The sequence below is a fragment of the Nerophis lumbriciformis genome, linkage group LG04 (assembly GCF_033978685.3).
Source record: "Nerophis lumbriciformis linkage group LG04, RoL_Nlum_v2.1, whole genome shotgun sequence".
Taxonomy (NCBI): Eukaryota; Metazoa; Chordata; class Actinopteri; order Syngnathiformes; family Syngnathidae; genus Nerophis; species Nerophis lumbriciformis.
In genome coordinates, this window is record NC_084551.2 from 30,730,154 (window position 1) to 30,874,332 (window position 144,179).

The 144,179-nt window shown below is 39.8% G+C and overlaps 5 protein-coding genes across 14 annotated transcripts in view; 1 reads left to right on the forward strand and 4 right to left on the reverse strand.

Annotated features, from left to right (window-relative positions):
• The window catches only part of ptprub (protein tyrosine phosphatase receptor type Ub), a 531,315-nt gene extending 525,477 nt beyond the window's left edge, over positions 1-5,838 (reverse strand). For 3 of the 5 annotated variants that reach the window (XM_061951982.1, XM_061951965.1, XM_061951958.1), the window contains exon 1: positions 5,500-5,838. In XM_061951982.1, coding sequence (XP_061807966.1) covers positions 5,500-5,569 — 70 coding nt within the window. In that variant the 5' untranslated portion in view covers positions 5,570-5,838. The remainder of the gene's footprint in view (positions 1-5,499) is intronic. The other 2 variants (XM_061951990.1, XM_061951973.1) reach the window with 1 other exon arrangement.
• Positions 5,839-31,214: 25,376 nt separating this feature from the next.
• On the reverse strand, positions 31,215-78,254 carry LOC133599191 (glucocorticoid modulatory element-binding protein 1-like). Of its 4 annotated transcripts, none has more exons than XM_061952029.1 (10): positions 78,060-78,254; positions 75,715-75,808; positions 75,113-75,171; positions 74,752-74,870; positions 74,541-74,644; positions 67,659-67,843; positions 58,713-58,838; positions 52,149-52,283; positions 50,893-51,006; positions 31,215-31,920 (listed from the first exon to the last, which is right to left on the reverse strand). In XM_061952029.1, the coding sequence occupies exons 1-10, from the start codon at positions 78,169-78,171 to the stop codon at positions 31,463-31,465; spliced, it is 1,506 nt and encodes a 501-aa protein (XP_061808013.1). In that variant the 5' UTR covers positions 78,172-78,254; the 3' UTR covers positions 31,215-31,462. The 4 variants fall into 4 exon arrangements, with proteins under 4 accessions (XP_061808013.1, XP_061808005.1, XP_061808021.1 ...); XM_061952021.1 differs by having other exon boundaries at positions 74,752-74,873; positions 78,060-78,252; XM_061952037.1 differs by having other exon boundaries at positions 74,752-74,873; positions 75,715-75,846; positions 78,060-78,244.
• A 505-nt stretch (positions 78,255-78,759) lies between these two features.
• LOC133599110 (discoidin, CUB and LCCL domain-containing protein 1) lies at positions 78,760-109,329 on the forward strand. Of its 2 annotated transcripts, none has more exons than XM_061951917.1 (15): positions 78,760-78,925; positions 82,629-82,850; positions 85,824-85,961; positions 87,416-87,467; positions 87,558-87,630; positions 90,700-90,833; positions 90,929-90,966; positions 91,114-91,308; positions 94,018-94,127; positions 94,212-94,383; positions 94,458-94,544; positions 94,886-94,979; positions 103,371-103,408; positions 103,489-103,596; positions 108,336-109,329. In XM_061951917.1, exons 1-15 carry the CDS (start codon positions 78,823-78,825, stop codon positions 108,692-108,694), a joined length of 1,923 nt encoding a protein of 640 aa, XP_061807901.1. In that variant the 5' UTR covers positions 78,760-78,822; the 3' UTR covers positions 108,695-109,329. The 2 variants fall into 2 exon arrangements, with proteins under 2 accessions (XP_061807901.1, XP_061807910.1); XM_061951926.1 differs by having other exon boundaries at positions 91,117-91,308; positions 108,336-109,327.
• A 43-nt stretch (positions 109,330-109,372) lies between these two features.
• On the reverse strand, positions 109,373-113,471 carry LOC133599125 (uncharacterized). Of its 2 annotated transcripts, none has more exons than XM_061951946.1 (3): positions 113,082-113,471; positions 112,852-113,011; positions 109,373-112,766 (listed from the first exon to the last, which is right to left on the reverse strand). In XM_061951946.1, the coding sequence occupies exons 1-3, from the start codon at positions 113,106-113,108 to the stop codon at positions 111,502-111,504; spliced, it is 1,452 nt and encodes a 483-aa protein (XP_061807930.1). In that variant the 5' UTR covers positions 113,109-113,471; the 3' UTR covers positions 109,373-111,501. The 2 variants fall into 2 exon arrangements, with proteins under 2 accessions (XP_061807930.1, XP_061807922.1); XM_061951938.1 differs by having other exon boundaries at positions 112,837-113,011.
• A 5,816-nt stretch (positions 113,472-119,287) lies between these two features.
• The window catches only part of LOC133599180 (uncharacterized), a 25,265-nt gene continuing 373 nt past the window's right edge, over positions 119,288-144,179 (reverse strand). The window contains exons 1-4 of the mRNA XM_061952009.1: positions 144,178-144,179; positions 143,621-144,098; positions 126,176-127,131; positions 119,288-120,543 (exon numbers count right to left, since the gene is read on the reverse strand). The exon at positions 144,178-144,179 is cut by the window's right edge and continues 373 nt beyond it. Of these exons, the coding sequence (XP_061807993.1) occupies positions 119,959-120,543; positions 126,176-127,131; positions 143,621-144,086 (2,007 nt within the window). The 5' untranslated portion in view covers positions 144,087-144,098; positions 144,178-144,179 and the 3' untranslated portion in view covers positions 119,288-119,958. The remainder of the gene's footprint in view (positions 120,544-126,175; positions 127,132-143,620; positions 144,099-144,177) is intronic.

A 144,179-nucleotide genomic window follows, 5' to 3' on the forward strand; every position in this document is an offset into this window, starting at 1 on the left:
TAAATTAAGCATGATGAGTTGAACATATGTCAGCATGTGGCCCCACTTTTAATTCTTTTTTTCAAACGCTTATTGCAAACGCTTACTTACAGTAAGTCATTAATTTGACTTTGTAAGTCATTATTTTGACTTAGTAAGCCATTATTTTGTAATTATTTTTTACTTAGTAATATTTACTAAGTCATAATAATGACGTTCTTAGTATCTCAGGTAACCAGGACTATTTTTTTTTTAATTTACGGAAAAAATATCGAGATCTATATGGTATATCGGCATTCAGCAAATGGAGCGGAAAACACAACCAAAAGTTGTAGGCTTCTTCACGCGACGAAGCCGGCCTACTTCACCGCAGTCTGTAGTCTATTGCCCCCCAGGCTGTGGTGGCAGTGACGAGGTGGAGACATGTTGGCGACAGGCCGAGTTACACCGATCCTTACACCCACCCACCCCCTTCCCCGGTCCCCTCCCCCTGGAGAGTCACCACCTTAACTAACACATTTTCTGGGGGAAACACTGCATTCAATATAGGGAGAAAAGACGAAGAGGATCCAGCAAACTGGACGCATTGGGTTGTATTGGACAGGTACCGTATTTTTCGGACTATAAGTCGCTCTGGAGTATACGTCGCACCGGCCGAAAATGCACAATAAAGAAGGAAAAAACATATATATGTCGCACTGGAGTATAAGTCGCATTTTTTTGGGAAATGTATTTGATAAAATCCAACATTTGAAAGGCAATTTAAAATAAGTAAAGAATAGTGAACAACAGGCTGAATAAGTGTACGCCATATGACGCACAAATAACCAACTGAGAACGTGCCTGGTATGTTAACGCAACACATCATGGCAAGAGTCATTCAAATAACTATAACATATAGAACATGCTATACGTTTACCAAACAATCTGTCACTCCCGATCGCTAAATCCCATGAAATCTTCCTCCTCCGGTATGCGCCGTTTCCTTTCTTTCTGCTGCTCGATCGCCGTTTTCTACTGCATATTTCACTACGTCCGGCTTGTAATCTGCAGTATGTAATTTCCTTTTCGGTGCCATTTTAGTTCAGCCCTTCTCAGTTTTTATAAGTTACCGCCAATGTTGAAATAATCCATTTTAATAGCTACGGATGTAGCAGCAGTTAGCATCCCATGACCCACAATGCACTTCTGCCATGACCCGCCCCCGCCGAATACTTATTGGTTGACGTGTGTGACGATTGCTGACGTGTGTGTGACGATTGCGGACATTTGCTTCGTCTCTTACGCGAATGAGATAAATAATATTATTTGATATTTTACGGAAATGTGTTAATAATTTCACACATAAGTCGCTCCGGAGTATATGTCGCACACTATGTCGCAAACTATGAAAAAAACTGTGATTTATAATCCGAAAAATACGGTAATTAGAAAAACACTTTACAGCATGCTGAGATAGGCCAATCCTATGCAGTCTGTCTGCCAAAATGATACGGTCGACTGTATCAAATGCTTTTGACAGGTCGATAAATAGAGCTGCACAATATTTTTTGCAATCTAATGCTTCAATAATGTAATTTACAATTTTGATAGCAGCAATTATGGTGCTATGTCTCTTTCTAAAACCTGATTGATGTTCAGAAAGCAGACCATTGGTGTCTAAAAATTATTTAAGTTAATCACTAAGAAACTTTTCAAAAACTTGGACGCATAACTTGGAAATGGGTCTATTGTTGATAACAGCAGTGGGATCTCTTCCTTTCAACAAAGGTAAAACATATGCAGATTTCCAAATGTTAGGAATCTCATTACTGGACAAAGAAAGATTAAAACTATGCATAAGAGGTTCTGCAATTTGTGCTAAGCTGGGACTAATTGGCAAATTTTTGTGTTATTTAGAGCAGCTTTTTTTATTAAGACTACATAATTGAAACTGCAGTTTTAACATGTGCATTCTAAAATAAAAAATACAAATCTTTCAGCTGTTCACCGCCACAGAGATCTCCCACACACCACCGCTCTCATGTGCTCTCTTTTTCAGCAGCCAAGCAGAAACTATGTGCCCACATTTAAAGTTTCCGGCACTCTTTGTGGTCTGTATTTTATTTATTCATATTAGTTACACTTAAACCATTAATCACAGCAACAGAATATAAATCAAAGTACTTTTTAAATCAATTAATGGTTGAAGCCCTATAGTCTAAATTGCTGAATTTTAACTTAAAATCTTCTGTGTAGATTTGATAAAGGGTGTAGGATGGCAACAGTTTGATCCTGGAACAAACTATTTTTCAGTTGCATTACTTATTACTTCCTATGGACAAAAGCCGCTTTAAAATTGGTTAAACATCAGAGGGTGATCTTCTCTCAATGGATTATGTTTGATGTTTGAATTTTAACTGTATTCTACATGAACTATGGAATGCGGGACTGGATAATTGCAAAAATGTATTGATACCAGTGGGTTCTTTGAGAGATGGTTAGTAAACATTTATTCTACTCCCAATTGACAGACAGATTGGGCTTCAAACTTTAAAAACACACAGGCCTTTCATGCTCATAACCTCTTTCGGTTTAAGTTTTTTTTATATATAGGTCTTCTTATCTACGTGACTAGAATCAGCCTAGTATAGCAGACAGACTTCACATTTCAAAGGCTGCTAATAATTTATCTTCCTCCAAACTGACAGGCGGGATCTAGCCTAGCAGAAGCAGGAGTTCTGGAAAATATGGATTTGATCGAGTGGAAAAAGGCAAACAATCCCCCACGGAGAGCCAAGGCTTAACTGTTTCTCAGCAGTCAAGGTGAAGGTGTGGTCTTCATGCAAAACAGCGTTAATCAAATGAGACACACAGTGAATTGAGGGAGTCAAGGCTGCGTTCACACTCCTTAATTTCTCCTCATGCCGGTTGGAGGAGAAAGGGAGAAGGCAAGATCGGAATCAGAGAGGCGGGGACTCGGCCATGTACAGGAGACCCCATGGATGCAGCTAATGGGCCGATGAAAGTACGTACAGACAACACAACAATGTCACCCGTAGATTTGGTTAAGTGCCAATGTTCCATCCTATATATAACATGAACTGCTGCAATTGTCCTCTGCCAAATTGTTTTGTCTGAAGGGTTAATATCAGTCATGTTAGGGGAAAAATGTATGCGTCCAATTCCTTGTTGTGGAGGATAGAAGTATGTTTGTGTGCAACAAAATAATCTACACAAACATACATACATTTTTCAATGCAGTTTGTTTTCATTTGGGTCACCAGTGAGCTAGAGCCTGTCCCAGCTGACTTTGGTAGGGAGGCGGGGGGCACCCTGTTTTGGTCACCTGTCAATCAAAGGGGACATATCCTTTCACAATTCGCACTCTCATCTTAATAATTCATTGGACTCTCAAAATTGTCCATAACCTGTATGTTTTGGAGATGCAAACTCCACACAGAGACACTCAGAGGGGGAGATTTGAACTCAAATCTTTAAGCTGTGTGACTTGATACACCAGTCTTATTTAACTCGTGGCCCGGGGATCAAATCCGGCCCGGTAATGACATTATTCTGGCCCCCCAAGTTCTGTTCAAAACTTGGGAGACAAACATATTTGCAGCAAAATCCTAAAAAAAAACTAGAGTGCTCCTATTGTATAGAGGAACTTGGACCACTGTAAACACATTGAAAAATCCTTGCATTTACATTTTAACCTTGCTGGCAAACATAGAAGACTGGGGTCCAAACTTGTGATAAGTCCTCATGTTCACTCCTTTTTGGCACCTACACATTGTTTTGTTATATCATTTATGTAACTAAGGTGTTGCTGTAGTGTGTTTACGTTGAATGCAGTCAGTAGTCATTTCATCTTCTTCTTCTTTAGTTATACTAGTGGTGTTCCTCAAGGTTCCATTTTAGGTCCTCTCTATGTCATCACTTTATGCTATTCTACTGGTGGCCTGCGAGTTCAGTTCAAAAAACTAGTGAGAGACTAGCATTTTTGCAGCAGATTCTTAAAAACACTAGAGTGCTGTCATTAGGGATGTGTACCGAATCCGGTACTTTTTTGGCACCGACCAAATCTTGTCGGTCCACCTGGGCACTGATATCCATAAAATCCAACCGTGCCATGTTACAGTACCTGGGTTGCGTGTGACGTCACGCCTGGTTGGAAAACTCAGCCAGCTCCTTTGCACTTTGGCTCTCTGTGATCACTCCAGCAGCACTGAGAGCCGACTCAGCCAAACTACATAGGTAATGTTGCAATTTTTAATGCCAACAAAGAAACTGACTAAAAAACCGCTCCAATATAAGTCGAGTAAAGCTACACTTTTTTTTTTGAGTGCTACCTTGCTGCTAATATAAATTGGCTTTGCTACAGACATGCTACTGATTAGCATTAGCAATTTTACATGGTAATTTCAACACCTCCAAATGTATTAATGAAAACTATAGATGCTCCTTACAAATTAAACAGCTGGTGCATAAAAAGTACAATACTGACTGTATTAACCAAAAGACTAGACCGCAAAAGACCGAACTGACTAGCCAACATACCATGAAGTATACACTACTGCCAATTAGCGTCCTGGAATTGCAACTTTAATTGAGACAAAGAAATGTTATAATAAAACAAGATATGGAAGGCAGTTATCTTAATCAGCTCATTTGTAAATGCTGCAATAAAAAAAAAATCAAAAAAAAATCATATTCATCAACACACACAAAAGTACCAAAAATTGGTACCGTTGAGTGAATTGTATTTTTACCCTATCGGTTCAAATGTGAACAGTATCCATCCCTAGTTATCACAGAGATGGTCTTTGACTAGTTTTTCATAGAGGGTTGCAGACTCTGTCAAAATAAACAGACCAAAAACAAATGTCTCCTATAGAGAACGCTGGTTCTTCGGAATAAACAAAACAAGACTAATAGTGAAGGGAGACATCCGGCACCCCGATCCTTAGCTTTCTGGAAAAGTGGCCCCCAAAACTATTTAGTTGAATATCCCTGCTATAGGCATGCACTTGAATGAAAGGGATCGATCTCTTTACCTGTGTTGATCAAATATGCTTTACCTTTTGAGAAAAATATTCTGGAAAAATGTTTTTTTAAATTACATACTGAAAAAAGGAAACATTTTTACCGTCTATACTCACAGGATATCAACATCAAAATTGCCAGATTTACAAGTTTTGTGTCATCATTGAGGAGCAAACACTTCCTATGCTAAGTGGTGATGCACAGCAGACTCGTGATGTGTTGCTTAGGGTCGTATGAAAAAATCCCCTTGTCTCCAATCCAGTTTAACTCCATGTAGTCTTAATCAAAAGTTAGTTTTCAGCAATATAAAGTTTTTTATATGTTCATGTTTAGTCTTAACGGTTCGCTGAGTCCCATCCTTTTGTAGCAGCAGCGTGCGTACAAAGTTACTGGCAGCAGAACTCCCTTCGCTTTTCCCCTCAAATGAGTTTTAACCACACGCACAAAGTTTAAAAACACATTTAGGAGAACGGAGCTTTAAATGTGTCCTACCTGTTGGCCCCTCGATGCCATCGGCGTAGATCTGGACGGTAAGAATCAACAAAAAAGCGCAGGTGTTCATCGTGGGGGGGAAAATATATCTGTTTTTAGTCCACTTTTAAATGCGTCAAAAAAAAGAGCATTTCATCCCCTTCATGAGATCCACGCGAGAGAGAAAAACTTTTGAGAGTCGAACTCGTCTAATTCCCCTCGGTTGACGGTCAGACATGCACGCAGTGTGAGAGAACACGCAGCGAGACGGCCCACAGCTACTTCAGCAAACTGACGTCAGGGTACAGTTGAGGGGAGAGATTTGCTTTTCTCCTCAAAAGCTGCTTTCCCTCCCAGCCTCTCAACGCGCCTCTTCTTCGCTGCACCCAGCGGTAGTTGAGTGTCATCAAGTGGCCAAGTCTGGTAATACAGGCATACTGCCTTAAGAGAGTCAACGTGAGACCCATTTCTTCACACATTTATGGCTCCTTCCACCTTAAATGCTCAATTTGCTTGTTATAACTCTCTAAATAACCTTACATTTCTTTCTTTTTTCCAACTCTAAATCTGATGATACACAAATAAAATCACTGAAAATGTGGATTACCCCATCTGATGCAACGTGGTTTAAGTTATACAAACATGGCTCATAATTAACAGGAGTGAGTTTTAGCATAAAATTAAAAAAATCTGTGAAATATAGCTACATTGTTTTTAATGCACCTGCGATGAGGTGGCGACTTGTCCAGGGTGTACCCCGCCTTCCGCCCGATTGTAGCTGAGATAGGCTCCAGCGCCCCCCGCGACCCCGAAGGGAATAAGCGGTAGAAAATGGATGGATGGATGTTTTTAATGCAAATTGAATGTTGACGCAGAGCACATTACAGTGATACAACAGCTGTTATTTGAAAAATAGTCTATTTAAAATATCAAATAAAGATAACAATATCAATCCAACTTTAAGTTAAAGTAAAAGTACCAATGATTGTCACACACACACTAGGTGTGGCGAAATTATTCTCTGCATTTGAAACATTCACTATTGATCACCCCCTGGGAGGTGAGAGGAGCAGTGGGCAGCAGCGGTGGCCGCGCCCCGGGAATCATTTTAGGTGATTTAACCCCCAATTCCAACCCTTGATGCTGAGTGCCAAGCAGGGAGGACAATCCATCCATCCATCTATTTTCTACCGGTTATTCCCTTCGGGGTCGCGGGGGGCGCTGGAGCCTATCTCAGCTACAATCGGGCGGAAGGCGGGGTACACCCTGGACAAGTCGCCACCTCATCGCAGGGCCAACACAGATAGACAGACAACATTCATACTCACATTCACACACTAGGGCCAATTTAGTGTTGCCAATCAACCTATCCCCAGGTGCATGTCTTTGGAGGTGGGAGGAAGCCGGAGTACCCGGAGGGAACCCACGCAGTCACGGGGAGAACATGCAAACTCTACACAGAAAGATCCCGAGGCCGGGATTGAACTCACGACTACTCAGGACCTTCGTATTGTGAGGCAGACTTACTAACCCCTCTGTCACCGTGCTGCCTTCCGTGAGAGCCATATAATATTTTTTTTAACACTGAATACAACTAAATGCGTGGATTTTTAAGTAAGACCAACATTTTTAGAGTATAATAAGTCTCTCATTCTTTATATTAACATTGTTATTCTGAAGCTAACCAATAATAAATAAAATACTTCTTACCATTAATGCGACTTCTTGAACAGGTGCGGTATGCCACGGATGGATAGATTAAAATGCTTGAGAATGTTTTATATTTTTGAACGCTATTTTTAACACTGTGATTACCAGCGGAATTATTCATTACTTATCGCGTTATGCAATGTCAGCTAAGATTTATCTGAGAGCCAGATGCAGTCATCAAAAGAGCCACATCTGGCTCTAGAGCCATAGGTTCCCTACCACTGCTCTAACCACTAGACATTTATATACACCTTTCATGCACACAAAGTGCTTTATACCAGTAAAAAACAAACAAAAAAAACACATGCTCACACACTCTATTGACAATTTTTTTTCAAACATGGCATGACATGGCACTGAGAATTGAGGAAGAACGCCACCTTTGAGGCGTCTACACTGGAGATTAACTAAAAATGTAAGTCCTCTAAAAATAAAATAAAACATATTTTAAACTCTTTGTAAAAAATATGAATAATACATTAATAAGTGAGTTAAACATAAAAAAGTGAGGAAAAAATAGTAGAAATAATAGGAATAAATGAAAAAGAAAATAAGAAAAAAAAATTTAGACCGGGCAGCATGGTGGAACAGGGGTTAGTGCATGTGCCTCATAATACGAAGGTCCTAAATTCAGTCCCGGGCTCGGGATCTTTCTGTGTGGAGTTTGCATGTTCACCCTGTGACTGCGTGGGTTCCCTCCGGGTACTGCGGCTTCCTCCCACCTCCAAAGACATACAAAGATTGGCCCTAGTGTGTGAATGTGAGTGTGAATGTTGTCTGTCTATCTGTGTTGAGGTGCCATGAGGTGGCGACTTGTCCAGGGTGTAACCCGCCTTTCACCCGAATGCAGCTCAGATAGGCTCCAGCACCCCTTGCCAACCCGAAAGGGACACGCGGTAGAAAACAGATGGATGGATGGATGGGGTTTTGGCATCAAATTAACAAATCTGTGAAATATAGCAGAGCACATTGCACAGTGGTTCAACATTTTTTATTTGAAAAATAGTCAAATAAAGTAATGTAATGTAAGTAGAGTAATATCATTTACTTTTTTGTTGTTGTTGTTTCTTTCTTTTTTGGGGGGGTGGGTGGTATGGATGGGATATAAACAAAAATATTTTGACATTTAGGGCAGACAATGATGTATGTGAATATGATGTAATGGATAGGAATGTCTGATGCTGGATGTCAATTAAAAAAAAAAGAAAAAAAAATAGTCAAATAAATATAAAATAAAGACAACTTTATTTATATACACTTTTCATGCACAGGTTGCAACACAAAGTGTAACAACAACAAAAAAAACTCATGCTCTCACTATCTGTTGACTATTAAAAAAAAACATGGCATGACATGGCACTGAGGATTGAGGAAGAACGCCACCTTTGAGGCATCCATACTGGAGAATAACTAAAAATGTAAGTCCTCAAAAAATAATATAAAACATATTTTAAACTATATGTAAAAAATAAGTACAAGTAAACTGTAAAAATCTGTGGCATCTGTGGTTGCCAGGACTTTACCGTAAAAAATACAGTCATGATGTATAGAATATCACAGTATGTTGATGTTGAATCCGTAAATTTTACAGCTGATAACCGCTTTTGCTTACAGTAAATGACTATGAAAAACACTTATATATTGTTAACCTGTTTACAAAAAAAATAGAGAATTTACGGTAAAATACTGGCAGTTGTGTTTGCCAGGAATTCACTGTAAAACAAATTAAGGCCAATTTGTTCCCAATCAACCTATCCCCAGGTGCATGTCTTTGGCGGTAGGAGGAAGGCAGAGGACCCGGAGAGAACCCACACAGTCACGGGGAGAAATTGTAAACTCCACACGCAAAGACCCCTATCCCGGGAATCAAACCCAGAATCTTCCCACTGTGAGGCACGAACACAAACAACAGCTCTACCTTGCTGTTCTGTTGCCAATACTACTGTAATATCTGCAAAGTGCCTGTGTTTCTGAGACATGTGAGCTGTACATGAGGATTTTAACCTGAAAGTATTTGTACAACCTTTTACTGGACAACTCACAATACAGCCTTCTGCAACATGTTCTTTCAAGTAAGCTATTAAAAATGCTACGTTTCTGTTTAAAAGCTGCTTACAATCAGTTTCAAGTAACACACTTAAACACCGCGTGGTTCATTTTGATGCAGTTTACAATGAAGCACTTTGACATAACCCCTCAATGACTGAAACAACTTGCCACACAAATACAACAAAACATGTTGTTAGCCAAAAGTTAACTACTAATGTTTGAACACAAACCCCTAAACAATTAAGGTATGCTGTAAATTTAAATGTACAATCTGCAAAATCGTTAATTTAGACTGTAGATTTTAGAGTATTTGCATGTTTGTGACACTACAGTATTTGCAAATGCATTGTACGATTTTTTTTTACATTTCCACTGTAAAGTCGTGTGTTTTCTACGTATTATAACCATATCGTAATGTAGGTAATCCACTGTTTGTTGTTTTGCAGGAATCCACGGCATTTACCACTGTGATAAAACATTTTTTATTTTACTGTGTTTTACTGTTGCTATTTAACAACTGCTTGCCGTAGTTTTAACAGTCGTTTTTTTACAGTGACAGTGATGGGTAAATGATGGGTTAGTGAGTGTATGGCACACTAGCTGTATTGACACTTACAACAAATAGCAACTTATTTGCCGTTATGAGATTAAATTACATCAGATTTAGGATTTTTTCCTTTTTCCGAGTTAAATTTTGATTGTTGATGGAGACATAAAATGTTGTTTTACAAGACACGCCAATTCGCTGACTTTATTCATTACAAGCTATCACTTTCTGATGATCACAATTTGGCGCTTCTCAGTCAAACAACAGCCGTTGTAGCAGTCACACATTTTTTCTTAAAGTGATACACACATTACGGCTTATAGGTACACCACAGGCGGTAGAAAATGGATGGTTGGATGGATGTTTCATTATGCATCGATGACCTGTCACTAAGTAACAGGATTGAATGAAAAGTCAGGGACATTCGTGAGTTCTAACTATATGTATGTTCTTTTAAGAAAAATAAAATAATTAAGATAAAGAGTAACACACACGTTTGTAAAATAAATAAATACATAGCATTCCTGAAGGATTTTGTCATGACTTGGTCCTTGGGTTTTGTTTTTCCGGGAGGCAACGGAAAGTTGGCTCGGGCGAGACGGGAATGTAAGTACATGATTGTTTATTACTATCAAAAAAGTACAAACGAAAAGCGCGTACAGTGGCGGAGAACAAACTATGAAACTAAAAGACTATAGCATTAATAAACAAAAACTTACTTGGCTTGGACTAAAGTAGCAGCATGAAAGATGGACATGAAAACAAGTGTCAGGAATGTGCAGAGCATAAATGTGGGATGTCGCCAGAAAGACAAACTGAAAACAATGAACTTAAATACTACAGACATGATTAGTGAAAACAGGTGCGTGACTCAAAACGTGAAACAGGTGCGTGACGTGACAGGTGAAAACTAATGGTTGCTATGGTGACAAAACAAACAAAAGTGCACAAAAAGTCCAAAAACAAAACCGAACATGACTAAAACAAAACAAGATCACACAGACATGACAGATTTACAGTAAAGTCTAATTTAAGGAAGCGGGGATAGGCAACACATGCTCTATTTCAGTTTTTCAAGGTGGTTTAAATTAATGTTTTAAATTGTATTTACAGTACCACATCAAATTATGATCTTAATTGGTTCTGTGACAGAGCTCTTAACTCAAAATACTTGTATCTGAAATCAACATCCTCCAACTAAATGAACTGAAATCAATTGAATTGGTGTAACATGCCTTTTAAAAATAAAAAAATAGATAAAGATAAGAAATATTGTGTCAGAAACTACTCAATAGAATGTTCTACTAACAATTACCATGTTAAGGTATGAGACTGAATTTATAAATAGTTATTAGCACCAGTCTCTGTTATGCTTAAGTCTAGTAATAGTACAAAATAATAATGGTGATAATACAAAATAAAAGCCTAAAATAAGTGTTATAATTAAGGCAACACATGAAGTAAGTGTCTATATTAGCCTACTATCAAAATGAGTATGAAATTGCAGGCTGACACACATCTTTGTTGACAGAAATGTTGACATTTTAATATTTATTCTACACATTTTTTACAACATTGGAAAACATTAGTAAAATGGAGGCTTCTCAGTGGGTGAGACAACTCCTGGTAATTATGGTCTTAGAATGGCCAAAGGAATAGATGCGTGTGTCTAAGTTAAAGAAAAAACAGTATGTCTTCTTCTAATGGATTTATTACAATCTTTGCAAGCTGGGTAACGTTTGCTGTGGTCTATAACAGCACACAAACAACAACTATCAGAGCTCTCCAACAAGTCAATACTATCAACCAAGCTCACTTTTGTGCATTCACGCACAGCATAACAATTTTGGTGAACACAATGAGACAAAGAAGGAGTGGCATAAAACACGTCTTTCTGTGGCAGCGTAGGAGAAAGTCATACATGTAAACAAACTACGGTGAGTTCATGGTCCGCTGAAATTAGTAGGACAAAACGGCGCTCGCCAAATGCTCTCATCAGTAAAGCATGTTTAACATAAACAGTGGGGTTTCTAACAAATAGGAAGGTTTGTGTCATGTTTGTCCTCCCACAGAAACCATATTGAAACAAAAAATATATTTTTCCAGAAAGCTAATCAATGAGCTTGTGGGCGGTTTGAGGGGACACACGTTTCAGCCTGAGCAGCCTTTTTTCACCTGGTGCTAGTGTTTGACTTGTCTCCATTGACTAGCATAACATTGTTTTTGAAAAAGTGCACGGGACAAAAACGGCTTTTTGAAAAAGTACAGGGGACATGTCCACCTCTGTACCCCATCTTCGCCCTCCCCCAAAACATACAAGCCAAATTTCAACCATGTCTGTGTGTGTGTTTTGAACTGAACCCAGGGGCCGATATGGTGTCATTCTTGGGCCGGTTTAGGCACCCGGTTCGCCACTTGAATAGCCCTGCTCTAAATTGTCCATAGGGATGAACTTAAGTGTGAGTGCTTGTTTGTCTATGTGATTGGCTAATGAGCAGTCCAGGGTGAACCTGAGATTGGCTGCAGTTTATCCATGACCAATTTGAGCTAAAGAAAATGGATGGACGGGATGCTTAAGTGAAGTTTTGTTGTGGATACAACAACTCTTGCTTTCTTTTATTTATTTATTTTTGTTATACAGCTAGACTTTAATGACTTACTTAAGTGACTTAATCTTGGTTTCCCAGCAGCTCCTGACAGCTGTTACCCCGCACCAGCAGCTCAGGTGCAGGATTAACAGTGACGACAATGGCTGCATGTTGAGAAAACAGTCATTAATCAAGACAGTTATTCATGCTCACACTGTGAACGGGCTATTTCCTGGATTCTGCAAGGCATTAGTTCTCAGAGACCAAATTAGATGGGTTATGCATGAGTAAAAGAAAGAAAATATGTATATGTCATACCAGCTGCTGTTTTACACATCACATTCGAGACATGCAATTTGCCCAAGACAGACGTGTCTTCACATTAACAGGTGGGAAGCATATTTCTCCATATATTACACAGTCTGTCATCAAGTGTGTGCCAGATTTGCATTTGATGATTTACTGTACACCTGGACATTCTAGGAATATGTGACAGAAATTACACTAATGAATAAAACTATGTTCGTTCGTGTGACACATTCACACACACTCTTAGACACCGTGATATTGTATTCACGCAGTGTCTTTCTCAAGGACACTTGGACATATCCCCTCTTCAAGCCAGGGGTCAAACATTCAACATTGTTGGAAGACTTGGCTGATGACTGTGACGTTAGTGTGTATATTTCAATATTTGCCAGGTTTGAGATGTCGCGTTTCTTAATGTGCTTGAGAGCGTTCAAGTTGCACACTTTTTTCTTACACAGACATGCTCTTACATTTGTTTTGAGCGTTAGCAGAGCGGCCATCCAGCATGCTCTAGCTCAGGGGTGTCAAACTCAAATACAGAGTGGGCCAAAATTTAAAACTGAACAAAGCCGCGGGCCAAGGTTGAAAAAATTAACCTTTTAATAGGTTGAATATTGAACAAGCAAGGCTTATATGACTTTATAGTGACATGCAAAATTGAGTTTCAAATAATAATAATAATAATTAAAAAATATCAATGGCATATCAAATACAATTTAAGTAAAAATTGAATGCCTCTTTTCTATTTGCAGCCTTCTGACGTAAATATCAACATTAACTTTTTCCACAGGCTAATAAATTTGAAAATAAAATAACAATGAATAAACCAACCATTCAGGACTTTAAACTGCTCAGTTTGCAACACACTGATCTAATCTGATGTGCCCAAGCCAATTACCTGCCATCTTTTCTTGGATGCTAGTTCATTAATGTCGGGGCTCAGGCTTGGAGCTGAGGCAACCTTCATTATCGAACGAAGGTGTTCATCAGTCATTATATCTCATCCACCCGGACCACAGTCTTGGGGACGTGCCTTAAAGGCACTGCCTTTAACATACTCTACGAGCTATCGTCACGTCCGCTTTTCATCCATTCTAACATCGTTCAGACCCAGTCACAAGATATGTGCGGCTTCTGTACGCACACACGAGTGAATGCAACGCATACTTCATCAACAGCGATACAGGTTACACTGAGGGTGCCAGTATAAAAAACTTTAACACTGTTAGAAATATACGCCACACTGTGAATCCACACCAAACAAGAATGACAAACACATTTCAGGAGAACATCCACACCGTAACACAGCATAAACACAACAGAACAAATACCCAGAATCCTTTGCAGCACTAACTCTTCCGGGATGCTACAAAATACACCCCCGCTACCAACAAACCTCCCCACACACACACACACCTTGTAGCGTCCCGGAAGAGTTAGTGCTGCAAAGGGTTCTGGGTGTTTGTTCTCTTGTGTTTATGTTGTGTTACGGTGCGTATTTTCTCCCGAAATGGGTTTGTCATTCTTGTTTGGTGTGGATTCACAGTGTGGCGTATATTTCTAACAGTTATAAAGTTTTTTTATGCGTCTACCCTCAGTGTAACCTGTATCGCTGTTGATGAAGTATGCGTTGCATTCAATTGTGCGTGCGTGCAGAGGCTGCACATGTTATGTGACTGGGCGAGCACTCGTTGGACTTGCTGAAAAGCAGACGTGACGATTTTCGGGAGGGGCGCTGAAGTTTGGAAGACTCCCGGGAGGGTTGGCAAGTATTAGAATTAGCAGTGAATGCGGTGTTACCGCGGCACCGTCGCAATATAAAATCGGCGGGCCAGCTCTAGTGTTAATTTGATATCGCCTCAAAGGCCAAGTGAAATTACACAGCGGGCCAAATTTGGCCAGAGTTAGACACCCATGCTCTAGCTAGACTATCACTATGCATCCCACTTGACATCCTCAAATGGATTATGCTACACTGTATGGACAAAATGCAAAAGTGAAGCTGTTTAACAAAGCACATTAATTCAGCAATAATGGAGTCTGAATGTTCAGTTATATGCTGTTTTGCTTTTTTTTGACCTCCTGACCACCTGATGTGGAGGTCTGGTCCTCTTCTCTAAACAAGGCCTAGAGCATCAAGCTTACCGTACCCTGGAAGGCATACAAAGCAGGTGAGTTTTTTTTCCCCATTTTATTTCACATGGTCTCATCAATGTTAATACTGGCTGCTCATTAACGGGGAGCTGCACTTTTAAAAAAAAACTATAATTCACAGTCCTTATAAGAGACAAGAACACGTCTTTTTTTAATGCATTCTAACTCGTAAATAAAAGTCAACTTACAATGGAGCCTATATGGTAGCCAAAGGGAGCCATGACTTCATTGGGTCTATTCTGCCCATAAAACCCACTAAAAAACATCTAAAAAGTGCCATTAATCCTTCATTCATATTTCGTGACCTGAATATTAAGTATTAGCAATATTGTTATTATCAGCGCTAACGTTAACGACCTACATCTAGTGGCGCATTGATCACAGAGAGGTACCTAGCTTATGCCGCTATAGTGACATCATCATTTGGGAATCTGCTGTCTGGCCTTTGACCTGGTGAAAGTTGATTCTAGATTATAAATCATGCCTTTAACCTGGATAGTGGAAGGATATGCCCGGAAAACCGAGAAGTTGGTACACTTTGACAGCCAACTTAGACCCGGAAATGTCGAAAAAGACCCAAAAAGATGCTCGGTTGCTCCCCCGTTTCGCATCTTGAGCCTTATGAGTCATTCGTCATCTAAATGGGAATATATCAAAATCTTAACAGTGGGCATCTCAGTGAGAGCAGAGAATGTTCAGTAAGTGATGTTTTATCATGTTTTTTGGCTCTCGTGATGTCTGCAGTAAGTAGTAGTCAGTAATGTTGTTGAAGTAAAAAGCCAACATTGCATCCATCCATCCATTTTCTACCGCTTGACCCTCTCGGGGCTGCAAGTGGGGCTGGAGCCTATCCCAGCCGCACTCGGGCAGAAAGCAGGCTACACCCTGGACAAGTCGCCACTTCATCACAGGGCCAACACAGATGCCATACCATACTAACTTTACAGACAGACAACCATAATCACACACCCAGGCCAATTTAGTGTTGCAAATCAACCTAAAGCCAAGGTTGTGATGAGTTTTTTAAATTAATGTGCTTTAAAATGAGCAAAAGACTTAAATATTACATATTATTATGAATGTGCCTTTAACTGCATTACATATATACTTACAGTGTGTATATAGAAAGATGATGGAGGCTTTTGGATGTTTTTAGAGCGCTTTATCTAGGCAGAATAGAGCGACTACCATTGACTCTATTTTAGCTGACTTTTGCCAGCATGTATTTAATATTTAGAATGCATTACAAAAAAAAGAAAAAACATATGTGTGCTTGTCTTACATAAGGATTGGGAATGATAGGCAAAATTCCCCCCAAAAAGTGCAGTTCCCTGTTACAGTCTGGTTTGGGTGTTGTTAGTACGGGCCCCAGGATATGAGATGGCAGGCCAAGTACTGATAGGATGTATTTATTAACAAAAATAAATACTGTAGTGCAACAGGGAAGTGCACTCGTAGCATAGGGAATGATATGCAGCATGGAAGCAAACAAAGAAAAATGATAAATAGCATCCTGATTTGCAACCAGGGCAGCTGTGTACTGATTGCCAATTAGGGACAAGGAAAATGTTGCTGGCAAACAGGAACTGGAAAAAAATATTGGCGTGCTGGACAGGAAATAGACATGTAAACTAAGAAAACTAATACTAATGTCTAAACTGTATTGCAAGACCATGACAAAAACAACAAAAAAAGAGATTAATTCACTTTCATAAGAATGTTATCAAACACTTCTTAGTCACATTCACACAACAACTTCCGTTGGGTCTAAAGATTGCTTCTGTACATATCATACTCATTTAGCATCCATCCATCCATCCATCTTCTTCCGCTTATCCGAGGTCGGGTCGCGGGGGCAGCAGCCTAAGCAGGGAAGCCCAGACTTCCCTCTCCCCAGCCACTTCGTCCAGCTCTTCCCGGGGGATCCCGAGGCGTTCCCAGGCCAGCCGGGAGACATAGTCTTCCCAACGTGTCCTGGGTCTTCCCCGTGGCCTCCTACCGGTCGGACGTGCACTAAACACCTCCCTAGGGAGGCGATCTGGTGGCATCCTGACAAGATGCCTGAACCACCTCATCTGGCTCCTCTCTATGTGGAGGAGCAGCGGCTTTACTTTGAGCTCCCCTCGGATGACAGAGCTTCTCATCCTATCTCTAAGGGAGAGCCCCGTCACCCGGCGGAGGAAACTCATTTCGGCCGCTTGTACCCGTGATCTTGTCCTTTCGGTCATAACCCAAAGCTCATGACCGTAGGTGAGGATGGGAACGTAGATCGACCGGTAAAGTGAGAGCTTTGTCTTCCGGCTCAGCTCCTTCTTCACCACAACGGAGCGATACAGCGTCCGCATTACTGAAGACGCCGCACCGATCCGCCTGTCAGTCTCACGATCCACTCTTCCCTCACTCGTGAACAAGACTCCGAGGTACTTGAACTCCTCCACTTGGGGCAAGATCTCCTCCGCAACCCGGAGATGGCACTCCACCCTTTTCCGGGCGAGAACCATGGACTCGGACTTGGAGGTGCTGATTCTCATCACAGTCGTTTCACACTCAGCTGCAAACCGATCCAGCGAGAGCTGAAGATCCTGGCCAGATGAAGCCATCAGGACCACATCATCTGCAAAAAGCAGAGACCTAATCCTGCAGCCACCAAACCGGATCCCCTCAACGCCTTGACTGCGCCTAGAAATTCTGTCCATAAAAGTTATGAACAGAATCGGTGACAAAGGGCAGCCTTGGCGGAGTCCAACCCTCACTGGAAACGTGTCCGACTTACTGCCGGCAATGCAGAGCATCAAAATATATTTCTTGATTTTGTTTGTGTAAAAAAAGTTGTTAAAAAATGTTTTAATAAAAAGCCGCTGGTTTCTTCAGTGGAAAAAGATGGAATGGTTTCGCAAGAAGCGCCTGCAAGCTCATGTACGCCACCCCAATTGGCTCAGTGTCTGTGGTGACTAAGAGTAGTACAGCACCTCTCAGTATGATTGTTATGTGTTAAAAGTCTTAATCATGATGTCCCAGCAGCCAGCAGTGCTCTGTACAGACAGGAGATATACTCCCTTGTGCTCCTAAATGAGAAAAACGAATATCCAGCACTGCCTAATCTGGTTTCTTTGATGTATTCATTTAGTGCAAGCAGGACATGGGTACTGGACAAAATCTGTTTTCATACATAAGCAGACACTATTGTCTCTAGCGGCAGCCTCATATCAGCTTTCTGCACTTATATCAGGCGTATATCAGACGTCTTCAACAGGGGGTCCATTCACAGAGGTACTGTAGGTGGGTCATAACATTTTTTGGTTGATTAGATTTAAAAATATATTTTTTTCTTTATATTAGCAGCACATTTAGATTTATTTAAAGTACACATTTTACCCTGCTGTTTCAAAATAAAACAAATTATTATATGATAATCATTATAGCACGCTAGTTCTCAGCAATTTGCGGCGCAAGCTTCCAGCTGGTGACCAGCAATGGTAGTTGACAGCGTGCTATTACTGCACCAGTCACCAGATAGCAATTAACGCACTAGTTTTTCGATAGTGATTTCCATGCTAGTTTCCAGCTAGCGATTAGCGTGCTAGTTGCCCTAAGAGTGGCACTATACTGTATTATTTAAATATCTTATACTATGTTATTGGGATATTTTAGTAATGCACAATAACAAGGTACCGTTAGGGTATTTAGTTTAATTAAAAACACAATTTCATACAGGATATATAAGTCAAGTAGGGTGGTCTTCGTTCCATCTCTATTTCAGTTTGGGGCATACTTGCCAACCCTCCCGGATTTTCCGGGAGACTCCCGAAATTCAGCGCCTCTCCCGAAAACCTCCCGGGACAAATTTTCTCCCGAAAATCTCCCGAAATTCTGGAGGAGCTGGAGGCCACGCCACCTCCAGGTTTATTGTTAGGTAGTTTCATTAACTTCCTCCCAGCGAGGCAACAACACACAACAACAGCAGTCACGTTTTGTCTACCGTAAAGCAGTTCGTCTGCCGTAAACAGCAATGTTGTGACACTCTTAAACAGGACAATACTGCCCTCTACTGTACATGCATATGTGACATTAACATCTACGGCTTTTAGAGAGTGCAGTGCACAACTGCGCACACAACAAGGAGACAAAGCAGAATGCATCATCAGAGAGGGTGTTCAGCATGGTTAGAAAAATAGTGACAGAGAATAGAACAAGGATGGACAATTCAACCCTTAACTCAACAATGAGTAGATGAGTGTTATGTGTGTGTATATAAATGAACACTGAAATTCAAGTATTTCTTTTATATATATATATATATATATATATATATATATATATATATATATATATATATATATATATATATATGTATATATATATATATATATATAATAAAATAAATATATATATATATATAGCTAGAATTCACTGAACGTCAAGTATTTCTTATATATATATATATATATATATATATATATATATATATATATATATATATATATATATATATATATATATATATAGCTAGAATTCACTGAAAGTCAAGTATTTCTTATATATACTGTATATATATATATATATATATATATATATATATATATGTGTGTGTGAAATACTTGACTTGGTGAATTCTAGCTGTAAATATACTCCTCCCCTCCTAACCACGCCCCCAACCACGCCCCCACCCCGCCCCCGACCACGCCCCCCGCCACCCTCCACCCCCACCTCCCGAAATCGGAGGTCTCAAGGTTGGCAAGTATGGTTTGGGGTTCCATGGATCTCTGCTCTATATGATAAGGAAATGTGCAAGTTTAGAGAATCTAACTTTAAAAAAATGTTTAAAAAAAATAAAAAATAAATTATCATACAGAAAATACATTTATAACGGTTTGATTATTAATTAATTATTAGTTTTTTCTTTATTTCCTCATCAGCGACGCTAGTTTCCAGCTAGCAATTACTGCCGCCAGTTCCAGCTAGCGATTTGCGTGCTAGTTGCCAGCTGGCAATTTGCGTGTTAGTTGCCAGTTAGCGATTAACGAGCTTGTACCCAGCTAGCTATTATCGCGCTAGTTGACAGCTAGTTGCCATCTAGCTATGAGTGGCTCTATACTGTATTATTTGAACATCTTATTGTATATTAGACTATTTTAGTATTGCATAACAACAAGGTACCTTTAGGATATTTAGTTTAATTAAAAACATTCCATCTCTACTTCACATTGCCTGCTCGATCAGAAAATTTGGACATTTTAAGATTATTACTTTTAAAAAATGATTAAAAGAAGAAAGAAAAACATAACCATTCAGAAAATATATGTATAACAGTTTAGTAAAAAAAACTTCATATTAATTTCATGAATTATTATTTGTTTTTTTCCTTCCATATAAGTGACAGCATGTCCATGATAGGAGGAATAGATGTAAAAACACTATCATTACACTGAGTTAGCTGTCAAAACACAACATCGTACAGTGGAAGGTTTGTGGCAACACTTACCACCAAACTCTTGAGAGACCTTGTAGTCATCAAGTCTGCATCAGAGGCAGCAGAGAGAAGCAACCAGTGGCTCAAAAAGAAAGGATAAAAAGAAAGGATCCCTGCCGGGCCCTTAAGGAAGGCAAGCCGGGTGCTATGCACCATGGTCAGCTTAGGCTTGACTCAGGGGACAGGATGCCCCTGTAATGCACAGTGCCTTTAGATGCACTACTTAGCATTACTAATCAATGCAACTCCTGAACAATTGGGCAGGGACTAATCACACTGGAGCTGGCCACCTGTGGTGAGGGTGTATCATGCTGAAGGGCCGAAACACCCGATGAGCCGCAGGAACCCCACTGATGATGCATCCCAAATCAATCTACCCAGAAAGCTTCTTCTACCAAGGAACTTTTGTATTTGCTTGACAAAGAATACAACTACTTATCATGTGTTTATGAAATATTTCAATCATGCCTTCAATAAAAATGAATTAATAACACCGTCATCTTTGTGTGGCGTTCTTGAGCCCGTAAGAGTTGGTCAGGGGCACTTTGGTTTTGTTTGAGGTAGTAGCTCTATATCTGGGATAGGTAAGAGACATCTAAGGACTTAAAACCATACAGGTGAAATTCAAAAAATAGAATATCATGCAAAAGCCCATTCATGTCAGCAACTTCAAATGTGAAACTAATATATGATATACACACTCCATCCATCCATCCATTTTCTACCGCTTATTCCCTTTGGGGTCGCGGGGGGCGCTGGAGCCTATCTCAGCTACAATCGGGCGGAAGGCGGAGTACACCCTGGACAAGTCGCCACCTCATCGCAGGGCCAACACAGATAGACAGACAACATTCACACTCACATCCACACACTAGGGCCAATTTAGTGTTGCCAATCAACTTATCCCCAGGTGCATGTCTTTGGAAGTGGGAGGAAGCCGGAGTACCCTGAGGGAACCCACGCAGTCACGGGGAGAACATGCAAACTCCACACAGAAAGATCCCGAGCCCGGGATTGAACCCAAGACTACTCAGGACCTTCGTATTGTGAGGCAGATGCACTAACCCCTCTGCCACCGTGAAGCCCTCACACACTCATTACATTTAAAGTGAGATATGTCAAACATTTATTTGTTTAAATTTTGATTATGTTTTTGCAAACCCAACATTTTCTGAGATTTTCAGTTCAATGTTTTTATAAGCTGTTAGCAATAATCACCACAAATATATCAAGAGACGGCTTGAAATATTTTGAGTTGCATGTTATGAGCCTATGTCATGTATTATTTTCACCTTGTAAATCTAATTGCTGGAATAAACAAATTTTGCACGAATTCCTGATTTTTTTTAGTTTCACCTGTACTTAAAGTGAGTTTGACACACCTTGTTCCAATTAAACATTCTGCATGAGTACAATCCTGCGCCCACCCATCTCTGTATGTGCAAAAAAGAGAGAGAGAGAGAGAGAGAGAGAGAGAGCCTCTTCCAGTGGCTGTGAGGAAGTCAAGTTGGACCTCGACGACATTACACAGCCTGCACCTCGTTCATAATGTGGCGTGTCAACATTAACACTGTGAATTCAATTAAATGGCGCCGACAGACGCATTGAGGTTGTCCAACATGAGCACAATTCTCGGTCTCTAATGTCATTAGCCCCGAATGATGGATGAATGATGGAAAGCTCAGTATATTATTTCATTTGACCAAAAAGCCTCGAGCATGCATGTCAGGCTAACACCTGTACTTACACCTGTTTAAATATGCTGGTGCTGGTCCCTTTGCAACCTACTATTCAAGGTAATCCTATTTGGAACACATGTTGTCCGTTCTGTGATGTCTAAATTGTTCTTGTTTTTAAACTCATAGAAAACAATAATATTACGTGAATCATGCCAATAAAAAATGTTTAACAACTGTATGGACAATGGTCTTAGCGGTCATGTAATCACTGCATAATATTAAAAATAGAAAAGCACTCGTAGAGCTCAGATCTCAGCCATGCCCTACCAGCCCAAAGTAAAAAAAAAAGTGATAAAGACTGGAACTTTTTGAGCTATCTATAGCTAAATGAAAGAGACAGTGAATTAATTATTTTGTCTCTGTGGGTGAGCATACATACACACAGACGTTGAGGCTCGTAATGTAAACGTCGGAGTGGAAATTTTCCGGATTAGCCTCAAAATGTATTGATTTGTTCCTTATCCCTTTTCGGACATTTCCTAAAAGTTTCATGAAAATGTGTCCGTAACTTTTTGAGTTATCTATAGTGGAATGAAAGAAACAGAGTGAATCTTCTTGTCAAGTCATCCACTCTCTTTGTGTCTGTGGGTGGAGGCGGGTCCATTAGCACACACACACACACACACACACACACACACACACACACACACACACACACACACACACACACACACACACACACACACACACACACGCACACACACACACACACACACACACACACACACACACGCACATTAATTAAGACTTGTAATCTAAACGTAAGGTAATGTAGTATTAATAATCCAGATGACCCCCAAAAATCTAATTAGTTGTTCCTCATCCCGTTTCAGGAATGTCTTGTGAAAAAAAATATGCCCATAAGATTTTTGCTAACTAAATAACAAACAAACCAACAAACAATGACATAACTTACTGGCAAAGATTGTACGGAAAAACTACTGCGGTACTGTGAAGATGCCGGACAGAACAATACTGGCATCTAGTGGCATTTAACAGATTTTGCTCATATTAATAGACGTATGTCAGTGGGATATAATAGGATAGACTTTATTTAACCCATTATGGGGAAAATGATTAAGTCATATTTGCATTTGTAAAAATTGACATTTTGGGGGGAAATTAAGGGAATCACGTGGCATGCTACTCCCCTGGGTGTTTGTCACAAACCCCGCCTCACCATTATTGCAGTGGTGTGGCGCAACCAACCGGGTTTTACTTGTGTGCTTTTATTTTGAAGGCCAGACTTTTGACAGGCTGCAGGATGTGCTATGCTGATGTTTCGTGAGTGTTTCCGAGGCCGAGTGGACACAAAGCTGTGCTGCTCTGCCAGTACCCGAAAAAAATAAATTTTCATGGAAGTTAAAAATCAGGAAAATTTCAGGAACAGGACAATGCTGAGAAAGAAGGGCAAGCTATTGGAGGGGAGCGCTATAAGTACACATTTATTTTTTTCATCAAAGAGCACTGTTTTATTGTCACTGTTATCAGAGATGCAATTTGTAGTTACCTGATTGGTTAAATTAATTTGTATATTTATTCTAACATAACTGTATTGCTCATTTTACAGAGGAACCTCGATTTACGAACCATCTATTTTCGAACTTTTGGATTTACAAATTTTTCGATCTGCCCAAGTATGCCTCCATGTGCGAACCATCTCTGTGTAGGAACGCTTAATTGAATCATTCATTTTTGTGCCTGCAGACAAAAACGCAGGGTCTGTCATTCCCGTGGCGGCGGAGCCTTACTTTCACTTTCTGCACAAAATACACACGTTTCAGGGCTTCAGTGTGTGTGTCTTTTGTGTGGTTTTCCTCTTTTGACCCGTTTTGTCCATTTTGCTAACTCATAATGAGTCCCAAAACGTCAACAGACCAGCTTGGATAAAGGCAGGAAATCCCTATGGATCTAAAAAAAATAAGACTATTTTCTAGTAGTACAGTACAGTAATTGCGCTCGCAAGTGTGATTGATGAATACTGAAGAAGTACCTGACCTTTCTGGAAAGGTATGCCAGAGCAGACTTTTTGCACAGAGAGAAAAAGATACGACAGTTACCGCTCCTTAAACACAAGGGAGCACACACGCAAACAGGAAAGAGGGTGGAAGGTGGGGGCCGGGGGCTGGAGCTCTGTCTGTCTGATCTTTGTCGATGTGGGTGGAGTTAATTTTTTTAACTGTTAATTATTGCAGCGATATGGCTGTTAAAGTTAAGGATTTCTGATCGTTTGGGAGGGCACCATAGTGACTTTTGTGTGTGTGTGTGTGTGTGTGTGTGTGTGTGTGTGTGTGTGTGTGCGTGTGTGTGTGCGTGTGCGTGTGTGTGTGTGTGTGTGTGTGTGTGTGTGTGTGTGTGTGTGTGTGTTGGTAAAGCAGCGCATAAAACACAGTTCTGTTTGTTTTTAAATAGAAAGTAGATCCATCATCCCTTGTTATGTTTGTTTGATATGCAGTACTGTATAGCATGTTATATTGTGTTCAAAGTGTACAAACCTTCACTAAAATATGGACCTTTGCTGAGGCTGGAACCCATTATTCATATTTACATTGTTTCTTATGGGGAACTCTGCTTCATTTTAAAATCATTTTCGATTTACGAACCATGTTCAAGAACCGATTAAGTTTGTAAATCGAGGTTCCACTGTATACCAACATGTTTTATTTATGGTTCTATAGATATTATCATACCATATTCCAAGGTTTATTGCTCTTATTTGGTTCCGGACATGACTGCGATGTATGAGTTTTCGCAAAGTAGGAATCATTAATTATAAATCAAATATTTTCATAGCTTGTGCATAAAAAACTTGTTTACGGCCTAAATATGTTTTTCAACATTATAAAAAAAAAAAAAAATTAATAAATAACAAAATTTAGTCACATAATCCAATATAGCACACACGTCAAAATCAAGGCCTGGGGGCCAGATCTGGCCAGCAACAACGTTTTATGTGGCCCACGAAAGACTGGAAATATATTTTGTCAATAAAGAACTTCATCTTTGTTGCTTAATGGATTTGTTCTTTCAATTTTAAATTGTCTTGTAAAATTAGATATTACATGATCAACCAAAAACATCATATTAACACACATTCCAAACATTTTGTAAAAACAAAAATAAATAGTTGAATATCTGTTGACATGAGGCGATTTTACATTAAAATTCATATATATTTTTACTGTTACAATCGACCCTGTGAGGGCAGCCATAACTGCTGTGACCCTCAATTTAAACGAGTTTGACACTCCTGCAATAGAGTAATGCTTCCGGAAACGTCTGGAAAAGTCCACTACGCTGTTGTTGCTGCTGCCGCGAAAAAGCTAAGTACTATCTTTCTATCTGTGTGCTTCTATTTTTTTTTACAGCTTTCTTTATTCCTCCTCAAACCTATTTAGTAGTCTTATCAAACTTGCAAAGCACCCACTCTCTGTCTCACCGCCCCTCTCTCAGCTAGTTAGCTGCTAAGCTAAGAAAGCTAAACTAGTCGCGGCTCAAAGCAACTACGCTACAAAGGCGTCTGCTACTCTTCGTCTATTGCTCCAAAGACAGCAACAACTCGACTCGGTGAAAGAAACAACCTAGCAAGCTGATAAGCCACTTCTCCAAAGACAGCAAGAACTCAACTCGGTGAATGAAACAGCGTGAGTGTGGCTCCCTGCTCTTTGTGCATTGTTCTCATGGATAGGTTGGCCCTACTAGAGGACCCTGTCCGCCAGTTAGAGCAGAGTAATTTCGTAACTTTAGACGCTGCGGACACATTTGATAGCGTTAGCTGTAGCGAGCTGACTAGCCCAGTTAGTAGCAGCCCTAAGCGGCCTACAAGCCACGGTGAACCGTTTGAGACGCATAATATATTTAGCCCTTTAGCTAGTCCTATACCCCAGTATACTGGGCACCACGCCTTAGTCTTAGGGGACTCCATCACCCGAAACATACAGCTCAGCAAACCAGCCATAATTAAGTGAATTCCCGGGGCCAAAGCACCTGACATTGTAGCGAGTCTTAGGGAGCTGACTTGCAACAGGCCTAGTAAACACGTACGACAGGCTAATCGCACTACTAGCTACCCGAACATAGTTGTACATGCCAGCTACAATGACACTAGGATGAGACAGTCAGAGATTACAAAGAGGAACATAGCAAGGATTTGTAATCTTGCTAGAAAGATATCCCGGCATTAAGTACTTGTCTCTGGACCCCTGCCTGTGAGAGGCAACGATGAGAGGTATAGCAGATTAGTATCGCTTAACAAGTGGCTCGTTTATTGATAATTGGTCCTCTTTCTGGGGAAAATCGGGCTTACTAACCGAGAAAGCGGCATCACTCTCTCCAGAAATATAGACCACTATTTGAGTCAAGCTTGACTAACTACACTAGGGCAAGCTCGGACACAAGCAATTACTTTGTCTGTTAGTCCGGGTGAGCTCGAGCTAACCAGCGCCAGGCTGGTATATTCCTGCACAGATAGCATTTTTCGTAGAATAATACATAACTCATATAATGTTTTTTTGTAGTGACTGTGCCAAAGGTGAACATGCATTAGACTGAGGGGGAAAATTATGACGCGTAAAGTCATCCTCGTCCGGACAGAAGGATGTCACGGCAGTGTGGCTGGATCAAAAGAGACGTCGGAGACGCTTTACTGAATCAAAAGTTGCTTTATTACAAGCAAGTGTAATTATACAGGGCTGCAGTCCCCGGAGGAACCTAGGTCAAAAAAATGAAGGACTCCTAAACTGGAGAAGCCAAACCACCAGTCTTATATTCCTACCTCCTGTCTGTGTGCGTGCGCTGGGTCAGGAGAGCAGATCCTGACCATAAAAGGAGATGTGCGTGTGTAAGTGTCTGGAAAACAACTGCTTTAAGTCATAACTTAAATGTTGGCGTTGAGCTAGACAGGTAGTCTCCTCTCAAGGATATGGTTATCATTTTTGCATTCTAAGTCCCAATTAGGGCCTCTTTCCTATGAGAAGTGATCCAATCCACCTGCGAATATCAAATTAAGGGGCCTTATATTATTATGTGCTCAAACTGAAATACCACTGTTTACTTAAACTTGATGGTTTGCTTTGTAAAGGATGAATATGAACATTTACCATATGTAGAACAAAGAGTTAATTAATTCACTTCAATTTATTGCTAACTATGGATGCTGATGAGTCATCCGTGTTGCTGCTATTTGATCTTGGCGCTGCTTTCGATGCTGTCGATCATAACATTCTATTAGCACGTATCAAAACACATATTGGTATGTCAGACTTAGCCTTTTCTTGTTTAACTCCTATCTTACTGACAGGATGTAGTGCGTCTCCCAAAACAATGTGACTTTGCAGTATGTTCCACAGGGTTCGGTTCTTGGCCCTGTACTCTTCAGCATCTATATGCTGCCGCTAGGTAACATCATACGCAAATACGGTGTTAGCTTTCACTGTTATGCTGATGACACCCAACTCTACATGCCCCTAAAGCTGACCAACACGCCAGATTGTAGTCACCTGGAGGCGTGTCTAAATGAAATTAAACAATGAATGTCCAGCAACTTTTTGCATCTTAACACTAAGAAAACAGAAATGTTGATTATCAGTCCTGCTAGGCACCGACACATATTTAATAATACCACCTTAACATTTGACAACAAAACAATTACACAAAGCGACTCGTTTAAAAATGTCAGTATTATTTTCGACCCAACTCTCTCATTTGAGTCACACATTAAGAGTGCTACTAAAACAGCCTTCTTTCATCTCCGTAATATCGCTAAAATTCGTCCCATTTTGTCCACCACAGACGCTGAGACCATTATTTATGGGTTCGTTACGTCTTGTCTCGATTACTGTAACTTATTATTTTCGGGTCTCCCTATGTCTAGCATTAAAAGATTACAGTTGGTACAAAATGCGGCTGCTAGACTTTTGACAAGAACAAGAAAGTTTGATCATATTACGCCTATACTGGCTCACCTGCACTGGCTTCCTGTGCACTTAAGATGTGACTTTAAGGTTTTACTACTTACGTATAAAATACTAAACGGTCTAGCTCCAGCCTATCTTGCTGATTGTATTGTACCATATGTCCCGCCCAGAAATCTGCGTTCAAAAAATTCCAGCTTATTAGGGATTCCCAGAGCCCCAAAAAATCTGCAGGCTTTAGAGCGTTCTCTATTCGGGCTCCAGTACTCTGGAAAGCCCTAACAGTAACAGTTAGAGATGCTACCTCAGTAGAAGCATTTAAGTCCCATCTTAAAACTCATTTGTATACTCTAGCCCAGGGGTCGGCAACCTTTAACAGTCAAAGAGCCATTTTGACCAGTTTCACAAATTATAGAAAACAATGGGAGCCACAAAAAATTTTTGAAATTTAAAATGAAATAACACTGCATACAAAGTTATTTTTTTTGCATTGTGCTATGTATAAACTAGGGGTCTCAGACACGCTGCCCACGCCTTAATATTTGAATGCTGGTGCGGCACGCGGGTTTTATATAAATGGCGCTTGTCAGCGTCATGCGTGCCGTGATGGTACAGCATATAGCACTTACTACAACCAGCGTGCCTGATCAGCCACGCGTTGTATGGGGCCTCCGCTTGCTCACGTAGGTGACAGCAAGGCATACTTGGTCAACAACCACACAGGTTACACTGACGGTGGCGGTATAAAAAAAACTTTAACACTCTTACTAATAATGCGCCACACTGTGAACCCACACCAAACAAGAATGACAAACACATTTCGGGAGAACATCTGCACCGTACCACAACATAAACACAACAGGACAAATACCCAGAATCCCATGCAGCCCTAACTCTTCCGGGATACATTATACACCCCCGCTACCAAACCCCGCCCACCTCAAGTGAAGCACAGAGGGGGTGGGGGTTGATGTGTGAGGGAGCAGGGTTGGGGTGGGGGCGGGGTTTGGTGGTAGCAGGGGTGTATAATGTAGCCCGGAAGAGTCAGGGCTGCATGGGATTCTGGGTATTTGTTCTGTTGTGTTTATGTTGCGTTAAGGTGCAGATGTTCTCCCGAAATGTGTTTGTCATTTTTGTTTGGTTTTGGTTCAAAGTGTGGCGCATTATTAGTAAGAGTGTTAAAGTTGTTTTATATGGTCACCGTCAGTGTAACCTGTGTGGCTGTTGACCAAGTATGCCTTGCTGTCACGTACGTGAGCAAGCTGAAGATGCATACTGTATAACAAGTGGATGGGCTGGCAGCTGTTAATACAGAATGTAGAGGGCGCCAAATGCTGTACCATCATGGCACGCCCTCATTATAACTGTAAGGGTGAAAATCGGTGAATATTAATCCCTGGAGGTTTCTGCGAGAGGCACTGAAATCCGGAAGTCTCCCGGGTTCGGCATGTAAGATACTGGGCCGCATCAGAGTGATCAAAGAGCCGCATGCGGCTCCGGAGCCGCGGGTTGCCGACCCCTGCTCTAGCCTTTAAATAGACCCCTTTTTAGACCAGTTGATCTGCTGTCTCTCTTTTCTGCTCTTCCCCCCTCTCCTGCGCGGAGAGAGTATCAGGTGACCACGAATCAGCCTCCACGGCTGTTCAAAGTCAGGACCCAGGATGGACCACTCCTCCATGCATCAGTTGGTGACATCTCTGCACTGCTAAATTGCCTCCATTCAATATGATCCCCTGCTGGCCCCACTATGGACTGGACTTTCACATGAAGTCAGGACCTAGGGTGGACCACTCCTTATGCATCAGTCGGTGACGTCTCTACGCCCCGACGTGTCTACATGCAAGAGGATCCCCTGCTGGCTCCAGTGTAGACTGGACTCTCACGTTATTAACTGTATCCACTCGGCATCCATTGCACCGGTCACCCATGGGGGATCCCCACATCTGCGGTCCCATCCAAGGTTTCGCGTTGTTCCCATTTGGTTAAGTTTTTTCTTGATGTTGTTGTGGTTTGTGCAGCCCTTTGAGACATTTGTGATTAAGGGCTCCTGTATATAAGTAAACTTTGATTGATTGATTGAATGATTTCTGAAGCTGAGCCAATCAGTGGCCACGATACTGAACAGGGCGCTCCGATTGGTTTGATCTCCTCTAGTGGCCAATACTACTGTAGTATTGATATTTTTTGTTTACTTAACCATTGTTATGCTTGAAAATGTGCTTTAAAATGTTTAAAACATTCAATAAAAATCTGCGATATGGTAAAGAGGCAATGTTAAAAGCGCGACGTGGGACGACTGTATTCTTTTCCCTGGCTTTCGTGAGTAGTGTGTATTAAAACAGGAAGTGAACAAATAAACGAGTGATTGTTTTTTTACAAAGAAGGGGTGGGATTAAATACAATGTGCTTCTTCGTACTCCTTTTCTGACTAATTGTAAACATGAGATATGCTCCAATTTTACCCCATTTGCATCTTCCAAATAAAGTAAACTCAATCAATCCCTCTTCGGCATCATAGTGACCCACAATAAGTACAAAAAAGTCAAACAAAAAGTAAAACAACAGCTATTTGGAGTACCTTTTTAATTCTTTTGAGGCAGATTTTTACGGAATGTTCAACTGTTTTACTCCAAATTATACCTGTTTGATTTTAGAGGTGTCACTGTGTATATAAAACATGGATTCAAAAGTGTGGATATGAAAAGCTGCATAGTGATTAAATCCTCGCTTTTCAACAGCTGCAATCGTATTCACGCATGAGATGACATGCATTGATGAACAACAAGCTAAAAGAGTATACTATTGGTCATCCATCACACGATGTACTGCACTAATGAACAAAAAAACGCAGTGATTTGTGTGTGTGACCTCAAATCCAGCATGTTTGAAAGGTCAATACCCAAAGGGCAGCTTTGCAGATATAATTTCTTATTGATTTACCCTCTAAACTAGCAAATAATAGCAGCAATGGTGGAAAATATTGAGACTGCACCAGTGGAGCATTAACCGGGGGACATTAGCATTTAAAACAAATATAGCTTTAAGCATGAAGTGATTTATTAAAATATGTTTCATAAATCATACAGGGTTTTTATTTAGAAACAAAACAACGCTTTGACACAATATAGATCAGATTTTTTCTATTGTAAAGGATTTTTTCATATATGCTGAAGCTTTAAAAAAAAGTCTGATTATTCTTCAGTGCATAGAGCCTATGATGTCTGCCCAATAACAAACATGGATCTAGTCTTACAACTTTCATAACAACTTGCTTTTATTGTGCAGCATCTTTATGCATTATTGCACATATTGTGACTAAATACAAGACTGAGTGAGGTGTTTAAAAATTTGCGTCATAAAAAACTCAACACTTATACAATCACTCACAAAATTATTTTTCAATACAAATATTGTCAGAAATGTGGCATTTTTCCACACTCCGACTACTTTTACACGAGGGGAAACATAGAAAGTAATTTGCTTTAGACTTTGGGAATATCTTGGTTTTATTTACTTTTAAGTTTTTTCAATCCCTTCCTCCCCAAAGCCACCTTTTGAAAGTCACGCAAGGTCTCTCCCTCATTTACCTCCTCGCTTGCTAGCTGAGGCTGAAGCGTGCACCCCCTCTGTCCAAGATCTTGGCGTGTCCCCAAGGTTAGTCCTTGTCCGGGCCTGTGCACGTTCCCCGCTTTGTCAGACTCGCAGAGCGCCCGCGCTCTCTCTTGGCCCTTACCGCGCAGTCCCCTTTGCGCGAGGAAGTGGCCGATGTGCGTAGGGTTGATGGAGGGTGCATGAGTGTATTGCGGTGCGGGTAAGCCCACGAGAGAGAGAGGCTGGATCACAGTGTTGCTGACGTTGGATGGCGGGTGGCGTTGGGGTCGAAGGTGCTTGTGGGCTGCAGTTTTGTAGGATGGGTTTTTAACACAAGCCTGCTTCCTTCTTTCCTTTGACAGATCCCCCAGCGCTGTGGAGAGATGGAATGCAAGTTATCGCATAAAAACTCTATGCCAGGAGTGCCCAAAATGGGGACCGTGGGCCAAATTTGGTGCGTCGAGTTATTTGGTTTGACCCACCACACTGTTGCTTCCCAAATGTAACATTGTAAATATGTATATTCTAGCGTACCAATATTTTGGTACCGGTACTAACTTTTCGGTGCTTTTCGATACAGTTCTAAATAAAGGGGACCACATTATTGGCTTTATTTTAACAAAAAATCTTAGGGGACATTAAACATATGTTTTTTTTATTGCAATTAGTCCTTCAATAATAATAGTGAACATGCTAGACAACTTGTCTTTTAGTAGTAAGTAAACAAACAAAGGCTCCTAATTAGTCTGCTGACATATGCAGTAACATATTGTGTCATTTATCATTCTATTATTTTGTCAAAATTATTAAGGACAAGTGGTAGAAAATTAATTATTAATCTACTTGTTCATTTACTATTAATATCTGCTTCATACTTGCCAACCCTCTCGAATTTTCCGGGAGACTCCCGAATTTCAGTGCCTCTCTCGAAAATCTCCCGGGACAACCATTTCGAATTTCTCCCGATTTCCAGCCGGACTTAAGGCACGCCCCCTCCAGGTCTGTGCGGACCTGAGTGAGGACAGCCTGTCGTCACGTCCGCTTGGCCAACCAAAAAGTAACCACAGAACACTATACCGTATAGTGTTCTGTGGTTACTTTTTGGTTGGCCAACGGTTTACGTTGTATTGTGCACCCTGACGGCAAGTGTGGGAGTCGGTTCTGAAGTTTGAAGTAAAGAGACGTAACTTCGTCACCTCGCCTGGTTATTGACTCCAACCCAGAATATTACACTGCCCATACCTACGCTCCTTCAAAGGCTGTGCTACTGGCTGCAAAGCATTGCACTTTCAAATACAACAATGAATAGAGAGGAGTGTTATATGTGTAAATAAATGAACACTGAAATTCAACTATTTATTTTATTTACGGCGGCTGGACTTTAGCCACTAGCTAGCTAGCCATGTCTTAAAGCACCTCTTCCTGAGGGCGTTTCAGTGTTATAACTTCACCTTTATCGTTAGTTTTTAAGCCACAATGGGTCCGTTCTCCCTTTTCTGTCTACACACTGTGTCTGCTTGTAAGTACTCCGTGATTGTGTGCTACCGAACATGTTCGTCTGCTCGTAAACTAGCAATGACGGGACGACGATAAACACACAAGGTTTGTATTTTCTTCTATGTAAGTGCATTTACAAAATGTAAACATTAGGGGTGTAACATTTGATCAATACATCGATATATCCATTTATATTTATACATTTCAAGTATATCGAACTGTGCTCGGCAAGTTTGCCTTTCAAGAGGCAAGTATCGATCCAAGATCGTTTAAAAAGGGAATCCATCGATTTTATTGATACTACAAAAAGGAAAACATTGGATTTAAAGGGGAACATTATCACAATTTCAGAAGGGTTAAAACCATTAAAAATCAGTTCCCAGTGGCTTATTTTATTTTTAAGTTTTTTTCAAAATTTTACCCATCACGCAATATCCCTAAAAAAAGCTTCAAAGTGCCTGATTTTAACCATCGTTATATACACCCGTCCATTTTCCTGTGACGTCACATAGTGATGCCGATACAAACAAACATGGCGGATAGAACAGCAAGTTTATAGCGACATTAGCTCGGATTCAGACTCGGATTTCAGCGGTTTATGCGATTCAACAGATTACGCATGTATTGAAACGGATGGTTGTAGTGTGGAGGCAGGTAGCGAAAACGAAATTGAAGAAGAAACTGAAGCTATTGAGCCATATCGGTTTGAACCATATGCAAGCGAAACCGACAAAAACGACACGACAGCCAGCGACACAGGAGAAAGCGAGGACGAATTCGGCGATCGCCTTCTAACCAACGATTGGTATGTGTTTGTTTGGCATTAAAGGCAACTAACTACTATGAACTAGGTTTAGAGCATATAAAATACATTTGGCAACAACATGCACTTTGAGAGTGCAGACAGCCCAGTTTTCATCAATTAATATATTCTGTAGACATACCCTCATCCGCTCTCTTTTCCTGGGGGTCTGGCGGCAGATTTCTTTGACTTTATCGTTGGAAATGCATCTGCTTTGAGTGTCGCAGGATATCCACACATTCTTGCCATCTCTGTCGTAGCATAGCTTTCGTCGGTAAAGTGTGCGGAACAAACGTCCAATGTCTTGCCACTTTTGCATCTTTGGGCCACTGGTGCAACTTGAATCCGTCCCTGTTCGTGTTGTTACACACTCCGACAACACACCGACGAGGCATGATGTCTCCAAGGTACGGAAAACAGTCGAAAAAACGAAAAATAACAGAGCTGATTTGACTCGGTGTTTGTAATGTGTTTTGAGAAAATGGCGGATTGCTTCCCGATGTGACGTCATCGCTCCGAGAGCGAATAATAGAAAGGCGTTTAATTCGCCAAAATTCACCCATTTAAAGTTCGGAAATCGGTTAAAAAAATATATGGTCTTTTTTCTGCAACATCAAGGTATATATTGATGCTTACATAGGTCTGGTGATAATGTTCCCCTTTAAGAACGGCAGACCTTATATGAAGTTTAGCACTTGTAATAATAAGGAATTTAAGCGTTAAGTCTATGTTTACTGTCTATGGCGTCATCAAAACAAAAACAGCCATCTGTGATGGTCGAGAAAGGTCATAACGAGGTGTAATATCTGTGATATGTGTGTCTATCTTTAAAAGATGGTGCTGTTGTGTGTGATGTGTGCGAGTGCGGCAGACTAGTGAAAGGACTGTAGTCCGCGAGTATTTGGGTGTCTCTGTGTTCAGTGTTTAAACGTAAGTTGTAGCCAACAGCAGGCGCAACTCTCGTTTATATTTATGTTTTGACTCCTTGAGTTTGTTACCGCTTGTTAAGAAAGTGTCTGAGAGTGCATCGCTGACTGTCTCCTTCTCCACTGCCGGGCATTTCAATATCATAACTGTTAGCTACAGCACGATTGCAAAAGCCCCAATAAATACACAATGATAAAGCCGCAACACAACTTTATACCACAGAAGACACGGTGCAAGTTAACGACTTGATACCGACTCCCAGAAAACAAGGAGAAGTTATTTCATGAGTATCAAATAATACAAAAGATGAATCAAGGAGGCTATGGAAGTGAGGGACCAACACCATCAACAAGGATGAGGAGACATACATGCTTCCGCACACCTGGGACGCTGTCCGTCACCGGCAAGAGAGGGCTGAGAATAGATACTGAATGACTAGGTCAAGGAACTTTATTTAGAGGGTAATTCTACTATTAAAGTGTTGGCTACTATACTTGTATTGAAAGTTGCTGGAATGTTTAAAATGTGAGAAGAAAATGTTTCCTCGTGCTTATTCAACCTAAAGTTTTGGTTGCACTTTATTCAAATACGATGTGAATGCATTGGCCATTAATTGTTGTTTACTTGCTTCTTTGTATCCATCGTTCATTTAGACATAATTCCCTTACAAGAAATAACAGGAATATAGGAAACTTCACCTGCAGTGTTCAGTATCCACTAATTATTTCACAGTCACACTGCTTGAATTGGTTTGCTAAAAAGTTACCGAACCGATTTTAACTCACTGTATCATTTCGTATCGTATCATTCTAAAAATAAATTATGTCTACTGAATCTAGAGATGTCCGATAATATCGGCCTGCCGATAAATGCGTTAAAATGTAATATCGGAAATTATCGGTATCGTTTTTTTATTATCGGTATCGTTTTTTTTATTATCGGTATCGTTTTTTTAAAAATTAAATCAACATAAAAAACACAAGATACACTTGCAATTAGTGCACCAACCCAAAAAACATCCCTCCCCCATTTACACTCATTCACACAAAAGGGTTGTTTCTTTCTGTTATTAATATTCTGGTTCCTACATTATATATCAATATATATCAATACAGTCTGCAAGGGATACAGTCCGTAAGCACGCATGATTGTGCGTGCTGCTGGTCCACTAATAGTACTAACCTTTAACAGTTAATTTTACTAATTTTCATTAATTACTAGTTTCTATGTAACTGTTTTTATATTGTTTTACTTTATTTTTTTATTCAAGAAAATGTTTTTAATTTATTTATCTTATTTTATTATTATTTTTAAAAAGTACCTTATCTTCACCATACCTGGTTGTCCAAATTAGGCATAATAATGTGTTAATTTCACGACTGCATATATCGGTTGATATCGGTATCGGTTGATATCGGTATCGGTAATTAAAGAGTTGGACAATATCGGAATATTGGATATCGGCAAAAAGCCATTATCGGACATCCCTAACTGAATCGTATCGACAACCACAAATATCAAATTGAATCGTTGTTAAAATTAATCATTACACTCATAGTAAACATAGTAGGCTACTAAATGTTTGCAGTTACACAACAGCTAAGCACACAAGCTCGACGGTGTGTCCTTAATTGAACAATATTGCAGTCTAAAACACATTTGTAAATTTTAAAATGTGTCAAATAACTCTAGCTGCATATTACTAACACATACAGTCTCCAGCGCAGAAGCGTACTATAAAGTATCAAGTAACAAACGTGTGCGCATCATTCAACTTATTGCGTTATGAACTTAATTAGTATGAACGCCTAAAACAACAATTACCACCCAGTTCAAAGAGTCTATTCCAGACATTTACAAATACATAAGTTAGCGTTTCTCATAACTACTTTTGTTCTCTGTTTGACTGACTTCACATGATTAAACCTTTCTAAAATCCCACACTACAAAGTAACAAAATTATGTATGATGATGTCGGATCGGCCAATATTCAAGTCTCCTAAATTGGTATTGTATCGGAAGTGAAGCGCTATAGCGCTATTTATAGTGGCGCCGTGATCACTTCCGTGTGTCCCTATGTTTATGGTCAGCTGCTTCATTGCTTCCTTGCTCCCTGTAAGTTTATTGTAGATGATAAATCATGCCTCTCACTTGAAAAGTAAATGGCTGCTTTGACAGCAATTTAGTACCTGGAACTGGCGAGAACGACACGAAAAGCGCTTGTCCCCCAATATATTTGTGGCAGCATCGGACAAAGTTATGTTTAAATTTCACTTAACTGTAGTTAGTTCAGGGACCTTTGATTCATGTTTGAAACTGTTTTCAAAAGCTGGGGAGGCTTAACCCCTTATTAATGATAAAATAATAATTGTATTATAATAATATGTTTATTATGATCAAATAATGATAATCCTACATTACATGAATCAGCTGATGGCTTAAGTAAAGGAAAACTTAACATATATATAATCATATTTAAGAAAATAATGACAGGATTCTTAATAGGACTAGTTGTTAAAGATCCCTAAATATTCAGCACAACAATTAAATGGGGTTGGAGATGTCCTCTTGGGTGGGGTGGAGTTTGGCAATAATCATGCGGTGCCACCAGTACAACACATCTTCAGTTGTGTTCCCCGACGTCATTGGGCGTTTCGGCCATTTATCACAAGACACCCTCTGCCGAGGTTGGCCCACCACAGGCTGATCAGACCTGGGTGTGTGTCGCAGCCCATGCTGCATCCCTGCGCTTCAGCCACAGCCAGTGACTGCTCCGTTCTGCTGCGGTGGCAAGTTCTTTAATAGCCTTGCGTTGGGCCTGTCCTCTGATTCCTACTTCTTTCAGGAGCCTTGTGGTGGAACTGGCTACAAAGCCTCTACAGCCCACCTCCACTGGCCACACCTTCACGTCCCAGCCCCTTGCCTCTGCTTCAGCTGCCAAGTTGGCATATCGCAGCCTCTTCCGTTCGAATGCTTCATCGATGGCGTCCTCCCATGGGACCGTTAGCTCAACGATGAAGACACGGCGGCAGGACATGGACCAGAGGACCAGGTCTGGGCGCAGGCTGGTTGCTGCAATTTCGGGTGGGAAGATCTGCCGTTTCTTTTCTTTTCTCCTCTGTTCCCCCCTATCCCTTGTGGAAGGGGAGACACACAGATCCGGTGGCCATGGATGGGGTGCTGGCTGTCCGGGGTCGGGACCCGGGGTGAACCGCTCGCCTGTATATCGGTTGGGAACATCTCTGCGCTGCTGACCCGTCTCCGCTCGGGATGGTTTCCTGCTGACCCCACTGTGGACTGGACTCTTACTGTTATGCTGGATCCACTATGGACTGGACTCTCACAATATTATGTTAGACCCACTCGACATCCATTGCATTCGGTCTCCCTAGAGGGGGGGGGGTTACCCACATATGCGGTCCTCTCCAAGGTTTCTCATAGTCATTCACATCGACGTCCCACTGGGGTGAGTTTTTCCTTGCCCTTATGTGGGCTATACCGAGGATGTCGTTGTGGCTTGTGCAGCCCTTTGAGACACTTGTGATTTAGGGCTATATAAATAAACATTGATTGATTGATTGATTGATTGAAGATAAGCCTCTGGCTGAGGTCTACCTGCATTTCCCAATCTCGGGCTGCGTTCAGTGGGCCTAAGTCTGGAGGTGATGGCTTGGTCCGCCGTTTCTCTCCTTCCCGGATGAAAGTTGTTTGGCATTGGTGACTACTCTCTTGTTCTCAAGTTCGGCAGCCAAGCACTTCAGTACTTGGTTGTGGCGCCAGGTGTATCTCCCTTGAGTCAGACTGGTCTTGCAACCAACCAAGATGTGTTTGAGGGTTGCTGGGGCTGTACACTGGAGACAGGCTGGGTCCTCTCCATACCAGAGATGTAGGTTGGTTGGAGAGGGCAGGACATCATATGTGGCTCTAATGATGAAACTTAGTCTTTTAGACTCCATGCTCCATATTTCGTTCCACGTGATTGTTCTCTTCTCCACGCCCTCCCACCTTATCCAGCGGCCCTGCTGGGCTTGGGAGACTGCCTTGGCACACCTGGCTGCTTCCTCCTGGTGGCGCACTTCCTCCACCACCATGTGCCGCCGTTCGGTTGCAGTTGCCTTTTGCCACGTGGGTGTTGTTGCTTCCAAACCAAGGCCCCCTCTGCCATATTGGACATGCCCCACTATATCCCGGTGTCTGAGGGCAGTCTTTGCCACTGTGACTGCTGCAGATGGATTCCATTTCCTCCCTGCCGCTAGGGTTGGAGCAGCACCTCTGACGAATGGGTCCCGGGATTCTGTGAGAGTCATTTCCAGCCTTGATTTGGCACATTTGTACTCCTCCACCACGCTTGAGATCGGTAGGGAGAGGGCTCCGTTGCCATACAGGCCTACGCTGCTAAGACATCTCGGCAGTCCAAGCCATTTCCTCACTTGTGCATTCACCAGCCTCTCCAGCCGATTGGCATGGGATAGAGCGACCTCATAGATAGAAATTGGCCACATGAGACGGGGCAGCAGCCCAAACTGAAAGCACCACAGCTTCAGCTTCCCAGGAAGAGCAGTGTTATTGATCTGATTGAGTCCACTGATTGTATCCTGCCTGAGTTGGTCCACCTGCTTCGAGTCTTTGAGTTCTGCGCTATACCAGCGGCCAAGGCTTTTGATAGGCTTTTCTAGAACTATTGGTATTGGCTCGTTGTTGATGTGGAACCTCTCATTGGTGAGCTGGCCCTTGATGATGGAGATACTGCGGGATTTGCTTGGTTTAACCTCCATTCGTGCCCATTTGATGTTTCCCTGGAGTTTATCCAGCAGGCGTTTGGTGCATGCATTTGTTGTTGTTATTGTCGTCATGTCATCCATGTACGCCCTTATTGGAGGAAGACGCAGCCCGCTCTTCAACCGCTCCCCTCCAACCACCCATCGAGATGCTCAAATAATGAGCTCCATTGCCATGGTAAACGCCAGTGGAGAGATGGTGCAGCCCGCCATTATGCCTATCTCGAGGTGCTGCCAGGCAGTTGTACTGGCCTGTGCTGTGACGCAGAACTGGAGGTCCTGGAAGTAGGTTTTGACCATCCTTGTGATGCCCTCAGGGACCTGGAAGAAGTTGAACGCTGTCCATAGAATCTCATGAGGCACTGACCCGAAGGCATTGGCAAGATCTAAGAAAACCACATGCAGGTCTTTCTTGTCCTTCTTGGCCGTCTGTATCTGGTGCCAAATGACATTTGTGTGTTCCAGGCATCCTGAGAAACCGCCTATCCCTGCCTTCTGCACTGAGGTGTCAACATAGTTGTTCTTCAGCAAGAATACTGAGAGCCTGTGGGCCACAACACTGAAGAATATTTTTCCTTCCACATTCAGAAGACTGATCTGGCGGAACTGGTCGATGGTTGAGGAATTCTTCTCTTTGGGAATCAGGATCCCCCCTGCCCTTCGCCATGCCTTTGGTATAATTCCTTTTTCCCACGACACTTTCATTAGCTTCCAGAGGTACTTCAAGACGCCTGGAGTGTTCTTATAGAGCCTATATGGGACGCCGTTGGGTCCAGGAGCTGAGGCTGTTCTTGCCCGCTTTACAGTGCTCTCAACTTCTCTCCATGTGGGGGGCCTTGTTTCAAACTGGTGCTCAGGTGTTTGGATTGGTGGCATGTCAAATGATGATTAGTAGAAAGTCAATAATTTATATTAATATTTGTCGCCACTATTTTGTAAAAAAAAAAAAAAAAAAAAACACATTTAAAAATAAATAAATAAAAGACCACTAAATAAATTAGGGGGGTTTAAGAATATTTTAGGGAGCCTTTAACCACCTTAAAAAGGCCAAATGACGGCAATGGATCGAACGCTTGATGAAAAACATTATTGATGAAACTAAGACATAAACATCTAAATATCGTCTGCTTTCTGATCATGGAATGTGCCATCTGCTGTGCTTCCGCGTTATCACAATAGGAAGACTGGCACGTGTAGAACGGCGGATACAATGATGGACCGATGTGTATATGCAAGAACAAACTGGTTTACAATCGCATCATCGAGATGTATCAATTCAATCTTTAAAAAGTCAATGTTGTCTATATTTATAAAACAATATTGCCTTTATCCCTACTTACTCCAAATGATCCATTTAGAATTTGCACCATTAGTGCCGTTTTTAGCGGGGGGTGTATATAGTTTCTTCCCTCCATCCATCCATTTTCTACCGCTTGTCTTTTTTGGGGTCGCAGGGGGGTGCTGGAGCCTATCTCAGCTGCATTCGGGCGGAAGTATTTCTTATATATATATATATATATATATATATATATATATATATATATATATATATATATATATATATATATATATATATATATATTTATATATATTAGGGCTGTGAATCTTTGGGTGTCCCACGATTCGATTCAATATCGATTATTGGGGTCACGATTCGATTCAAAATCGATTTTTTTTTCAATTCAACATGATTCTCGATTCAAAAACTATTTTTTTCCCGATTCAAAACAATTCTCTATTCATTCAATACATAGGATTTCAGCAGGATCTACCCCAGTCTGCTGACATACAAGCAGAGTAGTAGATTTTTGTAAAAAGCTTTTATAATTGTAAAGGACATTGTTTTATCAACTGATTGCAATAATGTAAATTTGTTTTAACTATTAAATGAACCAAAAATCTGACTTATTTTATCTTTGTGAAAATATTGGACACAGTGTGTTGTCAAGCTTATGAGATGCGATGCAAGTGTAAGCCACTGTGACACTATTGTTCTTTTATATATATATATATATATATATATATATATATATATATATATATATATATATATATATATATATATATATATATATATATATATATATATATATCAGTGACGTGCGGTGAGGTTGATGGCTGGTGAGGCACTGACTTCATCACAGTCAGATTTACAAACATATGAACCCTAAAGAGAATCTTATTCACCATTTGATTGGCAGCAGTTAACGGGTTATGTTTAAAAGCTCATACCAGTATTCTTCCCTGCTTGGCACTCAGCATCAAGGGTTAAAATTGGGGGTTAAATCACCAAAAATTATTCCCAGGCGCGGCGCCGCTGCTGCCCACTGCTCCCCTCACCTCCCAGGGGGTGATCAAGGGGATGGGTCAAATGCAGAGGACAAATTTCATTACACCTAGTGTGTGTGTGACAATCATTGGTACTTTAACTTAACTTTAACTTTACACATACAAACTGTAGCACACAAAAAAGCACATTTAATAAAAAAAAAACGTTATTATGGTCTTACCTTTACTTAGAAATTAAGTCCATGCACCGCAACTAAAGCCCTCACTTAAACTTTCCATGTGCAAGATTGAATCTATTTAAAAAAGTGTAACCGAGGGTTTATAAATGTCGCCTATACTGTATGAAACTACAAAATAACAAACACGGAGGCTCCAGTTTACACGAGGACCACTTTATTTACCCTCTTTCAAAAACCTTCGCAACGTGACATCACTTCCGCTCTTAGCGCCTTCAAAATAAGAGCTCAAGGCATATACTGTATAACAGCGCATAACAGGAACTTAACATCACAAAGAGGAAAGCCCATGAAAATAGGTTACAAAAGTTATTTAATAAGAAGCCAAAAAGTGCAAAAACAATAAAGTTCGTGTTGGAGGAGTTGTGAATTAGGTACACCTGCAGTCTGCAGGTGTATCTGCACAGCAGGCCAGCAGTTAGCCGAGTCATTGCGCAATCCATGTTGCGGCACTGAGTGACGTGCCTCAACTGGATGCTGTTCACCGCACCGTCTCTTCTCAGTATTTGAACGGCAAATGTGAAAATTCAGCGATTTTGAATAAAAATAATCTAAAACTGGTGAAGTTAAATGGAAAATAACTTTATAGTATAATCACTGGATACATACAACAATTTAATTTTTTTTTTGTCCCTGCAGTCATTCACAACTCCTCCAACACCAACATTATTGTTTTTGCACTTTTTGGCTTCTTATGAAATAATTTTTTTAAATAGATTCAATCTTGCACGTGGAAAATTTAAGTGTGGGCTTTAGTTGATATAACAATTCTACGGCGGGGGTGCAGGAGGCGAGCCTCAGCCAGTGCGTCTTTTGCAGCCGTTTTATGATCGCTCAGCACAAGAAATACTTTACACACATACAGTTGTTGACAAAATACACTGTACATTATATACCTCAGCTAACTAAACTATGGAAATGTATAATATAGTTCATATAGCAATACAGTCTCACTGCACAGCAGGCCAGCAGTTAGCCGAGTCATTGCGCAATCCATGTTGCGGCACTGAGTGACGTGCCTCAACTGGCTGCTGATCACCGCACCGTCTCTTCTCAGTATTTGAACGGCAAATGTAAAAATTCAGCGATTTTGAATAAAAATAATCTAAAACTGGTGAAGTTAAATGGAAAATAACTTTATAGTATAATCACTGGATACATATAACAATTTAATTTTTTTTTTTTCTTTTTACATTTTTTTTCTTTCCATGATGGCAGGTGAGGCCCTGCCTCACCTGCCTCTAGTGACTGCACGTCACTGATATATATAACCGGTTCTGGTTCACCGTGCGTGACTGCTCGCTGACTGCTCGCTGTTTCGAAAAAGCTAAGTATCGTTCTATTTGTGTGCTTTTAAATTGTTCTGCAGCTTTCTTTATTACTTTCTCAACATATTTAGTAGTACTATTTAACTTGCAAATCACCCGATCTCTGTCTCTCCACCCCTCCCGCAGCTAGCTAGCAGCTAGCTGCTAAGCTAACGAAGCTAGCGCGGAGAAAGGCGGCGCCGGTCGCCGGTCAGAAGGAATCTACTCCTGCACACCGTGACCAGGACTTCTCGGAAGACAGCAGGAACTTCACTCGGTGACAGAAAACACCGTGAGTATGGCTTCCTGCGCGTCTTGCACCTTACTCACGGAGAGGCTGGCTCTGCTAGAGGGCCGTGTCCGCCAGTTAGAGCAGAGTAATCTCGTAACTTTAGATGTTGCGGACACATCTGCTAGCGTTAGCTGTAGCGAGCTAACTAGCCCAGCCTGTAGCAGCCCTAAGCGGCCTACAAGCTACGGTGTACCGGTTGAGACGCATAATAGATTTAGCTCTTTAGCTAGTCCTACACCCCAGTCTACCGGGCACCACACCTTAGTCATAGGGGACTCCATCACCCGAAACATAAAGCTTAGCAAACCAGCCACAATTAAGTGCATCCCGGGGGCCCGAGCACCTGACATTGAGGCTAATCTTAGGGAGCTAACTCGCAACAGGCCTAGTAAGCACGTACGACAGGCTAATCGCACCACTAGTTATGCGAATATAGTTGTACACGTTGGCTCCAATGACACTAGAATGAGACAGTCAGAGATTACAAAGAGAAACATAGCCAGGACTTGTGATCTCGCTAGAAAGATGTCCAGGCATCGAGTAATTGTCTCTGGCCCCCTGCCTGCGAGAGGCAATGATGAGAGATATAGCAGATTAGTCTCGCTTAACAAGTGGCTGGCTAGCTTCTGTAGACAACAGGGACTAACGTTTATTGATAATTGGCCCTCTTTCTGGGGCAAACCAGGCTTTCTGATGAGGGACGGCCTTCACCCTAACCAGGAAGACGCCATCATCCTGTCTAAGAATATAGACTACTGTTTAAGTCACATTTGACTAACTACACTAGAGCAAGCCCGGTCACAGGCAATTACAGAGCCTGCTAGTCCGGGTGAGGAGTCAGTTAAGCTAGAACTAGCCAGCACCAGGCTGGATAATTCCTGTACGCATAGCAATTTTCTTAGAATAACACACAACTCACATAATGTGTTTTCTGTTGTGAATGTGTCCGGGGTAGATATGCATTCTACTGAGGTGGCAAATCATGATGCGTTCAGTCGATCGCAGCATCAAGCAAACAATCTGAAAATTCCCGTCGTATCAATTCCTAGATATGGTCGAAACTATTTAAAGTGCACTACGTATAATAAACGCAACATTATTAATATTTCTACTACGGATAATTTAAACAAAAACTCGTCAAAACAGCCCAATACTTATAATATGGGCTTTTTAAACATAAGATCATTGTCTCCCAAAACGTTATTAGTTAATGAGGTCATTAGAGACAACAATCTTAACGTCATTGGTCTTAGCGAAACCTGGCTCAAACCAGACAAATTTTTTGCGCTAAATGAGGCATCTCCTCCTAACTATACGAATGCGCATATTGCCCGTACCCTTAAAAGGGGTGGGGGGTCGCACTAATATACAATGAAAACTTTAACCTTACCCCTAACCTAAATAATAAATACAAATCGTTTGAGGTGCTTACTATGAGGTCTGTCGCACCGCTGCCTCTCGATATGGCTGTTATCTACCGCCCCCCAGGGCCCTACTCGGACTTTATTAATGAATTCTCAGAGTTCGTTGCTGATCTAGTGACGCACGCAGACAATATAATCATAATGGGGGACTTTAATATCCATATGAATACCCCATCGGACCCTCAGTGCGTGGCGCTCCAGACTATAATTGATAGCTGTGGTCTTACACAAATAATAAATGAACCTACGCATCGCAACGGCAATACGATAGATCTAGTGCTGGTCAGGGGTGTCACCACCTCCAAAGTTATGGTACTCCCGTATACTAAAGTAATGTCTGATCATTACCTTATAAAATTCGAAGTTCTGACTCATTGTCAACAAACTAATAATAATAATAACTGCTATAGCAGCCGCAACATTAATGCCGCCACAATGATGACTCTTGCTGACCTACTGCCTTCGGTAATGGCACCATTCCCAAATTATGTCGGCTCTATTGATAACCTCACTAACAACTTTGACAATGCCCTGCGCAAAACCATTGATAGTATAGCACCGCTAAAACAAAAAAGGGCCCCTAAAAGGCGCACCCCATGGTTTACAGAGGAAACCAGAGCTCATAAATTATCATGTAGAAAGTTGGAACGCAAATGGCGCGCGACCAAGCTTGAGGTTTTCCATCAAGCATGGAGTGATAGTTTAATATCGTATAAACGCATGCTTACCCTAGCTAAAGCTAAATATTACTCAAATCTCATCCGCCTCAACAAAAACGACCCTAAATTTTTGTTTAGTACAGTAGCATCGCTAACCCAACAAGGGACTCCTCCCAATAGCTCCACCCACTCGGCAGATGACTTTATGAATTTATTTAATAAGAAAATTGAACTCATTAGAAAGGAGATTAAAGACAACGCATCCCAGCTACAACTGGGTTCTATGAACACAGATACAACTGTATCTACGACGGATACTGTAATACAAAATAGTCTCTCTCTTTTTGATGAAATAACATTAGAGGAACTATTACAGCGTGTAAGTGGGATAAAACAAAGAACATGTTTACTTGACCCACTTCCTGGGAAACTTATCAAGGAGCTTTTTGTATTATTAGGTCCATCAGTGCTAAATATTATAAACTTATCACTTTCCTCTGGCACTGTTCCCCTAGCATTCAAGAAAGCGGTTATTCATCCTCTGCTCAAAAGACCTAACCTTGATCCTGACCTCATGGTAAACTACCGACCGGTGTCCCACCTTCCCTTTATTTCGAAAATCCTCGAAAAAATTGTCGCACAGCAGCTAAATGAACACTTAGTGTCTAACAATCTCTGTGAACCTTTTCAATCCGGTTTCAGGGCAAATCACTCTACGGAGACAGCCCTCGCAAAAATGACTAATGATCTACTGCTAACGATGGATTCTGATGCGTCATCTATGTTGCTGCTTCTTGATCTTAGCGCTGCTTTCGATACCGTCGATCATAATATTTTATTAGAGCGTATCAAAACACGTATTGGTATGTCAGACTTAGCTTTGTCGTGGTTTAACTCTTATCTTACTGACAGGATGCAATGCGTCTCCCATAATAATGTGACCTCGGACTATGTTAAGGTAACGTGCGGAGTTCCTCAGGGTTCGGTTCTTGGCCCTGCACTCTTTAGTATTTACATGCTGCCGCTAGGCGACATCATACGCAAATACGGTGTTAGCTTTCATTGCTATGCTGATGACACCCAACTCTACATGCCCCTAAAGCTGACCAACACGCCGGATTGTAGACAGCTGGAGGCGTGTCTTAATGAAATTAAACAATGGATGTCCGCTAACTTCTTGCAACTCAACGCCAAGAAAACGGAAATGCTGATTATCGGTCCTGCTAAACACCGACATTTATTTAATAATACCACCTTAACATTTGACAACCAAACAATTACACAAGGCGAATCAGTAAAGAATCTGGGTATTATCTTCGACCCAACTCTCTCGTTTGAATCACACATTAAGAGTGTTACTAAAACGGCCTTCTTTCATCTCCGTAATATCGCTAAAATTCGTTCTATTTTATCCACTAGCGACGCTGAGATCATTATTCATGCGTTCGTTACGTCTCGTCTCGACTACTGTAACGTATTATTTTCGGGTCTCCCTATGTCTAGCATTAAAAAATTACAGTTGGTACAAAATGCGGCTGCTAGACTTTTGACAAGAACAAGAAAGTTTGATCATATTACGCCTATACTGGCTCACCTGCACTGGCTTCCTGTGCACTTAAGAAGTGACTTTAAGGTTTTACTACTTACGTATAAAATACTACACGGTCTAGCTCCGTCCTATCTTGTCGATTGCATTGTACCATATGTCCCGGCAAGAAATCTGCGTTCAAAGAACTCCGGCTAATTAGTGATTCCCAGAGCCCAAAAAAATTCTGCGGGCTATAGAGCGTTTTCTATTCGGGCTCCAGTACTATGGAATGCCCTCCCGGTAACAATTAGAGATGCTACCTCAGTAGAAGCATTTAAGTCCCATCTTAAAACTCATTTGTATACTCTAGCCTTTAAATAGCCCCCCTGTTAGACCAGTTGATCTGCCGTTTCTTTTCTTTTCTCCTCTGCTCCCCTTTTCCTTGAGGGGGGGGGGGGCACAGGTCCGGTGGCCATGGATGAAGTGCTGGCTGTCCAGAGTCGGGACCCGGGGTGGACCGCTGGCCTGTGCATCGGCTGGGAACATCTCTACGCTGCTGACCCGTCTCCGCTCGGGATGGTGTCCTGCTGGCCCCACTATGGACTGGACTCTTACTATTATGTTGGATCCACTATGGACTGGACTCTCACAATATTATGTCAGACCCACTCGACATCCATTGCTTTCGGTCTCCCCTAGAGGGGGGGGGGTTACCCACATATGCGGTCCTCTCCAAGGTTTCTCATAGTCATTCACATCGACGTCCCACTGGGGTGAGTTTTTCCTTGCCCGTATGTGGGCTTTGTACCGAGGATGTCGTTGTGGCTTGTGCAGCCCTTTGAGACACTTGTGATTTAGGGCTATATAAATAAAGATTGATTGATTGCTTCATTGATATATAAATGTCTAATGATAACGTCAGAGTGATTTTTAATCACTGCTATGTTGAAATTGTAACTAATATTGATACTGTTGTTGATAATATTCATTTTTGTTTCACTACTTTGTTTGTTCTGTGTCGTGTTTGTGTCTCCTCTCAATTGCTCTGTTTATTGCAGTTCTGAGTGTTGCTGGGTCGGGTTTGGTTTTGGAATTGGATTGCGTTGTTATGGTATTGCTGTGTATTGTTTTGTTGGATTGATGAATTAAAAAAATAAATAAATAAATAAATTAAATTAAATTAAAAAAAAAATTTTAATCGATTTTTTAAAAATGAGAATCGATTCTGAATCGCACAACGTGAGAATCGCGATTCGAAGTCGAATCGATTTGTTCCCACACCCCTAATATATATATATATATATATATATATATATATATATATATATAGATATATATATATATATATATATATATATATAAATAAATCATCCGTTCATGAATGAGTATATCCGTTCGGCCACCGTGTTCAATGGAGAAGTCTGATCTACAAAATGTGCAGGCAGCATACCCCTTCCCCTTCGAGCTGTCCTGGATGAACTGAAATTCCATCCATCCATCCATTTTCTACCGCTTATTCCCTTTTGGGGTCGCGGGGGGCGCCGGAGCCTATCTCAGCTACAATCAGGGTGAACTGAAATTATTTTTTCCAATCATTTTGGAACTTGCAAGCGTACTTCTTCTTCTTCCTTGTCGTCGCCATGTCTCTTCTTCGTTCTTCTGCTCCGTCTCTGTTATGTTTTTGGACATTACTACTTGCTGTAGTTTTGAAGCAATGCATGATGGGAATCCGGATGTTGTGTGTCAGTGTATTAACGTGCCAGCTGGAATAAACACACGCTGAGAAATAGCTCCGTGCCTGCCTACTTTATGGGTTATAGATAAACCTATGGATAACAGAGACATATATAATAGTCTCCTTTTCAGGTGAGAGAGGACGCTAAAGGCAGTGCCTTTAAGGCACGCCCCCCCAATATTGTTGTCCGGGTAAATATCGGGAAAAATTCGGGAGAATGGTTGCCCCGGGAGATTTTCGGGAGGGGCACTGAAATTCGGGAGTCTCCAGGGAAAACCGGGAGGGTTGGCAAGTATGTAAATACGAGCGCCCAAAAAATGGCGCATGTTTAAGAGACGGTAAGAAAGCGGCTTTTAAATGTTCTGTAAAACATAATCTAAGCAACATTTTGACCAAAGAACCACCATTAAATGTTATGTAGACCACAAGGAAGAGCTTTAAATAGAAAATAAATCATAATATGACCCCTTTAACTTGATAATTCGTTTTTTAGTGCATGTAAACTGAGTGGGTATGTGGGGTCGGTGTTGTTAGGTTTAGGAGGAGGTGGGAGCCCTTTAGGAGTCGAATAATAATAATAATGATAAATAATATGTAAGACCAAAATGGGGTCACAGACAAAATCTTGTTTAAGATATGCTGTGGAACCTCTTCTAAGTCATAAAACAACAGCGAAACAGACACTCAGCATATGGTTTGAGACATCAACATGTGTTTTGCTTTTCCTTTGGCTTTTTAGCGACATTCACTCCTTGAGGCTAAGTTCTTTGAAGCAGTGTTTTTCAACCTTTTTTGAGCCGAGGCACATTTTTTTCATTGAAAAAATCCAGAGGCACACCACTAGCAGAAATCAATAAAAAATGAAACTCAGTTTACAGTAAAAAGTCGTTGTCGCAATTGTTGGATATGACTTTAAACCATAACCAAGCATGCGTCACTACAGCTCTTGTCTCAAAGTAGGTGTACTGTCACGATCTGTCACATCACGCCGTGACTTATTTTGAGTTGTTTGCCGTTTTCCTGTGTGTAGTGTTTTAGTTCTGGTCTTGCGCTCCTATTTTGGTGGCTTCTCCTGTTTTGTTGGTGTTTTCCTGTAGCAGTTTCATGTCTTTCTTAAACGCTATTCCCCGCACCTGCTTTGTTTTAGCAATCAACACTATCTAAGATGTTGCTATCCTTCTTTGTGGGGACATTGTTGAATGTCATGTCATGTTCGGATGTAGTTTGTGGACTCAGTCTTTGGTCCACAGTAAGTCTTTCCTGTCGTCCAGCATTCTGTTTTTGTTTACTTTGTAGCCAGTTAGGTTTTAGTTTCGTTCTGCATAGCCTTCCCTAAGCTTCAATGCCTTTTCTTAGTGGCACTCACCTTTTGTTTATTTTTGGTTTAAGCATTAGATATGACGACAAACCCTTGTCGTCTCACACAACGTGTTCCCGACATCTGCAAAGCAATTAGCTACTGGCTGCCACCTACTGATATGGAAGAGTATAACACGGTCACTCTGCCGAGCTCTAGACAGCACAGACACTCAACAATGGCACATTATTTGTGGATTATAATTACTGGTTGGCGAAAAATATTCTTAACCCTAATAGGTGAAATGACATAATCTCCCACAGCACACCAGACTGTATCATACGGCACACTAGTGTGCTGCGGCACAGTGATTAAAAATCACTGCTTTGGAGGCTTTACTTCTGCAAACATCATGAAGATGGCACTTTTTGTAGCAGAAACACACTGAGTTTGTTTCCAATAAATTCTGATTTATTTGACATGAATTGTCTTAAACCGCTGTTCGACCTCAGAAGTTCCACTACTGTGCAGTACAAATGATAGCTAGCTACATGCACTCTATTGCGTTCCTCACCATAAATGCTTTCATCTTTACTGTCATCCCGCTGGCTGCATCTCTGCTCCAGCGCTTGCTTCACCGAGTCTAAGAGGCCAAACATCTCACACAGGGAATTTAGTATGATGGCATCTGCAAAACAAACATTCACCACTCAATGTTTGGTACTGTTTCTTATCAATATGTTCACAGGGTTCAAATGAAAAATAATTATATTTAGCTGGGTGGCTTCTGTATGAACATGTACTTGGATCCATATTGTACTCAAATCAATTTTCTGTCAAATTATTTTATTAGCCTTTATTTAACCAGGTAAAATCCCATTGAGATCAAAGATCTCTTTTCCAAGGGAGACCTGGCCAAGAGGGCAGCAGCAAGGTTACATTACAAACAGTAAACAAATACATAAAACATCACATTTACCACATTAAAACTTGCTCACATGACACATGTGCATACAGACAAGGTAGACTGCAATCCTTTCACAGAAGCTTTAAACTCATTCAACGTAACTAGGTTTTGAAGTTTAATGTTCGATTGTAGGTTATTCCAAGCCTTCGGTGCTGAAAACCTAAATGCTTTCTTGCCCAGTTCAGTTCTTACTTTGGGGACGACAAATTGCAGAACATTCATTGAACGAAGATTGTGACTTCCTAGTTTCTTTGTTAAAAGACAAGACAGATAAGATGGAGTGATACCCAGAATGGTTTTGTAGATGAAAACATACCAATGATTGAGGCGTCGAGCACATAAAGATGTCCAGTTAACCATTGAGTATAACACACAATGGTGAGTAAGGGGAGCGCAGTTGGTGATGAATCTCAGTGCCCCGTGGTACACACTATCCAGCTTGTGGAGACAAGCAGCAGTAGCATTCATGTACAACACATCTCCATAGTCAATAACAGGTAAAAAGGTTGTTTCCACCAATTTCAGTAAAAGAAAAGCAAGACTTGTTTCTGTAATAAAATCCCAGTAAAAGTTTCAGTTTTTTTACAACATACTGAATGTGCTCCTTAAAACTCAAGTGGTCATCAATTAAAAATCCTAAATATTTAAAAGCAGATACTAACATAATTTGTTGCCCATTTCTTGTTAAAATGTTCTCACACAGTGATGATCTTACAGTTTTTGATGTGGTAAAGAGCATACACTTTGTTTTCTCTGCATTTAAAACCAGTTGGAGATAGCAAAGTTGTTCTTGTACTCTGTCAAATGCATGTTGTAGATATTTTAGGAGGAAAAAACTCAATAATTTCTTGTTTTTTTTATACCCGTTTCCTGCAACTCCGTCTCGGTGCGAACCTCAAGTCCCTTCAGAGTAGCCAATAACTGCGTCTGGAGACCGGCGAGGACACCCCCCATCAGTCCGCACTCTGCCACACCCTTCCACAGGCTCAATATGGCATCTAGACACCAACAAACACAGGGGGGAAAAAAAGTCATATTACCGGTACTTGAAAGAAAAAAACTATGACAAAGTAAAATGTATCCTAATTCGTTTTGTGGGTTAGGTCAGTAAACAGCAATAAATACAGAACACATGTCCAAATAAAACATGCACACTAAATCAAGGGAGGAAGTCTGTTATGAGAAAAATATACAGGGAGGGAGGGAGGGGGAGAGGGAGAGAAAAAGAGAGTGCAGCAGTGGCAGAGATGGAAGATAAATCAGCGGTAAAAACAAGGTCAAGTCAAGTTTATTTACGGAGAAAATGATTTGCTGAGAGCTAATGTGCTTCAGATTTTAAACAAGGATAAGACAAACAGTACTGGGATATTAGAAAGGAATTAGTTCCACAGTGACACTTCATTAGGTACACCTGTCAATACAAGAGATGTGTCAAGGATGAATACTGATGAGATTTATGTTTATTAGTTTGGTTGTAGTTTGAAGCGATACAGCCTTATAGTGAAATGTTAAATTATGGCAGATTATTTTTGTTTTTAGTAATCCAAGTATCCATCCATCCATTTTGTACCGCTTGTCCCTTTCGGGGTCGCGGGGGGTACTGGAGCCTATCTCAGCTGCATTCGGGCGGTATTCGCCACCTCATCGCAGGGCCAACACAGATAGACAGACAACATTCACACTCACATTCCCAATTAAGTTGTGTGTGTGTGTATATATATATATATATATATATATATATATATATATATATATATATATATATATATATAAAATATATATATATCCATCCATCCATCCATTTTCTACCGCTTATTCCCATATATATACATACCGGTATATATATACATATATATATATACATATACACACACACATATATATATATATATATATATATATATATATATATATATATATATATATACATATATATACATATACACATACATACTGTATGTATATATATATATATATATATATATATATATATATATATATATATATATATATATATATATATATACTGTATAAATATGAATTTTTTTGTTATACAGTCTGATTGCTCGTAGGGGCGGCCCATTTTCGCTTTAAAACAGAACTTTGTATAAAAAGGTAAATTGTTGGTATTGCAGTGACAAGCGTTTTTATCATCGGGACACATCAAGTTCAAAATATCATCTTAAAGCAAAACACGTATTCGAGGATGGCGCCGACAGTGTTGGCAATCCTCTTGACAACTTATTTTGTAAACAGCTTTCTAGGGACAAATCTAGTGACTTTTCCCGGGGATATTGCAGTTTTTTGTGTCTTGGAGACTTTTTTTGTGCCTTGGAGACTTTTTTGTGCCTTGGAGACTCTGCTTGCGCCGATAGCTACACACATGCGAGCATGAATGCAAGCCACATCCGCAATAGGCAAAGAAGAAAGCTACGATGGCAAAGTTTACTGATTCAATGTTGTCAACAAAAGTAGCACAGTTAAGTTCGACATATGCTTTGCTAAACGGACAGCCACCATATGTAGGACATCTAACACCTGTGAAGACCAAGTCCTGCAAGAAAATGTAATTCATATCACCACAGCTGATCTGTCATACTTTAAAGAGGCATAATTACATCAAGGATAAACCAACTCTACTACACAAACAAAAGCATCAACTTGCAACTGCAGACTAAATGTGGATTTATTTTGCTAGAGAACATTGGACATCTGTAAGTAATCATAACAAGCTGGGGTCACATTGTACCAAAAAAAGATCAGCATTGTCATCTGAAAAGGTAAACAAACGTGTTTGTTTCATCAACTGTTCAATCTAAAGAAGAGTAAATGGTGCACTATGTTAAGTTGTTTATGAGTGTGTTTACTACATTATGGATTAGTAACTGTACCTTGTTTGCAAGATTATTGCAAATACTTTCAAATTATGCCCTTAATTTTTACTATACTTACTTTCACCTAGTTTTAAACAAATCAATGACTTGAAGTTCAGTAAAACATTTAAAAAATGTTCTTGTTTGACATTCTAACTACCAAATCGCATTTGTACCCCCCAAAAATTGGGGGTATTTTCTTCAGCAAATTATAACGCGTGATTAATCATAATTAATCACGCGTTACGTACGTACTTACATACATACATATATGTATGTACGTTGATGTAACACGTGGCTTGGCATTGTCTTGCTGAAATAAGCAGGGGCGTCCATGGTAACGTTGCTTGGATGACAACATATGTTGCTCCAAAACCTGTATGTACCTTTCAGCATTAATGGCGCCTTCACAGATGTGTAAGTTACCCATGTCTTGGGCACTAATACACCCCCATACCATCACAGATGCTGGCTTTTCAACTTTGCGCCCATAACAATCCGGATGGTTCTTTTCCTCTTTGGTCCGGAGGACACGACGTCCACAGTTTCCAAAAACAATTTGAAATGTGGACTCGTCAGACCACAGAACACTTTTCCACTTTGTATCAGTCCATCTTAGATGAGCTCAGGCCCAGCGAAGCCGACGGTGTTTTTGGGTGTTGTTGATAAACGGTTTTCGCCTTGCATAGGAGAGTTTTAACTTGCACTTACAGATGTAGCAACCAACTGTAGTTACTGACAGTGGGTTTCTGAAGTGTTCCTGAGCCCATGTGGGGATATCCTTTACACACTGATGTCGCTTGTTGATGCTGTACAGTCTGAGGGAGCGAAGGTCACGGGCTTAGCTTCTTACGTGCAGTGATTTCTCTGAACCTTTTGATGATATTACGGACCGTAGATGGTGAAATCCCTAAATTCCTTGCAATAGCTGGTTGAGGAAGGTTTTTCTTAAACTGTTCAACAATTTGCTCACGCATTTGTTGACAAAGTGGTGACCCTCGCCTCATCCTTGTTTGTGAATGACTGAGCATTTCATGAAATCTACTTTTATACCCAATCATGGCACCCACCTGTTCCCAATTTGCCTGTTAACCTGTGGGATGTTCCAAATAAGTGTTTGATGAGCATTCCTCAACTTTATCAGTATTTATTGCCACCTTTCCCAACTTCTTTGTCACGTGTTGCTGGCATCAAATTCTAAAGTTAATGATTATTTGCAAAAAAAAAAATGTTTATCAGTTTGAACATCAAATATGTTGTCTTTGTAGCATATTCAACTGAATATGGGTTGAAAATGATTTGCAAATCATTGTATTCCGTTTATATTTACATCTAACACAATTTCCCAACTCATATGGAAACGGGGTTTGTATATTAGGGCTGCAACAACTAATCGATTAAATCGATTAAAATCGATAATAAAAATAGTTGGCGGTTAATTTAGTCATCGATTCGTTAGATCTATGCTATGCGCATGCGCAGAGGCAATTTTTTTTATTTATTTTTTATTTTAGTGTTATTTTTTATAATCCTTTATTTATAAACTGCAACATTTGGGACGGCGTGGCGCAGTGGGAGAATGGCTGTGCGCGACCCAAGGGTCCCTGGTTCAATCCCCACCTAGTACCAACCTCGTCATGTCCGTTGTGTCCTGAGCAAGACACTTCACCCTTGCTCCTGATGGGTGCTGGTTAGCGCCTTGCATGGCAGCTCCCTCCATCAGTGTGTGAATGTGTGTGTGAATGGGTAAATGTGGAAGTAGTGTCAAAGCGCTTTGAGTACCTTGAAGGTAGAAAAGCGCTATACAAGTATAACCCATTTATCATTTATTTATAACATGTACAAACAGCTGAGAAACAATTATCAAAATAAGTATGGTGCCAGTATGCTGTTTTTTTCCAATAAAATACTGGAAAGGATAGAAATGTAGTTTGTCTCTTTTATCAGATTATTAATCGATTAATCGAAGTAATAATCGACAGATTAATCGATTATCAAACTAATCGCTAGTTGCAGCCCTAATATATATATATATATATATATATATATATATATGTATATACACATACACACACTTTGGCAAATAACTTAAATAAACACAAAAACACATTTTTAGAAAACTTATTTTATTAAATGTAGAATATTGTCGCAAATCAGATTAACTATTTAATTTGTGGTATTGAATGCAATTTATGTATTTTTTTAAACAGAATAAAGTGCCTAGTGCACAATAACTAAATAAAAGTTTGCTCTCAAAGCCTTCTTATGTGACTCACTTTGTAAACAATAACAAAAACGGCCCAAAAAAAGATTTTGTAATAAGAACAAGAAAGAGAAAAATATGACTTAAGTATTGTTTATATTCTGATACTACTACTAAGTATCGATCGTATCGGAATTTGGATCGATCACTCCTACTTAACATTGAATCTTTAGCGGCTAGCTTCTTGTGTCGTCCTGCTCAGTGTGTGTGTTTGTGTGTGTGTGTGCGTGTGTGTGTGTGTGTGTACGTTTGTGTGCGTGCGTGTGCATGCGTCTGTGTGTGTGTGTGTGTGTGTGTGTGTGTGTGTGTGTGTGTGTGTGTGTGTGTGTGTGTGTGTGTGTGTGTGTGTGTGTGTGTGTGTGTGTGTGTGTGTACATGCATATGTAGTAGAGATGCGCGGATAGGCAATTATTTAATCCGCAACCGCATCAGAAAGTCGTCAACCATCCGCAATCCACCCGATCTAACATTTGATCAGAACCGCATCCGCCCGCACCCGCCCGTTGTTATATATCTAATATAGACGATGCAAGGCATTAGTGAGGTTATAAAGCTTTTGCCTGTTAAAGAAAGGAGACTGATCCAATGCAGTACAGACATTCGCGTGCCACGCTGTCACGACCCAGACGCACACCAGTGCGCAATCATATGGGAGCCGCGCTGAGCGCACCTCCAAGCGCGTCTCGCTGCCGGCGACGGCCGGGTATATGGGCCCGACGCTCCAGCGCCATCCATTTTCAGGGCTAGTTGATTCGGCAGGTGGGTTGTTACACACTCCTTAGCGGGTTCCAACTTCCATGGCCACCGTCCTAGCTGCTGTCTATATCAACCAGGGTGAGCCCCACCCCTTTCGTGAGCGCACTGCGCGCGGAGTGACCCCTGTTACGCGCCCCCGGCAACAGGGGTGGCGGGCAGGTAAGCTGCGCGGGCGGAGCGCACGGAGTGACCCCTGTTACGAGCCCCCGGCCACGGGGGTGGCGGGGAGGTAAGCTGCTTACCTGCTGCGCGTGACGCCGGCCGCGGCGAAGGCGGACGAGGCGGGGTGTCGGTGCGGTGGGCGCGGTGGTGACCCTGGACGTGCGTCGGGCCCTTCTCGCGGATCGCCTCAGCTACGGCTCCCGGTGGGGCCCTCTCGGGGGAAGGGGCCTCGGTCCCTTCTCCGCTCCGTAAAAGTGTCCATCTCTTTTTTTTTTCTTCTTCTGTTGTGGCATATGCTGCAGGTGCCTGCTCGTTTTTCGTATGTGGGTAACAACATTTAACTATGTATATATATTTCCGAATTGGTTTAACTGCCACCCGCCTGAATCTATTTAAAATCTAATTTTTTTTTATTTCAACCACCCGACCCGACCCGACCCGCGGATAAAATCTAATTTTTTAAAATTTCATCCGCCCGATCCGCGGATAATCCGCGGACTCCGCGGTTGTGCCCGCAAACCGCGCATCTCTAATATGTAGCATGTTTAGCCCTTCATTTTCCTCTGGTCCCCCAGTAATAATAATAATACTTGGAATAAACCTATATTTTTTTCTACCATAGTGGTGAGGATTGGTATTTTAGAAGCGTCTTCAAGACGATGCTGCTCGCGGCCTGCTCTCAAATTGGAGCCTATGTTTTGGCAGTTCTTGGAATTTTTTGCATGAGTGTAACAAGAAATCCAGAAATCTCTAGTTTTGCACAAACAAAAAATTATATTCGGCGATGATCATTATTGCACAATTTGCAAAAAAAACATATTGCAGTGTATTAATGCTTGTTGTATCTCCCTGATACTATGTATTTGTGCAAAATGCTATTTTTACAGATAAGCCCGCCGGGGTCCTGATGCTATGTATTTGTGCAAGACGTTTTTTCTACAGATAAGACGACCGGGGTGCAGCAACATGCTCACTAGCAATGAGTCATGGCTTTTTCTAAACTATAATACACTACCTTCTGTGGGGTATACAGCAATATCTTGGAATGTACTGGCACGTATGCAGCGTCAACACTGCTGAATGTTTAATTTGTTCAACAGCTTTTGTGAGACGAGCTGAACTTTTTTCTTCAGAAGTATCTCATATAGACGCTGTATATATCTGCATGACAAATTCAGGGCATTGCATAGATCCTTTGTTTCCTCCCAGAAGAGGATACAAATATAAATTTCTGAACCAGCACTGAATGGAAATAGGGCTTTAATGCACAGATAAAGCGGCGGCTGCTCACCAGATAACAGTGTAGTCGCCATTCTTTCACCCAACGACCAATTTTACATTGCATCTCAGCTCAATGTGTGTTTCTTATTTACCAGGTGTGTCGGTCCTCTTCCTCTTTGCATGTCCATTGGCTGTGGTGATGTTTGCCGTTTTCCACTCTCCTCCAAACTTATCCTCCAAAGACTCCTCGATGTCATTTGAATCATGTACAGCATCTCCTGAAATGAAACAGGGAGAATGTGCGCCAATACTGGAACTGATTATTTGAGTTGTGTCATTAGAAACTTGGGAAAAACATGCAGCGTTGAACACATCAGTTATAACAGGACAGGCTAACCACAGGAAAGGAAGAGAACAGGGATCTCCTGTATTTACTTCTCTGACGAACACTCAGGAGACATATTTTATCCGAGAGTAGACTGTGGGCTGCAAGGCTGCTTCAGCAGAGTGGAGATTGCTGAGTATAATTCTGCAGCATACACAGTCAAGGCACAGCATCAAGGATAAGATACGATTAGCATGTATTTTTGATCTTTTTAGCTATGTTACAATTTTGCCAAGATGAATACCTAAGCAACCAGACAGGCTTAACGTAAACAATTTGGTATCGACTTGGCACCCATGTACAGTAATTACGAATGTAACAATATAAACATTTTATATCACAGTTATCGTGGCAAAAATCATCATGGTTATTGTTATCGAGGTAATAATAATAGTAATAATGGATTAGGTTTACAGTATATAGCGTTTTTCTATTAGATACTCAAAGCCCTCACTGAGAAGTGAGAACCCATCATTCATTCACTCCACATTCACACCTGGTGGTGGTAAGCTACATTTGTAGCCACAGCTGCCCTGGAGTAGATTGACAGTTTGCCAGTAGATTGACAGCTGCCAGTTTACCAGTCAATCACCAGTGTGAGTGGACCTGCGGGTAAGGGTGAAGGGTCCTGCCCAAGGACACAATGGCAGTGATTTGGATGGCAAGAGGCGAGGAGCAAACCTGCAACCCTCAAGTTTCTGGCACGGCTGCTCTACCCACCACGCCATATCGCCCAAGGTAATGTTTACTGTGCCCAAAAAGTACACGTACTAGGGCTGCGAATCTTTGGGTGGCCCACGATTCGATTCAATATCGATTCTTGGGGTCACGATTCGTTTATAAATCGATTTTTTTCAATTCAACTCGATTCTCGATTCAAAAACGATATTTTTCCGATTCTCTATTCATTCAATACATAGGATTTCAGCAGGATCTAGCCCAGTCTAGGTTCTAGAGGTCCAGTGATCACAGGTAAGAGCTACTCTGCTTGTTCTAGTCACAGCTTCCCCCACTTTTAGCTTTGTCTCTCTGTAAAGTGAAGGTACAACATTGTCTGTAAAAACCGAAGCGTGATGGATGTCATACCGTGGCTCAATAGTTTTGATCATGAACCTGAAGCCTTCTCTCTCCACTGTGCTGTATGGTCGCAGGTCTTTTGCAATGAAACAAGCGATGGATCTGGTTATCTTCTTTGCCCGTTCAGAACTGGGTGGTCATTTTGTAAACTGGTGAAGTGTGCGTTGATTAGCTGCCGGTGTTGTTAGTGGATGATCTTTTTCCTCTGATAACTCTGGGTGTTGTCTGTCCAAGTGAGCACGGGGATTTGAAGTATTCCCAAAATACTTAACTTTAGCATTGCAAAGTCTGCAAATTGCATGAGTCATGTCAAGCCCTTTCTTGCCACGGTAAAATCCAAAGTGTCTCCAAACGTTTGCTTTCAAAGTCCGAGGAGGCGGTTGTATTTCTTCTTTAGGCTTCTCTGTTTCTTTTTCTTCTACCTGCATTTTAGCGGCAACACAATAACACTACACTCCCCTTAGTAGCTAGCCACCAGGTAGCCACGCTGCTTATTGCGCAATACCTACGGTAGCCCAGAAGGCACATCCACATTGCCGGGAGCGGGGAAAGAAAATCGATATTTGAAAAATGAGAATCGATACTGACATACAACGTGAGAATGGAGATTTGAATTCGAATCGATTTTTTCCCACACCCTAACACGTACCCACACTACAATCTTTTGACCCAGTTATTGTTTTTTAAAATAACTAAAATAAATAGACACTATTTTGCATGTGTTGTGTTTCTTATGCTTCACTGATAATGATTGTCTTAGTATTTTATCTCTTTTAATGGCTAAGCTTTTATTGTTTTAAATATTGATTTGTACTGTAGCACTAAGATTAATTTACCGTATTTTTCGGACTCTAAGTCGCAGTTTTTTTCATAGTTTGGCCGAGCTCCAGTGCGACTTATATGTTTTTTTCCTTCTTTATTATGCATTTTCGGCAGGTGCGACTTATACTCCGGTGCGACTTATACTCCAAAAAATACGGTAAATGAAAATCGAATATTTTATTTACTATTTCTGGCGGGCAATGTGGCATCCTACTTTGTTCAGCCGTCTTTGAAGGCACCATAAAAACACCTCAGTCTTGTATTCCTTTTCAATATAGAATGATCACTCTGTTCAAAGAGAGCACAGCTTGTAGGTTCAATGTGCACAATTACTAGCTAAGTTGCTCAGATAGCAATGTGCTTATATGAATTTAGATTGGGGTATGTTGTTTCTTTATGGGGAAAGATGTTAATGTCTCTGGTTTTCATGTTATCATTTAAGCTAGCAAGCTGGCATTAGTCAATCTGTGAGTTTATCAAAGTGCATTTATCTCATGGTTTTTTGATCATTTTAATTTAAAACGGTAACACTAACATGCTAACGTTTATTGTTACGTCCCTACATGTAACCCAAGCTGATTAGGTGTACAAACAATACCAACTTGTATCTGCTTTTGTCAGTGGAAAGGAGCATCAACAGAGAGTTGAGATAAGTAGGGACCTGTGGCATTTGTGTCACACAACTTTTGAAATCAGGGCTGCTTTTAGGGTCATGTAAAACCTGGAGAAGTCATGGATTTTTTTAAATGCAATTTCCAGGACCAGGAAAAGTTTTGGAAAATAATATTTTTCAGAAGTTTTGGAAAAGTCATGGAAATATTTCATACGTTTTTAGATTTTGTGAAAAATGTAGTTACTCTAGTCTAGTCTATGTGAGCATGCACCGTGCAAGTGGCTACAAACTGCAGGAATTCCCACTAACTAGTTACTTCTGCTAGCAAAGTGATAAAGCTGAAAAAATGCCAGCACAGTGCAGCTTTAATAATACATGGACTTTTAAGGATAAATCAAAATTGGGGCTACCAAAAGACACTGACCGAAGAGGTGCCAAATGCAAACTGTGCAGTAAAACATTTGACATTTCAAATATGTTCAAGGCAGCGCTCGTTAGCCACTGAAGAATGAAAAAGCAGGAGACTACACTGGAGATTACACTGCTCGAAACTGTGGGTACAGTCTGTACCCACAGTTGCGAGCAGTGTAATGCCCATAGGTGAGTTTTCGAATGCTGATGCCATGAGGACATCTAGCAAAACTTCTACTAGTTTCCACAGCAACAAGTACGTTCTCAAAGCTGAGATACTGTGGGCTCTAAATAGAATAGAATAAAATAGAATGCCTTTTTTTTGTCACTATACACAGGTACAATGAGATTAAAAACAACTCCAGTATCAGTGCGACAGTCTACAAAATATGCAAAACATAGGAAGAAAATAAAAATAAAAATAGTGCAAAAAGAGGCAAGGTGCACAGTCCAGTCCTGAGAACGATTTATGTTCAATGTGTTATTTACAGGAAATAAATATTATACTATATACATATATACAGAAGCATTCAGATCATGGGTGGAAAGAAAAAAATGCACACAGAGAGGTGCTAAACTATAAAATCAGTGCCTATGAGAGTTCACCGTGAAATGTGTGAATTTACCCAACTGATTCAAATCATTTGAGGAGCATGCCGTCTTTTCATCGCCATGTTCCTGGACAGTCAGATTGCAGCAAAATGTAACTGTGGTGAGAGCAAGTGTGCCTATCTATGTGCTTCTGGGCTCACTGTATTTAAGTGTCTGGTGTTTTTGTTGCTGTTATTTCGTTTTGTTTTGGTCCCAGATTTAACCCAATGAGTATTACATGAACAATAGTATGTTACGATAATTAGTTTTCGGTTGTCCCATTGAGGTAAAATAGTTTATTTGGTCATGGAAATTCAGTTAACATGGAAAATCCGTCATCAAAATGTGTAAAAACTCTGTATCTAAAGTGTGGCCCGTGGCCATTTTTGGCCCGTAGGTAATTTTTTTATATTGGCCCTCGACATATACTGAAAATTGGAATTAAAATAATTTGTTATTACATAGATATACAGTGGTAAATCGCTTTGTGTACGCCTCACTTTACATTCTTTTTTTTTCAGATGGAAATTTTCAACAAAGTTTCCCCCAGTTTTTGTTGATTATTGTGCAGCCAAACATTGCTGGTAACAAACTAGTCTGTTTGCTCGCATATCATTCAGCGAAATAGAGTTCCCAAACAAAGAATCTAATGTTTTTGGTGACTCACTGCCTGTTCTTGTTTTAATCTATTAAAAGGTGCCAGATGTAGTAATGTGGCCAGAAATGGTACTGCAATCACGGTCAAAGTTCTGTAGTCCCCTCCCACTCTCCATGACTGAGGTTGCCAGATACGGAGCCGAATCCGAATCCTACTCCAAGGAACTTCAAATGGCAATCGATGAGTCCTACGCTGTAGGTTTCTCTTGTTTATGCTTCTTGCAAGATGGTTTACTAAGTAATTATGCCACATTTTACTGATGTCGATTAGCCAAATGTATTTTTAAAGCTACGCAGCAATATTTTAGTGGGGAGTCGGGACAGATTGTTGGCATTACCCTGCTAAAATGTCTAGTTTGACCGCATGGACCACCATCAAAATAATTATATATTATATATATATATATATATATATATATATATATATATATATATATATATATATATATATATATATATATATATATATATTAGAGATGCGCGGTTTGCGGACACAACCGCGGAGTCCGCGGATTATCCGCGGATCGGGCGGATGACATTTAAGAAAATAAGATTTTATCCGCTCGCGGGTCGGGTCGGGCGGATTAATTAGATATTTTTTTTTTTGTTTGTTTTTTTGCGGGTGGCAGTTAAACCAATTGGGAAATATATATACATAGTTAAATGTTGTTACCCACATACGAAAAACGAGCAGGCACCTGCAGCATATGCCACAACAGAAGAAAAAAAAAAAAAGAGATGGACACTTTTACGGAGCGGAGGGACGCCTCGCCGGGGTCCGGGACCGAGGCTCCTTCCCCCGAGAGGGCCCCACCGGGAGCCGTAGCTGAGGCGATCCGCGAGAAGGGCCCGACGCACGTCCAGGGTCACTACCGCGCCCACCGCACCGACACCCCGCCTCGTCCGCTTTCGCCGCGGCCGGCGTCACGCGCAGCAGGTAAGCAGCTTACCTGCCCGCCACCCCCGTGGCCGGGGGCTCGTAACATGGGTCACTCCGCGCGCTCCGCCCGCGCAGCTTACCTGCTTGCTCGCAAAATGATTATTAGCATTCAGACAGGTTAAAATGTTGCTAAAACCATCACTTTTCTATCAGTCACAGTGACTTTTCAAAACAAAAATATTACAGCAAAAATCATATGGGTTGATTGACATGTTTATTCTGTAAGCTAACTTCAATAGTTTGAAATTATTTTGACAGTTAATGCCAGTTATCCTGTCAACCTTTCACAAGACTTCAATTTGTTAATTGAAAGTATAAATAGTATAAACACTTTTAACAGTATGTCGTGCTGTGAAATACAGCCGACAGGATGGCGCACCAAACACAAAGCAAGGCCATGCTGCAGGAGAACAAAGGACTTCTTTCATTTAAGGTTTGTGATAAACCATCAAACTCATTCGTTAAAAGGACTCTATAGTAATATAAAGCGAATTTTTCTGGACATTATCATGCAAGAAAAGTTTATTTTTGGGATCGCGATCACCGCGTAATGATTTTTAAAGGTTGCATTACATTATTAACTGTCCCATGTGATCAGCCAGTGCGATTGGAAGTCCATGCTCAATTATTGCCTCCGTAAATAAAACTTCGGCATTTATCACATCCAAAGAATCTGTTTGGGCGACGAAAAACGTTGAAAGTTTTCCACTTGTATCGCTAGCAACGGCATTAGACTTGTGTTTTTTTGTCCCAACGTGGTCTTTTACATCACTAATTCCTCCGTGTCCGATCGAAAAATCTTGTCTGCACAAGGTGCAATTCGCGTAGTTTTCACCCTTTTTTTTTTTTTTTTTAATTAATATTAGATATATAACAACGGGCGGATGGCGGGCGGATGCAGTTTTGATCAAACGTTACATCGGGTGGATGGCGGATGGTTGACGACTTTCTGTCGCGGTTGCGGATGAAATAAATTGCCTATCCGCGCATCTCTAATATATATATATATATATATATATAGCATAGGCCTACTTTGATAGCAAGCTAAGGCCAACAGTAAAATTACCGCCCCATTTCATTCAGCATAACTCCATGTTGCATCCAACCTGACGCACTGCATTCTCTTCCATTTACGCACATCACCGTCTTTCAGTGCAGAGTGCGATTCTATGAGCCAACACACGTTACACAAAAACCACGTTACGTATAAATCATATAGCCTACTATGTCAATACACACAGTAGAAAATCATTACATGTAATGCATTATAATGTCCCAAGCAAATAACACCCTGTATGTGCCATACATACACATACACATACAGTACCAGAAACCGCAATTAGCCGTGCTAATGTTGGAACCCGTTTCCTCAGCGTATCAGTATATTGAGAACGAAATAGTCACTGACACTATATATCCACATAGGTTTTATTTGTTGAAAATATACTTTTCCCTGTCAGTTGGATGACACATCAACATACAGGCTAACAGGCATATATTTCCCCCGTTAGCCTCTATGTCGATGTGTCTTAGCATGCTAACTCAGCATTTTAAACTAGAAGCTGAGAACATCACACTATAAGCATTCGTTGCACGAACATACTAGCTTTGTTAGACAAGATGATAGACTGTATTGGACAATATAGTTTACATACAAAATGTCAATTTCCATTTATTACAAGTAATAAGAAAACGTAAATGACTTACTTGCCTATCAAGGACGAAATTAGCAAGTTTGGCATCAGATGAAAAAATCTTCTCTGTCTTCAATCGTCTCCATTTTTTCAAAGGCATCCCCGATACAAATTCTCATTTTGTTCCTGGCTTTGTCATGAATAAGTTGAGAATCGTAACGATGCCTTTTAGATTTACTAAAGTCTGACATGTTTAGTAACTTTACCAGTGGCAGTAGCCAGACGAAGAAGGCGATGCGTAACTGGCAACCTGGATGTAACACACTCACGGACTTTCTAATTGGTCAAACGGTGGAGGGCAGGGCATCAAAATTAAAACAATAACAATTTTTCGGGGCTGTAAATCTTATTTTGAAATGAGGATATCCCAGCTGAACCAGCGTTATCAGTTATAGAGGTATCCGAAAAGAACATGATTTATTAATGCCTTTTGACATATCAGTGCCATTTAATGATGACTTGACATGAAATCATTACATATGGCACCTTTAAGTATGACTGCAAAACAAGCCAACATGGGGCCAAAAAAAGTTGCAGCTGCCAGCACTTTGATAAAGAAGGTGAGAAACACTATGGAATTGTTTACCCTCTCTGCTCATTGCCGTATTCGCAAATAAGAGTCTTCAATAAAAGTAAAAGTGATGTTGAATGTTCCTTTATCCATTTTATTCGTCATTTAGATGTATATTGCATTGTTTTCTGCATGTAAAACTAGAATTATTTGCCATATGTGTTGGTGTTAAATTTTTGGGGGGGTCTGAAAAGAATGAATTAGATTTGCACTATTTGTTATGTTAAAAATGTATTTAAAAAAACTATTTTTATTAATATAATTGTTTATATAAAAATGATATATTATAGTATGGTAAACTATATATATATATATATATATATATATATATATATATATATATATATATATATATATATATATATATATATATATATATATATATATATATAAATATATATATATATCAATCAATCAATCAATCAATCAATTGTTATATATATATATATATATATATATATATATATATATATATATATATATATATATATATATATATATATATATATATATATATATATTAAATATATGTATATATATATTGATAACAATTGCTTTGGTTTTTGTAAGAAGATGCACCTGGGGATAGGTTGATGGGCAACACTAAATGGTCCAGAGTGTGTGAATGTGAGTGTGAATGTTGTCTGTCTATCTGTGTTGGCCCTGCGATGAGGTGGCGACTTGTCCAGGGTGTACCCTGCCTTCCGCCCGAGTGCAGCTGGGATAGACTCTAGCACCCCCCGCGACCCCAAGAGGGACAAGCGGTAGAAAATGGATGGATGGACCTTTTGAAACGTAGTACAAGCAAAACTGAGGTACGAATGTATTATATAAGCTCTGTTACACGTATTTTCTTTCTTACTTTAACACAAAGGCTAATTGCTAATATGTTATTGTTTTGTATATTCCTCAAAGTGACCCTCACATCATTTAGTTTTGCGGTACGTGGCCATTGGTCTGAATATTTCTTAATCCTGGAAGATCCATCCATCCATTTTCTACCGCTTGTCCCTTTTGGGGTCGCGGGGGGTGCTGGAGCCTATCTCAACTGCATTCGGGCGGAAGGCGGGGTACACCCTGGACAAGTCACCACCTCATCACAGGGCCAACCAACACAGATAGACAGACAACATTCACACTCACATTCACACACTACGGCCAATTTAGTGTTGCCAATCAACTATCCCCAGGTGCATGTTTTTGGCGGTGGGAGGAAGCCGGAGTACCCGGAGGAAGATAGATTAACTATATTCTGTGTTGCTCAATGCAGCGTTACGCAAAATGGGGAGAATCTTCAGTAAGCATCAAAGTAAAAGTGCCAACAAAATATGGTGTACCTGTCAGGGGAGGCACCTGTCCTCCAAGAGGCTCCAGAGTCAAACATGAGGGGTTGGGCTGCACTGAGGTCCCCGGAGGAACCTGTGTGCTGTTGATCAGCATGTCAAACTTGGTGCTGCGACACGTGTTGCTGCACACCGTGTCATGCTGGTAAAAATCTATCTGGCCGGAGTCCATCATTTTCCTACATGGGGGAGAACGCAGGTTAGTGTAAACGCATAACACAGTCTGTTATCACACACAGGGTTGTCTCCAGCAATCCGACGACACAAAGCTGGTGCATTCAACGAAAAAAAAGATCAATTATTGCCTTTTAAGTTGAGTGTATTGACATCTTACTCTTTAAGAGCACGAGCAAACAAAATAAAGAGATGAGACCAGATAGTCAGCAGTTTGTGGACAAAATGTAATCTGTTGTGGCCAGTGATGGTTCTAGCTGTGGACCACATGGGCAATGCATTCTCCAATTAAAGAAAGGGCACCTATGATGATTTCAATCTACATTTATAACGCTTTTTTGTGGACTCGATAATATGTACCGTATTGGATAAACTTTGGTGTAACTTTTTCTCCACAGTCACTTTTATTACCAGTTTTTTTAGTCTGTCTGCAAGATGTTCATTTGTGCAGGCGTTCCCAGGTTGCAAATGAAACTACGCCTCACCCTTTCCAAAAGTATCATAATTTACCTTTTGAAAATGTACACTGTTTGTATATCATGAAGTCCAGACACGGTCGAATATAAACTTCATAAACATTATATAGATTCACTCAGTCACAACATTAGGTACACCTGCACACTCTCCAATCGATTCAGACTTTGCATTAAATAAAAAGCTGCTTTTAGCAGTATTTCTGTCACTGCATGTCACATGTCGGTGTTATTATGTGCATGCCAAGATTATATGAAAATAGGACTTTATCATACCTTACCTACCGCCTGAAGCAGAGGGAGAGGAGCTTGACTTAATGTCCAAATAAGTACGACTACCTCGCTGCGACGTCACAATGTAGCCAGAGTGCAAAACCCCACAAACAAAGGGTTCCGAAACTGTACGCAAGCTCACACCAAAATGCATGAACCTTATGATTTGACACTTTGACATTGTTTAACACGAGTATCTAACATTGTAACAATTATAAGTCAGAAAAGACGAATTTCATCATAGATCCCCTTTATCAAATTTATAAATGGCTTCAGCTCTCCGCAACCAAGGTGTAAATGTACTCCTTTTCGAGCATGTTGTAATGAAAAATTGGACATTTGTGATGTACGATATTTTAACTGTATTCCTGTTTGAAATAAATCCAAACCATAACCATCATCTTCCACCTAAATTGGCTACAATGTTTATGAATTTGAGTTTAAGTTTTGCGCAACAGGCATCCATACCCAGTCAGTGCAGAATGCACTGACTGGGTATGGATGGGTATGCACTGACTCTGCTTTGCACAGAGTGCAAAGCAGCGGGTCTGCTGCTTTGCACTCTATGGCCTAATATATAGTCAGAAGGCAGCACTTATTATTTTGTTTCTACATAATATGGGAAATATACAGTATGCATGTAATAGATACATGGCTGTAAAGTGAGCCTATATACCTACATATAACTACACTGCAAAAACTGAAATCTAAGTAAGATTAAATATCTCAAATAAGGGTGATATTTGCTTAGTTTCTGTCTGATAAGATAATTCTTCTCACTAAGCAGATTTTATGTTAGAGTGTTTTACTTGTTTTAAGTGTTTTGGTCCTAAATTATCTCAGTAAGATATTACAGCTTGTTGCTGAGATTTGATGACCTATATTAAGTAAAACATGCTTGAAACTAGAATATCAAGTGTTGCAAAGCTGTGTCATCAACACTCACAAGTATAAAACTGCTTTTTCAAAGTAATAATTTCTTATTTCAAGCATGAACAAAAAAATCATGACTTTGACACAATTGTGTCTCATGATTAAAACAGATGACAGCCAAATATCTTCAATGAAACAATAGAAAATACGTACTCATAAAGTAGTACAGTTGGCACAGTACAGTAAACGGACAGCTAATATTTAAACATTTCTCATGTGACATTTCAAACTATTTTGAACAGAAATAGTTCATGCACATTCAGGTAAATTCTTCAAAATTACAAAAAAAAAAAATTTGCCTGGGGGCCGGGCTGTATATATATACCGTATGTATATATATATATATATATATATTAATATATATACATATATATATATATATATATATATATATTCCTTGCGCACTAATTGACTGAAAGAGCACGCACTTGGCGTGATGATGTCATCTTATCAATGGAAAAATGCATTTTTGAGCGGCTAGTAGACCCGAGAGTAACAAGCGGTTGCCTTGTTGCCTTTCCATTAAGAAAAATAAACTACTTTTTAGTATTTGCTGGTTTCAAGAAATGTAATGCCGAGCGCATATCATTATGCCAAGATAATGGCACTAGCATTTACTTAATTTAAGAATATTTTTCAACATATTGAGAAAAAAGGTCTCATATTTCTTTTTTCTACCAAGAAAAGTGCACTTGTGATTAGTGAGAATATACTTATTTTAAGGTATTTTTGGGTTCATTGAGGTTATTTTATTTGTTTTGGAAAGTCTTGACAAGTCAAATTTTCTTGTTCTATTGGCAGATACATTTCCTTAGTTCAAATATAATACCCCTAATTATAGTTTGTTTTTTTTCTTGTTTTTGAACACTGACTTTTTGCAGTGTAATGCTTGTAAGAAATGTACAAACTGCAGGGTATCATTATTACTTGTGATAACCCATTGATACACAATAATCACATCATCCATCCATTTTCTACCGCTTGTCCCTTTCGGGGTCGCGGGGGGTGCTGGAGCCTATCTCAACTGCATTCGGGCGGTAGGCGGGGTACACACTGGACAAGTCACCACCTCATCACAGGGCCAACACAAATAGACAGACAACATTCACACTCACATTCACATACTAGGGCCCATTTAGTGTAGCCAATATTTGCTAATGCAAGCACTCAAATTATGAGTGCGAGTTAGGGGTGGTACAAAATATTATAAAGTATCATATTGTTATTACTAAACTGAGGTTTTTGTTTTACTATGCCGGTGTTAAAATAATACAATTATGTGCTGCGTTTAATTGAGTTAAGTGAGCAACATAAGATTGAACGGTACTTTATCTCTAGTGATACATTATCTATACCAGACAGTCAAGTATCAATATTTTAGGCAGTCAAAATGTCACATTAGCGCATTAGATTTAGTTAGGAGCGTAACAAAATACTGTATCACTACTACAAAGTGTCATCACACAACCTTTTGTGATTATTAATCTTCACATACAACAGCTAAAAATGCACAAATAGTAAGCTCAAAAAGTTCATACATTTATAATGTACTGCATTGTATTTTTTAAATTGTTTATTATTTTATTGTAATAGTTATTTGCACTCTTTTTGTATTATAGTATATCACTCCTTCCAATGGTTAACTTTATGTATATGTTTTTTAGATTATATATATATTTTTTTACCAGCAGGTAAATCTGGCTCGCAGTGAAAGACATTCATACAAAACAGTATACTAAATCAATGAGCAACAGTAAAATAGCTACACAAATTGTCATCATCCCCATCATCATTCTATGTTGCATTTAGCATAAATTGCAAAAGTGGCACTCTTTATCATATCTTTGTCATCATCATCAACATCAGTATCATCATCACTAATATCAACATCATTATCAACATCAGCAGCATCACCATCACCACCACAACCATCATCAAAGGATCCCCTAGTTCTATTAAGAAATATGTATGAAGGGTGCAGGCACAAAACTACACCTGTGCCTTTTAGTTTTCATCCTAGGTACTGTGTACCTGCGGCCAGATGGGCGGAACTGGAAGCCATTGTGCAGGGAGTGAGACCTGTCCCTTAAGATGGAACCAGTGAGCCGCTGCAGCCGTTTTATATACTGGGCTTCTAGGTTACCCTGAGTCTCGCCGATAGTCTTGCTATCGGCCCATTTGTTGACCTGGCTCAATGACTTCCTACTCTTTAAAGACAGGTTGCCAAAGCATGCTACCATACAAAACGAAAGGACAGACTCAATAAAAGCACGGTACAACAGCTTCATCAGTGATGAGTCTACATGAAAGTGTGACAGTTTTCTTAAACAGAAAAGGTGCTGGTGTCCCTTCTTACACACAACTTCACAATTTTCATCAAAGGTAAGTTTAGTGTCTATGATTGTACCCATATATTTGTAAGATTGTACAAGTTCAACAATCTGACCTTTGATGTATGGGACTTATTGTGGAGGGGCTTGCTTCCTAAAATCGATAATTATATCCTTAGTCTTTTTTGTGTTTATTTCCAGATGGGACTCCTTACACCACTCTATAAAATGGTTGATAACCCGACCATGACCTGTCTCACCTGCCTGTAACAGGCTGATGACGACTGTGCCGTCTGCATATTTAATAATGGTTCTGACAGATGTTGGTATAAAAAATAAAAAATACAGGGGACAAAACACAACCCTGTGCAGATTTGGTCAGATAATGCTCCATAAACCCTCACTTTCGGTGTTCTATTAGTCAGGAAGTCAAGGGACGAACCCTATTTAATTGTATTCATGTATACATTTGACATCTAACAGAGCTACAACCCTCATTTCCTTGCACTGTATATTCAAGTGTCAAGTCTTTGTTTTTGTATGTGAAAGGAAACCATATAAAGGCACTGACGTGTATCAATGTTGGTTTATGTACAGTATGTGCAGTATAAACAATCACTTAATTACTGGATCAACATCAGCTAGGCCTTTTCTGTTGGTCTAAACATTACAGAAGCACAAAACATATTTTGTATCATTTGTTTGAATAAATTGTATTCACTCCAAACAGTCTATTATTTTCATTTTGTAGCATGTCTTTTGGCTGTATAGGTTTAAAAAAAAAAGTGTCCAATCTTATTTCAGCTTTCAGCAATCTAATCTGCCCGGGGCCTCCAGAATCATGAGTGCAGGCCCATGTCACCTGAACGACAATACCAATAACAATTAGATTTTACTCACAGTGCCAGTTAACTAGCCCAATAACGTCAGGATTGTATCGTTCTCTGATTGGTTGATCGGAGCAAAACTCTTCCCTCCTGCCAGTACAAAATTAATTCCTGAAGATTTATGTCGAGACAGGATTTTGAGTTAGTTAGTCGGCACAGTTAGTTAAATATAAATATTCTGTCATTATATAAAATAAAATATAAAATATAAAATATCTTGTAAGTCAAAAATACAAAATCCTTGATTTTAGATCAAGTATATTAATTTGATTTTGTTCAAATTTAAAAGAAAATGTACATTTGTGTTTTTTCAAAAAGAACAAGCGGTAAAAAATGGATGGATGGAATATTGTAAATATAACTAAAATATGTCCTATATGAACTGCAGCGTCCTCTAAACTAAAAAAATATATATATTGAGGAAAAAAAGAAGAAGATACAATTTACTTTCTTTACCTTAATTTCAGATATTTAATCAGTCATGAATACATTTCTAATCATTTTTTATTCATCTAAAAAAATGTATTAAATGTTTATTAATCAGGTTGGTGCTCAGGAGGATAATATTTCAATTAATACTAACATAAAGAAAACTGGTAAAAAAAAAATATATATTATTATATATTATTATTATACATATATATATATATATATATATATATATATATATATATATATATATATATATATATATATATATATATATATATATATATATATATATATATATATATATATATATGGAAAAAAACATAATATGATATATATTCAGATATTAAAACAATTTTAGACATAGTACTTTTTTTTATTCATTACTTTTTTATTTAGAAGTCAGGTTTTGGGTAGGTATTTCATTATTGTGAATATGACTAACACGTGAGCTATAGTGTAAAATAACCTGCCAACAAAATCTGAAAGTAAAGATTATTTTTAATATTTCAAGAAATATATCTCCCAATTTAGTACATCAAACTTTTATTTATAAAGCGCTTTTCATACATAAAAAAAACAACAACAAAAATCATTTTGATGAGAAAATTAGTCTAACACCCAGTGAATTGTAAAACATTGCTCCATTGATCATGTTTTTTTTTGTGGTCTTAACTCAGAGTAAACATACTCAGGATTGATTGAACTAACTCAGATCTGCTGTTCAACACTCAGAGTTTCCCATCTAAGGGTAAATTAACTCAAGACTTAAGGTTTAAAATCAAAGTTTGTTAAACCTGCTATCTGGAATTCTCCCCTGGAAAGGAGGATAGATTTTGTTGACAAATAATCAGTATCTCTGGTGAGTATGATGTATTAAAAAAAAAAGATTTTGGCATTTATGGCATACATAAATTGTGTTAGTTGAAGTTACATAATGCTCAATGTAACTAGCAGAAATGTGATTCGGGCATATCAGTGACATTGGATTCAAAGACAAAGTGTAATTTATGTTTCTTGCTTTAGTAATATTCATCCACAATACTCAAAATGCTTCTCTGTGTCATTCCACACTTTGTTATACTGCATTCTTGTACATTATGATGGGTTGTATCCAGTACAATTGAGACAAGATAGTGTTGGTATTAAGAGGTGGATTAAGTTGGTTAAGTCCCACTGAAGGCCCAAGTACCAAAGGTATGGCTTGCCCCTGATCAACATACGATTGTTACTACGGGCAAAATATATTTCCATTATCTAACTGTTCTAATGTGGCACCTTAAGTTTTACTATTGTACACTAAAGTGAGCATGTCGATAAAGACAGCAACAAAAAGAACAGATAGATGTATGGAAATAGAAAGCAAAACGGGTCTACCTGAGCATAACCCCGCCCAGTCTGATGGCCCTTTTCCAGTCCTTGAGAGTGGCTTTCCCTGCCAGGTGTACAAACTGCTTAGGACTGATAAGCTGGTCGTTAAACTGCAAAAACAAGACAAGAGATTGCCCTTAGAAATTCGCCTGCAAGCAACACACAGACAAATAAAACCCAGATAGCAGCTAGAACTTGATGTGTCACATCCACTTACTTTCACGCATCTAACATTGATTCCAGGGCACACAAACTTCTTAAACAGTAAAACAGCTCTGCTTTCTCCACAAGTGATGGGGTAGCCATATTCCACACTGTCTCCCTCTGATTTGCTGTCTTCTACAGGCAAAAAAAAATGTTTAGTCATTTTTGTAACATGTTAACATTACAAAAAAGTGTGAATGTGCATTTTTGCATAGGTATCAGGAAAATACTCTCTTGGGTGCTCATGATCAAGCTCGTCATCACAATTAGTCAATCACAACCTCCGCAGTTCACGACAATAAAAAAATGAAAACATTACATTTGCTTGAAATTATCGATATGGTTAAAAAGTGATTAAGATGTAATTGACTTACCATGTTGTGTCTCTATGGCCAAGACTGTACTGCTTGTATCTGCATTGTCATAATTTGCCCTGCAGAGGGAGACAAAGTGTCACAAATATAGAAGAATTAACTATGGTTGACATTTACTGTAAAGCTACAGTATGAGAGCTTAGAAAACAAAGCACGGACTTGACAATGTTTTTTTTCTATTATCTCTAATTGATTTACAAAAGCGAATATATGGATGTATTTGAATATATATGCATATATGCATCACATTCATAAACAGTGCACATTTGTGAAATCTCCTAAATTACTGTAAAATCACGTTTGCATTGTTTTATTTCAAATTCTGACAGTGTCATTCCAAAATAAATACTTGGACAATAAAGCTGATTCTGATTCTGATTCTGAAAATAAATACTGTTATCATTGTAAGTATTTAGATGTAGAGAACCCCGAAAGGGACAAGCGGTATATGGCTGGATAGATGGATGGATGGGTTGAATGTATTGGACTGTACAAGGTAAATATATGAGGGTGGCTGGTCGGCACATAATAAATGTTTAATATCTGTACTGTTCAAACAGGAAACGTGTGCAGTGTTTTTATTATAACCACCACGGTCTTACCCGTGCAAGATGGGCTGCAGGTGCAGTATGACTTGAGTCTTATGGTTGTTGCCACTGGACTCCCCCTCCTCTTCCTTTTCCATCATGAGATCCCCTGCAGACACAATGACCTCAGCACCCCTCCTCACAGAGCTGCACGCACAGAGGCCCAGCCACGCATGTTAACAGCAGTATCTAGACCAAACACATGCACGCAGTGACGCTGTTTTAATGGAGCAGCAACACATGTCAATGAGCGCCTCCCTCCCTCCCCCCGGAGCGGTGTTGTCTGACATGCAACTGCCATAGAACTGAACCCATGGTGGGCTTAAAATGACTTAATCCTCACATGAGATGTTATGGTTGCACTGTATGCATTAAGGTACAGTACGTGCTGCATAAGGAGACAAATTGTTGCAGCAAGTAAGAAGCGAGCATGGGGGATCAACAGGTGATCATGTCATATTGACATGTAGGTCAAAGAGATCTGGTAGTGTACTATTTAAGGACTAGAGGTGGGAATCTTTGGCCACCTCAGGATTCAATTACGATTATGATTCAGGAGCTACGATTCGATTAAAAATCGATTATTTATGCATCTTTAATTTATGCATATTGATGCAGTTTTACATTTATTTTCGTTTAAATAAGCGTTTATCACTTGCAACTTTTAAAAACAGTGCATTTGTAATAAGACATTCCCATCACATTTATTGAATTAATGGAAATGTGTGCAAAACTGGAACATAAGTGCCCTATAATAAAGGAGCTGGTCGGATCTCTCGGTGAGGTAGTTCACTGCAGTCAGCCAAATTTTAGAACTGTCTGCATCACTTTATTTACAATACATAAATCGATTATCGATTATTGACGTTTACTCATCGATTTTATAATCATCCATGACCGAATTGCGATGGGTCTAAAAATCAATTATTTCCCCCACCTCTAGTAAGGACTGTTGTTTAATCGTGGTTGTCATAGCAAAATAATGCATCAAAATGGCATTGAGAAAAGTCTAAGGTATGCTATACACACGATATACCATTAAGGGTGTCCAACTGGTATAGCACATGTGTTACATTGTTTTCTTTTAGTTTTATCTATGTTTATTTACAAAGTTTTTGTCTAAAATGATTTTAGTCCTCCACTTATTATCTAATTCAAATATTGTTTATATATATCAAGGGTCCATGCCATTAGTTACTGAATCAAAGCTACAAACCTCTATCAACATCCTATTATCCCTATCCTAAATCATATTTTCTTATTTTAAAATGCTATTACACAACCTATGAACCTTATCTGCCTTTGTTCCATATAATATTTAAATATATGGCAAGTGTAATTGATGTTTAGGTTTGGTATCAATTTGTTTCAGATATGCTTAACAGTGCGAGTAAGGAACATCACATGGTTAAATTTGCACAATTCAACATGTGTGAATAGGAGCAGGAAGAAACCAAGCTTATTTAAATATGGCCCCTTTTTTCCATATCTATTACTGATAAACACATGCATACCATAACTTTTACATGTTAACTTACAACATATAATTTGCTTACATTCTAAAGAATGATCCTGTGCATGCCAAAATGAATGTAAGAAAACAAGGATACTGGAAAAAAAATAAAATGCTCATACACTAATATGAGTATAAAAAAACTAACAGTGTATAGCTAGGGCAATTAAGAAAATAAACATGTTAACATATAATAAAAAAATATATAATGAGAGTAAATGACATGAAAATAGGTGGAATTAATGACAAATATACAAAATAAAAAAAGTTAAATAAAACTATGATTTTAGTTAATATAGATACTGGAGTAAAATGTTTCCATGAAATTGCACAATCCACACAATCAAATTGTTTTTCATTAGAAATTTTACAGACTATATTGCACCAAGTAAACAATACATTTAATTTAAGGAGTTGCAACAATCCTGACATACAGCATTAATTCCAATTGGATTATTTACACAACACTCCCAGTCGGTCTTGCTTGCACAAAGAGCAGCTCAATGCTGAGCATTCTCATTCCCACCAATAGCACTAAAATAAATAATTTTAATACAAACAGGTCATTCAAAATGAATAGGAGGCAAAATGCAACACAGCCTGACTACTAGCAAGCAGCCCTGAGCGGTTGCGTGCCTGCCTCACACTCCTTCACCCACTCAAACTGACGTCTGTCGGCGCGGCGTCACGCACAGCCCGGCTACGCACGCACACTCCACTGCGAGCGCGCAAAAAAAAAAAACCCAAAAAACCCCACCTGATCCACGTGCACGAGTACAAAACAACAACAAAAACACACCGACGTGAACGCATCACTTTGATGCAACATTGTCATAGTCGGACTTACCGTTGTGGAGCAAGGCGCTGCTCCTCATCCTCCGCTCGGGAGAGGTAGGAGAGCATGCGCCGTAGCGCGTCCGCGCTCCCCGCACTGAAGGCAGCATTTGCCTGAGAAGCATCTGTCCCGCTGTCACGACAAGCGGTGAGTTCGCACGCGATGCTGTGTAAATCGCCCAAATGACTTCTATGTGCCAGCGCGCCGCTTGATTGGAGCGCGTCTCCGCCATGTTGGAACCCTGCGCCCGTAGACCGAACACGTGACGATATGAACCCCCCCCCCCCCCCCCCCCCAAAAATGACAGCGCCACTGTTATAAACACTCTTGTGGTTTGCATTTCCTTATTTTTGCACCTGGTTTGGAATGAACGCGCCTCTACATAGGCCACAGGGAGAAGGGGTGTATACTTTGAGTGTGTTCTAACTTCTAACGTGTCAACATACATTCTTAAAAATGAACAATTTTGATCTCAAACAACCAAGATCCCGGTTCAGTGCGGCCGTCCCTGTAAACAAAGGTAAAGCATTAACATAGGCGCACAGGCTGACTTCAGATCAGTATCCAATGAACCCCGCCCCTTTTGGAACGGTACGTACGTCCGCTTTTGATTGACAGCCGTGATAAGCCAATCGCGAGTCGAGTATGCGCCTCGTGGCCAATAGTAAACACCCAACACTTTCTACTACAACTTTTTCCTCGGTAGAGCAAAAAGGCGAACACACACAACCGTGGCGGCTTGCACTTTACATTCCTACTCTCAGACTTGGAAACCATGCGAGCCAAGTGGGAAGACATCGGAGATGCTGTGAAATCACTTTTCGTTGGATACTGGGTCATACTTAATGCTTGTTCCGTGGGTGTCCTCGGCCAAGAGGGTGAGTAACTTATAGTTCTTGCTATTTAGCTTCAATTTGTGTCCGGACTCCTTTTTGGATGCTTGCTAACCGAACTGACATGACATCAATGCTAAAATAAATAATTATTTTTTAAATTCTATTAAACATAGTTACATGTTGCTGGTCGAAATGACAATGCCATTTTTTGTGTTTGTATATGCATTACTATGTATTACTCTTTTTACGTGCTCAAGGCTATAACGTTTTCTAATGAAGGGTTGATCACGTGTGACACATTCTTTACATACCCTTCCCTCCATGTTTACCTGCAGATATCAGTTTACCTTTCCCACAGGTCTCCCTAGCAGTCAACCCCATATATCACATGAATAAGCAATACATCAATTTTACTCAGTACCAGTGACGTGCGGTGAGGTTCATGGCTGGTGAGGCACTGACTTCATCACAGTCAGATTTACGAATATATGAACCCTAAAGAGTATCTTATTCACCATTTGATTGGCAGCAGTTAACGGGTTATGTTTAAAAGCTCATACCAGCATTCTTCCATGCTTGGCACTCAGCATCAAGGGTTGGAATTGGGGGTTAAATCACCAAAAATGATTCCCGGGCGCGGCGCCGCTGCTGCCCACTGCTCCCCTCACCTCCCAGGGGGTGAGCAAGGGGATGGGTCAAATGCAGAGGACAAATTTCACCACACCTAGTGTGTGTGACAATCATTGGTACTTTAACTTAACTTTAACTTTACACATACAAACTGTAGCACACAAAAAAACAAACATTTAATTAAAAAAAACTGCTCCTTTTGAACAAAAGCATCGATAACTTGTTTATAGAAGTCTTCCTTATCTTTCTTCAGTTTTAAAAGTCTCTCTGTCTCGATGGAGATCTTCCTTTAAGTATTACGTCCTGCTTCGATTGAAAGTCCAGTTTAGAAAACTGTTTTATTTTAGATATGTAATCCTCCACGTTAATAGTCCAAGCAAGAGGAAAAAATAAACGATCGCTGCTAACTGTTGCTGCTTGTTGTCACTTCTTCTGCAGCCGAGTAGTCGCAAGAATGATCTCTGGGATCACTACCGCCCTCTACCTCCAGGAGGCAAGATTACTGCGAGCCTCACCCAGTGCGTCTTTTGCAGCCGTTTTATGATTGCTCAGCACAAGAAATACGTTACACACATACAGTTGTTGACAAAATACACTGTGCATTATACACCTCAGCTAACTAAACTATGGAAATGTATAATATAATTCATATAGCAATATGGTCTCACTGCACAGCAGGCCAGCAGTTAGCCGAGTCTTTGCGCAATCCATGCTGAGGCTCAACTGGCTGGTGACTCACCGCAAGTCTCTTCTCAGTATTTGAACGGCAAATGTGAAAATTCAGCGATTTTTAATAAAAATAATCTAAAACTGGTGAAGTTGAATGGAAAATAACTTTATAGTATAATCACTGGATACATAACAATTAAATTTTTTTTTTTTCTTTTTACATTTTTTTTTCTTTCCATGATGGCACGTGAGGCCCCGCCTCACCTGCCTCCCATGACTGCACGTCACTGCTCAGTACTGAAGGGTGCAATCATTGTCTGCCTCTCTGTGGAGTTGGATTTCTCACATCGGCTGATGATTAACTTCACAGCCACTTTGTAATGGCTGGAAAACATGCAAATAACTTTGGCGGGGACGCATGCACAATATGGAACAATAGAAATGTTCTCCCCCTCAAGTGTTCAAGACAGGATCATGCAATGTAGTGGTAGGCAGCACAGGTGAGCATCCCTGTGTGGCCCTGTGAAGTTCTGCTAGTAAGTGGAAAACACAGAGTTTTGATGCAAAATAATCCCCAAAATAGGTCAGATCAAGATGAAATAAAAATAATGCTTTTGTATGAAAGTGCATGGGGTGATCATTTTGCAGACCACCCCAGCCCAACACATTGTTAACCTTCCACTGGAAAGTGACAGATCCATGCTTGGTTGCCCATGGTTACTGTATGTCACTGTGGCATGTCCAGGAAATCCTTAGGGGGCTTTGAGGAGGTGCAATAACAGTGAAAGAGCATTGTAGAAGTTTGGGTGAGGGTGTTTAGTTTGAGCACACAAGGTTTTCCTGCACTTTGGGCTCAGCAAATCTTCAGCGGCCTTATATGGAAGACAAGGACTACAAGGATGAAACTCAGATCAGATGGTGACCGGGTCATTTTTAAGCTTTTGACCATTCCTGGACCACCTCACTACTTACTGCCGCCCCCACAACACTTATTGCTGGGAATTTACTCTTTTGTTTACTGTCAAGTCAGATAATCTAAATATTAGTGTTCTAGTCTGGTCCACGTGTTAGTCACTTTAACCACAAGTTAGATGTTATGAATCGAAGTGGAAATAATATAAAAGAGAATTATGTCGTATTGTGTGTATAGAGATGTTAAAAAATCAACTTCCTGTATATGTTGTGATAATTTTCCGCCTAGACAGTTAGTATAAACAAGCTATGTTTCACAGTAGGCGTGTATTAGTCATATATCCTGTACAGGAAGTGTCAGCAAGGCAGAAGTGGGAGACAACAAAACTTCTCATGGTCAAGAACAGTAGTCTCATGGTCAAGAACAGTAGTTTTCAAACTTTTTTCACCAAATACCACCTCAGAAAACACTTGGCTTTTCAAGTACCACCATAATGACCAACATTAAAATACAGTAGCGTAGTAGGCCTAGGTATTCATTAAAACAAGGCAGAGGTTTTATTTACCAAGTATATTTAGTTTTTTGGACACCGTAACATTACACACATTTTGAACAGTAACACTGTCTTTGAATATAGGAAAATAAAACACTGTACTTTAATAATGGATGAAATATTCGGCATACCACTAGATAGAGCCCACGTACCACTAGTGGTACCACAGTTTGAGGATCACTTGTCTAGAACATATCAGTAAAAAGGGAACATATTTTGGGAAAAAAAGAAAAACAATATTTATACTCCAGCCACAATAATTTAAACAGAGTTTTGGCAAGTTTTAATTTAACTTAAAAATACAGACAGCTACATGAATTTCCTTTTGAAATGAATTTTAAAAGTATACTATTGAGTAGTGAAAAACAAAATAGAGGGGAAAGGGGAATCTAGGCTTCTTTACTTAGGCTGCTGCCCCCGCGACTTGACTTTGGATAAGCGGAAGAAGATGGATGGATGGATGGATCGATGGATAATCCAAACATTTGGCAGTTGTGGCCAAATGCTAATATATTTTAATAATGATATTATTCTGATAGATATACTAACTTGTGCAGATAGACTTATATATTTAATTATTTATGATTCGATATATTTTGTACATACTATAAAATATGCTAAAACCAGTCAAATGTAGGTCAATGTATGCTAAGCTATTTGATGAAAACATTTTCTTCATCTATTGTAGCTTTTGTGTTGTAGGTGACAAAGCAAATAGTGATTAGTGTAATAATATATCTTATTAATAATACATCAACATTTTTGTAATAGGTTGAAAAAAAGAGCTGCAGGCCAACAATGGACCCCAGGCTGCAATTTGGACGCCCTAGCACTACACCTCAATTGCACGTTTTTCATGAGGAGAATAAAGATAACGTCTAGCCTGGTGGGACACGTTGTGGTCGACTTCATCCAGGCCTTTCTACTTTTCCACTCGGTAATATAATCGTTTGTCAACAGTTTTCCGTGTATGGTTTCAGGTAATGGCTGTGGACATACACTACTTGGACCAGAATCAGGCACCTTGGCCTCTCAGAACTACCCAGGCACTTACCCGAGTAACACTTGGTGCCAGTGGAAGCTTCATGTGCCAGAAGGGCGGACGCTGCTACTCTTTTTTGGGGATTTCAACATTGAGAGTAGTACAGGCTGCAATAATGGCTCTCTCATCATCGTAGATAAAAGTGGATTGCCTTACCTAGGTAATCATATTTACTTTAAATCCATGTTTTAACCTCTCTTTTTTATCTCAGCATTTTCAGGTGCTAATGGTGACACTCCTCACAACAATAGATGCAGGGCATACCAATCCGTTGACACACTGATGTTACAGCTAACTCCCAACACATGAAGTCGTGCACCGGGGGCATACAAAATTAGCCTTATGTCAAAAATAACGATTGAGAAATTGATGATAAATGCACTGCACTGTTACATTGCCAAATGTGTTTGTTAATGGATTCCATACTAGCTGAGTCATGATCTGAATGCGCTTGTCTCCCTGTTGGGTTAATGTTCCTACAAGCAGTGACAGTCGAGGCTACGCCACTTTTTACTATTAATGCGCTATGGTACACAAAGTATGTGAATAGTGTGAGCCGAAGCCACTTAATTTACTGATGGATTTTTTTTTTGTAACGTTAAAGTGTCATTAGAAAATGTGTATTTCGATGCTACACTGTATTAAAATGAGAATGCTGTGGAATCCCTAAAATCATATAGGAGTGGATAAGCCAGGACACCCGTTTTTTTGTTTTATTTTCATTTGTGAAAATCAGTGGGGGATTATCTAAAATCTTAATAAAAAAGGAGGTTAGGTTTTGTACAAATGCATCATTTCTTGATCCCAGTAAACATGATGCCATGGGAACGAATCTCGATGTGATGATATTTAAGCGTCTGAACATTTCACATGCGATGTATGGCCCCACATATGCATAGCAAATTACCACATAAAAGGATTGATGATTTGCCAAGTTAGTAGTACTGGGTTTTGCAAGCATGTGGCCGAGAGGTACTTAATGGTTTTGACTTGAGGGGCACACGTAGCTCTAGTTCAGAGTATTTCAAAGGCTTGGAAGCCAATATACAAACAAACTGAATGTGAAAGAGTGGATCCATACACTCTTAAGAAGAAATACTTAAATTTAAAAGATTCAACACCCCCAAAGTGGATGTTGATCTGATTACTTCCTTCTACACTTGCAAGGAGTTCAAGAAATACAAAAGTATGGAGGCATGTTGTTTCTTTACATCGGGTTGGGTTCACAAATTAAGCCATGAAAGACAATGTTGGACTCTGTCATGCATGGGTAAATACTGTATATATTCTATGGACGTTGATTGATGCTGTGCAGTCTTAGTTAACAGTGTTGTCAAGCAATTTGCTTTAAATATTGAAATTATGATAAAACATATTCAAAACAGGTAATAGGTTACAAAAGCTCCTCTTGGCTGCTGACCTACGACTTATACGCATGGTGTTGGCCTAAAAAAGGTTTTTCCAGCTTTACAATACTTAGGATAGAAATGTATAAAGCAATTGAGAAGACATACAAACACAGTACTTATTAAATAACATGCTAAAAAAAAGGCAAGCTAAAAATCCACAAACGCAACAGTATCAATAATAATATCAATAATTGTTTAATATTTTTAATCCAAAATTGTGTTCTTAAAAAAAAAGTTTTAAATAGATTTTCGAAATTACAAATCAATTTAGAATCAGAATGAACGAAAATCGCAATTTGGATGTGAATGGATTTTTTGAGCACCCCTAATATATAATAAATACAAAATATTAGCTTTTGCAGTTGGTTTACTGTTGCAAGTCAAATATTCTGCAGTTGTTTTAACAGTGTTAAGTTAATGTTCCATCTCAAAATACAGTATGTTATTTCTATGCCATCTAGGTCAGAGGTAAGGGCCGTGACATGTGGGATATGTAATTAATACTCATCTATTTTTTTTGCTGAACATTGCACTATTTGCACTTAACACCACATGAAACCATTCAATGTACCAATCACATAATGCTGGAAAACTGCTAACATGTAAGCATATTGAGAATAAGAAAAGCATATGAATTAATGAACATACTTTTACAGGCAAGGAAAGGCAATTTTATTTATAGCGCACAATTCGTAAACAAGGTAATTCAAAGTGCCCTACAGAAAATAAACAAGGAAAAATAATTATAATTAAAATTAGAAAATACAATCATCATAAAAACAATCATAATTAATAAAAAATCAATTAAATGATGTAGATAAACTGCTTTCAGATGTCATGTGCACAATTAAATAAGTGTATTCAGCCAGGATTTAAACATTGCCAATGTTGAGGCCCGTCTCACATCTTCAGGAAGACTATTCCAGATTTTAGGAGCATACAACTGAAAAGCAGTTTCACCATGTTTGGTCCTGACTCTGGGCACCAGCAGGAGACCACTCCCTGAGGTTTTCAGAGATCGAGATGGTTCATATGGTTATAACATGCCAGAGATGTACTTTAGCACAAGAACATGAAAATACTTTTACACAAGCAGATCTGTTTTAAAGTCTATTCTCTGACAACAGGAAGCCAGTGAGTGACCTAAGCACTGGACTAATATGGTCGTACTCCCTGGTTCTAGTCAGGACTCGGGTCGCAGCATTTTGGATGTACTGCAGTTTATTTTTACATTCATACAGACATTAACGAAGCAGTCATTATAAACTTGATGGTGTTCTGATCGTTCCACTCGACAAGAGCGCCACACAGCAGCAACCTCTCTGCGTTTTTTGTTTCAACATCTTTTTTCCTTTTTATGATGGACTGTCTCAGGAACTCTGTAATAGCCTTTACAAAAATCCCTATTGGAAATATTTCCACAAGCTAGATCAGTGCATGTTTGCAGCATTTTCACTCTGCTTTCACTTGACCTCTGGCTAGGAATACACCGTTTGCCCCCCAGCAATAGTTACAAGTTGTGTTTTTTTTGGCAAATGCAAAACTAAATGATGGCATAAACAATCACAATCCAAGGAACATGTAAGAATGTAAAATAGTCATAATGAAATTCAGACTGATTTAACAAAATCTGCAGTTAGAAAATGGAATAGGCTTGTGTAGGAGCCTTGAAGCAAATACAAATTCATACTGCTATTTTTACATGTATATCTGCATCTTTACAGGTCCAGTTTGTGGGAAGCTTAATGCGTCACAGATGAATATGACACTTCCAAGCAACGAAGTAACAATAACCTTCAAGACGATGTCTCATCGGTCTGGACGAGGGTTCCTACTGTCATATGCCACAGACCTATATCCAGGTATGGTTTCTTGTAACTTTCATGTATTGCAACCAGTTTGTCTTGCTGTTAATCATATCCCACTTGGTGTCATTGGATTCATAGCTATTATTTGTATATATTGAGTAATTCTACAGTTGTTTTTGAAGCATGTTGCATTTTTGTTTAAAATACTTGATATCAATATGGCCCAAAATGTATTTACTGTTAAAAAAGTGACAATTTGATCAACTCTCAACAGAAGATGGCAGGTGGGATACATTATGTTCGTCAATGTCTAGTCACAATAGTATTACGTTATGTTATCATAGGAGACATATAAGGAAAATGTGGGTGATAAAATGTGACACGTATGTGATTTGGAGGGTGACCTTTATATTTCACTGCCATACAACATCAGTCTGTGTGTGTATTTTGTGTGCATGCAGTTGTTTGTGGATGTGTGAGTCATCTCTTATTGGCATGCACCCTCGGTCGCTATCTTTGCTTCGGCGTGTTTGCTGGGAAAGCAAGACTTCCCTCAGGCTGAATGCAGGGAGGCCTCCAGCTTCTGTTCAATGTTGTTCAATGAGGCTTGATTCTTTTCCTTTGCCGTCAACACAAGGACTATCAATCACCTCACTTGGGTGCTCCCTGTACAAAAGCAATATGATACGCGACTACACAATATATATATATATATATATATATATATATATATATATATATATATATATATATATATATATATATATATACACATATATATATATATATATATATATATATATATATATATATATATATATATATATATATATATATATATATATATATATATATATATATATATATATATATATATATATATATATATATATGTATATATATATATTGTGTAGTCGCGTATCATATTGCTTTTGTACAGGGAGCACCCAAGTGAGGTGATTGATAGTCCTTACACATATATATATATATATATATATATATATATATATATATATATATATATATATATATATATATATATATGTATATATATGTATATATATATATATATATATATATATATATATATATATATATATATTATATAGTATAGGGAATATGTTTTTTACCAGTCCATGCGTAGTCTGATATTGGATGAGGCCCTTTGACTGTACATTATGTATCACAGTTTCCTGTTTTCTCCTGACTGGTTTATGACATCTTCCCGTGTCTGGAGTTGAGCCCGTGTCTGCACGCACAAACCGCAGTCTGTTAGCTGAGATCACACAAGAACCAGTCGCCGTGCTCGTGAAATATGACAGAGTCAGCGCAAAACAAAGACCTTGCTCATCTCAACACTGACGGCCACTCATCCCCGAATATAGCAACACTTGGACACCACTCATACACAGCCTGTGTTGTAAAGATGGAGGAGGGGAGGCTCATTATGTAAGCCCTTAGATTGCCATGCCTTCCTTTAATTTTCTCTGTCTACATTGCTGTTGCAGATATCGTCTCTTGTTTACAACGGGGGTCTCATTTTAGCTCACTGCAGTTGAGGTTGGTGAATGGCCTCTTACATTTGTCATCGTTGGAGTGTTTGTAGAAAGCATGACTAACTGCTCACATTTCAGTCTTTTATTTCCTTAGTGTTTACTGTCCAGCCGGGTGTAAGAATGTGGCGGGTGACGTTTGGGGAGGTCCTGATCACGGATATAGAGATGTAAGTAAACACCATTTAAAATACATTACACATTTCCAGGTTTTGAGCATACTGTATATTCTATCAAATTTACACCACAACCATGTATTGTGGTGCGGTCTACAACAATGGTAATTAGTTTAATTATGCATTGAATCTTTGGGCATTTTTATAAACTTTAAGCCTCTTTGCACAGGCACTGTACGACTTTTACGTTGTATAGGTCTCCTTTTGAATAACAGGTGAAATTGAGAGGAGGTGTGTCGATGTGTTAGAGTTCATGTGTTGTTTTTTTTGTAAATGTTTGCTGTTTTGTCTTGTATTGTTTTCTATGCGAGTAGATGTCTTTTTCGAAGCTGTCATTTGACTGTTTTAGTAGTTTAATAGTCATTTGTTGTTTTTCATTTATATTGTATGTTCAAATTAAGGGGAAACTGCACTTTTACAATGTTTCCCATCATTCACAATCCTTATGAGAGACAAGAACACATGTTTTTTCATATGCATTCTAATACTACACGGCCTAATAATGTAGCTAATGAGATTAATCTGTTTCGCCTATAAAGCCCTCCAAAAAACTTTGAAAAACAACCAATACTCCATTTAAATGCCATGACATGCATATTAACTAAGTATTAGCGCCGAGGATCTACTTTTAGCGGCGCTTTGATCACAGAGCGGTAACTAGCTTACGCATACTGAGCTAGTGAGCTGCTGCACCGCCTTTGAGTTGATACAATTTAATTCTAGATTATAAATCATGCCTCATACTTGTATATATTAGTAAGTTGTGGCCATTAGCCGGAAGTCGGTCAACTTTGAAATAAAATTTAGTCTCGGAGATATCCTGACGATCAACACGAAAAGACGCTTGTTTGTGTCCCTTTTTTTTAACTAATTAAAGATATGCGGAATTCATCATTTAAATGGAAAACGCAAGTCTTGGGAACAGACATTGTACAGCAAGTGATTATGTTAATATTTGTATCTTATTAGTTTTTGTTGTTCGTATTTATTGTTTATCACTTTTTCATGAAGCTTTGTGTTTGCATCTACTTTTTTGAAATTTTGCCTATCGTTCACAATTTGACTTGACTTTATTAATTCATGCTTGCAGTGGAGCCAGGGCCCCACTGAAAAAGCAGCTGAACTTTACAATGAATATCAAACAGACAAAAATAAAAAAATGAAAAGGACAGTATTTTATATAAACAATCATTATGATGTATATATATTAGACATGGCGCAGAATGTTTTTTTTAATGCATTCTAAAGAATAACTAAATGCGATCAAAAGTCTGCTTACAATAGAGCCTATGTGAGCCATTCTAGTCTTCCTATAAATCCCTTAAAAACATCCAAACACCTCAATTAAGGTTTTATATACATACTGTAAGTATATACTCTATGTAATGTAGTAACAGGCACATTTGTAATAAAATGTATTACCGTATTCACCTATTTTGATCATTTTAAGCATATGCGGCGCATTAATTTCAAAAACGCATCAAAACGTTTGCTTTTTTTTTTTAACAACATTTCTGCTCACTGCAGACTTTGAGAGCCAACAAACAAAACATTACTTACTGTACAATATATGCTGTCATTAGGATGCGGACTGCTAGGATGTTTATATAATCCCATTTAGATGAAGAATGATTTATAATCCTTGCGAAGAAAAGGGGGTTGGAACCAAGCCTCTTTCTGTGTCGTTCTCGCCATTTCCGGGCCTAAATTAGCTGTCAAAGTGCACCAACTTGTTGGAAAACGTCCTCATCCTTCTACTATCCAGGTGAAAGGCATGATTTATGATCTACAAGGTGTGACGAGCAAGGAATCAAGGAAGCAGCTCATCAGTCGATCATGTAAACATTGGCACACAAGCTTGTGATCACGGCTCCGCTATAAATGGTTTGTCTGCGTTTAGCACTTAAAATAACAATATCAGTATTACTTGGTTAATAGTCAAGTCACAAAATGTTAATGAGGTATGGTTGGCGCTTTTTGGATGGTTATTTATTGGGTTTTTTGGGTGAAATAGAGGACTTTTTGGGTCCGCTCTAAGCTGATTTTTATTCAGGCAAAGCAAGTTTATTTATAAAGCACAATTCAATTCGTACACAAGGCACTTCAAGTGCTTTACAGAAAATTAAAAGAATGCAAAAAATGTAATATTTCAAATTAAAATCAGAAAATACGATCATAAAAAGAGTCAGAATCAATTAAAATCAATCAAAAATTGTAGATAGAATAATTTCAGTTGTCATATGCACAATTTTTTAAAAAAGGGTTTTCAGCCTGGATATGAACATTACCAATGTTGAGACCTGTCTCACATCTTCAAGAAGACTATTCCAAATTTTAGGTGCATGAAATTGAAACCACTCCCTGAGGTTCTCAGAGCTTGAGATAGTTCTAACATGTCAGAGATGTACTTTGGCACAAGACCATGAAAAGACTGTACACAAGCAGAGCTACGTTTAGGTTTATTTAAGAGTTAGAATGCATTAAAAAAAACATCTGTCGCCATGTCTTTCATAATGATTGTGAGCGATAGGCAAACTTCCAAAAAAAGTACAGTTCCTCTTTAAGGACTACAGATGAAAATGACCAGTTAACTAAATCTGGTGCAACCATCGATGCCTTGTGAATAATGTATGGTGCAACCTGTCCATAAACTAATTTAAAAAAACTAAGCAGTACAGTTGGCTCCTCATATGGTAAATCCTGATTGATTTTTCATTACAGGTTCTGAAGGGGGTTATTGTAATAGCTACACAAATATTGTGACATCATGCTAACCAGTGAGGTAGCGTGTGATTTGCAAATTATAAAAATGAAGAACACAATGCAGTGCACAGCTCATACTATTGTATAAGAAGTTGTGTCATATGCCGTACATATTTAGCATCAAAAAGAAATTATGAATGCCCAGTGGAATATGTTTTGGTTGTTGTCTACCACCATGCATTTTCAGTTGCTTGAAATTATTCCATTCCAACGAGGAGAGAAAGTCTTTCCACTAGATATGTAATAAAATGTGTATGGTGATGAACTACACAAGGTTTAATCGATTGATCTCTGCTACAGACGTCAGTCCTGTGTAAGTCTGCTGTGCACGCTGGAGCTACATCCGATAGTCTTGGAGGTCGTGTGAGTGTGAGCCGTGGTAGGAGCCTCACTCTCTACGAATCGACCTTTTCCAATGGAATCCTCTCCAAAACGTTCGTAAGACTTTGCGGTTATTTACACTATTTGTGTGTTTATACATTACCAAATTGTTTCCACTGATTTCTGATCTATTCATTTCTTTCTACAGGGGGTCGTTATCAGAGAAGAAGCTGGTGTTCAGCCAAGGTACAACCTCAAGTAGTACATTTTCATTCCAGCTGAAGTGTGTTACAGTTGACAAATGTTTTCTGACCAGCTAAAGTGGATGTATACCAAACATTTCAGGAAATAATGAACAACGTCCAATATCTATCCTCTCCTTTGATTGCTCAGCAGAATGTAAAAATATCCTGGCGGTGTACGGTCTAAACGCCTCATCTTTTTGGGAGAAAGACAGCCAAGAACACACAATGTTCTGGTCTATTAGAAACTTGGGTCCCAGACAAGAGGTGATGTTCTGGGCTGCAAGCAAGAGTGACGCTCAACCCTGGGTGGAGCTGGGGCTTACTGATAAAAGTACAATCACAGGTAAAGCTTTTATTTTATTTTCCTATATATATTTTAAATGATCTCTTGGCCAGTTAGGTAAAGTGAATGCCTGGACTTGTTTATTTTTGGTCAACATACTTGTACATACAGTTAGGACAAAGAATAGTCACACGGTAGTAACTGGACCGAAAAAAGAAGAAGCTATCAATGCTGATTTCGATGCTGAGTGAATGCTGCTGACTCAGCCAGCTGCAAAAAGTGCTTGGCGGTGATATTGTGCAAGTAACATTCTTGTAAGTCATGTAGCGTCTTAACAGAAGCACACAGAGTCGGACATTATTTTTTAAACTTTATTGCCGACCTTAACGCTCCAACAGCAACTCTCATAGCATTGTTAGCACCGCAGCGCAAGCCCGCCAGTAGCTACATCAACACAGTACTTCCTCAATATGCACCAATGACGGTTACAGCAAGCAAGGTTGTATTCAGGAACACCCAGAATTTTGAGCATTAAACATTATAACTCAAGTCGTTTTTTGCACGTTTTCTGTGTTCTGTTTTGCTGCAATAATTATGACAATTTGTTGTAGATTTGACTTTTTATTTTTGAATGTGTTCCTTAGTTATTGTGTAATTTTTATCACTGAATTATTTGAATTACTTGTCTGTTCAACTTGAATATCACAAAACTCCATTAAAATATAAATGGGCATTGTTTTTTTATTGTTTTTTTATTTAGCATATTTAAAAAAATAAGTAATACCGTTTGTGCACAATTTAAGCACCTGCCCCATTTTTTAAAGAACTTATTTGATACTGATATTGGTTCTAATGTAAACGATACTTATCCCTAGTTAGGACTAAAATTGTTAGAGTAATTGGGACATTTTAATTAGTTAAATGGGCAAGTTTGAGGTAGAAATGACTACAACAGTCTGTGTTTGAAGACATTTCTTTTAAAACAAGTAAGGGATTTAGACAATTAACCTATTTTTCATTAAAATTTAAAGCACTTTTCCAGTGTATTGTGTCATTTCTGACTAAAAGATGTCCATTCAAATAAATAAATACATACTTTAACACAAAGGTTCTTTTAATGAATTGGATGTTTTCAAAAGGAAAACGACTTCCGGACGGCTTCGAAGCAATTCTGGACCACCATCCGCCGCCTCAGGAAGGGGAAGCAGTGCACTATCAACACCGTGTATGGCGAGGATGGTGTTCTGCTGACCTCGACTGCGGATGTTGTGGATCGGTGGAGGGAATACTTCGAAGACCTCCTCAATCCCACAAACACGTCTTCCTATGAGGAAGCAGTGCCTGGGGAGTCTGTGGTGGGCTCTCCTATTTCTGGGCCTGAGGTTGCTGAGGTAGTTAAAAAGCTCCTCGGTGGCAAGGCCCCGGGGGTAGATGAGATCCGCCCGGAGTTCCTTAAGGCTCTGGATGCTGTGGGGCTGTCTTGGTTGACAAGACTCTGCAGCATCGCGTGGACATCGGGGGCGGTACCACTGGATTGGCAGACCGGGGTGGTGGTTCCTCTCTTTAAGAAGGGGAACCGGAGGGTGTGTTCTAACTATCGTGGGATCACACTCCTCAGCCTTCCCGGTGAGGTCTATTCAGGTGTACTGGAGAGGAGGCTACGCCGGATAGTCGAACCTCGGATTCAGGAGGAACAGTGTATGATCAGTGCCAGAGCTTGGTCCGCATTGCCGGTAGTAAGTCGGACACGTTTCCAGTGAGGGTTGGACTCCGCCAAGGCTGCCCTTTGTCACCGATTCTGTTCATAACTTTTATGGACAGAATTTCTAGGCGCAGTCAAGGCGTTGAGGGGATCTGGTTTGGTGGCTGCAGGATTAGGTCTCTGCTTTTTGCAGATGATGTGGTCCTGATGGCTTCATCTGGCCAGGATCTTCAGCTCTCACTGAATCGGTTCGCAGCTGAGTGTGAAGCGACTGGGATGAGAATCAGCACCTCCAAGTCCGAGTCCATGGTTCTCGCCCGGAAAAGGGTGGAGTGCCATCTCCGGGTTGGGGAGGAGATCTTGCCCCAAGTGGAGGAGTTCAAGTACCTCGGAGTCTTGTTCACGAGTGAGGGAAGAGTGGATCGTGAGATCGACAGGCGGATCGGTGCGGCGTCTTCAGTAATGCGGACGCTGTATCGATCCGTTGTGGTGAAGAAGGAGCTGAGCCGGAAGGCAATGCTCTCAATTTACCGGTCGATCTACGTTCCCATCCTCACCTATGGTCATGAGCTTTGGATTATGACCGAAAGGACAAGATCACGGGTACAAGCGGCCGAAATGAGTTTCCTCCGCCGGGTGGCGGGGCTCTCCCTTAGAGATAGGGTGAGAAGCTCTGCCATCCGGGGGGAGCTCAAAGTAAAGCCGCTGCTCCTCCACATCGAGAGGAGCCAGATGAGGTGGTTCGGGCATCTGGTCAGGATGCCACCCGAACGCCTCCCTAGGGAGGTGTTTAGGGCACGTCCGACCGGTAGGAGGCCGCGGGGAAGACCCAGGACACGTTGGGAAGACTATGTCTCCCGGCTGGCCTGAGAACGCCTCGGGGTCCCACAGGAAGAGCTGGACGAAGTGGCTGGGGAGAGGGAAGTCTGGGCTTCCCTGCTTAGGCTGCTGCCCCCGCGACCCGACCTCGGATAAGCGGAAGAAGATGGATGGATGGATGGATGTTTTCAAAAGTGTGGGTTTTACATGTGAAGTGAAACAGCCTTCTTCCACTTCTGTCTGTTCAGGAGTAATCACAACTGGAACTAGTGAGAACCACATAGAATCCTACATCCTCTTTTACAGCAAAGACAGAAAGAACTGGAAGGTTTACAAAGATGTCAGCAGAGAAAAAATGGTCTGCTTCTCGCTACATTTGCTGATGTGGTTGCTAAACTGGTGAGGTTATCACTTGTAACCTTGTTCTTGTGACTCTAATAAGGTGTTTCAGGCCTATGCTGACGGCCACACCAGGGTACTCAACAGTCTATTTCCTCCCACTGTGGCTCGCTTCATTCGGTTGCAGCCACAAAGCTGGTTTGGCCGGGCCTCAGCTCAGATCCAGATCCTGGGCTGTCCTGTCAAGATCACACCAAGGTCTCACTCGCCTGAAGGTTAGTATAGTCCCTAAAACCTGGGAATGTTCCTCATTTGCTGACTGAACTTGGCCCTGCTTTTTGTCTGACAGTATCACCTCCCAGCAAAGAAAAGGCGGTGACGCCAAACACGCCTCCCACTTTCACCCAGGGGCCAGTTTTAGTGGAGACAAGACCGAGTGAGTGAATCTATTTTTACATAGACTAGATCATCAAATACAATATCTTTAAAAAGTGAATTGAATCAAGTAGGTTAATTTTTATATATCAACAATGTATTTCTTAAATCATGTTGATGATTATAGCTTGCGGCTGAAAAAAAATACGAATTCAGTATCTCATAAAATGTTAAAAACTCAACGTTTTGTATTGTATACTGCTGATTCACACTCTAATCAGCAATTGCTAAAACTGCAAAATCAAACTCCAGGTCAAAATCAAATCAAATAACTTTGTCACGATATTCTAATTTGTTGAATGACAATATTTATTAAGCTATATGTGTGTACTTGTTATGCAGAGTCCAGTCAGGCAGTCATCATCGCAGTGGGAGTGGTCCTGGGACTGATCATGTGCTTCAGTTGTTTATTGGCTGGAGTCTGGTGGGTGAGAAGGTGAGATAGTTAAATACAACTTACCGCCTCAAATAATGACTAGGCACATTTACATGTATTTACTCAACTGCAGAAATTACGCATGGCATTAAATTATCATACAATATTTAGTCTTTTATTCTTGATTTAACAATAAAAATATTATATTGCATTACAAGATATGTATTGTAAAAACTAACACCCAATTTAAGGTTTATGCCCTAAATTAATAGTACAGATAAAGTTTCTATCATTTTTAGTAAACCAGTATGTGAACATTTTACTAAAATATAATTTAGTATGGGTATCCTCAAATTCCCCAATTGAGGGTATTGTAAAAAAATATTACAAAATAATATTCTTTATTTGTTGTAACATGTTCATTGAGGTGTCAACCTTTTTTTTATTTTAATCACAGAAAAAACGTTTTGCAAGCTGTTATCCACGCCAAACCATACGAATTGTATTGTATTTAGCCATATTAGTTATGTACGAAAGAAATGGCTATTAAGTTGTTTCAGTTTGTATTTTTTGTCATAACTAACATTTTAACTTTTAGAAACATTTAAAAAATGCCCACACGCACAAAGTACAAACAAATGTATGCTTAAACGGGCAAGAGAAGGTGATATGGTAAAGCAGGATGAACAATACACGGGTAGACAACATTAACTAAATGACAAGAAACTAAAATTAACAGCAAAGCTAGAACATACTGCTGTGACGGAACAATGAGTCAATGGAAGACAAACAAAAGACAATTACTAAAATACTAACTTCACTGTAAAAGATAGAAGGGGGACATCGTCCTGCTCTAGCCGCATGCTTGAGTAAGGCATTAATTACCAAGTGGCTGCAGGTATGCTTTGTTGTTCTGCATATCTGGGCGTCTGGGAAACAGAATGTAATACAATTTTAGAAAAGCAGGACAACACGAAAAATATAGCCAGGCTCTATTGGGATATCCAAAGACCACAGGTTTAATACAAAAGAGGTACCGGTAGATCTAAGGGTTTCCAAACTACAGCGCGCGGGCCTGATCTGGCTCGCCAGCATCCACAATCTGTCGCGCGGGAAGTCCCAACTTACAAAAATCTACATTTACAAAACCCAAAACAAGTGAAGTTGGCACGTTGTGTAAATCGTAAATAAAAACAGAATACAATGATTTGCAAATCCTTTTCAACTTATATTCAATTAAATACACTGCAAAGACAAGATATTTAATGTTCGAACTGAGAAACTTAATTTTTTTTTGCAAATAATCATTAACTTAGAATGTATTGGCAGCAACACATTGCAAAAAAGTTGGCACAGGAGCATTTTTACCACTGTGTTATGGCTATTCCTTTTAACAACACTCAGTAAACGGTTGGGAACTGAAGCTTTCAGGCGGAATTCTTACCCATTCTTGCTTGATGTACAGCTTAATGCAGAATGTGGCTTGGCATTGTCTTGCTGAAATAAGCAGCATATATATACACACACACACACACACACATATATACATATACATATACATATATATATATATATATATATATATCTATATATATATATACACACACACACACATATATATACACTTACATGTATATATATATATGTACCTGTATGTATGTATGTATGTATGTGTGTATATATTTGTATGTGTGTTTATATGTGTATGTATATATATATATAAATACACATTTCTACACATATTATATATATATATATACATATATATATATATATATATATATATATATATGTGTGTGTGTGTGTGTATATATATATATATATATATATATATATATATATATATATATATATATATATATGTGTGTGTGTGTATATATATATATATATATATATATATATATATATATATATATATATATATATATGCACATATACATACATACATATATATACATACATATACACACACATATATATACACACACATATATATATATAAAAAAATATATATATATATGCACATATACATACATACATATATATACAAACACATATATATATATACACACACATAAAATATATATACACACACACGCACACACACACAACTATATGATATAGAAATAATCAAATGTCTATAAATTGAAATAGACTATCATATAGTGTATGACCTAACGTGTAGTAAACTTTAGTAAGGCTGTGTATAAACGAATATATAAAACGCCATGCAATTTTCACTCCACTATTGTTTACATCGGCGACTGATGTTCAATGTTTACAAAAAAGTAAAGAAAGCCACGTGAGTTACACACGTGGTCGATGAGACACGAATCAAAATAAACATTCACAATACAGCGCACACAGTCCACAACATTGACAGGTCTAGAACTGCTGAGTTTCGAGGGAAAACAATCGACTAATTTAGCACTTAATTTCAACTATGAAATTAACGTACCCAAAGAAGTTGTGTAGTTTGCTCCATTTTTTCCCAACAGCCTGTAATTGTTTGTGTTTTCTTTTATTGATTTGTTTATTACTCTGCATTTTGAGAGCTGCCTGACCTAACTTCACCGAACACCTGACGTCCTTCCAGACCCTGATGCAACTAGTGTATCTCTCGGAAAATCTCGGCTGTTCTCGTTGTCGGTTAACCTTTGACACACGCTTCCGCAATGGCTGCGCCCATGTTGTTTATACCGATTAACGTTAATTATGCGATGTCTTAAACAACTGAAAATGTAAGACAAAAAAGTCATGTCGGGGTGTTTTTCTCACTTTATTCAACAAAACAATTCCATTAGAATTGTCCATCATAGGGATGTCACGGTATGAACATTTCTTATCACAGTTATTGGGACCAAAATTATCACGGTTATCATTATTATCGCAATAATTTTAAATGTGCTCAAAATTTTCAAAAACATACTGAAGTCCTTTAACCAAGTAGTATTTTTTTTTTTTTTAAACAAACATATTCAAATGTATACAGTATATGTACCTCAAGTAGAAAGTTGAATGTGCATATGAAAGACACACAAGCATTATAAACAAAGTAATATGGCAGAAACAAAATAACACTATACATAAATAAAAATAAATGTAATAATTTCGCAAGATGGCACTCTTTTGACATAAGACATTACTGCACTTTTTGTCCATATAGATACAAATAGTGTTCATAGGTCAAGTCTTACACATAGGACAGCACGGTTATGGGCAAAATAATAATTATGATTATTCTTATCAATATTGAAATCACGATTATTAATCATGATTCATTATGTTTGGTAAAACATTGTTGGGTTGTGAATGCGACGCCTTCCTGTAATTTGTAATATTGTATGTGCTCTAGATCTATATATTTAAAGACACATATTTGTGTTTTTGTTCATTAATAGTATCAGCGTGACAGATTTTGTATTACATGATGCCTTTATCTCTAGTTTTACATTTTCATAGAGGTATTTTTTAAGTTATGTACACACATACATACATGTACTAATGTGTGTACATGTGCATGCTGTATCAGGACAGATCCATTGAGAGTTTAAGCAGAAATATGTCGCATAGGAATTAATTATACACCATAAAACTAACAAAATGCTATGTCACATGGATGGTTATTAAAGTAATTACTTTGTGGAATGAAAAAAAAACAAGTAATGTAAAAAACATGGTCTTTACTCTTTGATATCAATATAAACACATAGCAGTTTGGCTAATGAAGATAAAGTCAAATAAACAAGCTTTGTTCTTCAACAACAACCATGTACTTCAATGCAACAGTTTGGCCAACAAAAATAAAAAAGAGTGATACCTCACACAACTAACACACAATCTTTGTGCCTCACCGACAACTCAGTCAGCGTTCAAATCGAAGAAATAAAACATTTTAGCTAGTAATGATGTTATTGGAACACTAACAAAGTTAGCAGTTAAATTAAAGAACGAGTCACCATCCCAGTAAACAAATTACAGACTTTATAAACAAGTTGTGGAAACATGAATCAATTTAAGTGGACACCGACTTAAACAAGTTGAAAAACGTATTCGGGTGTTACCATTTAGTGGTCAATTGTACGGAATATGTACTTCACTGTGCAACCTACTAGTAAAAGTCTCAATCAATCAATCCCGACACATTGGCCGCTGCACGGTTACTCTGTCCCAGCAGCTGACGGAAGGACGCTAGTTGCTCGTTCAAAATTAAACTGCAACATCAAATATTGTTCTCCTCCAACAGCATTGCGCTTTTAATCTCACACCGAGACTCCTCGGAAGTAGAAGCGATTGAAATGAAGTGAAACAAAGTGGTCGGCTCCATTAGCTCTGAGGGAACATTTTCAAAGCAAAATCCATAAAGTCGCCGCCATGTTTCCCGAGCCAAAGGGCTCTAGTACGCATGGAAGTAAGCAGTTGCCTAAAATGCATTAATAAATGAGGTTTTTTTTGGTAATTAAAAATTTTAATGGTATTACTAACCGTCTGGAATTTTACCGCTGTCTATCATTATGCCGTTTATCGTTACATCCCTAGTCCATTAACAAGCAAAAAGTCAAGGGCGGTCACGGCATGTTCTTGCTGTCGATGCTGGTCAATTTTTTAGGGCATTACGGCAATTGACAAGGGCAAATAGATAGCCCAGCCCTTGGCCAAATTCTTTTAACCCAGTGTGGCCCCCGAGTCAAAAAGTTTGCGGACCCTTGGTGTACATATACATTATTATTTTATTTTTTTTCAGCGTGTGTTCTATGTATAGTACACTAAGTACACATTCCGAGTATACACACTCCAGTAAAGTAGGTGGCAGTATGCACTTAACGTTGATTGCGAGCCACTATAAAAAAAAGGAAGAACAAATACAATTTCCAATGAGCGGGAGGCAACAATGATATAAAAAAAAAGATCAGGAAGTGGAAACATGGAACCTAACAATTAGACCAAGGGTGTCAAACTAATTTTAGCTCAGGGGCCGCATGGAGGAAAATCTATTCCCACACGGGCCAGACTAGTAAAATCATGGCATAATAACTTAAAAATAAAGACAACTTCAGATTGTTTTCTTTGTCTTACTTTGGCCAAAAATAGAATAATAACATTCAGAAAATTGACACATTACAAATGATCCTCGTGACTAAACACTTCAGGTTAGTTGACAATTCTGAGGGAAAAAAATGTGCAGTTTCAAAAACACTATGACGAACACCATGAACTTAGACATTATCTCAGTGATTTGACAAAGCCATTAAACTTTAAGCACTTCCTGTTTTGAATTCTTATGTTGGCAGTTCAGCATTAAAAACGTTTGGAAAAGCAATAGATTTTGTCCTCAAACCGCCACATTGGTGAAATCTGCATACTGCCACAACACATCATCATCATTCAAATATTACAACTATAAACAAAACAATTATCAAAATTACACCATAGCCGAAATCCAGGTAACATACCTACATACGTAACCAATGTGAACATGTTAGACTAAAGTATGAAATAAAACAGAACAAACACAACAAGTGTAGAAACACAAACATTTTACAATAGAGTCCAGGGTACGCGTGCATTAGTGATGGGTCCGGCAACACCGATGCATCGGCGCATGCGTCGAGCTCATAGAGCAAAACCCTGTGTCGGTGCGTGTACCGCTTTTAGAAAGTCACGTGACCGATCATGAGCTGTTTTGGTCACGTGACCGATACGCGAACTGTGTCGCACTGACGCCTCCTCTGTGCCCTGTGAGCGGGTCTTTTCTACAGCCGGAGAAATAATAACTAAGAAGAGAAATCGTCTAAAATGTAATATGTCGGAAAAACTTTTTTTTTTTTTTATTAAAAAAAATGTGTAAAAAAAATAAAATTAAAAAAATTCCCAGTCCACAATCATCCACAACACGTTCTATTACATTTCCATGTTATGATAAAAGTTCACATTATTTATTGACTGTATCTAAAAAAGATACAAATATATTTTTATTTAAATGAAGATATGAAATAATCCTAAATGAAATACAATGACTTGGTTTATATTATTGTATATACTAGGGCAGGGGTCACCAACGCGGTGCCCGCGGTCACCAGGTAGCCCGTAAGGACCAGATGAGTCGCCCGCTGGCCTGTTCTAAAAATAGCTCAAAGAGCAGCACTTACCAGTGAGCTGCCTCTATTTTTTAAATTGTATTTATTTACTAGCAAGCTGGTCTCGCTTAGCTCGACATTTTTAATTCTAAAAGAGACAAAACTCAAATAGAATTTGAAAATCCAAGAAAATATTCTAAAGACTTGGTCTTCACTTGGAATAAGCGGTAGAAAATGGATGGATGGATGGGTCTTCACTTGTTTAAATAAATTCATTTATTTTTTACTTTGCTTCTTATTACTTTTAGAAATACAATTTTAGAGAAAAAATACAACCTTAAAAATGATTTTAGGATTTTTAAACAAATATACCTTTTTACCTTTTAAATTTCTTCCTCTTCTTTCCTGACAATTTAAATCAATGTTCAAGTAAATGTATTTATTTTTTATTGTAAAGAATAATAAATATTTTAGCTTCTGTTTTTTCGACGAAGAATATTTGTGAAATATTTCTTCAAACTTACTATGATTAAAATTCAAAAAAATTATTCTGGCAAATCTAGAAAATCTGTAGAATCAAATTTAAATCTTATTTCAAAGTATTTTGAATTTCTTTTAAAATTTTTGTTCTGGAAAATCTAGAAGAAATACTGATTTGTCTTTGTTAGAAATATAGCTTGGTCCAATTTGTTAAATATTCTAACAAAGTGCAGATTGGATTTTAACCAATTTAAAACATGTCATCAAAATTCTAAAATGTATCTTAATCAGGAAAAATTACTAATGATGTTCCATAAATTATTTTTTTTAATTTTTTCAAAAAGATTCAAATAAGCTAGTTTTTCTCTTCTTTTTGTCGGTTGAATTTTGAATTATAAAGAGTCGAAATTGAAGATAAACTATGTTTCAAAATTTTATTTTAAATTTTTTCTTGTTTTCTCCTCTTTTAAACCGTTCAATTAAGTGTTTTTTTCATCATTTATTCTCTACAAAAAACCTTCCGTAAAAGGAAAAAAAAATGTACGACGGAATGACAGACAGAAATACCCATTTTTTTATATATATAAATGTATTTATTTAGCTATTCTTGTTTAAATCACACTTATGTGTAACTTACAAATGACAATATATTTATTTATTTAAGTGTGTATCAAACTGGTAGCCCTTCGCATTAATCAGTACCCAAGAAGTAGTTTTTGGTTTCAAAAAGGTTGGTGACCCCTGTACTAGGGCATAAAATCAGTGTCAGTTGAGTCGGTCCATAGGTTGCCTGTAGGGATTTTTAATGTCCAGCAGATGTCAGTATTTAGTGACACAGTATCGACACAGTATCAATACAGTTTTGCAATGTGTTGAAACGCTTCATGACGCCTCATCAACCCATCACTAGCGTGCATTCAAACAATTGCGAACGCTGCACGAAACTCTAACTACAAAGATGATAGCAACGTTGACTTAAGTTTTTGCATCTTACCGTTTCATTATTTTATCGGTAGAGTGAATAATTTACAATGAAAGAAGGTACTGTGCCAGCCACAACAGGAGCAGCTGAGTGCTTGCACCTGTGCTGATTGGAGTTGCTGCAGCCAATCCAGAGAGCTCTTAATATCAGCTGACAGTCATCTTTAATCATCCATGTCATGTGTGAAGTGGTTGCTTATTGCTTTTGCGCCATCCAGTGGACACATTTAGAACAGCACTTTCTTTCATTAAAAAAATGCAGCTCATTTTTATACTTGGCAAACACATCTTGCAGGCTGTATTAAACCTCGGGCCGTATGTTTGACGCCCCTGAATTACACTGTAATCAATGATTAGTTTTTCATTATAATGAAGTACAGCTAAATATATTTGTCTGAATGGCTCTGAGCAAATGAATTATTTCGAAATGATCACGCCATCGTAAAGTAATCACATCCAGTTTATCGTACCATTGCGTATTAAGATGCTGCATTATTTATTCTCGTAAATGAGGCAGGTGGAGATTAATAGTTTACAGCGCAGAACAGTTTTGGATCAAATGGGACGGCGTGGCGCAGTGGAAGAGTGGCCGTGCGCGACCCGAGGGTCCCTGGTTCAATCCCCACCTAGTACCAACCTCGTCATGTCCGTTGTGTCCTGAGCAAGACACTTCACCCTTGCTCCTGATGGGTGCTGGTAGCGCCTTGCATGGCAGCTCCCTCCATCAGTGTGTGAATGTGTGTGTGAATGGGTAAATGTGGAAGTAGTGTCAAAGCGCTTTGAGTACCTTGAAGGTAGAAAAGCGCTATACAAGTACAACCCATTTATCATTTATAAATGGACTGAGTTGAGACTACAGTACTTGAATCTTGCTTGTCAAACATTCTTTTAATGTGTGATATATTCTATGCAGGAAAAAGTCGTCCCAAATGAAGAATTGCGTACCAACAAGTAAGTGGATTTCTCTCTGACTTGATGTATTTTTGTTTGTGGTGTTAACAACAAGTTGTGTTGTGTTGTGTGTCTAACAGGTTGTCAGAGTTTCCAGGTTAAAAGTCTCGCCTGCTCTTCATCAGCGCTCATCTCCTACCCTCTAGAAAGAAATATCCATGACCGGCTACCAAGCCCTCCTCTCCATGGTGAGAATTGTATCACTGACATGCAGCTCATCCTCATTTCATGCTTCTTTAGTACTTTTTAGTTGCCCATTCAGATTTTACTGGCCTTCTTTGTTTTTCCCCTGGACTGTCATGGTGGGCTTCTCAGCTCTCTCCATGGGCTGTCCATTCTTTGCCCATCACCCAGTCACTGTACAAACATTCCTGTCTGCCTCCCTGAAAGGGACTCTTTAATTGGACCTCGATAAAAGCTGCGCCCGCCTCCCACCAGTCCTTTCTCGGCCTCCCCACCGGCCCCCCTTCTCCCAGAGAGGGGCCCCTTCACTGAGCGCCGCAGTGATAAACAGGACAGAGGGGCTGCGCTAAGACAAAAGAGCGTCGGGCGCTGAGTTCCTAATTAAAAGAGGACTGAGGACAGTGAGGCAGTGAAGGAGGATGCAGGCCACAAACACGCTGAAGAGCAAAAATGCTGCTCTCATCTTACGTGCCGGCGAGACTTCAAATGAAAGTTTTTTTGTTTTTTTAAAGGAAAAACAAAATATTTAAATATAAACATTTTTATTAAAACTAAAAATATATTTATTAACTGTGCAATATTTTAACATTCTTAATGGAAGAAGCACTTTATCAGAAAAATAAATAAAAGTTAAAAGTACCAATGATTGTCACACACACACTAGGTGTGGTGAAATTTGTCCTCTGCATATGACCCATCCCCTTGTTCACCCCCTGAGAGGTGAGGGGAGCAGTGAGCAGCAGCAGTGGCTGCGCCCGGGAATCATTTTGGTGATTTAACCCCCAATTCCAACCCAAATAAACATTATTGGCCGAAATAGATGATATAAAGGATATTAATTTGGCCAAAGATAGTTTTTAATACTATTGTTATATCGTGATAATTCATGTTGATGACACATTTGAGCTATGTCCAGCAAATTTGACAGCGACAAGCGAACGAACGCATCCTCAACCACTGTAGAATTCTAACAGGCTACTTCTAAATCACTACTCCTCGACTCCACGGCAGCAAATAAACGACATTTCTTACAAGGGAAGTGAATTATATTTATATAGCGCTTTTTCTCTAGTGACTCAAAGAGGTTTACATAGTAAAACCCAATATCTGCATCTTTAAGTTGCATTGAAATCAGTGTGGGTGGCATTGGCAGCAGGTGGGTAGAATCTTGCCCAAGGACAGTGAATAGGACGGTGGAACTAGGAATCGAACCTGGAACCCTCAAGTTGCTGGCACGGCTGCTCTACCAACCGAGCCACGCCGCCCCACGTAACATTATCACTGGAGTACAAGGAGTAGCTAAACATGTTACACTACACAACATAGGAGGATATGCTAACTACAAGTTAGCGTTCTTCAATGAAAAGAGAAGTGGACGGATCGATACAAATATCGACAATAACGATGTGTATCAGTATATGGTTGATACTATTTATTGATTTTTTTTTTTTTGGCAAAAAATAATTTTTGTTTTTTGTTTATAAACTCAGGAAGTAAGTCTCTGGACACAGGCAGGCTTTAAAGGGGAACTGCACTTTTTGGGGATGTTTGCCTATCGTTCACAATCCTTACGAGAGACAAAAAGACAAAAGTTTTCTTGTTTTGTTTTTGCATTGTAACTTGTAAAAATTGTCTTGTACTAGGTGGCTAGCAATGCAGCTAAAAGGAGCAATCCATTCTGCCTCTAAATCATTTTAAAAATGCATTCAAAAACCGTCAACAATACTTCATTTACGTTCCGTAACCTGTATTGAATTTGAATTTGAAGTATTTATTTCAAACCTGCACAATACAACAACACACATTTTTTTTTACATTTTGGCAGAGACATTTATGCAAGGCTTGAAAAGGGATTGGATGAAGCAATTGCTTATAATATCCCAACCCCTCTCACTCACTCCACATTTAACATAAAAAATATAATACAAGAACAATACTATACAAACAAAAACAAGAAAAACTCTATAATAACCAAACTGGAGCGACTTTGTTATTGTACGAGCAAACACTGAGGAACTCTTTTTTTTTTCTTGCGCGGAACACATCGGCATGTTTCGGTATTACCCGTAATGTCATGTCTGTGTTGATCATGTTTTTGTTTGGCCATGTGCTGTCTGGTTTTGGACTCTTTTTCGTTCCTGCTTTTCACTCCCTTGTCTTGTTTCCATGGTTACCCATTAGTTTCACCTGTTCCACGTTTGGACTCATTGTGCACTCTTGTTTTGTCACCATAGCAACCATTAGTTTTCACCTGTCACGTCACGCACCTGTTTCACATTTTGAGTCACGCACCTGTTTTCGCTAATCATGTCTGTAATATTTAAGTTCATTGTTTTCAGTTTGTCTTTCTGGCGACATCATACCCCTGTCACACTCTGTTTACCTCTGCGCACTTCATGCCATGTCCAGGTAAGTTTTTTCGATTCATGCCACAGTTAGCGACTTTTGTTCATGTCCTTAGTTTTTTGCCCACGTGCAAGTATTTGTTTCATTTGTCAAGTTTGTACTTCCGCCTAGTTTGTTCTTTTTGTTATAGTAAAATTAAACATGTATTCACCTGCACGTCATATCTGGTCCAAATCTTTTGCACCTCGGGAGAACAAACCACGCCACAGTCCAAGTCTTGACAAATGAAACAAATACTTGCACGTGGGCAAAAAACTAAGGACATGAACAAAAGTCGTTAACTGTGGCATGAATCGAAAAAACTTACTTGGACATGGCATGAAGTGCGCAGAGGTAAACAGAGTGTGACAGGGGTATGATGTCGCCAGAAAGACAAACTGAAAACAATGAACTTAAATACTACAGACATAATTAGCGAAAACAGGTGCGCGACTCAAAATGTGAAACAGGTGCGTGACGTGACAGGTGAAAACTAATGGTTGCTATGGTGACAAAACAAGAGTGCACAATGAGTCCAAACGTGGAACAGGTGAAACTAATGGGTAACCATGGAAACAAGACAAGGGAGTGAAAAGCAGGAACTAAAAAGAGTCCAAAACCAGACAGCACATGGCCAAACAAAAACATGATCAACACAGACATGACACGTAAAAGCTAACAACGGAAAGAGATAAGCGTCTACAACAGCATGAAACGCGTTTGAGTTTGTAATGCACAACACAATGCAATAAGACACCAATCTGTACTGACTCAAAAACATGAACAATCATATTACAATATCTATAAAGTATTAGCCCACATTTCATGTTTTGTTTGGACACAGAAAGCCAGAAGAAGAGAAACGGATGTGATGTCATATGCAACCATCTTATGGCTGGGTTGCATATGACATCACATCCATCTGTCTTCTTCGCGGCTCAGTTCACACGATGGTCAAGCAACTTGAGCGTAGCATTAAAACAAGAGAGAGTAAATGTAGAGTTTGAGCAGAAAATGTCGTATTGCTGTTCTGTTCTTGGGTGTTCCAGTCGTTCAAAAAGAGAGATGGGAAAGAGCTTACATAGAGTCCCGAAAGAAGTGGTTCATAAAGGAAATAAAGTCAGAAAAAAATGAAAGTGCGTTGAAGGAAATGGCTCTTAAACTATCTCTTTCATCATCTTGTGGAATACAATCGGATCGCTTGTGTCTGCAGCAATCACTTTGTAAAATGTTTGTTTGAACATTTGAAACTTTCTGTGATGTAATCGAGCTTATTCTCTACTACATTAGTAGTGTTTGAGAGCAGAACTAAACGTAGGAAAAGGACAATAGATCATTTTAGTTTGTGTTCTTTTGTGGTTGCTATGCTTAAATATAATTACTAAGACCTGGTTGTGAAAATAAACTAAAGTTGTGTTAAATCCTAGTAATAAATATTGTGATTGTTGGTCCAATCTACTTTTCATTGTCCATTTTCATAATAGAAACTAAAAGCTTAAGTTGTTGTTGTTGTTGTGCAGGAAAGCCAAGTGCTTTATTCGATACGGATGACCACATTATAATGTCTTTGGTGATAATTGCTGGCATCTAGAAAATATCCTTAATAGTAATAATAAACTAGATGATTAAATCTCTCCTAGGCTGAACAACATATACTGAATCTTGATATCGCTAGCAAACATTGCTGAACAACAGGGACATCCATAGCTAAATAATGTGACAAAATATGAACTTTACATTATAAAACAACTGCAGACAGGAATTGCAGATGACAGACTAATATTTGAAGCAGGAAATCAACTGCAAATAAACGTATCTTTATTGTGATTAGCGCCACGATCACAGAAGTACAGCACTCGTTATGTCCATCAAATTCGTTATTTAGCGATGCATGAATAAGTCCAACTTTGTTTTTCATGGCGTCATGCTTAATTTGTGGAGCCCTCTAGATGTAAAGACATGATGTGCCTCCAATCTTTTTCTTCTCTAAATACTGTGAGTGTCAAATGAAGTGAAGTTGTGGTGAGCAGTAACGTATTGGTGATGACAAATAGTTTAAATCTTAAAAAAAAAAAAAAATTCTTAAGAGTGTATAAATATTTTTTTCATGATCGCTTATATTGCCTCTAAACCTGTAAAAATACACCAAATCTGCACTGATGCAGGTAAATAAACAGTAGCCTAAAGGGACTGTAGACCATGGCCTGGAACCTGAAAGTGCCTCGAGGTCACGTGATTCCATCCCAGCTATTCTTAACACTGTATGTGTTAAATAAATCAGTGAAAGGAAGATATAAACGTAAAAATTAGATGTTGACACGTACAAAGAAAATTGTAACTTTGTTTTCTGTTTTTTTAGACTATGACCAACCAGTAAAGATGGGCTCTACATTCCGCCCACCTTCAGACGAGGGCTACACCGTCCCCTTCACGTTCAACCATTACGACTCTCCCGTCAACCTTCCAGAGTACGCCGAGCCGCTGCCCCCGGAGCCCGAATATGCGACACCATTCAGTGAGCAGGACAGCAACACACGAGGGCGCGTCATGTTGGCGTCGACCGGCAGCACGGGCACGTATGATTGCCCCGCCCACAGGATGCTCCACAACGGCTACTGCACACCCGCCTCTCATGCAAACGGAGCACGCCCTGCTAGTGTCGACATATACGCTGAGCCCAAGTCATGTGACTCCTTACTGCACCAGAAGCCTTTGTGATGGAACACACAGCTCACTGCGAACCACAGCAGAGCGCCGTGTTCCGTCAATGAAGTACCCCAACGTTGAGAGGATCATACAAAAGTACACAATGTTGACTGAATATTTTCTTTGTCCCATGTCTTTTTTATTGAGTCAATGTTTTGCACTTTCAGAAAATGTATTACAGACGAATGGAAAACAGCAAATGATGTTGTCATGACAACATATAATATTTACAACTTGAAAATGTGTTGAGCTACAGTGATGGGTTTAATACTGCAATGGCTACAAGCTACCACTGGGTGGCTCTAGTTAGTTGTAAACATCTAACAATAACAACGGGTATATTCATAACGGTTATATTATATAAAATGTTATCACACATAAAAGGCACAATGGCTATGTTGTTGTTGTGATTAGGAGGAGAATAAACACTGATGATTGTGTACCTAACAAAGACATCGAAAGATTGTAGCACCTTAGATTCTGTGCGTATACAAACCCCAAAACCAGTGAAGTTGGCACGTTGTGTAATTCGTAAATAAAAACAGAATACAATGATTTGCAAATCCTTTTCAACCTGTATAATATTGAATAGACTGCAAAGACAAGATATTTAACGTTCGAACTGGTAAACTTTTGTTATTTTTTGCAAATATTAGCTCATTTGGAATTTGATGCCTGCAACATGTTTCAATAAAGCTGGCACAAGTGGCAAAAAAGTTGAGGAATGCTCATCAAACACTTATTTGGAACATCCCACAGGTGAGCAGGCTAATTGGGAACAGGTGGGTGCCATGATTGGGTATAAAAGCAAGTTCCATGAAATGCTCAGTCATTCACAAACAAAGTTGGGGTGAGGGTCACCACTTTGTGAACAAATGCATGAGCAAATTGTCCAACAGTTTAAGAACAACATTTCTCAAGAAGCTATTGCAAAGAATTTAGGGCTTTCACCATCTACAGTCCGTAATATCATCAAAAGGTTCAGAGAATCTGGAGAAATCACTGCACGTAAGCGGCAATGCTCGTGACCTTCAATCCCTCAGGCGGTACTGCATCAAAAACATCAGTGTGTAAAGGATATCACCACGTGGGCTGAGGAACATTTCAGAAAACCATTGTCGGTAACTACAGTTTGTCGCTACATCTGTAAGTGCAAGTTAAAACTCTACTATGCAAAGCCAAAGCCATTTATCAACAACACCCAAAAACGCCGCCGGTTTTTGCTGGGCCCGAGCTCATCTAAGATGAACTGATACAAAGTGTAAAAGTGTTCTGTGATCTGACGAGTCCACATTTCAAATTGTTTTTGGAAACTGTGGACGTCGTGTCCTCCGGACCAAAGAGGAAAAGAACCATCCGGATTGTTATAGGCGCAAAGTTGAAAAGCCAGCATCTGTGATGGTATGGGGGTGTATTAGTGCCCAAGACATGGGTAACTTACACATCTGTGAAGGCACCATAAATGCTGAAAGGTACATACAGGTTTTGGAGCAACATTTGTTGCAATCCAAGCAACGTCTTTTTCATGGACGCCCCTGCTTATTTCAGCAAAACAATGCCAAGCCATATTCTGCACGTGTTACAACACCGTGGCTTCACAGTAAAAGTTTGCGGGTACTAGACTGGCCTTCCTGTAGTCCAGACCTGTCTCCCATTAAAAATGTGTGCCGCATTATGAAGCGTAAAATACGACAACGGAGACCCCGGACTGTTGAACAAAACAATTCTAAGTCCATGATTATTTGTTTCTCAGTTCGAACAATAAGTATCTTGTCTTTGCAGTCTATTCAATTGAATATAAGTTGAGAAGGAATTGCAAATCATTGAATTCTGGTTTTATTTACGATTTACACAACATGCCAACTTCACTGGTTTTGGGTTTTGTATAAACAAAGGAAGTTTATTCTTATTCATATGAATTGAATTATGTTTTAATACTGGGGATGTTCTTAAATGACTTAGACATGTAAAATGCTCATTTTAAAAAGTAATATATATTTCATGTTATTGAAGCTATTAATTATTTTTGCAAATGTACTTACTGTACATACTGGATTGGCAAGCCCTTTTTTGTTAAAGCCATATTTGCTCCATCGACAAAAGGGTTCAACATTCTCCACCGTTTTAGGCACGATGAATGTTGTCTGAACGTGTATCTGTGTTGGCCCTGCGATGAGGTGGCGACTTGTCCAGGGTGTACCCTGTCTTCCGCCCGAGTGCAGCTGGGATAGGCTCCAGCACCCCCCGTGACCCGGAGAGGGACAGGCGGTAGAAAATGAAGGGATGAATGGAAATCCATTTTATAATGTGATTGTTCAGAAAACTGATCAAGGAATCTATACTTCCTGCTCACAGTTTTAAGTTTTAAGTAGGAGGATAGTATAATATAGGCTCCAGTGCCCCCCGCCACCCCGAAGGGAATAAGCGATAGAAAATGGATGGATGGATAGTATAACCAACTACTGTTGCATCAATACAGTTTGAGTTTTTGGACCTCATTAGCTTGTGAAGTTTTCCTTAATGAATGGTCCAATGATGAATCCGGAGCGTGTTTGGGCTTGAAACATTAATAAATTAACAATGTCATCAATATCAGTATATATCAATAATTAAGCTAGGCTCCAGAAGATGAGCTTGAGAAAAATCTAGAAAAAAAGTCAAAGTGTAGTGATGAAAAATGAATGCAAATGTACATCGTCTCTACAATGAGTGTACACATGTTGTTGTTGGTGAGTGGGTGAGACCCTCTGAAGTGAGGCTGACTGTGCCACACTTAGAAGACCCCCAACTTTAAATATCCGTAAAATATGTTTGTTAGTTTAAACAATAGTGACTCGGATTTCTTCTCCATTGTCGCGTGCGATTCCCTCATTTATGCTTCCTTCTTTCGCCACTCCCTCCTCAGCGAAGTAGTGGACCTGACTCTGGTGTCGGTTCCTGGAGGGAGCGTCCTTAAAACGCAGCCCACAGTCCTCGCAGGCGTACACCAGCCCCTCTCGGTTCCTGTCCGGGTTCTCGCCGTCAGACTGCGGCTTGCTAGCGGCGAGCAGGGTGAAGCCGGACAGAGCGTTGCCGTCGGGTCTGGCGGGTGCGTGCAGACTCGCAGGCGGGCGTCCTCTTGCCCCTTCTGGTCCCGACTGTTCCGGAGGGAGACCGTGGACTGTGGTGTTGTGGAAGCGGATGCCAGAGCGATTGGAGAAGGCTTTTCCACAGATGGTACAGACGAAGGGTTTCTCTCCTGTGTGGATGCGAGTGTGAATCTTCAGCGCTCCTGATTGGGTGAAACACTTACCACAATGACTACAGCGGTAAGGTTTCTCCCCCGTGTGAGTCCGCTGGTGGGCTCGGAACCCGGCCAAGTGTGGGAAGCCCCTGCCGCAGAAGCCGCAGGTGTAAGGTCTCTCCCCCGTGTGGATGCGCCTGTGGATCTTGAGTGCGCCCGACTGGCTGAACCCTTTGCCGCATTCGGCGCAGCTGTAGGGCCGAGCGCCGGTGTGCACGTTGAGGTGGATGCGCAGGTTGCTGTGCGAGTTGAAGGTCCTCCCGCACTGCAGGCACAGAAACCCGCAGGGCTTGTTGGCGTGCTCGGCGAGCTGGTGTTGGAGCAACTGGGAGGGTCTGGGGAAGGACGCGGCGCAATGCATGCAGGGATGCGCCGTGAAGCTCGCCAGGGGCCGGCCTCGCTCCTCCTGAAGCTGCCGGTGCAAAGACGCCAGGCAGGAGAAGGGAGCGGCGGCGAGCTGCTGGGGATGTGGCGGTCCCGACTGGGGGCGGGGCAGACAGGCGCCGATGGGACAGTGGTGGCGGTGGAAGTGATGATGAGTGCGAGACAAGGCGGCGTCTCGCTCGGCGTCTCTGTTCAGCAGCTGGCTGTGGCGATAACACAGGCAGGGGAAGATGGAGGAGATGTGGCCCAGGGAGGTCTGCCTGGACGGGGGAGAGTCTGACGCGCTCCTGCTGCTCGCTTCGCTGGAGCCATCGGGTGACGTCATCGGACTGACGCCGTCTTTGGAGGCACACGTGACTCCTTGCGTGGCCTTTAAAGAGAGAGGGCAGCCCGGGCAGGTGCAGACATGGCGCACATCTGCCCGACATGAAGCTGGTTATTCTCCTGCAGAACTTCAATGTTTGACTCTTGTCAGAAAGACGCTTACCGTCCCTGGCCTTACATTTCCTCTGTGCGGCTTCCGTCCTGTCCTGCACAGGCTGAGCGAGCGCGTCCGCTCCTAACATGCTCCACACGTTGGCCACGTCCATCTGCTCCTTGGTGCTGGAGGAGATGATCTCTCCGACGAAAGGATGCATGTCCATCCAGGAGCTGTGATCAGGCTGCAGGACGCACCAGAGACACGTCAACTGCACAATCAACAATAAGTGACGCTAGCAACAAACTACTTACGATGTCGCTGCTCTTGTCCTTGTCCATTTATACAAACAAACACCTTTCGCTCAAGGCCGTCGAGTTTATTTGAAATTATATTCGATTAAACATATATTTAAAGGTCAAAATATGTCCGCTTTCGTAGTCTTTATTTTGCGAATGGAAGCTCAGGGCGAGCTAGCCAAGGTAGCACTTCCGGGTTTTTAATCACGTGAACGGAAGTATGTTTTTTTTGTTTTTTTTGCAGGAGACAAAACATTTCTTGCTGCATTTGTTTTATTACATCATGGTTTGCTTTAACAGCACGGTGCAGTGCTCGTGCCTCACAATAAGAGGGTCCTGGGTTCGATTCCCGGGCTAGGGGGCTTTCTGTGTGGAGTTTGCATGTTCTCCACGTGACTGCGTGGGTTCCCTCCCACCTCCAAAAACATGCACCTGGGGATAGGTTGATTGGCAACACTAAATGGTCCCTAGTGTGTGAATGTTGTTTGTCTATCTGTGTTGACCCTGCGATGAGGTAGCGACTTGTCCAGGGTGTACCCCGCCTTTCGCCCGTGTGCAGCTGAGATAGGCTCCAGCACCCCTAAAAGGGACAAGTGGCAGACATGGATTTGTTTTAAATGATTAAGTATACACCTTTCTCACTGTCTTGTATTTTTTGTACCAAAATGTAATAATGTAAATATTACTCAAAATTAGATTGAAATAATAAAGGAAATTATCAATTTAATAATCCATTTGTAAAACATGTTGAATACTCTTAACTATTTCATGATCAATTTGTAGCACTTCCGGTTTTTTTGCACAAGACCAACAAGTTCATAATGCATTTTATATTAGTTCTGATTTACTTTGAATGAGTATAATTATACACACACACACATACATATATAAATATATATATATATATATATATACACATATACAAATATGCATATATACCCATTATGTATATGTATATACCCATTATATATATATATATATACACACACACAGGTAAAAGCCAGTAAATTAGAATATTTTGAAAAACTTGATTTATTTCAGTAATTGCATTCAAAAGGTGTAACTTGTACATTATATTTATTCATTGCACACAGACTGATGCATTCAAATGTTTATTTCATTTAATTTTGATGATTTGAAGTGGTCGATCTACGTTCCCATCCTCACCTATGGTCAAGAGCTTTGGGTCATGACCGAAAGGACAAGATCACGGGTACAAGCGGCCGAAATGAGTTTCCTCCGCCGAGTGGCGGGGCTCTCCCTTAGAGATAGGGTGAGAAGCTCTGTCATTCGGAGGGAGCTCAAAGTAAAGCCGCTGCTCCTCCACATCGAGAGGAGCCAGATGAGGTGGTTCGGGCATCTGGTCAGGATGCCACCCGAACGCCTCCCTAGGAAGGTGTTTCGGGCACGTCCGACCGGTAGGAGGCCACGGGGAAGACCCAGGACACGCTGGGAAGACTATCTCTCCCGGCTGGCCTGGGAACGCCTCGGGATCCCCCGGGAGGAGCTGGACGAAGTGGCTGGGGAGAGGGAAGTCTGGGCTTCCCTGCTTAAGCTGCTGCCCCCGCGACCCGACCTCGGATAAGCGGAAGAAGATGGATGGATGGATGGATGGATTTGAAGTGGCAACAAATGAAAATCCAAAATTCCGTGTGTCACAAAATTAGAATATTACTTAAGGCTAATACAAAAAAGGGATTTTTAGAAATGTTGGCTAACTGAAAAGTATGAAAATGAAAAATATGAGCATGTACAATACTCAATACTTGGTTGGAGCTCCTTTTGCCTCAATTACTGCGTTAATGCGGCGTGGCATGGAGTCGATGAGTTTCTGGCACTGCTCAGGTGTTATGAGAGCCCAGGTTGCTCTGATAGTGGCCTTCAACTCTTCTGCGTTTTTGGGTCTGGCATTCTGCATCTTCCTTTTCACAATACCCCACAGATTTTCTATGGGGCTAAGGTCAGGGGAGTTGGCGGGCCAATTTAGAACAGAAATACCATGGTCCGTAAACCAGGCACGGGTAGATTTTGCGCTGTGTGCAGGCGCCAAGTCCTGTTGGAACTTGAAATCTCCATCTCCATAGAGCAGGTCAGCAGCAGGAAGCATGAAGTGCTCTAAAACTTGCTGGTAGACGCCTGCGTTGACCCTGGATCTCAGGAAACAGAGTGGACCGACACCAGCAGATGACATGGCACCCCAAACCTCGATGGTTTGGGTTGGTTTGGTTTGCATTTCCTTTGGAAATCGAGGTCCCAGAGTCTGGAGGAAGACAGGAGAGGCACAGGATCCACGTTGCCTGAAGTCTAGTGTAAAGTTTCCACCATCAGTGATGGTTTGGGGTGCCATGTCATCTGCTGGTGTCGGTCCACTCTGTTTCCTGAGATCCAGGGTCAACGCAGCCATCTACCAGCAAGTTTTAGAGCACTTCATGCTTCCTGCTGCTGACCTGCTCTATGGAGATGGAGATTTCAAGTTCCAACAGGACTTGGCGCCTGCACACAGCGCAAAATCTACCCGTGCCTGGTTTACGGACCATGGTATTTCTGTTCTAAATTGGCCCGCCAACTCCCCTGACCTTAGCCCCATAGAAAATCTGTGGGGTATTGTGAAAAGGAAGATGCAGAATGCCAGACCCAAAAACGCAGAAGAGTTGAAGGCCACTATCAGAGCAACCTGGGCTCTCATAACACCTGAGCAGTGCCAGAAACTCATCGACTCCATGCCACGCCGCATTAACGCAGTAATTGAGGCCAAAGGAGCTCCAACCAAGTATTAAGTATTGTACATGCTCATATTTTTCATTTTCATACTTTTCAGTTGGCCAACATTTCTAAAAATCCCTTTTTTGTATTAGCCTTAAGTAATATTCTAATTTTGTGACACACGGAATTTGGGATTTTCATTTGTTGCCACTTCAAATCATCAAAATTAAATGAAATAAACATTTGAATGCATCAGTCTGTGTGCAATGAATAAATATAATGTACAAGTTACACCTTTTGAATGCAATTACTGAAATAAATCAAGTTTTTCAAAATATTCTAATTTACTGGCTTTTACCTGTATATATATATATATACATACACACACACACACACACACACACACACACACATACATATATACAATTACAGACTCTCAGCTGTAATTTGAGAATATTCACATCCAAATTGGAGCAATATTTTTCACTGGACCAAAAGTAGTTGGACAATTGACTCAAAAGGCTCCAAAAAATAACAAGACTTCATGGGCTCTTCCCTTGTTAACCTATCATCAGCATCAGTCATGAGCAGGTCTGGAGTTGATTCCAGGTGTGGCATTTGCATTTGGAAGCGATTGCTGTGAACACAACATGCGGTCAAAAGAGCTCTCAATGAAGGTGAAACAGACCATCCTGAGGCTGAAAAAAGAAGAAATCTATCAGAGAGACAACATAAATGTTAGGAGGGGCCTAATTAAACAGTTTGGTACATTCTGAGAAAAAACGAGTGCACTGGTTGGCTGAGGAACTCAAAAAGGCCTGGACGTCCACAGAAGACAACAGTGCTGGATGAGCGCAGTATCCTTTCCATGGTGAAGAAAAAGTGAAGAACACTCTCCAGAAGGTATATGTATCAGTATCTAAGTCTACCATAAAGAGAAGACTTTATGAGAGAAAATATAAATTTTTCACCTCAAGGGGAAAACCATTATTCAGCCTCAAAATTAGAAAAGCCAGAATTGACTTTGCCAAAAAACACCTGAAGAACCCAACCCAATTCTGGAACAGCATTCATTAGACAGATGGGACTAAGATCAACCTGTACTAGAATGATGGGAAGAAGAATGTTTGGAGAAGGATTGGAACAGCTCATGATCTAAAGCACACCACATCTTCTGTAAAACATGGTGGATGCAGTTTAACTGCCCTGGCATGCATGTTTTCCAATAGCACTGGGTCACTTGTGTTTATTGATCATGTGACAAGAGACAGAAACAGTCGGATTAACTCTGAAGTGTATAAGGAATTATACTTTATATATATATATATATATATATGTGTGTATATATATATATATATAGTGTGTATTATACTTATATATATATATATATATATATATATATATATACGTATATATATACACATACATATATACACGTATATATGTATACATACATACATACATACATATATATATATATGTATACATATATATATATATATATATATATATATATATATATATATACATACATATATATATATATACACACACATATACACATATATATATACACATATGTATATACATAAATATATATACAGTATATACAAACCCCGTTTCCATATGAGTTGGGAAATTGTGTTAGATGTAAATATAAACGGTATACAATGATTTGCAAATCATTTTCAACCCATATTCAGTTGAATATGCTACAAAGACAACATATTTGATGTTCAAACTGATAAACTTTTTTTTTTTGCAAATAATCATTAACTTTAGAATTTGATGCCAGCAACACTTGACAAAGAAGTTGGGAAAGGTGGCAATAAATACTGATAAAGTTGAGGAATGCTCATCAAACACTTATTTGGAACATCCCACAGGTGAACAGGCAAATTGGGAACAGGTGGGTGCCATGATTGGGTATAAAAGTAGATTCCATGAAATTCTCAGTCATTCACAAACAAGGATGGGGCGAGGGTTACCACTTTGTCAACAAATGCGTGAGCAAATTGTTGAACAGTTTAAGAAAAACCTTTCTCAACCAGCTATTGCAAGGAATTTAGGGATTTCACCGTCTACGGTCCGTAATATCATCAAAGGGTTCAGAGAATCTGAAAAAAATCACTGCACGTAAGCAGCTAAGCCCGTGACCTTCGATCCCTCAGGCTGTACTGCATCAACAAGCGACATCAGTGTGTAAAGGATATCACCACATGGGCTCAGGAACACTTCAGAAACCCACTGTCAGTAACTACAGTTGGTCGCTACATCTGTAAGTGCAAGTTAAAACTCTCCTATGCAAGGCGAAAACCGTTTATCAACAACACCCAGAAACGCCGTCGGCTTCGCTGGGCCTGAGCTCATCTAAGATGGACTGATACAAAGTGGAAAAGTGTTCTGTGGTCTGACGAATCCACATTTCAAATTATTTTTGGAAACTGTGGACGTCGTGTCCTCCGGACCAAAGAGGAACAGAACCATCCGGATTGTTAAAGGCGCAAAGTGTAAAAGCCAGCATCTGTGATGGTTTGGGGGTGTATTAGTGCCCAAGACATGGGTAACTTACACATCTGTGAAGGCGCCATTAATGCTGAAAGGTACATACAGGTTTTGGAGCAACATATGTTGCCATCCAAGCAACGTTACCATGGATGCCCCTGCTTATTTCAGCAAGACAATGCCAAGCCACGTGTTACATCAACGTGGCTTCATAGTAAGAGTGCGGGTACTAGACTGGCCTGCCTGTAGTCCAGACCTGTCTCCCATTGAAAATGTGTGACGCATTATTAAGCCTAAAATACCACAATGGAGACCCCCGGACTGTTGAACAACTTAAGCTGTACATCAAGCAAGAATGGGAAAGAATTCCACCTGAGAAGCTTAAAAAATGTGTCTCCTCAGTTCCCAAACGTTTACTGAGTGTTGTTAAAAGGAAAGGCCATGTAACACAGTGGTGAACATGCCCTTTCCCAACTACTTTGGCACGTGTTGCAGCCATGAAATTTTAAGTTAATTATTATTTGCAAAAAAAAAATAAAGTTTATGAGTTTGAACATCAAATATCTTGTCTTTGTAGTGCATTCAATTGAATATGGGTTGAAAAGGATTTGCAAATCATTGTATTCCGTTCATATTTACATCTAACACAATTTCCCAACTCATATGGAAACGAGTTTTGTATATTTATTTATATATATATATATATATATATATATATATATACACACACACACACAGTATATACACATACATACACTACTCCTTGTCCCGTTCGGGGTTGCAGGGGGGCTGGAGCCATGTGTTAGTAATTGCTATGAAGTAGAAAAGGGGTAGGATTAAATAAGCTTTGTTTCTTCCTAACTTCTTTTTGGACAAGTAAAGAAAAATTAAAATATGTCAACTTCAATCAATGATGCTTTGCAGTGCATTGAAAATCATGATTATAAATGCCAGGAATTGAAAGACAATTTTAAAAAGGTACCTTTTCACCCACATAAATTATTTTTTTCAAATTACGAAGTCAGTATTTATTGAACTAGATTCAACAACCACCACTGCAGACCATAAAAAATACCACATGCAACAAAATGCAAGTCCCAATCAAAGTTCCTGAGTAGACTAAATAACTACAATAATTATAATCACTTCTGCTGCTCAGTAACATTTAAGAAGATTGTGGTTATTGTTCATGTATTTATATAACCTAACTATTGTGCGCATACGGAGACACTTACACCCACATCTTAATTTGTATATTTGTACAATTTTGCAGAAGGAGGCGTTTTCGCTGACATTTACTAAGATGCCACCATCGATGTTCTTCTAATTAGACCATCACAACGTACATGTGGATATTTTAAAACATTAAATACAGGTTAAATGCTACACAGCAGTTTCTCAAAGCGGAACCAAATGCGGGTACAGTAAATGTGGTGTTTCTAAACACAAACATTCTTTCAAGTGTTGCGAGTAATCGGAAATAAAAGCCAGTGTTCCCACTTATTGAAACATTGTAAGACATAATTGCATAGGAATTGGAATAGTACCATGTTGCACGCACCCAAAACATTATGTGCCAAAAATAGGAATGTTGAAGAAACAATATCTCATTCAGTCCTCCGAGCAAAAGAAGACAAAATCATTGTTTTTGTCTGTACGATCACACTGGTGTAAACTCCACTTTCTAATTCTGGTCTGCAGGCTGCGAGACAGGAGAAGGCGGCTCCTCCTTGATGTCACTTTTCAGTGTGGAGTACGAATGATCCACAACAGCCGAGTGGTTTAATGTCGCCCTCTCCTCCGCCTCTCGGGTGATTTCTAACTCCATTTGTTCACTTTTAACCGCACTGACTGGAATGTCACTTGGTGTGGGACCACATGGAACTGGCGGACTGGATGCTTTCTTGGACAAATCCAGCGGTTCACAGTCCGTATCGTCGACTACGGTCCAAAGGATCTTTTGAGGATGTGCTGGGACTTTCTGTGAGACGTTGGGTGAGACACTCAGGCCGTCTGGGACAAGTAGGACCAGATCAAGACCGGGCGGAGGTGTTTTGTTTAGGGTGAGCTTCCAACAGCCGTCTGCTGGATCAGCGCCGGAGGCGGGCCGGGCAGCTGGAACAGGAGAGTATGTGAGCGGTGCAGCAAGATTGTTTAGCCCATCGGTGGACTCAGTGCTTGCTGGACGTGGGACATTATTAGTGTCGCTGGTCTCCAGCTTTCTTTTCAAGGAAGAGCTCTTTCGGACCTGCTGCTTCTTGAGAGCATCCTGAAAGGGAACAAACACATGAAAGCAATTAATTAGTATCGCAATGGAAGCTGGTGTTAATTTTGCTAAAAAAGATGTCCAAGGCAAAGTACATGATTAACAGTAGGGATGGGCGATATGGCCTAAAATCTAAATTACCATATATATTTCAGCCTCCTGCAATAACATGTAGTATATCACAATATATTATTTGGTATGTAAGGGATGAGGTGGCGACTTGTAGCCTGCTTTTCACCCGAGTGTAGCTGGGATAGGCTCCAGCACCCCCCGCGACACATAAATGGATAAGCAGTAAACAATGGCTGGATGGATGACAATAGAACCATTTCAATAAGGGTAGCAAAGGCTTTTAATATTGCTGCTGACGTATACAGTAACATATTAGCTGTGTCTTAATTTGGCGGCTGCATACATTGCAGAGCGCAATTCAAAATGCTCCTTCGAATCCGGCAGACAAATGTTTCCTTTTCTCTCATTAGCAGCAAGTGTGCACGTGTTGTATCCTTTGCGTCCTTTCTTATCCCAAGATCCTTGGTGCGCCCAGCTTTGAAAAAATATTAACATGGTGGCGCTATGCAAATTGTAAGTATAGCTTTATTTATTCATTTAAAGCATCTAAAACCAGCTGGAGTGACAGTAGTGATATAAACTTGTTAAAATACGAGACCTCGACTACCGTAATGTCGAGCGACCCATGTGCACGTCGCTCCTCTCTTTACCCCGAGAAAGAGCCTCATATTCAGCCATTGCAGACGGCTTCGTGCCCGGAGCTTTTTTCAATGTTTGGAATTAAAACCTTACTTATTTTCTTTTGATTTTTTACACTTAAATAGCTTAAATTATGTCTTAATAATGTGTGACTCAAATAATTTATCTTTTTTAACTATATGTACATTTTAAATAATAATAGTTGTTTGTAGACGCTATGTGCACTTATTTAATTGGAAAATGTTAACTTTTATGTGTATAAATCACTGTTAATATAATATGTCTGTTTAGGACAATCAAGCAGGTAATGGTCTCTCAAGATAATTTAAAGGACAACACAGCAAAAAGAAATGGATATTATAACATATATGCAAGTTTGGCTGATCGTCTGAAAGCTAATTTTTTTTTTACATCTTTAAATTAATTTTAAAAAAGTGCTGAAAATACTGCTGTTGTGATTAATTTCCTGCCTTAATTGCAACTATTCAAAAATAGCGGAATATTTCCAATGTTTCCAAACAATATTCTACTTAACATTTACAAGTGCAGTGGAAAGTACAGACATTTACAACAGGATTAAAAAAAAATCAACTGCTATATTGTAGCGCCATGGGACTATCCATCCATCCATCCATCCATTTTCTACACGGCTACAGCACCCCCTGCCATGGGACTATTTAGAATTAATTTAAAAAAAATAGTCTGGGCTTTTACAGAAAACATTTCTATTCCTGATTACTTTATAACATGTTTAAAATAATATCTTAGTAGTAGTGTGATGTTACTGTAGAAAAGAAAAAAAAAAGGAACATCATCTGGATTGCCTCCAACGTGTTTCTGAGGCATACTTGCCAACCCCCCCGAATTTTCCGGGAGACTCCCGAAATTCAGCGCCTCTCCCGAAAACCTCCCGGGACAAATATTCTCCCGAAAATCTCACGATTTTCAGCAGGAGCTGCAGGCCACGCCCACTCCAGCTCCATGCGGACCTGAGTGAGGACAGCCTTTTTTCAACTAGGTGACAAGAACTAAATCATCCAGACTAGAGACAAATTGTAATATTATGTTTATCTTACCTAAAAATAAATATATTTATTAATTTAAAAAAAATAAAAAATAAATACTTTTTTTTTTTACTATATTTTGCTAAAAACATAAAAATTAATTGTATTTTTTTGTATTTTTTCTGACTCCTTATTACATCCAGCCATAGAATTAAAATAAACATATGAAATAATTAATTTTATATTATCATAATAATTCATTTAAAATGACCATATTTAATTATTAAAATAATTGCTTGTTTATCAACAACTTTAGCATTTTATTCATTACATTTTGAAGCTCTCAGAAGCCAAGTTATGTTATATTCCTTTAGATTTATTTATGCAAGTTTGAAGTATCAATTATCCAAACACAGTTTTGTTTGCATATTTTCAGGATGTAGATATATATATATATATATATATATATATATATATATATATATATATATATATATGAAATACTTGACTTGGAGAATTCGCGCTGTCAATATACTCCCCCCTCTTAACCACGCCCCCAACCACGCCCCTCACCCTCCACCCCCCACCTCCCGAAATCGGAGCTCTCAAGGTTGGCAAGTATGTTCTGAGGGTACATCTACAACTACATCATCAAGTGAGTTTGCAAAGCTGATGGATGTATTACATATTACATGTTATTTAAAAACAAACTACTACAGCAATCAAACAATATTCCTCCTTAAACTACTTCATAACTGTTAAATAAGAATAACTTTAAAAAATGTTTCCCTGCCTTATAAAGAGAATCATAGTCCCTCCAGTTAATACCTACTCAGTGGCCTAGTGGTTAGAGTGTCCGCGCTGAGATCGGTAGGTTGTGAGTTCAAACCCCGGCCGAGTCATACTAAAGACAATAACAATGGGACCCATTACTTCCCTGCTTGGCACACAGCATCAAGGGTTGGAATTGGGGGTTAAATCACCAAAAATGATTCCCGGGCACGGCCACCGCTGCTGCCCACTGCTCCCCTCACCTCCCAGGGGGTGATCAAGGGTGATGAGTCAAATGCAGAGAATAATTTCGCCACACGTAGTGTGTGTGTGTGACTATCAGTGGTACTTGAGCTTTAACTTTAAATAGTGTGTAGGATCCTAAAACACTCTTATTACTGAAATCTACAGCAGATTTAAAGCAACATTTAAAAACAAAGAGTGCTTTACAAATTAGGTTGGTTACAGTACAAAGTGATTCACAATGTTTGAAAATACAAGATTTCTCTTGCCGACAGCAACACACATACATGCCATAAATCTAAAACAACTTCTGCTTCATAAATTAGTATTTTGTTAGGTCTCTTTTCTCCACTTTGTGGCACGGACTGCAAGCAAAAGGCTGTGATCATGTGACACAACCAGGAAGTGTTGCAAAGGCGAGACCGTACCAATTAGAGATGTCCGATAATGACTTTTTTGCCGGTATCCGATATTCCGATATTGTCCAACTCTTAATTACCGATTCCGATATCAACCGATACCGATATATACAGTCATGGAATAAACACATTATTATGCCTAATTTTGTTGTGATGCCCCGCTGGATGCATTAAACAATGTAACAAGGTTTTCCAAAAATAAGTAACCTCAAGTTATGGAAAAAAATGCCAACATGGCACTGCCATATTTATTATTGAAGTCACAAAGTGCTTTTTTTTTTTTAACATGCCTCAAAACAGTAGCTTGGAATTTGGGACATGCTCTCCCTGAGAGAGCATGAGGAGGTTGAGGTGGGCGGTGTTGGGGGGGGGGTGTATATTGTAGCGTCCCGAAAGAGTTAGTGCTGCAAGGGATTCTGGGTATTTGTTCTGTTGTGTTTATGTAATGTTAAGGTGCAGATGTTCTCCCGAAATGTGTTTGTCATTCTTGTTTGGTGTGGGTTCACAGTGTGGCCCATATTTGTAACAGTGTTAAAGTTGTTTATACGGCCACCCTCAGTGTGACCTGTATGGCTGTTGACCAAGTATGCCTTGCATTCCCTTGTGTGTGTGAAAAGCCGTAGATATAATGTGACTGGGCCGGCACGCAAAGGCAGTGCCTTTGAGGTTTATTGGCGCTCTGTACTTCTCCCAACGTCCGTGTACACAGCGCCGTTTTAAAAAGTCATATATTGTACTTTTTGAAACCGATACCGATAATTTTGAAACCGATACCGATAATTTCCGATATTACATTTTAAAGCATTTATCGGCCGATAATATCGGCAGTCCGATATTATCGGACATCTCTAGTCCCAATTCACATCGCTCCAACTGTGGCTGAAGGACTCTTTCCAAGACCCACACTTCCTTGACCGCATGGGCTGGGTCCTTGGAAGGATGCAGCTATTGAGTCATTCACAGTTGTGTTTTTTCTCAAAACTATTATTAATCATCTTGCTAATTTACTGTTAATAGCTGAGATAGGCTCCAGCGCCCCCCGCGACCCCAAAGGGAATAAGCGGTAGAAAATGGATGGATGGATATGATTAATTTATGTTGTAACATGGTTCTACATTCTTACCGTTTTGCCAAAAACCGTTCTTACATTGGTTTTGGGCAAAACTACACATTTGGGTATTGATCCAATAACATTGGACGTACTGATAACTTCAAATTTTCAAAATCATTGAATGAATACATTTTTATCACAATTATGAATCAGACAAAAACACAGGATAGTGGTGCAACAATAGCAATTAAAAATATTTAAATCAATTCCTACTATTGGCTCTGATTTATATCCTTTGGGTTCTGCCCTTCAAGCCCTTACATGTCCAAAGTCTTATTTACTGACAACAAAAACGATAAAAGATTTTGTGATAATAAAACACAATAAGGTCCTGAGTTCCGATTCCCGGGCTTGGGGTCTTTCTGTGTGGAGTTTGCATGTTCTCCCCATGACTGCGTGGGCTCCCTCCGGGTACTCAGGCTTCCTCCCACCTCCAAAGACATGCCCCTGGGGATAGGTTGATTGGCAACACTAAATTAGCCCTAGTGTGTGAATGTTGTCTGTCTATCTGTGTTGGCCCTCTGATGAGGTGGTGACTTGTCCAGGGTGTACCCTGCCTTCCGCCAAAATACAGCTGTAATAGGCTCCAGTCACCCCTGCAACCCCTAGAGGGACAAGCGGTAGAAAACTAATGGATGGAAAAATATTGATCTCACCACCGTGGTATCCACCATATAACAATATCAATAAAATATTTCACTTATTTCCTTATTCCCTCATGTTACACACAGTAAAGTCAATGGTGCAACATACAAAACATAAGCAAAATCTACTATTGGCTCAGATTTAAATCCTCTGTTTTTGTCCTTCGACCTACCGTGTTCAGGAACGTATTTCCTGAGTTTATAAACCATTACAAAAATCACAATAAAAAAAAGGATTCTGTGAGATTGAAAAATATCGATCAGTAGTATCTACCATATACTCATACTATACTTGATACCGTTACGCTGTTTACATTGAAGAGCTCTTGCTTTGCGGTTAGCACAGCTTCTTATGGTGTGCAGTGTAGCATATTTAGCTATTCCTCACCCTTCAGTAATAATACTTGTAAGAAACTTACTTTATTTGCCGCCATTGAGACGAGTATCATTTAGCTGCCATAACTCGAGCGAGCACCCTACAATGCGTTGAGGGCACCATTGTATGCGTGTCGCTGTCAAATGTGATGAGAGCTTGAACATGTCAACAAGCGTTATCACGATATGACAAGAGTATTAAAAGCTGTATCCTTGGCCAAATGGATATCATTTATAACGTCATTATTGCGCATCCCTACTGCTAGGACAGACTCCAGGGGAACACCATTGGTTTGTAAACTTGAAATAATCATATCGGAGTGTTTCTTGCCTGCTAAAAAGAGGGTGGACACTCACCGCAGGCGGAGTTTGTCCACATATCTTCAGATGGCTGTCATAGCTTTGCTGATGCGGGAAGCCAAGCCCACAGCTTTGACAAAGACAGGGAGAATTACCAGCATGGCCGCCCATGTGGGACATAAGCAACAAGGCCGAGCGGAACCCCTTCCCGCACTCGGCACATTTGAGGACCCTTTGGTGAGCCCCGGCATGTTTCTTCAGCTCGTCGGAATTGGCGAAGCGCAGGCCGCACTCCAAGCAGCGGATTTGGTCGCCGATGTCCTCCTGCTTGCCCCAACAGCCGGTGTCCTTCTTGTGCTGCTGGAAGTCGCGCTGACTGACAAACTCTCTCAGGCAGGCCACGCAGTGGATGCGTCCCGGTTGACATTTGTGCTGGCGGTAAAGCGTCGCCAGGCGGAAGTGGCGGTGGCATCGGACGCAAGTGTAAGGCAACAAGCCCAGATGGGAGAAGCTATGTTTAAGAAGTGCGTCCTTCTTGTTGAAGGTCTTGGGACAGTCGGTGCATTTAAAGATGACGTAACAGGAGCTCATCCGGTGGCGCTTCAGGGACATTGGAGTGTCGAAGTGGCGGCCACATTTTTCACAGACGACATCCGGCGTGGATTGGTGCAAATTGATGTGGTTTTGACAGTCCGTCAGGCAAGTGAAGACACGTTTGCACAGGTCACATTCGTAGAACTCATCCTGCCAGTGGGCTCTGGCCACGTGGTCCGCCAAGGCTTTGTTTGTGAAGAACACCTTTAAGCAGACGCGGCAGTGGGGCCGCTCCACTTTCTGGGCATGCGTGCGCAGGTGAACGCGGTAATTGTGGATCTGAGAGAAGCGCTTGCCGCATTCAGCGCAGCAGTACGGGCGCGCTCCGGTGTGAAGGTTCATGTGGTCCTGGAGTTTGAAGTCCGAAAGCAGCTTGAGACCACAAACACTGCAGACAAAGTCGCCGGAGTTAGTCGACTCTGTGGAGAAGACAAGGAATGAGTACAACTTGTAAAGCTTCTACATGAAACACTAATGTATTCATAGAGCTCATCACGTTTATAAATTAAAACCTCTTTTAAAAAATTAATAAATTTAATCTCAATCCATTTTATTGTTGTCTTTGCAATAAGTAGTTTTTCTGCTGGCTGTTTAAGCATTGGATGGTTTTCTTTCCTTCTCCTGCTTGATTAAAACCTCAACTTAAGAGTGTTTTGCGATAAGAACTGTCTCTCAGTTAAGTTACAAGCACAAATTTGAGTTACAGGCATTCTCCCCATTAGTTGGAGTAGCAAATATCACAGTGAACCCCGTAAGATCCGACCAAAACTCGCTAGCATTAGATTATCATTTGAGATAGGATCCAGCACCCCCCGCGACCCTGAAAGGGACAAGCGGCAGAAAATAGATGGATGGATGGATGGATAAACATAACTTTAATTTTCAATCGTGGGAAGGAACAAAGTGAATGTGAAGTACAGTGGACAAATTGGATGAATATCAATTGAATTAAAAACAAACCATCAAAAACATGACAGAGTGTGTTGCCAACTTGTCGAAGCAATTCAAGCGTATCACTGCTAGTCTGCACCACATTGAAGCAGAAAGAGTCTAATGCTGGCCAAAGATGTAAAAATAATATTTAAAAGGCCGACATGTATCCGTTAAAATATTGGGAAGCAGCTGGAAGTAGATACAGTAGTATTGTGGTATTACTGTGCTTATTAAATACAATACTAAAAAAAGGAAAACCAAATATTAATACAACAATATCCCTTCTCATTTAAGCTATGTTGATACATTAAGGCAATTTAAAAATATGCTAAAATCATTGCTACTTGAGAATCCGACTTGTGAACATCGGGATTAATGTATTTTATTTTGCTGCTTTGTGCTTCCTGTCTGCTGTCTGTGTAACCATGCCTGTGTGTAATTGTTCATGGTGCTGTTGAAGCTTAATGTATAGTGCCTGTGCTGAATGTTACCGTAGATGTGTGTGAGGTATCAATCAATTGTTTTACTATTTTAAGTAGGCTCTTAATAAATGTTGTTTTAACTGTATACTGTTTGCTACTGGGGATCCACATCTTGTCTTGAGGCTATGGTTGGAAACTAGCTTTGTAGCTAAAACTTGCGCATTTACAGCAATGTTGATCAATGTGCTTTGTCCCTGTTGAAATAAACTAATAAAAAATTAAAAACTAAATAAATAAAATACAAACAAGCAACAGTATCGATAATAATAATAACTGCAATTAATGATAATAGCAAGTACCGTATTTTTCGGACTATAAGTCGCAGTTTTTTTCATAGTTTGGGGGGTGCGATTTATACTCCGAAAAATACGGTATATAATTAATGGTTGTTTCAATAATAATAATAATAATAATAACAATAAACATGATATAAATAGTTCTATAAATGTATTCTATCAAATTAAAATACCAAAATTGTTTTTGATTTTTGAAAATGATGAATGAATTAGAATTGATATACCTTGCTTATCAAATGGATGGATAAATAAAAATTTCAATTTGGATGTGAATCAATCTTTGAGCACTCCTACTTTTTAGTGAGAAAACTTTAGGGTTAAAAAATTTTTTGATTCACAACAACTGACTAAAGATTCTTATTCAATCTGATTTTAAATCTATTCAAAATTTTCAAAAGTCCATTTTAAATAAGATTTTTTTTTTTATAAATAAATTTTTCTACTGATGTTTTTAGGTCATCTGCGCACATAGGATAGGGTAAAGTTTATTAATCAGACAATGGGGAAATTATTTGGTTGCAGTGCAAATATAAAAAGTCCAAAACAATAAGGTAAAAAAACACATGAAAACATCAAAGGACAAATATGTAATAACAAATCAAAAAGCTGATGCAACAAGCTGCCACTTCAGCTGCGCCATTCCTACGTACAGCGACAATAGCAAAACACAACAAAAAAAACAAAAAATGAGCACAACATACATAGACAAAAACAAAAACATCCCAACACCCACATACACCACGCTGGCCTCTGCGGTGCTCCACGTCATCGTCTGCTGGGATGGGGGGAAAGCATGGTCAGAGACAGGAACCGACACAACAAAGGAATAGGGATGTAAATGTTTGTGATGGCTGATTCTATTCGCATCTCCATACATGGGTTACGATGTAATTAAAAAACTATATTTACAAAGCAGAACAATTTATTGATACGATTCAATTTAGCGCATGAACGATTCGATCATATTAGGGCTGAAACGACGCGTAGACGTAGTCGACGTCATCGGTTACGTAAATACGTCGAGGACGTTTTTGTTCGTCGATGCGTCGCATATTTACGTCACACTACCGTCATGGCGGAGCGCAAAGCAGACGATGCGAGCGGTGCGAGCAAGGGGAAAAAAACACGCCAAAAGTCGTCAAAAGTGTGGGAGTATTTCAATAAACGGCCTAAGAAGAAACGCTACTTTTACTCCGCTACTTTTATCTACATTCAGCTCGCTACTAATTTTTATCGATCTGTTAATGCACGCTTTGTTTGTTTTGGTCTGTCAGACAGACCTTCAAAGTGCCTGCCTTACTGGTGATGTTTCACTTCGTTCCACCAATCAGATGCAGTCACTGGTGACGTTGGACCAATCAAACAGAGCCAGGGGTCACATGACCTGACTTAAACAAGTTGAAACAAGTTATTCGGGTGTTACCATTTAGTGGTCAATTGTACGGAATATGCACTGTACTGTGCAATCTACTAATAAAAGTTCCAATCAATCAATCAATCAAAAGTGTGAAGGAAAAAAGACCGTATTTCAACCGTACACCCCGTCAAAAGCCTAAAGACTGACTGCACAGTTCCTGTCTTCACAATAAAAGCTCCGCTCCATCGCGCCTGCGCTTTAAAAAAAAAAGAGTCTCCGAAAGCCAGTGCAAACAAGCTAGCAAGCTACGGAGTTTGCCGCCAATGTATTTCTTGTAAAGGGTATAAAAACGAATATGGAAGGTGGACAAATAAGATGCCAAAAAACAACCACTTTCATGTGGTATTAGACAGAAAGGAGGAACTTTTTTTCTCCTCCATTTGAAAACGTGGACGTTACCAGCACAACTGTCTGATTGCAATCAATGCAAGTCATCAGAATCAGGTAATACACCAACTTATATTCTTGTCTTCATGAAAGAAAGGAATCTATATGTTAAACATGCATGTATAATTATTAAAACACCTTTAACATGTAAACAAAAACGGCAAAATAAATAAATATAAATTATATACTGTATATATCAATGTATGTATATATATATATATATATATATATATATATATATATATATATATATATATATATATATATATATATATATATATATATATATATATATATGATATGTGTGTGTATGTTACTCAGTACTTGAGTAGTTTTTTCACAACATACTTTTTACTTTTACTCAAGTAAATATTTGGGTGACTACTCCTTACTTTTACTTGAGTAATAAATCTCTAAAGTAACAGTACTCTTACTTGAGTACAATTTCTGGCTACTCTACCCACCTCTGCTAATAATGTTGTTGTATGCACACTGTGTCGAGCGGAAATGGCCTATCATAGCAGCACAACGGCAGCGTTCTTGCCATCACCATCAACTAGTCAATCGTCCGCGTGAGTATACGTTGTCATCATTACACAAAAACATGAATGTGTCATTTGTATCTGCGTTGTAAATTCATAAACTAAAGCACCGTTTCGCTCTGAGAGGAGAGTTTGGCGTGCCTGTTCAGTGTTTACAAAGACGCGCTCCTCTTTAACGCTAACGTTAATTAGTTGTGCAAATACCTTTTACAACATTAACAGTTACGTATACTATGTACAAACGAACAACTAACTTTCACTTTAATCATACTATCATTGTTGTGTTATTAAGCAAAATAAGCAAAAGTTTTACTTTTGTTGAAATGTTTACACTGTTGTTACAGAATATTTCCGTTTTGCACTTTTTTGAATTGGATGTTTATCTTTATTTTTGCACATTTTAAAGCAAAATAAGCAATACTTTTACTTTAGAAATGCTTATACTATTGCAGAATATTAAGATTTGCACTGGATGTTTACTTTTATATTTGCACATTAAAAAGCAAATAAGCTACTTTTAATTTTGTTAAATGTTAAAGTTTTAAATGTTTACATTGTTACAGAATATTTTGTCATGTTGTTGTCAATGTTGACTGAGTGGCCATACTTTTTTTTTTTGTAAATAAAAGCCATGCCTTTTGAAAAAACTGGCCTACATTTATTTTTTCATCTTAATTTTAAATAAAAAAATAATCGGTAAAAGGAAAAATAATCTATAGATTAATCGAAAAAAAAATAATCTATAGATTAACCGATTAATCGAAAAAAATAATCTATGGATTAATCGATAGAAAAATAATCGTTAGCTGCAGCCTTAGATCATATAGTTAAAATTTGTTGATGGACACATAAGCATTGCTTCCTTCCTATGCGTACGCTCCTCCTCATGTTAGATTGTAAATATTAAGCACCAAGTGCTCAGACTACCGTATTTTCCGCACTATTAGCCGCACCTAAAAACCACAAATTTACTCAAAAGCTGACAGTGCGGCTTTTAACCCGGTGCGCTTTATATATGGATTAATATTAAGATTCATTTTCATAAAGTTCGGTCTCGCAACTACGGTAAACACCCGCCATCTTTTTTCCCCGTAGAAGAGGAAGTGCTTCTTCTTCTACGCAAGCAACCGCCAAGGTAAGCACCCGCCCCCATAGAACAGGAAGCGCTTCTTCTTCTACTGTAAGCAACCACCCGCCCGCGTAGAAGAAGAAAAAGCGCGCGGATATTACTGTACGTTTCATTTCCTTTGTGTGTTTACATCTGTAAAGACCACAAAATGGCTCCTACTAAGCGACAGGGATCCGGTTCATGAAAAGACGCAATCTCTCCATCCGCACACGGATTACTATTTCACAGCAACTGCCTAAAGACTTTCAAGAAAAGCTGGCTACTTTCCGTGCATATTGTAAAAACAAGATAGCTGAAAAAAAGATCCGGCCAGAGAACATTATCAACATGGACGAGGTTCCACTGACTTTTGATATTCCTGTGAACCGCACTGTGGATACAACGGGAGCACGTACGGTGAATATTCGCACCACAGGGAATGAGAAGTCATCCTTCACTGTGGTTCTAGCTTGCCATGCTAATGGCCAGAAACTTCCACCCATGGTGATATTCAAAAGGAAGACCTTGCCAAAAGAGACCTTTCCAGCCGGCGTCATCATAAAAGCTAACTCGAAGGGATGGATGAAGAAAAGATGAGCGAGTGGTTAAGGTGAGTTTAAGTTTACGCGAAGAGGCCGGGTGGCTTTTTTCACGCAGCTCCGTCCATGTTGATATACGATTCCATGCGCGCCCACATCACGCTGGTTTTAATATATTATTAAAGTTTGACTGACCTATTTGACTGTTTTTTTGACATTCCTTTAGCGCAGTTAGATGCGGCTTACAACACGGGGCGGCTTATAGGTGGACAAAGTTTTGAAATATGCCGTTCATTGAAGGCGCGGCTTATAACCCAGGGCGCCTTATGGTGCGGAAAATACGGTAGGTTTGTCCATGCTAAGCCGATGAGCCTGAAGTGATGAAAACTACTCGGATGATAGGCCAAACATCTAAGACAACTGACCAGTTGAATACAATGAGAATAACATTCTATAAAAGTGACATGCTTCCAGTGTTTTCAAATGTATAAAACACAAAATATATCCCCAAAGATGTTAAAGTAAAAAAGCAAACATGTCACATGTCAATTATATTTATTTTCCACGAGTCAAGTCAAGTCAGTGTCGTCACAGACGCCTACAAGTTCTAGCAAATAGCTTGACTGGGAGTGGGAAAAGGAAAGGACATGACGTGTGTTGTGGATGTGAAAAGTTGTTTGACTGTTGTTGGAAAAGAGAGCGAGACAAAATTATTGAGCCTGTTGTATGAGAACTTTGCATTTTGTGGAATAAAGAAAGACAAATTGGGAATCTTTATGGGCCCGCATTACCTTGGAATGTTACAATATGGACGAACGGCACAGCACGAACACGGTTCACGGTGTTGACATTACGTATCTCCTGTAAATCAAGGGTAATTATATGCCGCGAAGCCGCAACTTTCGCATTGTTTTAAAGATAAACTATCAACTGGCTGTTAGTCTCGGACGAAACCTGATCCATGTGTCGAAGTCTATTCTCATCTCCAATTACGTAAGTAACGTAAAAAGCGACCCAGGCTCTCGTGTTGTTTTGAAGACAAAAACTGTCAACTGATTTCTAGTTTGGCGCGATAACTGGTTTATGTGTCTACACTTGATTAACCTAAGAATTCACAGCTGAATTTGATCTATTGAGGGGCTGTAACCGACAAAAGCCGAACCGGATATCCGGTTGCATCAGTCTATTGTAGGGTTGTACGGTATACCGGTATTAATAAAGTACCGCGATACTAATTGATTGAAATCGGTACTATACTGCCTTTGAAAAGTACCGGTACCGTCCTTTAATCTGAATGCCCGCTGTGTGGCAGTGACTATAGAGCCGAGGCGCATGATGTTGAGTGTGTCAAAACGCACACACAAAATGCATACAAGCAATAATATCTTGGAAAGGAGGAATGGCAAAAAACAACAACTACTGGTTATTAAAGAGTGTGCATGAAGCGCAATATGGTGGTATTTGGGCTTCAAAACTAACGATAAAGGTGACGCTTTAAACAAGGAAGCGTCGCGCTTCAAGTTATGCTTTAAAACACGCCTCGCCAAATGTGGCGATTAGTATTACCACCTTTGCTTCAAACTTAAGTAAACATTTAAATATTAAGCATTCAGATCTGCACAAAGATTTAAAGAGTGACAGGTAATGATGTAGTTGTTACACCTGTCCTGCTGTTCTGCTCCGGTGAAGACAGAAGTAGAGGAACACAGGGCAGACGTTCCCTTCAGGGTCGATGTTTTCGTCGGGTTAACGCACTTCACTTTACCCGTCAATTGGTCTGCTGAAATCCGCTTTCAGGTCAGAATGACAAGGCCGCCGATTTGTGACAATCTTGTTGCTTTATTATTAGTTTTGCAAGACACAACCAGACCCATTCATCACTGTACTGCGCTGTGCACGCGCTACCGCTCTCTCTCTCTCTTTGCTCGCCCACTTATTCACTGATGTCACTCAGCCAACCCGTTGCCATTCTTACAAACACACGTACGCTACTCTCATGACTTAACCAGCTCCTCTGCTGTGCACATGTAGATACATAACATGTAGATACATCACATGTAGATACATAATATATAGATAGGTAGGCGTGCACACAGCTGCCGGATTGATGCCAAATATTAGTTAAGACCGCCCATCAAACTTCAGCTACTGCAATTAAAATGAATGAATTTGGTAACAAATTGCTACAATTTGTGTTTTATCTTTAACAAAGGTGTGTTTTACCTGCTACATGGCTTTTCTGTGTACATTTATTCATAGTATTGTTTTTAGTACTTACTAATAATTGTATTTTTCTTAAAGCACAGACCAGGAGTGGCAACCATTAATCATGAAACATTTAATATAACGTAAATAAAGCTTTTTATTATATTCTAACCTAATCCTTGATTATGGTTGACTAAGGCCCCGTTTACACTAAGCTGGATAAGGTTATCCAGGGTAAATCCCACCTAACCTTATCCACACACAACAATGCCACCGTTTAAGACCCCCTCCATCCGCCGGTGCAACGTGACCTAATACGCATGCGCAGAAAATGCGCATGTCATAGTCATCTCCAGTGTTGCTTTGTGTGCAAGTTCTTAAATTTAACTTATCTGAACAATATCCAGTGTTGTGGTATTTCAATTACCGTATTTCCTTGAATTGCCGCCGGGTATATAGTATATCATATCCAACAATTGCGACAACGACTTTTTACTGTCAACTGAGTTTCGTTTTTTAATGATTTCTGCTGGTAGTGTGCCTCCGGATTTTTTCAACGCAGAAAATGTGCCTTGGCTCCAAGAAGGTTGAAAAAAACCCACTGCTTTAGGGGCTCCGTAGATTTAAAATCGGGATGGATAATACCTTGAATTGCCGCCGGGTATATAGTATGCGCCTGCCTAGAATTACCGCCGGGTCAAACTCGTTTCGCAAAATAATTAGCGCATGCTTAGCATTACCGTCGGGTTAGAATTACCGCCGAGTCAAACTCGTTTCGCAAAATATTATTTTTATTAGCGCATGTCTAGAATTACCGCCGGGTCAAACTCGTTTCGCAAAATAATTAGCATATGCCTAGAATTTCCGCCGGGTCAAACTCGTCACGCCACGAGTGACACTTCACCTGTCATCATTTTCAAAATGGAGGAGGCTGATTTCAGTCATTTAAAATCGCATAAAGGGAAGAAGATAAAGAGCTATTCAGTAGGATTTAAGATCCAAGCTATTGAATATGCTAAAAAGAACAGTAAGCAGCTATGTTATACCGTAGCTGCGTGTGTCAAATATGAGTCATTAAATGACTCCCGCCTCCTGGTGATAGAGGGCGATAGTGATCGTTCTTGCGACTACTCGGCTGCAGAAGAAGTGACAACAAGCAGCAACAGTTAGCAGCGATCGTTTATTTTTTCCTCTCGCTTGCACTGTTAACATGGAGGATTACATATCTAAAATAAAACAGTTTTCTAAACTGGACTTTCAATCGAAGCAGGAGGTAATAATTAAAGGAAGATCTCCATCGAGACAGAGAGACTTTTAAAACTGAAGAAAGATAAGGAAGACTTCTATAAACAAGTTATCGATGCTTTTGTTCAGAAGGAGCTGCGCATGGACTTCATTTATAAGTAAAGGTAAGACCATAATAACGCTTTTTTTTTATTAAATGTGCTATTCATGATGGTATCCTTACATCATACTCAAATTTATAAGCGCAGGCCTAAATTTACCGCATGCCTTTGGTGAGCGCCGGAGTGAGAAGAGGTTTTACAATAATTAGCGCATGCTTACATTTACCGCATGCCTTTGGTAAGCGCCGGAGTGAGAAGAGGTTTTAAATTAATTACCGCCCCGGCGCTAATTCAAGGAAATACGGTAACTGGAATCCAGTGTGCTGTGGGGTCCTACTGTAGTGAATCTCACCCGAACCATAATAAATTAATCAAATCTTTAATAAACACATAAGAGTACACAATGTGACAAAAAACATTTGACAACAATCAATCTCGGGATCTAGATATCTGGTCAGGACATTCCTCAATCTTTTGCCTTCACCTTCATTGTTCATTCGTTTTTGGTGACTTTATATACTCTGGACCTAGACGTTGAATCTGAGACATACATGGCGGACAATAACTGATACAGTCTGCTTTGCTAGTCCAAAACCATTCGCCGTTTTCCCTAGTCTTACCTCGACGACCAGGTAATACAAAGCACACGCTACTTTTTTTAATCACATCCACGGGAGCTCACATTCTTGTTGTCTCTCCTTCGACAAATGTACGAAAATTTTCAGTAAGTAGAATCACAGCTGACCTGGGCATTCAAAAGTTCTCCTGTCGTATGAGAAGTATTGTATCCGAAATAGTTGCAATCGCTTTCTCTTAATGTATTCATGTGTGATTTCCACAAGGGTCTGTACAGACGGAAGGAGAAACACGGGCATGTCTGGATGACTCGCCTTCATATTTCCAGTGGTTAGCTCCGAGTTACGAAACCGCTTTATTATGAAGCTGGCTGTGGTGCAATCTTTGGGATCAATCCCATCTCTTGTTATGTGTGGCAGAGAGCCAATAGCTGGTTTCCGTTGCAAACATGGCCATGGCCAAAACGCAGATGCAAAATCCACAAAAAATCCCTAAAAAGCACAGAAGTCACAAACATGCCACTACTTGTTGCGCAGTCCCGAAGGGGCGCGGACCAAAAGGCAAAAAACTCATAGAATTAGGGGTGTAACGGTACACAAACATTTCGGTTCGGTACGTACCTCGGTTAAGAGGTCAGGTTAAGAGGTCAGGTTAAGAGGTTCGGTTCATTTTCGGTACAGTAAGGAAACAACAAAATATACATTTTTGGGTTATTTATTTACCAAATTTGCAAAATATTCCACCAAAAATATTTTTCTTAGTGGAATATTTGATGTGAAGTAATCGGAACCTTGGATAGGTCAATAATTCATAATAACATTGATTTTGATTAAATATCATGTTTTGAGCAATGACAGTTTGAAAGAAAAAAAACAGCTTTGTTTTATTAGTCAACATTGCAACTTTTTCTAAATTACATTTAACCTTTATTTTCACTTTTGTTATGTTTTTGTTTATTTTAATAGTATTTATAGAATGTACCGTTGGCCTATAAAACATTAGCTGTGGGCCGCAAATGGCCTCTGGGGCACACTTTTGACACCCCTGCTATAGATAATAAAACATTTAATCTGATAAATCTATGGATAAAAAGCAGAGCCTGGCGACGCTTGCGTATTTATCATAACTCTCTCGCTCTCTCTGTCTTCTGCCCCTCCCTCCCGAATGCTGCTGCGCGCACAATTTGTTTTGTTTTTAACCCCTTCTTAACCCTGAACGTACATTGACAATACACGCAACCATAACTCAAAATACCGGACATTTAAGGCATTTAAGAAACTCCGCCCTGACAGCTCCGCAAGAGGACATGTCCGGTGAAAAGAAAACATATGGTCAGTCTATCGTAGCCTGTTAGCTGCTAGCATGCCGTGTGTTGTGCCTCGGTGTGCATGGTTTACACAACATGCGTTAGACTACTTAATATGTCCATGTGGAAACTCGTTCGGTTCACCTCCGAACCGAACCGGAACCCTGGTACCAAAACGGTTCAATACAAATACACGTACTGTTACACCCCTACATGGAACTAAAAGGGAAACATTAAGAACACAAAGGAGGACACACAGCCCAGAGCTCCTAAAACCAGCAGCCAGTGGCGGAATCTTGGTGGAAAAATATCATACGACAGCAGGCAAGAGCCAAGAGGAGTTTGTGTAATCTGGTTTGAAAAGGTTTTATCATAATTTTTTTTACCAAACAATATATTGAAAGAATTGGTTTGGATCAAAACGAATTGAATCATTAATTGTTGCAAGATTCCCATCTCTACTTGTTATGTTGCGTAAAAACAGGAACAGGATTTCCCGGCAAAAATGGGAATGTTGACAGGTATGCGGAAAATTTGTTAAAAAGCAGCTTTGCCACACATCTTCAATCAAAGCCTGCAACCCTGCCAACTATCTGTCTACAGAGTGGGAGCAAGTTAGATTGTTTTGTTTTTCTTCAGCTAATATGCTAACGTAGCATTTTTGGGATTTCTTCCTGATTTCCACTATGTTTGTACAGTATGTGGTGGTAGGGGCGTGGAGGGGACGTGGTCAATATGACATAAGTATGACGTCATGATTCATTTGATTGGCAATGATGCATATATACCAGTGGCGGGCCATGCGTTTCCCACCTAGGCCTCCCTTCAGTAATATCCGACTTTAATGATTACCTCTCAATATACCATCATTTATGTCACCACATGACCATTGCTGGAGAAATACTATACAGGAACACATTTACGCCCTACTAAGCATTGAATCACCTCAACAGTATAAAAAACAGGGTATTTTCTGGCGCATTTAAAAATCAATTAAAATGCATCAGCAATTAAAACATATCTTATGTGGGACTGTCAAAATTAAAATTGCAAAAAACATTAAAAGTGAAAAAAATAAAATATTTGAACTCACTATTCGACGCCGTATAAGCCAGTGGTACCCCTCGTTGTCGGCTGATTTGAGTGGAAATGGAAAGCATTTCCCCATTTGATCGCCAGAACAGCTAGCTGAGCTAGCCGAGCTAGCCCTCTGGGTTGGCTGACACGTCTCACAAAATGTAGTTTCTCTTTAAATATCCTTATTGGAAATGGCCTCGCAAATACATTGCAGTGTTGGATGGGTTAATAAAGGTCTTCAGTTGAAGATGTCAAGAAAAGATTTCACTCTGCCCGATCAATCCCATTTTAAATGATCCTGTTAGTTTTTAACGCACGCACGCACGCACGCACGCACGCACGCACGCACGCACGCACGCACGCACGCACGCACGCACGCACGCACGCACGCACGCACGCACGCACGCACGCACGCACGCACGCACGCACGCACGCACGCACGCACGCACGCACGCACGCACGCACGCACGCACGCACGCACGCACGCACGCACGCACGCACGCACGCACGCACGCACGCACGCACGCACGCACGCACGCACGCACGCACGCACGCACGCACGCACGCACGCACGCACGCACGCACGCACGCACGCACGCACGCACGCACGCACGCACACACACACACACACACACACACACACACACACACACACACACACACACACACACACACACACACACACACACACACACACACACACACACACACACACACACACACACACACACACACACACACACAAATTGAAACTTGTAAATGGATACTCACTTTGGAATGACAAGTGAGTATCCAATCACAGTCTTGTTAACATCAGACTACTTGGATAGGCTACTTTCAACAACTTGTGATCTGATTGGCTCTCTGAGGCATTTGTGATTGAGGGCTGTATAAATAATCTTTGATTGACTGATTGATTCTAATTTAGCCTGCTCGGTGGTCTTGTGGTTAGAGTGTCCGCCCTGAGATCGGTAGGTCGTGAGTTCAAACCCCGGCCGAGTCATACCAAAGACTATAAAAATAGGACCCATTACCTCCCTGCTTGGCACTCAGGATCAAGGGTTGGAATTGGGGGTTACATTACCAAAATTATTCGCGAGCGCGGCCACTGCTCCCCTCACCTCTCAGGGAGTGAAACAAGGGGATGGGTAAAACACAGAGAGTAATGTCACTACACCTAGTGTGTGTGTGAGTATTAGTGGCAGAGGTGGGACCAAGTCATTGTTTTGCAAGTCACAAGTAAGTCTCAAGTCTTTGCCCTCAAGTCCGAGTCAAGTCCCGAGTCAAGACAGGCAAGCCCCGAGTCAAGTCCAAAGTCAAGACTGGAAAGTCTCAAGTCAAGTCCTAAGTCCTGCATTTTGAGTTTCGAGTCCTTTCAAGTCCTTTTAACCACAGACTAATATATTAACACAGATTGTGTATGCTTTTCAAACGATGTATTTATTTATTAAAACAAGTGCATTTTAAATTGAAGGAAAGAAAATTGTGCTGACATTGCACTTTATAATAGCACTATTAACCAGTCATTTTAAACATTAACTCATTCCTTTACAGAACAAACACATTGAAAAAAAAAGTGCAAATGTACTTATTTGTACAAAAGTGTTAACATTGAAAAAACATGACATATACGTGAACATAACAAAAAAGTTGTACTTTTTATATGACAGGGCCCTATGCTGCATTGCATTTGCAAAAGACCAAATTAGCCAAGAGTCTGTCAGTCATTTGTGCACGACGGGGGCGTAGTATGATGCCACCATGGCTGAAAACTTGCTCCACTGGAGCACTGGAGGCAGGCACTGCCAAGACTCTCATGGCCACTCGGAACAGTGAAGGAAGAGTCTTCATGTTCAATGCCCAGAACAAAAGGGGGGAGAGAGTTGTTTTGGGTTGGTGCACTACTTGTGAGTGTATCTTGTGTTTTTTATGTTGATTTAATTAAAAAAAGAAAAAAAGAAAAATATTTCTTGTGCGGCCCGATACCAATCGATCCACAGACCAGTACCGGGCCGCGGCCCGGTGGTTGGGGACCACTGAGGTAAACAACCAACAGTATGTCAGAAAGCTAGCTAAAACGGTACACATATTCATAATATAGTATACATTTTAACTGACCTTTATTTTACTATTTTTGTCTTTTTTTAGGTGGCTAAAATACGCGGTGCTGCTGACCGCCGTCTAACGTTACGTGTGATATATTGACTAATGTAACCCTGCTTAAAAAAAATCACTGAACAAAAAGTATGAATAAGGTAGTGAACTGCAACAGATTCCCATGTTTGCAATAACGTTATAACGTTAGCAGTGAGTTTACAGCCTCACTGATTTAACTACACAGCAAATAAAAGTCACGTTACTTAGCCAATAAACGTTATCTTACATTCAAAACTTACCGTTCTTTGTGCAACTTCAAATGCCGGACGAAGTTGGAAGTTGTTGCCTCTCCATCAGTCATTTTCGAACCGCATGTGTTGCATACTGCAAACCGTTTTGTGTTGACCACCTCGTAATTTTTATACCCAAACAAAATTATTTTAGGTATCATTTTTTGTTCACTGGCGTGTGGTTTGGACATGTCTTCTTCATTGGTTGTCCTGCAATTTGATTGGATGAATGCTGTGTGATGAAGACAAAGTAGATCTAATTTGATTGGCTGTTGTACTGAGACCACAGCAGCTGACACACGCAACGCTGATAGACAAGTACACAATGAAAAATACGGAGCGCTCCCGAATAACTTTTTCATCTTTGGGTTTTGGGGAAAGTAGCAAGTCATGTCAAGTCATGTCAATTCAAAAGGCTCAAGTCCAAGTGAAGTCACAAGTCATTGATGTTAAAGTCTAAGTCGAGTTGCAAGTCTTTTTACATTTTGTCAAGTCGAGTCTAAAGTCATCAAATTCATGACTCGAGTCTGACTCGAGTCCAAGTCATGTGACTCGAGTCCACACCTCTGATTAGTGGTACTTTAAACTTTTTACTTTATTAGGGCTGGGCGAAATATCGAGTTTGTAAGATACATCCATATATTTTTAAACAAGATATGAATTAAGAAAATATCGTAATATCGATATAATTTATTTCACATTAAAATGACCAAACACCGCTTATTTGTTGTGTTCATTGATTCTCCCCAGCTCCCTCGCAACACTCCTGGGTTACTAAACCCCTCCCCCTCCAAGACGTGCTTGCACGTATAAGAACATCTATGATTGGTTGGTTGTTTACTATGATGAGTCACAATTGGTTGAGATTAAGGCAAAACGGTACGAACAGGCCAATCAGAGGCAAGATAGGGCGGGTTATCGAACCAGGAAGAGTAATCACAACAGACATCCCAAATGACGACGAGAAAGTTGTAGAAGAGAAGAGGGAATATTCAAGCGGGCGATTTATATATTAAAAAAACTAGAGGAAGATGAGAGGGATTCCTTTCTTTAGATTTTTCTTTTAGCGATGTAGATGACGTCCAGGAAACCCATAATGCGTCTACTTGGCCACATTTGGACAAGCCAGGCATATTTTGCACGAGAAATGCTGCCAAAAATGTGTGCTGAAGTGAGGAAGATCATAGCCGCACAATTACTTGGCACAGACCAGAACCGTACGGGTGTGACAGTCCATTACATCGTCGACTGGGAATGAAAAAGTGCCTGCATGCAAATTAATTTATCTGAGTTTGATACATTTTATATTATTTGCACAGCTATGTTATTTATTTTACGTAGAAATAATATTGTTCTGTTTTATTTATGTTATGTAATTCTGTACTACTTAAACAGTTTATTTTCTGTGCTGTTAATACCCATCTTAAAGTACCAAAGTACCAATGATTGTCACACACACACTAGGTGTGGTGAAATTTGTCCTCTGCATTTGACCCATCCCCTTGTTCACCCCCTGGCAGATGAGGAGAGCAGTGGGCAGCAGCGGTGCCGCGCCCGGGAATCATTTTTGGTGATTTAACCCCCAATTCCAACCCTTGATGCTGAGTGCCAAGCAGGGAGGTAATGGGTCCCATTTTTATAGTCTTTGGTATGACCGGGGTTTGAACTCACAACCTACCGATCTCAGGGCGGACACTCAAACCACTAGGCCACTGAGTAGGTGACTTGACTAACTGGGTTAATAAAAGCGCCACTGACTGTTTACAGTACAGTTGTCATTCAGTTCAATTTCAGTGAATCTCGCTCAAAAATCTTTATATGTATACTTTCACCAGAAAATATATCGAATATTGAGATATACTTTTTCGTCCATATCGCCCAGCCCTAGATTCTAACAGTGTGTTATTTGTATTTTTACACAATAACTTTGTAAAAAGACTTCAGTGTGTGTATGAATACTTTTTTTATCACAATCAACAGCTGATTTTGATAGTAATAACAGTGATAATTTTGGTCACGATGAAAGTGACATGATATTTTCATATCGTTAAATCCGAAATTGAATTTGTTAAACTGTCAATATAGCACTCACCATAAATAGACCGAAAAATGTACAGTTTAAACAAGTGATCAGTATTGGCCGTTTTCACTAATGAAAACGGTATTTTGGCAGCATAAAACTGATCATCAAAAAAGACACTTTTAAACTATCTTAATCTCAGCATCAATAATAGACTTTCAATACTATTGTGGCACTTTGGACTTACTATAAATAGTTGAAAAACCAATGGGATATGAGAGTCTTACCATCATTATGGCCTTCTTCCTCACCGCCGTCATCATCATCCTCCTCATCTCCGACCACCGACACATTACTGTCATCAGAGTCACTCTCCACCTTCTGTTGGGGGGTTTGTGGTTGCGCTGGATTGATGGGAACATCTTCTTGATGTTGGGGAGCATGTGATTGCGCTGGATTGACCAGGACAACTTGCGGGTGGAACATCAATATCGGCAAGTTGCTAGTGGTGTCGCTTACTTCCTGTGTGCTCTGTGACGGACGTGGCAACACCACCTGCGTGTCCTTGTCGGGCTGCTTCGACGGTTGGTCTATAGCCAGTAGATTTTCTTTGTGCGGGTTTTGGGTCAATGTGGTTGTGTGGCAAGGTGGCAAGGAGTTTGGAAGTGACGCCGAGAGACTTTCCTGGGGCTGACCGATGATTGGAAACCCCAATTCTGTCAGCTGGATATCGATGGTGTATTCTACCGACATGATGCAATAATCCTGAAGTGGAACACAGAGGCAGACAGTTCTCGTAAATAGAGAGCTCTCTTTGATCATGTACATACAAAAATGGGCTCACCT

What these genes read in the sequence shown, in the direction of transcription:
- LOC133599191 (XM_061952021.1), bottom strand. Translation starts at nt 78,171, where the DNA reads ATGCTTCTCAGGCAAATGCTGCCTTCAGTGCGGGGAGCGCGGACGCGC. An exon ending in CTGCAGCCCATCTTGCACGG is followed by an intron (nt 75,172 to 75,714) that starts GTAAGACCGTGG and finishes CTCCCTCTGCAG; the next exon opens with GGCAAATTATGACAATGCAG. An exon ending in TAAAGATGAAAGCATTTATG is followed by an intron (nt 31,921 to 50,892) that starts GTGAGGAACGCA and finishes ATCTCTCCACAG; the next exon opens with CGCTGGGGGATCTGTCAAAG.
- LOC133599110 (XM_061951917.1), top strand. Translation starts at nt 78,823, where the DNA reads ATGCGAGCCAAGTGGGAAGACATCGGAGATGCTGTGAAATCACTTTTC. An exon ending in AAGGTCTCACTCGCCTGAAG is followed by an intron (nt 94,384 to 94,457) that starts GTTAGTATAGTC and finishes TTTGTCTGACAG; the next exon opens with TATCACCTCCCAGCAAAGAA. An exon ending in GGAGTCTGGTGGGTGAGAAG is followed by an intron (nt 94,980 to 103,370) that starts GTGAGATAGTTA and finishes TATTCTATGCAG; the next exon opens with GAAAAAGTCGTCCCAAATGA.
- LOC133599125 (XM_061951938.1), bottom strand. Translation starts at nt 113,108, where the DNA reads ATGGACAAGGACAAGAGCAGCGACATC. An exon ending in AGGACAAGAGCAGCGACATC is followed by an intron (nt 113,012 to 113,081) that starts GTAAGTAGTTTG and finishes TGCGTCCTGCAG; the next exon opens with CCTGATCACAGCTCCTGGAT. An exon ending in GAAATGTAAGGCCAGGGACG is followed by an intron (nt 112,767 to 112,836) that starts GTAAGCGTCTTT and finishes CATGTCGGGCAG; the next exon opens with ATGTGCGCCATGTCTGCACC.